This window comes from Malus domestica, chromosome 16 (assembly GCF_042453785.1).
Source record: "Malus domestica chromosome 16, GDT2T_hap1".
Classification (NCBI taxonomy): Eukaryota; Viridiplantae; Streptophyta; class Magnoliopsida; order Rosales; family Rosaceae; genus Malus; species Malus domestica.
Window position 1 is genome coordinate 28,930,654 of NC_091676.1, and position 144,179 is coordinate 29,074,832.

General features: G+C 38.4%; 5 protein-coding genes and 1 long non-coding RNA gene across 8 annotated transcripts; 2 read left to right on the top strand and 4 right to left on the bottom strand.

Annotated features, from left to right (window-relative positions):
• Window positions 1-51,619: 51,619 nt before the first annotated feature.
• On the top strand, window positions 51,620-52,399 carry LOC103445854 (uncharacterized). The gene has a single exon (XM_008384908.1). The coding sequence runs from the start codon at window positions 51,620-51,622 to the stop codon at window positions 52,397-52,399; it is 780 nt and encodes a 259-aa protein (XP_008383130.1).
• A 332-nt stretch (window positions 52,400-52,731) lies between these two features.
• Window positions 52,732-74,777, top strand: LOC103415642 (uncharacterized). The gene is made up of 4 exons (XM_070816067.1): window positions 52,732-52,776; window positions 70,614-71,990; window positions 74,130-74,580; window positions 74,644-74,777. Exons 1-4 carry the CDS (start codon window positions 52,732-52,734, stop codon window positions 74,775-74,777), a joined length of 2,007 nt encoding a protein of 668 aa, XP_070672168.1.
• Window positions 74,778-82,403: 7,626 nt separating this feature from the next.
• Window positions 82,404-89,073, bottom strand: LOC103445852 (uncharacterized). Its single transcript, XM_070816068.1, is given in 8 exon segments — window positions 82,404-82,499; window positions 82,501-82,868; window positions 82,871-83,529; window positions 83,531-83,645; window positions 83,648-83,962; window positions 87,831-88,126; window positions 88,899-88,904; window positions 89,039-89,073. Coding segments are annotated over 8 exon segments (1,890 nt in total).
• A 3,254-nt stretch (window positions 89,074-92,327) lies between these two features.
• On the bottom strand, window positions 92,328-97,644 carry LOC103445823 (uncharacterized). Of its 2 annotated transcripts, XR_011577096.1 has the most exons (7): window positions 97,211-97,613; window positions 95,912-96,026; window positions 94,902-95,546; window positions 94,556-94,688; window positions 93,847-93,919; window positions 92,840-93,005; window positions 92,328-92,747 (listed from the first exon to the last, which is right to left on the bottom strand). XR_011577096.1 is itself a non-coding variant. In XM_008384882.4 (6 exons), the coding sequence occupies exons 1-5, from the start codon at window positions 97,291-97,293 to the stop codon at window positions 93,894-93,896; spliced, it is 1,002 nt and encodes a 333-aa protein (XP_008383104.3). In that variant the 5' UTR covers window positions 97,294-97,644; the 3' UTR covers window positions 92,328-92,747; window positions 93,847-93,893. The 2 variants fall into 2 exon arrangements, 1 of the variants encoding a protein (XP_008383104.3); XM_008384882.4 differs by lacking the exon at window positions 92,840-93,005 and having other exon boundaries at window positions 97,211-97,644.
• Window positions 97,645-104,221: 6,577 nt separating this feature from the next.
• LOC103445821 (ribulose-1,5 bisphosphate carboxylase/oxygenase large subunit N-methyltransferase, chloroplastic) lies at window positions 104,222-112,172 on the bottom strand. 2 transcript variants are annotated; one of them, XM_008384881.4, is made up of 12 exons: window positions 111,950-112,172; window positions 111,196-111,288; window positions 110,590-110,718; window positions 109,985-110,276; window positions 109,728-109,843; window positions 109,149-109,281; window positions 107,889-107,965; window positions 105,995-106,192; window positions 105,389-105,578; window positions 105,075-105,253; window positions 104,743-104,843; window positions 104,222-104,634 (listed from the first exon to the last, which is right to left on the bottom strand). In XM_008384881.4, exons 2-12 carry the CDS (start codon window positions 111,265-111,267, stop codon window positions 104,499-104,501), a joined length of 1,623 nt encoding a protein of 540 aa, XP_008383103.1. In that variant the 5' UTR covers window positions 111,268-111,288; window positions 111,950-112,172; the 3' UTR covers window positions 104,222-104,498. The 2 variants fall into 2 exon arrangements, with proteins under 2 accessions (XP_008383103.1, XP_028951733.1); XM_029095900.2 differs by lacking the exon at window positions 111,950-112,172 and adding an exon at window positions 111,394-111,881.
• An 11,196-nt stretch (window positions 112,173-123,368) lies between these two features.
• Window positions 123,369-124,115, bottom strand: LOC139192649 (uncharacterized). Its single transcript, XR_011576882.1, has 3 exons — window positions 123,948-124,115; window positions 123,767-123,864; window positions 123,369-123,591 (listed from the first exon to the last, which is right to left on the bottom strand). It is a non-coding gene; the product is annotated as an uncharacterized lncRNA (long non-coding RNA).
• Window positions 124,116-144,179: the final 20,064 nt, after the last annotated feature.

The window sequence follows — 144,179 nt, forward strand, 5'->3', positions numbered from 1 at the left end:
GTCTTGCTGTGACTTTATATATATAAACACACACATGAGGTTCACGGTGCTTTTGATATTGGTTAGTCATGTTTCTATATATATAAACACACACACACATAGTTATATTGGTGGATTTTGGCTTCCACGTGGCTTTGTTTTTTTTTTTTTTTTTTTTTTTTTTTTGTATTTACTCATTATATTGGTCGATCTTGAGGTTTATTTTTTATGTACTCAGTATATTGGTCGACTTCCTTGTTGTTTTGACAGAGGTTCCTTTGCTCTTGCTTGGACCCTGTTGCAGTGCATCACTTTTACCGTGTGGGGTTGTGCAAAAGACTGCAGTGAGTCTATGCTGTGTAGTGCCTTTTGGTCATGACTTTCCTTGGTGGTGACTTCGTCCTGCCTCTTGCTGCTACTTGGAGCTTGTTGCAGTGCGTCACTTTTACCATGTGGGGTTGTGCAAAAGACTGCAATGAGTTTATGCTGTGTAGTGCCTCTTGGTCACGACTTTCCTCGGTGGTGACTTCGTGCCTCTTGCTGCTGCTTGGAGGGATCGTCTTGTAGCTATCTTCTTTGTTGTGCCGCTCAAATTTTGTGGCTGATCTTTTCATTGCAGCCATGGTATTTTTCAAGTGCTTTAAGAGAAACACCATCACCATTCTTGCGAAGGGAGGTGATTCGCAAGATAAGGGAACGACATTGAAGTTTTGTGAGCCATTGACGGGCTCTAAGGCGCTGACCCTTCCTGCAAAAGAGAACTCGATGCATATTAAGTCATGGTCTTCTAAAGTATCTTGGAGGTGATAGTTTCTTGTCGACCAAATACAAAGAAGAATGTATGTACATCGAGAATTCTCATCTTGAGCCCTTTGTACCATGCGTGTGACAATTCTCCGGCTTTGTTTGAGTTTCTTGGCGATCGTATTCGCAACAGAGCTATGACTTGGAGTAGTACCTTGTCGACTACTGGAGGAGCCGCCTTTTCTAAGTTTTACTAAGAGTGGCTTGAAGATGTCTTGAGCCGCTTCAAAGATGTACTTACCAACGTGGGCCTTTATCATGCTGTCTATGCATCTTTGTTTAGTTATAATTGCCATCCTTCCGTCCTTCGTGCATTCTTTAAGTATTGATGTTCAGCGACCAATTCACATCACACTAAAACCTTGAAGCTTTGAAACTCTAAAGCTCTCAAGAAAATCCCGAAGGATTAAGAAAGCCCTATTCATTCTTCGTCATATCCTCTTTCAAGATCAAGCCTCAGCCCCAACGGCCATTTGGATCAAACAACATCAACAAATCCACACATCAATTCTTTAAGATCAAGCCCAAAAGCCCATGAAGATGTTCATCACTATTCTTCAAGATCAAGCCTAAAAGCCCTTGAAAATCTGTTCATCCATCAACCTTCAAGATCAAGCCCAAAAGCCCTTGAAGAAATCCGCACAACCATTCCTCAAGATCAAGCCATAAACATTGAAACTTTGGTGAAATAAATGTTGACCAATAATTAAAATTTCAACGCTCACGCATCATATAAATTTTACACGTAGCGTGTGACTCAACGAAAAAGTAGAAAAAAATAAAAAAAATCATCAAATAGGACACGTGTCAATACCTGGCAGAAATGATTTATTTCATTTGATTATTTAAATCTAAAAATCAAGTTTTGGAATTCTATAAATAGGAAGCCAAGGCATTCATTTTCATTAACCAATTCACATCACACCACAACCTTGAAGCTTTGAAACTCTAAAGCTCCCAAGCAAATCCTGAAGGATCAAGAAAGCTCTCTTCGTTCTTCGGCAAATCCTCCTTCAAGATGAAGCCCCAACGGCCCTTGAAGAACTTCCACCAATTTAAGATTAAGCCCCGACGGCCCTTGAAGAAAGTGTTCATCGTTCATCATTCGTACATCCTAAGATCAAGCCCCAACGACCCTTTGGATCAACAACATCAACAAATCCACACATCCATTCTTCAAGATTAAGCCCAAAAGCCCCTGAAGATCTGTTCATCATTGTTCTTCAAGATCAAGCCCAAAAGCCCTTGAAGAAATCCGCACAATTGTTCTTTAAGATCAAGCCCAAAAGCCCTTGAAGATACTCTCGTTCAACCTTCAAGATCAAGCCCCGAAGGTCCTTAAAGAAACTTCCCTTAACCTTCAAGATTAAGCCCCGAAGGCCCCTTGAAGAAACTTCCTACTGTTCATCCAAGATTAAGCCTCGAAGACCCTTGGATCAACAAAACATCCACAAATCTATATCTTATGGAGATTTCCTGTGAGCTGCTGCTATTTGTTTTGGGCGTACCATAAGCTTTTCCAGGAATCTCAGAGTAAGTCAGGCGTGAAGATTTCTTCATGGATCTGATTTTGGTATTGGGATGTTGAAGTATAAGAGGCCTTCGAAGAAAAGTGGCCACAACAAGACAACCATGCCTAAGGGAAACTCTGATCCGTCTGGTGTTATTAGTTCAGCTGAGCACCATACCCCTGGCGAGTTAAGGGCATTTGAGAATCTTGGAGTAGCGTCAGAGTACGCGAAAGAATCTTACCTAGCTGCTTTCTTAGCTTGTTGGCTTTGTAAGTTTGTTTTCCCCAAAGACGATGTCCACTTTATCTGTATCGGAGTCTTCAAAGTTGCTAGCAAGATGGCTGCAGGCAAATCTTTTAGCCCTGCTATTCCTGTCTTAGCCAACATTTACAACGGCTTGAGTGTTGTTTTGAACTTGGCAAGCAGTGAAGATCGTGATGCAATACTTCCTTACCATTATATGTATGGTTAGTTGGATGAGTACTTTGGCACTCATTTTTCTTTGTCGACTTTAGACAAGTTAGGGCCTTCTTCACTTACTTTAGTCAAGCTGGGGCCTTTGATGATGAAGCATTCTGGTATGTTTTCCACGAAGAACCTTTATGATTCACAGGCGTAAGTGTTGTACAAAAGTTATGAAGGCTTGAGGATGGACCACCTAGCGAGAGTTGGCCCAACGCGGTGAGGCATCACAGATGATTTGCATCTTTGCTTCTCAAACTTGTCTTATCTTATAAGTCTCGCTCAGGGTATGTTTCTTTACGGCAAGGAGACTGATACATCATTCAACCGTACAGTCCCCATCGGTTTAACAGGCAATTTGGTTTTGTCCAACATGTGCTAGGCAAGCTGAGGGAAAACACCCAGTCAAAATCTTTGCAAGTTGTGTATATGCATTAGGAGTCTTGTTCCCGTGCATATACAAATGCTTTTTTCATCCTACCGGTTAATGATGAGTTCAACAAAAATCTGGTGACCCGTGCTTACGTAAATTGGTGGTCAAAGGTACATTATGGAAACTTAGGGATGGCAAGTGGTACCAATTCTTCTCACTCAAGTAATGATGCACTGAGAGAGGGTTGTTCTGTGATTCCTACATAGCTGGTATCGCTTGATTGTGCGAGTGCAGCTCATTTGCAAGATAGACTTGTGGTTTTAGTTCCTCAGCGCCCATGCTTATCTCATCAACATCTGGATGCTTATGAAGAGGCGAGTGATGAAGTTAATTCATGCGAAAATGGACTTGTTTTGCAATAGTGTTAACAAATTATAAACAAGCGACCACTTGAAGGTGCTCAGGCTGATAGCGATGTCAATTTTTGTCATAAGAAGAAAAAGTGTATAGGCCTGATGTGATATAAACTAGCACACAAATTAAACCCTCTTTTGATAGTTGTAGTATGTGTAAGTAGGGATCGTTCTAGGCCGAGGATTAGAAGGGATGCTAATTTACACCAATTTAACTCAAAAACATTATAGGAGCATATTTATGCGACTTAGTTAGCTTGTTCTTGTGCACTTATGTTGTTATTTCTTAGTTGATTTAGTATTTCAAGCCATTTTCATGTGGTTGTAGGTACAAAGGGTTAAAGAGGCAAAGAAGTGCATTTTGGTGCCTTTTGGAATAGTTTTGGGCATGGAATGGATATCAAATGCATGGAGCAAAGTGGTTGGACGAAATTAAAGATCTAAAGAAGCTAGGAATGTGCCAAGGAAAAGAAGAAAATAAATTGAGGACCAAGAAATACAAGGAAACCATTAAGAATGAGGAAAGACTAGTTGAACTTGCCTTATCTTGTCGTTACCTTTCCTAATCCTAAATTACCAAAGATTTAGTCACACGAAGGGTTCCTAAATACTTTGGGACATTTCATTACATATTCTACAAGTCCTAAACCTGCCCTAAAAGTCTAAGCCATACCATTCTTCACCATTCTTTTCCTTGCCGTGCCAGGGAGCCATTCCTTTCCTATTTTTTGCCATAAATCACTCCATTTTACCACCCATGCCGTGCACATTCATCCATGTTCCCTTCTTGCACTCATTTGCTGCACCATTCCACTTCCTTTCCTTTGTCTACCATGTGCACAATATCTTTTCACCTCCTTGCACTCATTGATTCACCATTTACTCACCTTTCCACCCATGCCATGCATAATCACCCTTGTCCCCTTCATGCACCAGATTTCTTGCACTCATTTCATGCACCATTACACTCATTATCCATCTATGCCATGCACCACCATTCTCTCCTTCATTATTTCTGATTTCATGCACCAAAACATTGAATCATTGCACTCAATTGCTGCACATTCCTTGTCCTCTTCACCCATCAGATTTCATACAACTTTTACCTCCACTACATGCACTCATTGATGCACCATCCACCACCTTTGGAATCCCATGCCGTGCATCGTGACTCAACCTGCACCTTTGACTCATTTCTGTACCATTCCACCTCCCTTTCCTTTCTCTACCATGTGCACAATCATTTATGTTCCCCACTTGCATTCATATCTGCAACACCACTCCATTTTATCCCCCATGCTTTGCATCATCACTTCACTTTCACCTTTGAATCATTTCAACACCACTCATTGTACTCATTGCTGCAACACCACTCTATTTTACCCCTCATGCTTTGCATCATTACTTCATTTTCACCCTTGAATCATTACACACACAACCAATTTCCCCTTCATTGCTGCGCACTTCCTCTATAAAAGGAAGTGTGTGTGGCAGCCATATAGTTTAGTTTTTGCTTGATCATTCATCCCCATTTCAATACAACCTTCATCCAAACACATCCATTCATCTTCACATCCATTCCTCCATACAAACAAACCTTTAAACACTTACCAACACCTTGTGCCGTAGCAAAGGAAGGGAAGGAAAGTGCTTGGACGTGCTTGCTGTCCAACTTGGATCGTTGGAGCATTTAGGTGTTTTCTTTCTTTTGTTTCTAATGTTTAAATTCATTTTCTTTCGTTTTGTTGTGAATATGAGTGGCTAAACCCCTCTTAGCTAGGGGTGATTTCAAAGCCATGATTATGTGTGTAATATGATTTGATAAATTCCAGTTATGAACTCTTGATTTGTGAATGCAATTGGCTTAACTATTTGATTGATAACTTATTTGTATTTGTTGATTAAGGGTCGACACTTAATTGGCATGCATAAATCCGATGCTAGAATATAAGAAAGTTTCACATAATCGTTACAAACTTATATTCATAAGTAGTGGAGATCGCTTATAAACGATTGCGTTAAGTTTAATTCTAGCATGAGTGACATGATGTCATAGTTGCAAGTGCTTTGTCAATGCTTATGATTTTCATTAAACATAATGATCTTTGATTGTATTTCTATTATGATGTCATGTAGGGAACTTTTGAAGAATGTTTTGGGTTGTCGAATGATATCATCCAATCCAATAAAACAAGGAAAATCTGAGGGTTAACTAGTGATGTCACAGTTAATTTGGGGCATTGTTGTTCATAATTCAATGAAGTGGTAACTGGAAATCGAATTATTTGCATACATGTCATGTGTGGAGAAAAAGCCAATAGCTATCCCATCCATCATCTTATTTCTCAAATTTATTTTACAATCTGTCTAGTTTTTCATACTTGTTTGTTTGTTTCAACTGCATCCAAATCAAAACCCCCCTTTTAGTTTCTTGTTTCAAAGTGTTTCAAATCAGTTTTAGTTTGTGTTTTTAAGTGTTTTGATTCAAGTAAAAGTCAATTTTCGTTGAAAGTCATTCCTAGTGTCTAGTTTAAGTTTATTTGGTTGTTTTAAGCTGTTTTGAGTATTTTAAGTTTGCTTTGAGTCTTGTGAGTCTTGTTAAGTGTTTTTAAGTTTGGTTTTATGTTTTTGAGTCAGTTTAGAGGTTATTAGCAAGCCCTCCTAATCCCCGGTTCAGAACGATCCCTACTTATACTTATACTGCAATTGTCAAAAGAGGGTTAAATTTGTGTGTTAAGTTAATTTTCGCATAAAAACACAAAACTAGACTCTAGTGACTCAAAACTGCCCAGAATGACTCCAAACAACACAAAACGAACAAATTGACTCAAAACAGAAACTAAAGGGAAGTTTGGATGAAAATTAAACTAAAAAGACTCAAAACAATGTGTATGGACGAATTCTAACTTATGTTGACTCAAAACACTAAAAAGAAACTAGTTTGGATAGATTCTAACTAAAAGACACGAAATATAAAGGGGGGAGTGGTTTTTGACGAATTTAAAGTAAAAGTAAACAGATTTAAAGACTCTAAACAACTTTGGACGAAATTGGGTGTCTCAATGGGTGAATGGCTAGCTAGAGGGTTCATCTCCACACATGACACATATGCATACAAATCAATTTCCAGTTATTCTTCCTATAAACCATGAATAACAATGCCCCAAGTTAACCGTGAACTGCACAAATTAACCATCAGATGTTCCTAAATTCATTGAATTGGACTCAATGATGCAACCAAATTATTCTTATCAAGTTCCTTACATGAACTGCATAATAGAGATACATATCAAAGATCATTAAGTTTTATGAAAATCATAAGCACTGACAAGGCATTCAAAACTATGAACTGCATGATACTTCTGCCAGGAATCTACTTAACGTGATTGTGACTAGCAACCTCCACTACTTGTAAATATAAGTTCATAACTATTAGGTGAAATTCCCTTATATCTTAGCATCAAATCCCTGCATGCAAACTAAGTATGCATCCTCAATAAACACACTAGAATAAGTTATCAATCAAACAGTTAAGCAAATTGCATTCACGATTTATGAAACCATAACTGCATGTAATCAATTCATATCACATATATGTTCATGGCTCTGAATTATCCTCTAGCTAAAACGAAATTAGTTCCACATGTTCGCAATTAAACAAAACCAATCTAATTTAAACATTGAACTAAAATTAAGGATAGAAAGAACCCATAAACGCTCAACACTCCAATGGCCTTGGATGGCAGGCACGGCACAAAGCTCTTCTTCTCTTTCCTTCCTTGCAAAGCTACGACACAATTGTGTATTTTTCTGATTTTAGGCTCTTCTGTGTGTGTTGGATGTGTGGTGCAAATTGTGGTGAGAGATGGATGATCTATGATTGCTGTGGCATAATGTATTTATAGGGAGAAGGGAAGGCATGACAAAGGGATGAGAAGGTGGGGAATTAGGACTCCAAATCAACAAGGAAAAAGGACACTTCTCATTAAGATTCCTGTGAGGAAAATGAATGGTCCTTGCGATAGGAAACATAGCTTTTAGAAGTGGTGGATGCAGCATGATTTTAGGAAAAGGGCTTGGCTTTTAGAAACCTGATTTGTAGGTATCCTAATGTCATTTAGATATCCTCCTTGTAGTTCGAAATTAGGTAGATTAGGATAAGGTTAGGATAAGATAAGGTTTTTGGATAATGCTTCCTTGTTTCTTGCTAATTCCGTATCTTCTTTGTCTTGACTTTATTTTCTTCATCTCTTCAGCATATTCCTAGCCTCTTAAACTTCAAAAGCGTCCATCCACCTTGCTCCATGCATGTGCTATCCATTCTTGCCCAAAACTGCTCCAAAATGCTCCAAATTGCACTTTCTTGCCAACTTTGTCATTTGAACCTGAAAACATACGAAAATAGTTTAAAACACTCTAATAAGTAGAAATTAGCTATGTAAATGCAAGAAAACAAGCTAACTAAGTCGTATAAATATGCTCCTATCAAGGCCTCCTCAATTTGGTGGTCGTCTGTCACTTCAGAAAGATGTACATATTCCCTTCTTTCTTGCGACTTACTTTACTTTCATTGTCTTAGCTTTGATTTCTAACATCTTTCTTTGCCTTGTTTAGGGTAGGCCTTCTTATTCTTTTGATCTGGCGAGTGCATGCATTCATTCCTATATGGAGAAGCTATTTGAAGGTAATTTACCTACAGATGGAGAGATTGGGGATCTGCCTGGTCTAGAGCTTGTTCCAAATCCGCCAAGTTGCCTCGGTTTTGGGTGAGGGAGGTTCGTTCTTTTCTTGGCCATGCAGGATTTTATAAGAGATTCATCAAGGATTTATCAAAAATCACTCAACCCCTTTGCCGTTTACTCCAAAAGGAAGTAGCCTTCGAGTTCAACAAGGAGTGCGAGACCGCTTTCAAAACCCTCAAGGACATGTTGACTTCAGCCTCCATCATCATGCCACCAGATTGGAGCCTTCCATTTGAGCTGATGTGTGATGCATCCGATTACGCCATTGGTACTGTTTTAGGCCAAAGGAGGAACAAACAGCCCCACGTCATCCACTACGCTTCCCAGATCCTAAATGATGCTCAATTGAATTATTCTACCACCGAGAAAGAACTTCTTGCAGTTGTATTTTCTTTAGATAAATTTTGTTCATACTTACTTGGCACTAAAGTGATTGTATATTCTGACCATGCAGTGTTGAAGTATCTTCTCACCAAGAAGGAGGCCAAACTAAGGTTGATTCGTTGGATGCTCCTACTTCAAGAGTTCAACATTGAAATAAGAGACAAAAAGGGGAGTGAAAACGTGGTGGTTGACTACCTCAGCCGTTTGGTGCATGAGGAGGACTCCTTACCCATTCTAGAGACCTTCCCTGATAAGCAATTGCTGTCCCTAAAGGTAAGTAAGCCCTGGTATGCTGATTTGGTCAATTATTTGGTCACAAAACAAGTTCCTAGCACTCTAGATAAATACAAGCATGATAAACTCAGAAATGATGCATGATTTTATGTGTGGGATGATCCATATTTGTCGAAGTATTGTCCTGACCAGATTATTCGTAGATGTGTGCACAATTCCGAGTTTAATTCAATTCTTGCATTTTGCCATAGTTATGCATGTGGGGGCTATTTTGGTACCCAAAGGACAACCCTTAAGGTTTTAGAAAGTGGTTTCTATTGGCCTACATTGTTTAAGGATGCTAGAACATTTTGTATAACTTGTGATAGATACCAAAGAAGAGGTATAATAGGTGCCAAGGACCAAATGCCGCAAACCCCCATCTTTAATGTGGAGATCTTTGATGTATGGGGTATGGATTTCATGGAACCCTTTCCGCCGTCATATGGTTTTACTTATATTTTGCTAGCCGTTGATTATGTGTCAAAATGGGTGGAAGCCAAACCCACCCATACTAACGATTCTAGAGTGGTGGCAGATTTTATCAAGGCTAACATCTTTTCCAGATTTGGCATGCTGAGGGTGTTAATAAGCGATGGAGGCTCCCACTTTTGCAATCGCACCATTGAGGCGCTATTTAAAAAGTACAATGTAAAACATCGGGTTTCCATGCCATACCACCCTCAAACAAGTGGCCAAGCCGAAGTCTTAAATATAGCAATCAAGCAAATCTTGGAGAAGACTGTTAGGCCAAACCGGAAGGATTGGAGCTTGCGTTTAGATGATGCACTGTGGGCATATCGCACTGCCTACAAAACACCTCTAGGGATGTCTCCATTTCAACTAATCTAAGGCAAGCCGTGTCACCTACCTGTGGAACTGGAGCACAAAGCGCACTGGGCTGTGAAAACATTCAATTGGGACTTAGATGCTACTGGAATGAATAGGAAGCTCCAACTGAATGAACTTGAGGAGATACGGAACGAAGCCTGATAAGCTCATATTTATATATATTTTACATAAAATTCACTTGTCTTTTCTTAGTTAGTTCCTTATATTTTTGAGCTATTTACTATGTTTTTGTGTTTTGTGTGATTTATCAAGCAAAGAAAAGAAAAGTAGCACAAGTGAGATATTAAGTAACAAATTCGTCAAAACTGTCTGTGCAGATTAGCTGATTTTGGAAGCATGTTACGAACAGCTCAGAATGAATGAGAAAATGAGCCTTACATGCTTGGAAAGCTACGGATTGTTAATATCATTTTTCTAGAAGAAGTTATGGGCATTGTAACATTGAAAGGTTCAGAAAAGGGCTAAGCAAATTTGGCTAATAAAATGAGAAAGTAAAGGCACTTGTTTTGTGTTTTGCTTTGTCATCAACACTCAGCAGCAAATGGGGTTATGATTGCACTCATTTGGCTTTGGAGCAAGTGGAAATGCACAGCTAGAAAGAGAAGGCATGGCACATGCAAAAGAGAAACATGGACAGCTACACACATGCAAATTGCACAGCATGGGGGGCTTGGCATGGGCAGAAAATGGGTGGATTGTTGGCTGAAATAATGAAGAACATGTGTGTGCAAATGCAAAGGAAAAACACACACACATGGGCAAAGGAAAGGCACACACATGGGCAGAAAATGGGTTGATTTGTGGCTGAAATGATGAAGAATATGTGTGTAAATGTAAAGGAGAAACATGGCAGAAAATGTGTTTGTTTTATGGCTGAAATGATGAAGGTCATATGTGTGCAAATGTAAAGGGAAACATAGAGATCACACACCCATATAAACTGCACATGCAAGGAATTGAAGTGGTCTTCTCCTTAGCTTATAAATACATCCACCATTCCCCTTCCTAAGGACAATCTTGATCCATCAAAAGAGCTTCATTCACAAACACAAGTCCTTTGCCTTGAGCTCCATTCCATTTCATCCATACATTCAAACACATCTCCATACATTTCCATTTTCCATGTCGTGCAAATCCACTCCATCCATATATCCATACACATCCTAGACACTTGTGCAACAACAAGGTGGTGAAAAGAAAGGTCCTTGGCGTTTCGAGCTTGAAAACAAAGGGCTTCTACCAATTGAACCCCAAATGCTAAACGCCTCAGCGGGAGGAGCTTTGATGGACAAAACACCCATGGCTGCCAAGACATTAATTACTAACCAAGCATGGAATGCTCAACAATATGAAGGCATTGGTCAAAGGGACACTCCACAACAGCAAGTGAATGAGGTAAGTGTCACATCCGACATTCAATCGCAATTAGCTAATCTTACTTCCATTGTGTCTTAGATGGCTGAAGGAATGAGGATGAAAGAACCAAGTGTATGTGGTGTGTGTTCTATCCAAGGACATGCCTCTGAAAAGTGCCCGCAATTGATTGAAAATGGTGGATGGGAAAGTGCCAATGCAATTGGATTTCAAGGCCAAAACTAGCCAAGGAATGATCCATATTCTAATACGTACAATCCAGGTTGGAGAGACCATCCAAATTTCAGGTGGAGGGAACCCTAACAACCCCAACAACAAGGAGGCTTTAGGCAGCAACCTCCGGGTTTCTATACCAAGCAATACGCACCAACACAAGCCCCACAACAACCTGCCTAAAATACCTCAGGTACATCTTTAGATAATGAGACACTTCTTAAGTTACTCACCAATTTGTCTCAGGGGCAAGAAAATCAAGCAAAAGCAATGCAAAACCAAGAAAGAAGGGTGGACCAAATGGAGAAGCAAATTGGGCAGATTGCGAAGTTTGTAAGACAGTTCAGGGAGCAAGGTAAGTTGCCTAATTCAACCATTGTCAACCCGAAGGGAGGATTCGAATCTGCAAAAGCCATAAGTTTGTGAAGTGGAAAACAAGTTGGATCTGATACCCAACAGTCCAATTCACATTCCAATGAGGTTGAAGAGTTGATAATTGAAGAGGAGGAGCAAAGCACCCCTACGGAAAGGGTGGAAACACCTTTGCCGCAGGCCCCAAAAGCTCCTAAACCATCCAATTCGGCCAACAAAGGTAAGGAAGTTCCAATTTTAATTAATTCTAACGTTGTTCCTCCAAATGTACCCTTTCCTTGTAGGTTTATGCAATCAAAAAAGGAAGAGGCTGAAAAGGATATTTTGGAAACGTTTAGAAAAGTTCAAGTTAATATACCACTTTTGGATGCAATTAAGCAAGTTCCAAGGTATGCCAAGTTTTTAAAAGAACTTTGCACAACTAGGAAGAGAATTTCGAGCAAGGAGGTTGTCAAGGTAAGTGAAAATGTCTCAGCTGTTTTACAATGTAAACTGCCCACTAAATGCAAGGATCCGGGAAGTTTTACCATTCCTTGTGTAATTGGTAATACTCGTTTTGAATCGGCCATGTTAGCCTTAGGTGCATCTATAAATATCATGCCTTATTCAATCTATGCATCTATGCACTTAGGCGAATTGAAAAATGATGGTGTGATTATACAATTGGCCGATCGTTCTAATGCCTATCCAAAGGGAGTTTTGGAAGATGTTTTAGTACAGGTCAATCACTTAATCTTTTCGGCGGATTTCTACGTGCTTGAAATGGATGAGTTGGATCACTCCCCTACATTGCCCATCCTCCTTGGACGGCCATTCATGAAAACGGCTCAAACCAAGATTGATGTAGCCAAAGGATCAGTAACTATGGCATTTGGTGGTGATATGATTAGCTTTAATATTCCTGAATCTGTTGAGAATACTAATGATGTTCGTTTTTGTTATGCCATTGATGTGATTGAAAATATAGGGCAGAAACGTTCAACACTAATAAAAAAGAAAGTACCTCGAACAACCATCGAGGAGGATATTGGAGTGAACAACAAGGAGTGCACGACCACAACTCTCAAAACCCCAATTCTGACCGAGAGCAATCCTTGTGCATTTGTTGATAGTGCTGCCACTTCATTGCAGCACATTGGTACGTCACCTAACCCAATTTAAATTCCTATTTCAACTAATAGGTTGTTACCTTCTATGTTGCAGGTACCTAATCGAATGCAAGGTAGTAGGGAAGGTTACATCGATTGTTGGAAGCAACACACCAAAATCAGGAAGGACTACTATCCCGTTCCGTTCAAGGATTTAATGTGTGAGCACTTTGAGGAGCATGTTGTGAAGAATGTACCCTTCCATGCTGTGGGCCCTGTACAAGCTTAAATGGAGGTATCGTCCGGCTGGAAGACGTTAAAGCAAGCGCTTCTTGGGAGGAAACCCATGTATTCAAATAAGGAAGATTTTTTAATTGCTCCACAATCAGTTTTGCGTTTCTAAAAACCTTCTCTTATCTGTAGTTTTATTTTGTCATGATTGTCATTTTTATTTGTTGCTTGTTTAATTATTTTTAGTGTGGGTTTATTTTTGAAACACTGACAGTTATGCAAGGTATTTTTACATTCATAGAAAAGAAAGGAACATTAAGTAGATAAATACAAGAGGGAGCTTTCACAAAGGCTGCTTAGGAGAAGTCTCAATAGTCGGCGGAGCCTCAGCAGTCGGCAAAGCCCCAGAAGGAGGAGGCATCAGAGGTTGATCATTTGGAGCTTCATTACGCGGTACAGCCCCAGAAGACGAAGGCAAATGCTGTTGGAACAAACTTACAAACCTCTGATGATCAAGTAAAATCTGACCATCAGATTCCTGCATCTGGTCAATCTTCCTCTTCATGTTTGTAGCATAGTTATGTGTGAGCCTGTGCAACTGTTTATTCTCATGCTTAAGCCCTCTAATCTCCTGCTTGAGACTCATCACTTCAGCCGCCAATGATTCAACTTGATGGGTTCAGGCAAATAGGCATTGGGCCATATTAGACACAGAACTTGCGCACTGCACACTGAGAGCTAGAGAATCCTTAACAGCTAACTCATCAGACCGTTTGGCAAGTAGTCTGTTATCTTTGGGAGTGACAAGGTTCCTGGCCACCACCGCAGCTGTCATATCATTCTTCATCACCGAATCCCCAACGGTAAGGGGGCCGGTAGGGGATATGAAGGATGGGCGCCATATGTTGCTGGAGAAGGCGAGACTGCCTCTTCACCAAGGTTCAAGTCAAAACGATGGTCGGAGGAGCCAGACATTTTCAGAATGTTAAAGAAAGAAGAGGTCGGACAAGTCAAGATCGTAGAAGTGCAAGAAGGGAGTTTTTACAGGCAGAAATTCAAGTGTGCTTTGAACATCTTGCGTACTTCTATAAAAATCAGCACGCGATGGGATTTCAGAGATCGAAGAGGCGAGCTCAGAAATCGAAAAAGCCAACTCAAAAATCAAAGAGACGCTAGCTTTCTCAAAAGCTGGGCTTGCTCAGAAACCACGGCCAATCTTTTTTTCCAGATTTGTCCGTACTTGTCACATGTCACCTCTGCATTCGACGGGATTTCAGAAATCGGAAAGGCATCTTCTTTTCCAGACGTGTCAGCATCTGTCACATACAGAGTTAGCTTTGCAAAAATCATGGGCAGTTTGTCGAAGCGCCGATTTTAGATATCAAAGAGGCACTTGCTTTTCCAGACGTGTTAGCGCCTGTCACATGCACACTCAGCCTTGCAGAAATTACGGGCAATCTGTCGAAGATCTCCTGTGAAGTAGAAAGCACGTGAAGTTCACTATTAAATCATCCAACGGTTGCTGACAAGAGTGAAAGAATAGTACCAGTTATTAATTCGTATAAATGTCACCCTCCATTGCAAGGCAAACATACATAACCCTTCTTCTTCTCTGAGAATTCCTTTCTAACAAACCCTCTCGAGTCACTCAGTGTTCCTTATTCCTTGGGGTACCTCTGCAAACAACTCATCCAAAGCAAAAGTATTTCATATCATGAAGGTTGAAAGCAAGAGTATCTCATATCATGCTTTCTCCCTGTCCTTCTCCTTGTCGTTGTTTTGGGACAAGGAGAAAGAGAGTAATCAGCCAGCACTTAGTATCAATCTTCCGATCTGGAACCGACTGCCTGGAATCCCTTCCTGATTGCTTACCTAGCCTTGCTCTCGAGTACTCATCTTCATCATTTTATGCTTCCTTTTCGTTTACCACATCTACCTAAGGAACAAAATAGGGAAGTGAAAATGATACCTCGAAGCATGTGGAGACAATTTGCCAATTCATCCTCAACTAGGGACAAGGAGAAAGAAAGGAAGAGGTGGGCACTTGGAAAGATTGAAGAAAGAAACAGACCAACACTTCTACCTCGTGCTTGCCCGCCGTGTAGAAGAAACAAGCAGAGAAGAATGCAGACTGCACAATCAAATCAACCCAGCAGAAGGAGTCTGATTTGAAACCAAGGAACTCTCATATTCCTCGCTCAGAATTCCAAACCAGTTCGAGATCAAAGCTGTGGAAAGATAACAAGATCATTTATCTCCAAAACCAGATTTGTGTTCTTAAACTCTACTCTGTCTAATTTTTACTTTGCCATACTTGTCATGTTTATTCATTGTTTGTTTGTGTGAGTTTATGCTTGAAATATTGAGGACAATGTTTGATTTAAGTGTGGGGGGGTAACCATTGTTTTGCATGAAATTCGTAAGAATTTATCACCCATTACTTCTAGTGTTGTTCCTTGTTGTTTGTAAGTATTTTTAAGCTGTTTTGGAGTGTTTTAGTGTGTTTTGACATAAAAATCCGAAAATCTCTTAAAAATTTGAAAAATTGTTTTGAAAAACCCAAAAAGAGTTGTTTTTGTATGTTTATTTGTGTCTTAGGGTACCTTCCAACACAATGATGAGGATTTGGTTTTTAATTACATGACTGTTAAAGAGAATTACAAACATGGATGAAAATTTGATTTACTTTTTGATGTATGCTTGGTTGTAGTTATAATTTATGAATTCACATGCAATCATAAAGGAAAAATCATGTTTTGTAACATGCTTGAAAGAAGGAACTCAAATGTACGCTACAACCTTGTGAGTCTTGAGCCTAAACATTTATTTGGAGAGTTAATAATCTGTGCATCATTGTTTTCTAAAGTCGTTGCATGATCTCGTTATTCTTTGCTTGGTTGCTACTTAGAAGGCGTTTCATCAGTTAGTTCCAAATGCTAGAACTCATGCCTATTTCATTCAAAGCATGTTATTGATTTGCATAATACATATTCAAGATGAAGTTGTGTAGTGACCACCACAGCTAAATTGTCATGCCCTATTTCAATATGTGTTTAAGTTTAACCCCGTTGAGCCTGGTGTAGCCTATGTTCTTTGTTATCCCACAATATCCTCACCTAGCCTAGATTAGGACCATCCATACCCTTGTTCTTAAAGCATAGTAAAACATAATTTAGAAGGAAATCCTTTTGTTGAACTTTTGTAGAAAAACAAGTGTGGGGGAAGTGATTCTTGTGTGTGTGTGTGTGCCAAAGTCCTTAATAAGGCACAGGTAGAAAAGAAAAAGAAAAAAAAAACATTCGTGGAAAATAGAATGAAAAGAAGAAAAGTTGTGAAAAAGAGCCCTAACTGTTGCATGAATCATTCCTTTGTATTTAAAAGTTGATTCTGCATTCTAAAGTGAATTCCAAAGTGTCTATTCCATTGCTTTGCTTGTTATCACTTTAAGAACATTTGTTATTCCTATCCTTTCCTTATTAGCCAATACCCCAAGCCCCGTTACAACCCTTGACTTCTATCTTGAGTGTTATGTGTTTCAATTTGTGGAGTTTGAAATTGGTATGAGCATATGGTGTCACTGATTCTCGCATCTAAGTAGTAGCGTTCCATTCATGAGATCATATCTAAACATGCTGAATAACTCCAGAAAATTGCCCTCTTTGTTATACATATATGTGAGTGTTCGTTTTCATGTTTACATCAATCTTCTCACATATAACTAGTGTAGGGTGTGTAGTCAGAAAATGTGTGTGAAAATAGAGAATATCTTGTAAGGATTGAGTAAATTCTCTAAGGCATGTTACTACATTCAAAACATCGTTTTAATTGGTTAAATGTGAACTAGTAAGTGGTGACTATGATTAAGTATGTGCTCAAGTGTTAAGTTGACTAAAATCTGTGGGAATGATGATTTTTAACTTGTCATGTGGGTTGGAAATCCCTGAGGCAAACGTTGGAAGGTTTAGGTTGTGTTTTGTTTTCTTTATTTTGCTAGAATACTAGCAAAAGCTAAGTGTGGGGGTATTTGATAAGCTCATATTTATATATATTTTACATAAAATTCACTTGTCTTTTCTTAGTTAGTTCCTTATATTTTTGAGCTATTTACTATGTTTTTGTGTATTGTGTGATTTATCAAGCAAAGAAAAGAAAAGTAGCGCAAGTGAGATATTAAGTAACAAATTCGTCAAAACAGCCTGTGCAGATTAGCTGACTTTGGAAGCATGTTACGAACAACACAGAATGAATGAGAAAATGAGCCTTATATGCTTGGAAAGCTACGGATGTCTATTTTCTGGACCAATTCACGGATTGTTAATATCATTTTTCTAGAAGAAGTTATGGGCATTGTAACACTGAAAGGTTCAGAAAAGGGCTAAGCAGATTTGGCTAATAAAATGAGAAAGTAAAGGCACTTGTTTTGTGTTTTGCTTTGTCATCAACACTCAGCAGCAAATGGGGTTATGATTGCACTCATTTGGCTTTGGAGCAAGTGGAAATGCACAGCTAGAAAGAGAAGGCATGGCACATGCAAAAGAGAAACATGGACAACTACACACATGGAAACTGCACAGCATGGAGGGCTTGGCATGGGCAGAAAATGGGTGGATTGTTGGCGGATTGTTGGCTGAAATAATGAAGAACATGTGTGTGCAAATGCAAAGGAAAAGCACACACACATGGGCAAACGAAAGGCAAACACATGGGCAGAAAATGGGTTGATTTGTGGCTGAAATGATGAAGAATATTTGTGTAAATGTAAAGGAGAAACATGGCAGAAAATGTGTTTGTTTTGTGGCTGAAATGATGGAGGTCATGTGTGTGCAAATGTAAAGGGAAACATAGAGATCACACACCCATACAAACTGCACGTGCAAGGAATTGAAGTGGTCCTCTCCTTAGCCTATAAATACATCCACCATTCCCCTTCCTAAGGACAATCTTGATCCATCAAAAGAGCTTCATTCACAAACACAAGTCCCTTGCCTTGAGCTCCATTCCATTTACACATCTCCATACATTTCCATTTTCCATGTCGTGCAATTCCTTTCCATCCATATATCCATACACATCCTAGACACTTGTGCTACAACAAGGTGGTGAAAACAAAGGTCCTTGGCGTCTCAAGCTTGGAACTTCGGAGCGTTTTAGGTGTACTTCGTTCTTGCTTTCAATGTCTACTTTGTTATTTTCTAATTTTGTTGCAATTATGAGTGGCTAAACCCCAATTTAGTTAGGGGGAAGTTTGAAGCCATGAACATGCTTGAGATTTGAATTGATTTCTTCCAATTGTGATTTGATAAGTTGTGATTGCAATTCAATTATCTATTTTATTCATAACTGATTCTTGTATGTTTATTAAGGATGCATACTTAGTTTTCATGCATGAATTAGATGCTAGAATATAAATGAGTTTCACCTAATCGTTACAAGTTTATATTCATGAGTAGTGAAGGTTGTTTATCATAATCGCGTTAATTGAATTCTTGACAATTGTATCATGCATTCATAGTTATAATTGCCTTGTCAACACTTATGATTTTCATTAAACGTAATAATCTCTGATTGTATCTCTATTATGCATTCATATAGGGGACTTTTACAGAATGATTTGGGTTGTCGCATGCATTCATCCAATTCAATGAGTAAAGGAAAATCTGAGGGTTAATTTGTGCATCACGGTTAATCTGGGGTGTTGAGCATCATAGTTTATTGAAAAGCAATTGGAAATCAATTCATGTACAAGTGTGTCATGTGCGAAGAACGGACCTCTAACTAATCTATCCATGATCTCATTTCTTAAATTCGCTTTACAATCTGTCTAATTTTATAAGTTGTTTGTTTGTTTCGAATTCGTCAAAACCAAAATCCCCCTTTTACTCTGTTGTTTCAAAGTGTTAAATTTCTATTTCGTTAGTGTTTTTTAGTGTTTTAATTCAAGTCAAAACCCAAATTTCGTCCAAAGTTGTGTTAGAGTCAAATCAGCCCAGTAAGTGTTTTTAGGCAATTTTGAATGTTTTAAAGTTGTTTTGTGTCTGTAGAATGTGTTTTGAGTCCTTTGAGTCTATTCAAACGTTTTTAACTTTGTTTTTATGTTTTTAGTAAGTTTAGAAGTTTTAGCAAGCCCTCCTAATCCCCGGTTTAGAACAATCCTTACTTGCATTTATACTACAATTTGACAACAAGAGGGTTTAATTTGAATGCTTAACTTTCATCGCATCAAAGCCTATGAGAATGCACGAATTTACAAGGAAAAAACAAAGGCGTTTCATGACAAAATGATTCGGGGAAAAACATTCTCAATTGGACAGAAAGTATTACTATTCAATTCCTGTCTATGATTGTTATCTGGTAAGTAACGATCTGAGTGGATTGGGCCATTTTTTGTCACTAATGTTTTTCCCCATGGTGCAGTCCAAGTTAAAAGCTTAAGGAACGACGACGAATTCAAAGTGAACGGGCATCGCCTGAAGCTATACTGTGAGAGTGATGTGGGGCATATTGTGGAAGAAATCCCACTCAATGCCGTGGGCCCTATCCAAGCTTAGAAGGAAGTTTCGTCCGGCTGCAAAACGTTAAAGCAAGCGCTTTTTGGGAGGCAACCCATGTTTTGCGTTCCTAAAAACCTGGTTGTTATTTTTATTTTGCGTTCCTAAAAATAAAATAACAATTTTATTTTGCCATGATTGTTATTTTTATTTGTTGCTTGTTTAATTATTTTTTGTGTGGGTTTATTTTTGAAACATTGACAATATATGCAAGGTATTTTACATTAAAATTAGTTGAAATTGAACAGGAAGCAGAAAAATACAAGAGGGAGCCTTCACAAAGGCTGCTTAGGAGAAGTCTTAGTAGTCGGCGGAACAACAGCAGTCGGCGAAGCCACAGAAGGAGGAGGTATCGGAGGTTGATCATTTGGAGCTTCACTACGCAGTACAGCCCCAGAAGACGAAGGCAAATGCTGTTGGAACAAATCCACAACCTCTGATGAATAAGTAAAATCTGACCATCAAATTCCTGCATCTGGTCAATCTTCCTCTTCATGTTTGTAGCATGGTTATGTGTAAACTTGTGCAACTATTTATTCTCATGCTTAGGCCCTCTAATCTCCTGTTTGAGACTCATCACTTCAGCCGCCAATGATTCCACTTGACGGGTTCGAGCAAATAGACGTTGGGCCATATTAGACACAAAACCCGCACACTGCACACTAAGAGCCAGAGAATCCTTAACAGCCAACTCATCAGACCATTTGGAAAGAAGTCTGTTATCTTTGGGAGTGACAAGGTTCCGGGCCACCACCGCAGTGGTCATATCATTCTTCATCACCGAATCCCCAACGGTAAGAGAACCAGTAGGAGATATGAAGGATGGGCGTCATATGTTGTCTGGAAAAGGCATGGATGCCTCTTCACCAAGGTTCAAGTCAAAACGACGGTCGAAGGGGCCAGACATTTTCAAAGGTGTTAAAGAAAGAAGGGGTCGGACAAATCGAGATCTTAGAAGTGCAATGAAGGGAGTTTCTACGGGCAAAAATTCAAGTGTGCTTAGAAACGAACTGCTTATCCTTTATAAAAATCAGCACTCGATGGGATTTCAGAGATCGAAGAGGCAAGCTCAGAAATCGAAGAGGCCAATTCAAAAATCGAAGAGGCGCTAGCTTTCGCAAAAGCTGGGCTTGCTCAGAAACCACGGGCCATCCTCTATTCCAAATTTTTCCGCACTTGTCACATGCAACCTCTGCACTCGACGGAGCTCAGAAATCGAAGGGGCAAGCTCAAAAATCGAAGAGGCATTTGCTTTTCCAGATGTGTCAGCATCTGTCACATGCACACTCAGCTTGTGGAAATCACGGGCAATTTTTCGAAGCGCCGATTTCAGATATCAAAGAGGCATTTGCTTTTCCAGACGTGTCAGCATCTGTCACATGCACACTCAGCCTTGCAGAAATTATGGGCAATCTATTGAAGATTTCTAGTGGCGTAGAAAGCACGTGAAGATTACTATTTAATCGTCCAACGGTTGCTGACAAGAGTGAAAGAATAGTACCAGTTATTAATCATATAAATGTCGACCTTCACGCTCCATTGCAAGGCAGACATACATAACCCTTCTTTATCTCTGAGAATGCCTTCCCAACAAAGCCTCTCGAGTCACTCAGTGTTCCTTATTCCCTGGGATACCTCTGCAAACAACCCATCAAAAGCAAAAGTATTTCATATCATGAAGGTTGAAAGTAAAAGTATCTCATATCATGTTTTCTCCCTGTCTTTCTCCTTGTCGTTGTTTTTCACCTGCGGGACAAGGAGAAAGAGAGCAATTAGCCAGCACTTGGTATCAATCTTCCAATTTCGAACCAACTGCCTGGAACAACTTCCTGATTGCTTACCTGGTCTTGCTCTCGAGTACTCATTTTTAACATCGTATGCTACCTCAAGCTACCACATCTGCCTGGGGAACAGATAAGGGAAGTGAAAATGACACCTCGAAGCCTGTGAAGACAATGTGCTAATTCATCCTCAGCTAGGGGCAAGAAGAAAGAAAGCAAATGGTCGGCACTTGGAACGATTGAAGAAAGAAACAGACCATCACCTCTACCTCGTGCCTGCCTGCCGTGCAGAAGAAACAAGCAGAGAATAATGCAGACTGCACAACCAAGGAACTCTAATATTCTTCACTCAGAATTCCAAACCAGTTTGAAAGTCAATAAGATCATCTATCTCCAAAACCAGATTTGCGTTCTTAAACTTTACTCTGTTTGGTTTTTACTTTGCTATACTTGTCATGTTTATTAGTTGTTTGTTTGTTTGCTTGTTTTTTGTGAGTTTATGCTTGAAACATTGAGGACAATGTTTGATTTCAGTGTGGGGGGGAGGGTAACCAAGTTGTTTTGCATAAAATTCGTAGGAGTTTATCACCATTACTTCTAGTGTTGTTCCTTGTTGTTTGTAAGTATTTTTAAGCTGTTTTGGAGTGTTTTAGTGTGTTTTGACATAAAAATCCGAAAATCTCATAAAAATTTGAAAAATTGTTTTGAAAAACCCAAAAAGAGTTGTTTTTGTGTGTTTATTTGTGTCTTAGGGTACCTTCCAACACAATGATGAGGATTTGGTTTTTAATTACATGACTGTTAAAGATAGTTATAAACATTGATGAAAATTTGATTTACTCTTTGGTGTATGCTTGGTTGTGGTTATAATTTATGAATTCACATGCAATCATAAAGGAAAAATCAGTTTTTGTAACATGCTTGAAGGAAGGAACTCAAATGAATGCTACAACCTTGTGAGACTTGAGCCTAAACATTAATTTGGAGAGTTAATAATCTGTGCATCATTGTTTTCTAAAGTCGTTGCATGATCTCATTATTCTTTGCTTGGTTGCTACTTAGAAGGCGTTTCATCATTTAGTTCCAAATGCAAGAACTCATGCCCATTTCATTCAAAGCATGCTATTGATTTGCATAACACATATTCAAGATGAAGTTATGTAGTGACCACCAAAGCCAAATTGCCGTGCCCCTATTTCATTATGTGTTTAAGTTTAACCCTGTTGAGCCTTGTTAAGCCTATGTTCTTTGTTAATCCACACTATCCTTACCTAGCCTAGTTTTAGGACCATCCATACCCTTGTACTTGAAGCATAGTAAAGCATGACTTAAAACGAACTCCTTTTGGATCAATATATTGTAGAACGCAAGTGTGGGGGAAGTGATTCTTGTGTGTGTGTGTGTGTGTGTGCCAAAGTCCTTAATAAGGCATGGGTAGAAAAGAACAAAAAAAAAAAAAAAAAAGTGAAAAGAAAAAAGTTTGTTAAAAAAGGGTCCAAAACATTAACTTCGGCCCTAAGTGTTGCATGAATCTTCCCTTTATATTAAAAGTTGATTCTGCATTCTAAAGTGAATTCCAATTGTCTATTTCATTGCTTTGCTTGCTATCGCTTTAAGAACATTTGCTATTCCTATCCTTTCTTTATTAGCCATTACCCCTAAGCCCTGTTACAACCCTTGACTTCAATCTTGAGCGTTGTGTGTTTCAATTTGTGGAGTTCGAAATTGGTATGAGCATATGGTGTCACTGGTTCTCGCATCTAAGTAGTAGCATTCCATTCATGAGATCATATCTAAACATGCTTAATAACTCCACAAAATTGCTTTCTTTGTTATAACATATGTGAGTCGTAGTCATTCGTGTTTACATTAATCTTCTCACATATACTAGTGTAGAGTGTGTAGTCAGAAAATGTATGTGAAAATAGAGAGTATCTTGTAAGAAATTGAGCAAATTCTCTAAGGCATGTTACTACATTCAAAACATCGTTTTAATTGGTTAATTGTGAACTAGTAAGTGGTGACTGTGATTAAGTATGTGCTCAAGTGTAAAGATAACCAAAATCTGTGGGAATGATGATTTTTAACATGTCATGTTTCATTAAAAATCCCTGAGGCAAATGTTGGAAGGTCTAGGTTGTGTTTTGTTTGTTTCGTTTGTTTTGTTTTGCTCGAGGACTAGCAAAAGCTAAGTGTGGGGGAATTTGATAGGAGCATATTTATGCTACTGAGTTAGCTTGTTCTCATGCATTTATGTTGTTATTTCTTAGTTAATTATGTATTTTAAGCTATTTTTGTGTGTTTGTAGGTCCATAGGACTTATGAAGCAATAAGATGCATTTTGGTGCATTTTGGAGTAGTTTTGGGCTTGGAATGAATAGCACATGCATGGAGCAAGGTGGATGGACGAAATTGAAGACTAAAGAGGCTAGGAATGTGTTAAAGAGAAAGAAGAATTAATGTAAAAAGGACAAAGAGCTCAGCCACAAAGGGGTGTCACTCCACCATTCACCTTTCCATCATTGCCGTGCACCACCATTGCACTCCCTTTGGATTCCTGTGCCGTGCATCATCATCCATGTTCCCTTCATTGACTCATTTGTTGCATCATTCCACCTCCCTTTCCTTTCTCTACCATGTGCACAATCATTCATGTTCCCTAGTTGCAACACCACTCCATTTTACCCCCATGCTTTGCATCATCACTTCACTTTCACCTTTGAATCATTTCAAACACCACTCATTGCACTCAATTGCTACACCATTCCTTGTTCCCTCCATCATTTCAGATTTCATGCATCATTGCACTCAATGGCAGTAGACAATCGAACAATCAAGGAGCTCTCCGTTTCTGGATTGGACAATGCTCTGCCTTTATGCATTCAATATCCAAAGGCGGCCCAAAACAAGACCGACGAGTTCGAATTAAAGTCCAGTTTATTGCATCATATTCCTAAGTTCCATGGGTTATCCATGGAAGATCCTAATAAACATTTGAAGGAGTTCAAGATTGTTTGTTCGAGCATGACCCTTGTGAATGTTGATGGGAGCATTCTGAAAATGAAGGCTTTTCCTTTTTCTCTCTTGGAAAAGGTTAAAGATTGTTTGTATGAGCTAGCCCCCAGAACTATCACATCATGGGAGAGTATGAAACGGGCATTTTTGGAGAAGTTTTTCCCAACTTCTCGAGTCATTCTACTATGCAAAAGGATTAGTGGCATTCAGCAAAACCAAGGTGAATCCTTTCCCACTTACTATGAGCGTTTTAAAACCCTTGTTGCTTCATGTCCACAGCACCAGATGAAGGAAGAGCTTCTTCTTCAATATTTCTACAAAGGGCTTCTACCAATTGAACGCCAAATGTTAGACGCCTCAGCGGGAAGAGCTTTGCTGGACAAAACACCCATGGCTACCAAAACCTTAATTGCTAACCGAGCATTCAATGCCCAACAATATGAAGGCGTTGGTCAAAGAGACAACCTACGACAGCAACAAGTTAATGAGGTAAGTGCCATTTCCGAACTTCAAAATCAAATGGCTAATCTTACTACTTTTCTTTCACAGGTGGTTGAAAAACCAAAAGAACAAAGTGTAGCTGCTTTTGGCGTGTGCTCAATGAATGGACATCTCACGGATAAGTGCCCTCAATTGATCGAGAACGGAGGGTGGGAATCTACCAACGCCGTGGGTTTTAGGAGTCAAAACCAACCAAGGAATGATCCATTCTCAAATACATACAATCCAGGTTGGAGAGATCATCCAAATTTCAAATTGAGGGAGCCCCAACAAACCCAACAACAAAGTGCATTCAGACAGCAACCTCCGGGATTCTATCAAAGGCCGTATACACCCGCACAACCCCAAACACAACCGGCCCAAAATAACTCAGGTTTGTCTTTTGATAATGCTCAAGTTATTCAGTTACTAACTACGTTGGCAAAGGGTCAGGAAAATCAAGCCAAAGATATGCACAATTACGCCAAGGAAGTGCAAAATCAAGATTGAGAGGTGACTGAATTGAAAAGACAAATGGGACAAATGGGACAAATGGCTGAGTTCATGGGGCAATTTAGTTGAGAACCAGGTAAGTTACCTAGTTCGACGGATGTGAATCCAAATGGAGGCTTCGAATCTACCAAAGCCATCACCTTGCGAAGTGGAAAAGAAGCTGGATCTGATCCCAGCCCATCTAAATCCAATTAAAAGGAGGACGAAAAGATGCAATCTGAGGAGAAGGAACAAGGACTGCCCTCGGCAAGGATTGAGCAATCTTTGCCGCAGCCACCTACACACCCTAATTCGACCACCAAAGGTAAGTTGGGTTCAAATTCCATGACTTCTAATTCCATTCCAACCAATGCACCCTTTCCTCGCAGGTTTATGCAATCAAAGAAGGATGAGAGTGACAAAGACATCCCTGACACATTCAGAAAGGTGCAAGTCAACATTCCACTTCTAGATGCAATTAAACAAGTCCCCAAGTATGCTAAGTTCCTGAAGTAGCTGTGCACTACAAGGAAGAGGGCTTCGAACAAAGAGGTGGTAAGGGTAAGTGAGAATGTCTCAGCTATGTTGCAACGAAAATTACCTCCTAAGTGCAAAGATCCAGGCAGTTTTACAATTCCTTGTGTTATAGGAAATACTCGCTTTGAATCTGCCATGTTAGATCTAGGTGCATCAATAAATGTCATGCCTTATTCAATATATGCATCTATGAACTTGGGAGAATTAAAAAATGATGGAGTGATCATTCAACTGGCAGATAGATCTAATGCGTATCCAAAAGGTGTTTTGGATGATGTTTTAGTGCAGGTGAATCACCTAGTCTTTCCAGCGGACTTCTACATGCTTGAAATGGAAGACTCGAACCATTCCCCTCAATTACCAATATTACTTGGCCGACCATTCATGAAGACTGCCTGTACAAAGATAGATGTATTCAAGGGAACATTGACCATGGAATTTGATGGGGAAGTTATTGATTTCAATATTTCTGATGCTATGAGATATCCTCATGATGGTCACTCTTGTTTCTCTATTGATGTGATTGACTCTTGGGCGCAGGAGTTCCTTGATGATTTGAGTGAGGATGCACTTGAAAAGACTCTCACGCAAAGCATTGGACTCAAAAACGAAAGGTTAGCACTTAGGCATGCACACGGTAACAACAAGGAACATCTTGCTGTGCCTATTCAAGAAGAATTGGTGGAGATGGTTGCTGCCCTAGAGTTAAATCCAAGGCATATTGGTAAGTCTCTTAACCTAATTTCAATTCCCAATTCGACTAACAAGTTGCTTCCTTCTGTAATCCAGCCCCCTTCCTTAGAGCTTAAACCATTGCCGAGCCATTTGAAATATGTGTTTTTGGGAGAACAAGAAACGCTGCCCGTCATCATCTCTTCTTCACTCACTGCACAAGAGGAGGACAAGTTGGTGAGGGTGCTTCGGGAATACAAAACTGCCATTGGGTGGACATTGGCCGATATCAAAGGAATTAGCCCTACCACTTGCATGCATCAAATACTCTTGGAAGAAGGAGCCAAACCATCTAGAGAAGCACAAAGTCGGCTCAATCCACCCATGATGGACGTTGTGAAGAAGGAAATCATCAAGCTACTAGATTGTGGAATGATTTACCCAATTTATGATAGCCATTGGGTCTCGTCGGTCCAAGTTGTTCCTAAGAAGTCCGGAGTCACTGTGGTAAAAATGAAGATAATGAGCTTGTGCCCACCCGAATCCAAACCGGATGGAGAGTTTGTATTGACTATCGGAAGCTCAACATTACGACAAGAAAAAGATCACTTCCCGCTGCCGTTTATTGATCAAATGCTGGAAAGGTTAGCCGGTCATTCATTTTATTGTTTTCTTGATGGCTATTCGGGTTATAATCAGATTGTGATAGCTCCCGATGACCAAAAAAAGACTACCTTCACATGTCCCTTTGGTACCTTTGCTTATCAACGCATGCCATTTGGGTTATGCAACGCACCAGCCACATTTCAAAAGTGTATGGTAAGTATTTTCTCATAATTTGTGGAAAAGATCATTGAAGTGTTTATGGATAACTTTAGTGTTTTTGGTGACTCATTTGATGCATGCTTGAATAATCTTACTTTGATCTTATAATGATGCATCGAGACTAATCTTGTCTTGACTTGGGAAAAATGCCATTTTATGGTAAAACAAGGTATAGTTTTGGGGCATATCATATCAGAAAAAGGGATTGAGGTTGATAAATCTAAAATAGATCTTGTACGTCACTTACCCTCTCCCACTTCGGTGCGGGAGGTTCGTTCTTTTCTTGGCCATGCAGGATTTTATAGGAGATTCATCAAGGATTTCTGAAAAATCACTCAACCCCTTTACCGTTTACTCCAAAAGGAAGTAGCCTTCGAGTTCAACAAGGAGTGGGAAACCACTTTCAAAACCCTCAAGGACATGTTGACTTCAGCCCCCATCATCATGCCACCAGATTGGAGCTATCCATTTGAGCTGATGTGTGATGCATCCGATTACGCCATTGGTACTGTTTTAGGCCAAAGGAGGAACAAACAGCCCCACGTCATCCACTACGCTTCCCGGATCCTAAATGATGCTCAATTGAATTATTCTACCAATAAGAAATAACTTCTTGCAGTTGTATTTGCTTTAGATAAATTTCGTTCATACTTACTTGGCACTAAAGTGATTGTATATTCTGACCATGCAGCGTTGAAGTATCTTCTCACCAAGAAGGTGGCCAAACTAAGGCTGATTCATTGGATGCTCCTACTTCAAGAGTTCAACACTGAAATAATAGACAAAAAGGGGAGTGAAAACGTGGTGGCTGACCACCTCAGCCGGTTAGTGCACGAGGAGGACTCCTTACCCATTCTAGAGACCTTCCCTGACGAGCAATTGCTGTCCCTAAAGGTAAGTAAGCCCTGGTATGCTGATTTGGTCAATTATTTGGTCACAGAACAAGTTCCTAACATTTTAGATAAATACAAGCATAATAAACTTAGAAATGATGCATGATTTTATGTGTGGGATGATCCATATTTGTGGAAGTATTGTCCTGACCAGATTATTCGTAGATGTGTGCACAATTCCGAGTTTCATTCAATTCTTGCATTTTGCCATAATTATGCATGTGGGGGCCATTTTGGCACCCAAAAAACAGCCCTTAAGGTTTTAGATAGTGGTTTCTATTGGCCTACATTGTTTAAGGATGCTAGAACATTTTGCATAACTTGTGATAGATGCCAAAGAACAGGTATAATAGTTGCCAAGGACCAAATGCCGCAAACCCCTATCTTTAATGTGGAGATCTTTGATGTATGGGGTATGGATTTCGTGGGACCCTTTCCGCCATATGGTTTTACTTATATTTTGCTAGTCGTTGATTATGTGTAAAAATGGGTGGAAGCCAAAGCCACCCATACTAACGATTCTAGAGTGGTGGCAGATTTTATCAATGCTAACATCTTTTCCAGATTTGGCATGCCGAGGGTGTTCATAAAAGATGGAGGCTTCCATTTTTGCAATTGCACCATTGAGGCGTTGTTTAAAAAGTACAATGTAAAGCATCAGGTTTCCACGCCATACCACCCTCAAACAAGTGGCCAAGCCGAAGTCTCGAATAGAGCAATCAAGCAAATCTTGGAGAAGACTGTTAAGCCAAACCGGAAGGATTGGAGCTTGCATTTAGATGATGCACTATGGGCATATCGCACTGCCTACAAAACACCTCTAGGGATGTCTCCATTTCGACTAATCTACGGCAAGCCGTGTCACCTACCTGTGGAACTGGAGCACAAAGCACACTGGGCTGTGAAACAGTAGGGGATACGAAGGATGGGCGCCATATGTTGTCTGGAAAAGGCATGGATACCTCTTCACCAAGGTTCAAGTCAAAACGACGGTCGGAGGGGCCAGAAATTTTCAAAGGTTTTGAAGAAAGAAGAGGTCGGACAAATCGAGATCTTAGAAGTGCAATGAAGGGAGTTTCTACGGGCAAAAATTCAAGTGTGCTTAGAAACGAACTGCTTATCCTTTATAAAAATCAGCACTCGACGGGATTTCAGAGATCGAAGAGGCGAGCTCAGAAATCGAAGAGGCCAATTCAAAAATCGAAAAGGCGCTAGCTTTCTAAAAAACTGGGCTTGCTCAGAAACCACGGGCCATCCTCTATTCCAGATTTGTCCGCACTTGTCACATGCAACCTCTGCACTCTACGGAGCTCAGAAATCGAAGGGGCAAGCTCAAAAATCGAAGAGGCATTTGCTTTTCCATACGTGTCAGCATCTGTCACATGCACACTCAGCTTGTGGAAATCACAGGCAATTTGTCGAACCGCCGATTTCAGATATCGAAGTGGCATTTGCTTTTCCAGACGTGTCAGCATCTGTCACATGCACACTCAGCCTTGCGGAAATTACGGGCAATCTATCGAAGATTTCTGGTGACGTAGAAAGCATGTGAAGATTACTATTCAATCGTCAAACGGTTGCCGAAAAGAGTGAAAGAATAGTACCGGTTATTAATTCATATAAATGTCGACCTTCACCCTCCATTGCAAGGCAGACATACATAACCCTTCTTCATCTCCGAGAATGCCTTCCCAACAAAGCCTCTCGAGTCACTCAGTGTTCCTTATTCCCTGGGATACCTCTGCAAACAACCCATCAAAAGCAAAAGTATTTCATATCATGAAGGTTGAAAGCAAGAGTATCTCATATCATGTTTTCTCCCTGTCCTTCTCCTTATCGTTGTTTTTCACCTGCGGGACAAGGAGAAAGAGAGCAATCAGCAGGACTTGGTATCAATCTTCCAATCTGGAACCGACTGTCTGGAACCCCTTCTTGATTGCTTACCTAGCCTTGCTCTCGAGTACTCATTTTCAACATCTTATGCTTCCTCAAGCTACCACATCTGCCTGGGGAACAGATAAGGGAAGTGAGATTGATACCTCGAAGCTTGTGGAGACAATGTGCTAATTCATCCTCAGCCAGGGACAAGGTGAAAGAAAGCAAATGGTCGGCACTTGGAAAGATTGAAGAAAGAAACAGACCATCACGTCTACCTCGTGCCTGCCTGCCGTGCAGAAGAAACAAGCAGAAAAGAATGCAGACTGCATAACCAAGGAACTCTAATATTCCTCACTCAGAATTCCAAACCAGTTCAAAAGTGAACAAGATCATCTATCTCCAAAACCAGATTTGCGTTCTTAAACTCTACTCTGTCTGGTTTTTACTTTGCTATACTTGTCATGTTTATTCGTTGTTTGTTTGTTTGCTTGTTTTTGTGTGAGTTTATGATTGAAAGATTGAGGACAATGATTGATTTAAGTGTGGGGGGGGTAACCAAGTTGTTTTGCATAAAAATCGTAGGAGTTTATCACCATTACTTCTAGAGTTGTTCCTTGTTGTTTGTAAGTATTTTTAAGCTGTTTTGGAGTGTTTTAGTGTGTTTTGACATAAAAATCCGAAAATCTCATAAAAATTTGAAAAATTGTTTTGAAAAACCCAAAAAAATTATTTTTGTGTGTTTATTTGTGTCTTAGGGTACCTTCCAACACAATGATGAGGATTTGGTTTTTAATTACATGACTGTTAAAGATAGTTATAAACATTGATGAAAATTTGATTTACTCTTTGGTGTATGCTTAGTTGTGGTTATAATTTATGAATTCACATGCAATCATAAAGGAAAAATCAGTTTTTGTAACATGCTTGAAGGAAGGAACTCAAATGAACGCTACAACCTTGTGAGACTTGAGCCTAAACATTTATTTGGAGAGTTAATAATCTGTGCATCATTGTTTTCTAAAGTCGTTTCATGATCTCATTATTCTTTGCTTGGTTGCTACTTAGAAGGCGTTTCATCATTTAGTTCCAAATGCTAGAACTCATGCCTATTTCATTCAAAGCATGCTATTGATTTGCATAACACATATTCAAGATGAAGTTATGTAGTGACCACCAAAGCCAAATTGCCGCGTCCCTATTTCATTATCTGTTTAAGTTTAACCCCGTTGAGCCTTGTTAAGCCTATGTTCTTTGTTAATCCACACTATCCTTACCTAGCCTAGTTTTAGGACCATCCATACCCTTGTTCTTGAAGCATAGTAAAGCATGATTTAAAATGAACTCCTTTTTTATCAATATATTGCAGAAAGCAAGTGTAGGGGAAGTGATTCTTGTGTGTGTGTGTGTGTGTGCCAAAGTCCTTAATAAGGCACGGGTAGAAAAGAAAAAAAAAGAAAAAAAGAAGAGTGAAAAGAAAAAAGTTTGTTAAAAAATGGTCTAAAACATTGAATTCGGCCCTAAGTGTTGCATGAATCTTCCCTTTGTATTGAAAAGTTGATTCTGCATTCTAAAGTGAATTCCAAGTGTCTATTTCATTACTTTGCTTGCTATCGCTTTAAAAACGTTTGTTATTCCTATCCTTTCTTTATTAGCCATTACCCCCAAGCCCTGTCACAACCCTTGACTTCAATCTTGAGTGTTGTGTGTTTCAATTTGTGGAGTTCAAAATTGGTATAAGCATATGGTGTCACTGGTTCTCGCATCTAAGTAGTAGCATTCCATTCATGAGATCATATCTAAACATGCTTAATAACTCCAGAAAATTGCTTTCTTTGTTATAACATATGTGAGTCCTAGTCTTTCGTGTTTACATTAATCTTCTCACATATACTAGCATAGGGTGTGTAGTCAGAAAATGTGTGTGAAAATAGAGAGTATCTTGTAAGAAATTGAGCAAATTCTCCAAGGCATGTTACTACATTCAAAACATCGTTTTAATTGGTTAATCGTGAACTAGTAAGTGGTGACTGTGATTAAGTATGTGCTCAAGTGTAAAGATGACCAAAATCTGTGGGAATGATGATTTTTAACATGTCATGTTTCATTAAAAACCCTTGAGGCAAATGTTGTAAGGTCTAGGTTGTGTTTTGTTTGTTTTGTTTGTTTTGTTTTGCTCGAGGACTAGCAAAAGCTAAGTGTGGGGGAATTTGATAGGAGCATATTTATGCGACTAAGTTAGCTTGTTCTCATGCATTTATGTTGTTATTTCTTAGTTAATTATGTATTTTAAGCTATTTTTGTATGTTTGTAGGTCCATAGGCCTTATGAAGCAATAAAATGCATTTTGGTGCATTTTCGAGCAGTTTTGGGCTTGGAATGAATAGCACATGCATGGAGCAAGGTGGATGGTCGAAATTGAAGACTAAAGAGGCTAGGAATGTGTTAAAGAGAAAGAAGAATTAATGTAAAAAGGACAAAGAGCTCAGCCACAAAGGGGTGTCACTCCACCATTCACCTTTCCATCATTGCCGTGCACCACCATTGCTCTCCCTTTGGATTCCTATGTCGTGCATCGTCATCCATGTTCCTTCCATTGACTCATTTGTTGCATCATTCCACCTCCCTTTCCTTTCTCTACCATGTGCACAATCATTCATGTTCCCTAGCTGCAACACCACTCCATTTTACCCCTATGCTTTGCATCATCACTTCATTTTCACCTTTGAATCATTTCAAACACCACTCATTGCACTCAATTGCGACACCATTCCTTGTTCCCTCCATCATTTCAGATTTCATGCATCATTACATTGAATCATTGCACTCAATTGCTACACCATTCCTTGTTCCCTCCATCATTTGAGATTCCATGCATCATTGCACTCAATTGCTACACCACTCTATGTTCCCCTCCATTGCCATGCACTTCCTCTATAAAAGGAAGTGTGTGTAACATAAATTTAGTTCATACTTTGTTAGATCATTCACTCCTATTTCAACACAACCTTCACCCAAACACATCCATTCATCTTCACATGCATTCCTCCATACAAACAAACCTTCAAACACTCACCAACACCTTGTGCCGTAGCAAAGGATGGGAAGGAAAGTGCTTGGACGTGCTTGTTGTCCAACTTGGATCATTGGAGTGTTTAGGTGTTTTCTTTCTTTTGTTTCTAATGTTTAAATTCATTTCCTTTCGTTTTGTTGTAAATATGAGTGGCTAAACCCCTCTTGGCTAGGGATGATTTCAAAGCCATGATTATGTGTGCAATATAATTTGATAAATTCCAGTTACGAACTCTTGAATCGTGAATGCAATTGGCTTAACTATTTGATTGATAACTTATTTGTATTTGTTAATTAAGGATCGACACTTAATTGGCATGCATAAATCCGTTGCTAGAATATAAGGAAGTTTCACATAATCATTACAAACTTATATTCATAAGTAGTGAAGGTCGCTTATAAACGATCACGTTAAGTTCAATTCCTAGCATGAGTGACATGATGTCATAGTTGCAAGTGCTTTGTCAATGCTTATGATTTTCATTAAACGTAATGATGTTTGATTGTATCTCTATTATGATGTCATGTAGGGAACTTTAGAAGAATGTTTTGGGTTGTCGAATGATGTCATCCAATCCAATAAAACAAGGAAAATCTGAGAGTTAACTAGTGATGTCACGGTTAATTTGGAGCATTGTTGTTCATAATTCAATGAAGTAGTAGCTAGAAATTGAGTTATTTGCACATGTCATGTGTGGAGAAAAAGCCTCTAGCTATCCCATCCATCATCTTATTTCTTAATTTTGTTTTACAATTTGTCTAGTTTTTCATGCTCATTTGTTTGTTTCAACTTCATCCAAATCAAAACCCCCATTTTTGTTTCTTGTTTCAAAGTGTTTCAAATCTGTTTTAGATTGTGTTTTTAAGTGTTTTGAGCCAAGGAAAACCTAAAATTCGTCCAAAATTATGTTTAAAGTCCAAAACTGCCCAGTTTGTGTTTTTAGGCAGTTTTGCGTGTTTTTAGCTTGTTTTGAGTCTTGTGAACTTGTTTTGAGTCTTTTGAGTCTAGTTAAGTGTTTTAGAGCTTAGTTTTATCTATTTGAGTCAGTTTAGAGTGTTTAGCAATCCCTCTTAATCCCCGGTTTAAGAACGATCCCCACTTACATATATACTAGAATTGTCAAAAGAGGGTTAAATTTGTGTGTTAAGTTAATTTTCGCATCATCTTGAGGGCTAGAAGCATTCGGTGCCGTTTGCAGTTTCAACTCAGCCGGCAAGGAGGTTGTCTTTTTCTCATGCATAGTATCGCTTCAGGAACTTGCCGTTTATAGGGCCAATCCTTAAGCCATCTTCTTCCACGATCTTGTAAGCACTGTTTGTGTGGACTTCTTGTACTACGTAAGGTCCATCCCAATTCGAGGTGAATTTGCTTTCCATCTTGTGTGTCGTGATGATAGGCCTGCGTAACGCAATGACGAGATCTCCTACTTGAAAAGAACGAAGGCAAACTTTCTTGTTGAAGGCCTTGGAGAGTCGTTCTTGATAAAACTCCAAGTGCTGCTGAGCTTCGAGCCTTCTCTCATCCAGCGCTTCCAGCTCTTGAAGACGCAACTTTGCGTTTTCCTCTTCAGTCAAGCCTTCTTGTATAACCATCCTTAGTGAGGGGATTTGACTTTCGAGCGGCAGAATAGCTTCCAAACCATATATGAGAGAATAAGGCATGGATTGGGTAGGAGTCCTATATGTCGTCCTATAAGCCTAAAGTGCTTCGATTACCCTCTCATGCCAGTCTTTCTTGGTCCTACCAACAACCTTCTTCAAGAGGTTGCATAGAGTTTTGTTGAATGCTTCAACGAGGCCATTGGCTGGGGCATGATACATGGAAGACTTGTGCTGTTTGAAATTGTATTTCTCGCAAAGCTCGTCCATGAGTTGATTGGAGAATTGTTTTCCATTGTCAGTGATGATGTAGCGAGGCACACCATATTGATAGAAGCATATTTATGCGACTTTGTTAGCTTGTTTTCTTGCATTTTCATAGCTAGTTTCTGTTTATTATAGAGGTTTAAGCTATTTTCATGTGTTTGTAGGTCCAAATGACAAAGTTGGCAAGAAAGTGCAATTTGGAGCATTTTGGAGCAATTTTGGACCAAGAATGGATAACATATGAATGGAGCAAGGTGGATGGACGTTTTTGAAGTTCAAAGAGGCTAGGAATGTGCTAAAGATCTGGAAGAAATGAATTCAAGACAAAGAAGATAAGGAATCAGCCAAAAAGAAGGAACATTATCCAAAACATTATCCAAACTAACCTTATCTTATCTTATCCTACCTTAATTCCAGCTGAAAGGGGGGGGATCGATTTCACATTAAAGCACCTACAAATCAGGTTTTTAGAAGCCAATACCCTATCCCTAAATTGGTGTCGCACCTAGCCCTTCTAGAAGATGTATTTCCTGATGCAAAGACTACTCCTTTACCTCCTTGGAATCTGATGAGAAGTATCCTCTTTCCTTGCTAATTTGGAGTCCTAATTCCCTTCCTTCTTAGCCTATGCCGTGCCTTCCCTTCTCCCTATAAATATATTGTGCCACAGCCCTCATAATTCGCCCATCTCTCACCACAATTTTGCACTAAACACCACACATCCATCATACACAGAAAATCCCTTTCGTGCCACAGCTTTGCAAGGATAAAGGAGATGAGACCCTTTGCCATGCCCTGCCATTCAAGCTTGGATTGCTGGAGTGTTCTTAGGTGTATTCTATCTTTTGTTTTCAATGTTTAATTTAAGTTATCGTTTTTTACGTGCGAGCATGAGGAACTAAACTCGTTTTGGCTAGAGGCGAATTCAAAGCCATGAACATATATTGCATATGAATTGATTACTTTCAGTTATTAGTCCATGAATCGTGAATGTGATAGTAAACTCGTTTTTACGTGTATTCTTGTATGTTGATTAAGGATGCATACTTAGTTTGCATGCATGAATTTGATAGTAAAATATAAGGGAGTTTCACCTAATAGTTATGAACTTATATTTTCAAGTAGTGGAGGTCACTGGTCATGATTGTGTTAAGTGAATTCCTGGCAGGAGTATCATGTTGTTCATAGTTACGAATGCCTTGTCAATGCTTATGATTTTCAAAGAACTTAATGATCGTTGATATGTATCTCTATCATGTTGTTCGTGTAGGGAACTTGACAAGAATAATTTGGTTGCGACGCTGAGTCCAATTCAATGAACTTAGGAAAATCTGAGGGTTAATTAGTGCTGTTCACGGTTAATCTGGGGCATTGTCTTTCATGGTTTATAGGAAGAATAACTGGAAATTGATTCGTATGCATATGTGTCATGTGTGGAGAAGAACCCTCTAGCTAGCCATTCACCTCTTACAAACATCCAATTTCGTATTTCCTTTAGTTTGTTTCTGCAAAGTACTTAGTTTTAGTCTTAAAATTCGTCAAAAACCAACTCCCCTTTTCTATTTCGTGTTTTTAGGTTAGAATCTGTCCAATTGGTGTCTTCATAATGTTTTGAGTCTTTTTAGTTCAAAATTCGTCCAAAGTCATCATTAGTGTTAGTTTTGAGTCAGTTTGCTTGTTTTGTGCTGTTTTGAGTAGTTTGAGTCAGTTTTCAGTCATAAGAGTCTAGTTTAGTGTTTTTAAGCCTAGTTAAGTGTAATAGAGTCTAATTTGAGTAGATTAGCAGTCCCTCATAATCCCTGGCCTAGAACGATCCCTATTTATCCATACTACAATTGTCAAAAAGAGGGTTTAATTTGTGCGCTAGTTTAATTTCACATCAAATTTTGGCGCCATTGTCGGGGATTAGCAACATTGCTAATCTCCCTTTTGTTTATCTTCGTGTGTTTTGCTTTGTGTTCTGATTTTTGTTTTGTTTTCTTTGTTTTAGGTACTAGTTTATGACTCGGAGTTCTCAACCTGTTCGTGCACATATCTTGAAGTTTGATGATGATTTTGAACACACTTTGAAAAGAAAGAGGAAGCAACCAGAACCTAATCCACCTAGTTCTAGCTCTAAATCCGAGTTTGAAGAAGAGGAAGTGGAAGAACAAACCATGGCTGTGGATAATCGAACAATCAAGGAACTCTCCGCCTAGGGATTGGATAATGTCGTGCCTCTTTGCATTCAATACCCTACAGCAGATCCAGGCAAGACCAATGCGTTCGAATTGAAGTCTAGCTTGCTGCACCATATTCCCAAATACCATGGTCTGTCCATGGAAGATCCGAACAAGCATTTGAAAGAATTTGAAGTTTTTTGCTCAAGCATGACACCAATTAATGTAGATGGGAACATTTTGAAGATCAAAGCCTTTCCATTCTCTCTATTTGAAAAGGCTAAAGATTGGTAATTCGAATTAGCACCTGGAACGGTCACTTCTTAGGAAAGTATGAAAAGAGCATTTTTAGAGAAATTATTCCCAACTTCAATAGTCATTCTTTTGAGGAAGAAAATTAGTGGAATTCAACAAAGCCAAGGAGAATCTTTTCCAACATATTATGAACTTTTCAAGGCTTTAGTTGCATCGTGCCCTCAACACCAAATGAAGGAAGAACTTCTAATTCAATATTTCTACAAATGACTCATTCCAATTGGGCGACAAATGCTAGATGCCTCAGCAGGTGGTGTTTTGGTCGATAAAACACCAATTGATGCAAAGATCTTAATTGCAAATCGAGCCTTGAATGCTCAACAATACGAAGGAATTGGACAAAGAGAACCCCCACGGCAGACTCAAGTGAATAAGGTAAGTGCAATTTCTGAACTTCAATCCCAAATGGCTAATCTCACTGTTATTTTGTCACAGTTTGCGGAAGGATCAAAAGTGCAAGGAACAAGCACTTGTGGCGTGTGCACTATGCAAGGACACCCCTCGGATCAATGCCCTAATTTAATAGAGAATGGGGGATGGGAAAGTGCTAACATAATCAGATACCAAAATCAGCCAAAATATGATCCATACGCCAACACTTACAATCCGAGCTGGAGAGATCACCTAAACATGAAGTGGAGGAAGCCTCAACAATCTCAACAACATGGAGGATTTCGACAGCCACCCCCTGGGATGTTTCAAAGGCCATTCACACCAATGCAACCTCAACCATATTTGGCCCAACCCAATTCAGGTATGTCTTTGGATAATGATAAAGTTATTCAATTACTCGCCTCTTTGATGCAGGGAGTACAAAATCAAACCAAAGAGATGTAAAATCAAGCTAAAGAGGTAGACGAATTGAATAAGAAAATGGGGCAAGTAGCGGAGTTCATGGGACAGTTTAGAGAACAAGGCAAACTACCTAGTTCAACCATTGTGAATCCAATAGGAGGATTTGAATCCGCCAAACCCATCATGTTAAGAAGCGGCAAGGAAGTTGGAACCAACCCACAAACGTCCAAATCAAGCCAAAAAAAGGACGAAAAGCTACAACTTAAGGAAGAGGAAAAAGACAAGGCCACGGCAAGGGTAGAGCAACCTTTGCCGCAGCCTCCTAAAGCTTCTCAAACGTCCAACACAGGTAAGTTAGGTCCAAGTACGGTTAATTCTAACACTATTCCTCCAAATGCGCCTTTCCCTTGCAGATTTATGCAATCAAAGAAAGAAGAAAGTGAAAAGGACATTTTGGAGACGTTTAGAAAGGTGCAAGTCAATATCTCGCTCCTTAATGCAATCAAACAAGTTCCAAAATATGCCAAATTTTTTAAGGAACTTTGCACAACAAAGAAAAGGATCTCGAACATGGAAGTGGTATAGGTAAGTGAGAATGTTTCAGCAGTTTTGCAAATAAAACTGCCCCCTAAATGCAAGGATCCAGATAGTTTCACAATCCCTTGTGTTATTGGCAATACTAAATTCGAGCATGCTATGTTAAACTTAGGTGCATCCATCAATGTCATGCCATATTCTATTTGTGCATCTATGAACCTAAGAGAGCTGAAAAATGATGGAGTTATTATTCAATTAGCCGATCGTCCTAATGCATATCCGAAACGAGTTTTGGAAGATGTTCTGGTGCAGGTTAATCATTTAATCTTTCCAGCCGATTTCTATGTGCTAGAGATGGAAGATACGGTCCATTCTACTCCATTGCCGATCTTATTTGGAAAACCATTCATGAAAACAGCTCGTACCAAGATCGATGTGTTCAAGGGGACATTGACAATGGAATTTGATGGCGACGTTATTAATTTTAATATTTTTGAAGCCATAAGGTATCCTATTGATCATTCTTGTTTTTCTATTGATATACTCGATGTTTTGGTGCAGGAACACCTTGAAGACTTACATGGGGATGCCCTTGAAACAACCATTACAAAAGGAATCGGACTCAAAAACCAAGGAGCAAAGGTAGTACACACCCACGTCACCAATGAGAAAGACTTAGCCATGCCCTCTTGTGAAGAAGTAGCCGAGATGGTAGCAGCCCTAGAGTCGTTGCCACAACAATATGATAAGCTTCCAATCCCAATTTCAGATTCTATTTTTACTAATAAGTTGTTACCCTCAGTGATTCAGGCACCCTCCCTTGAGCTTAAAAGATTACCATATCACTTGAAGTACGTTTTCTTGAGACCAGAAGACTTTGCCGGTCATAGTATCATCCACACTCACGACAATAGAGGAAGAAAACTTGGTAAGGGTATTGAAGAAGTACAAAACGGCCATTGGATGGACCTTGGCCGACATCAAAGGTATAAGCCCTACAACATGCATGCATCGCATACTTTTACAGGAAGGGGCTAAACCATCTCGAGAAGCTCAACGCCGACTCAACCCTCCAATGATGAAAGTTATAAAGAAAGAGATTATCAAGCTACTTGATTGTGGAGTGATCTACCTAATTTCGGATAGTCGTTGGGTTTCGCCAGTTCAAGTTGTTCCAAAGAAATCAGGAGTCACTGTGGTGAAGAATGAAGAGAATGAGCTTGTGCCCACCTTTATCCAAACAGGTTGGCGAGTTTGCATCGATTATAAGAAGCTTAACGCCACCACAAGGAAAGATCACTTCCCCCTGCCATTCATTGATCAAGTGCTTGAAAGGTTAGCCGGTCATTCGTTTTATTGCTTTCTTGATGGTTATTCAGGATATCATCAGATTGTCATAGCTTCAGACGATCAAGAAAAGACCACCTTCACGTGTCCATTTGGTACATTTGCTATAGTCGAAAGCCATTCGGTTTATGCAATACACCAGCCATGTTTCAAAGATGCATGGTAAGTATATTTTCAGATTTTGTTGAGAAGATCATTGAAGTTTTCATGGACTACTTTAATGTGTTTAGTGATTCGTTTGATGATTGTTTAGCTAAACTCACCTTAATCTTAAAATGATGCATGGAAACTAACCTTGTTTTAAACTGGGAAAAATGTCACTTTATGGTAAAACAAGGCATAGTTTTAGGCCACATAATTTCAGAAAAGGGAATTGAGGATGATAAATCGAAAATAGATCTTGTACGCTACTTACCCTCTCCCACTTCGGTGAGAGAAGTTTGTTCTTTTCTTGGACATGCAGGATTCTATAGGCAATTCATCAAAGATTTTTCAAAGATTTCCCAACCTCTCTACCGTCTCCTTAAAAAAGATGTGCCCTTTGAATTCAACGAGGAATGTGAGAAGGCATTCAAACATCTAAAGCAAATACTAACTTCGGCCCCCATCATAGTGCCACCAAATTGGAGCCTTCCTTTCGAGCTTATGTGCGATGTCTCAGATTATGTAATAGGGGCTGTTTTGGGATAAAGGAAGGACAATAAGCCATACGTCATCTATTATGCATCTCGGACCTTGAATGATGCTCAATTGAACTACTCCACCACTGAAAAAAAAACTTCTTACCATTGTGTTTGCTTTAGATAAGTTTCGTTCTTATTTACTTGGAACTAAAGTCATAATCTATTATGACCATGCAGCCTTGAAATATTTGCTCACGAAGAAAGAGGCCAAACCAAGGCTTATCCCTGGATGCTTCTACTCCAAGAGTTCGACATCGAAATTCGAGACAAGAAATGGAGTGAGAACGTGGTGGCTGACCATTTGAGTCGTTAGGTGCACAATGAAGAGCTATTGCAGATCCTAGAAACATTCCCAAACGAACAGCTGTTATCCATTGAGGTAAGTGAGCCATGGTATGCTGATTTAGTGAATTATTTGGTGACTAAACAAGTTCAAGCACCCTAAACAAGCACTAACGTGATAAACTAAAAAATGAGGCACGATTTTATGTGTGGGATGACCCATACCTATGGAAATATTTCCCTAATCAGATTCTACGAAGGTGTGTGCACAATTTTGAGTTTAATTCAATTTTAACATTTTGTCACACATATGCATGTGGGGGTCATTTTGGCACTCAAAGGACATCCCTTAAAGATTTAGAATGTGGATTTTATTGTCCTACTATATTTAATGATGCTAGAACTTTTTGCATAACCTGTGATCGTTGTCAAAGAATGGGGAATATAGGTCCAAGAGACCAAATGTTATAGACCCCAATTCCCTCTGTCGAGATTTTTGATGTTTAAGGCATCGATTTCATGGGCCATTTTCCTTCATCTCATGGTTTCAATTATATTTCACTTGTGGTTGATTATGTATCGAAATTGGTGGAAACAAAAGCCACTCGTACTAATGATTCCAAAATGGTTGCAAATTTTGTCAAAACTAACATATTTGCTAGATTTGGAATGCCAAGAGTACTTATAAGTGATGGAGGTTCCTATTTTTGCAATCGAACCATCGAGGCGCTGCTCAAAAAGTAAAATGTCACACATATGGTTTCAACACTTTATCATCCTCAAACAAGTGGCCAAGCCGATGTTTCTAATCATGAAATCAAGCAGATTTGGAGAACACAGTTGGACCAACTCGAAAGGATTGGAGCTTGTGCTTGGATGATGCATTGTGGGTGTATAGGACAGCTTAAAAAATACCAATTGGGATGTCCCCATTTCGGCTTATCTATGGAAATCGTGCCATCTCCCTGTGGAATTGGAGCATAGAGCGCATTGGGCAGTCAAAACATTTAATATGGACATAAGAGCGCATTGGGCAGTCAAAACATTTAATATGGACATAAATGTGGCTGGACTTCATAGAAAGCTTCAATTGAATGAACTTGAAGAAATTAGGAATGAGGCTTACGAAAACACTCATATTTACAAGGAGAAAGGTATATCACATCCACCTAGATTGTTCTGAATCCATAAAGTGAAAGCCTCATATAAATTGAGAGGGTGTTCTGTGGTCTAGAACTATTTGAATCAGTATATGTAAGTCTTTCGGAAACTTCCATGTAGATTTCGTATCATGATCCCAGAGATACGTTACAACCACATTTATAATGCAGCAATCAATCACATGGCGTATAAGAGAAGCCTTGCACCATAAGGTGGCATTATACCGCACTATTTCATTTATCTCTTTCGACATGGATTGTTTCTTTCATATTGACCAATCAGTTCTACATTGTCACTAATCAACAAAAATAGGGTTCGATATCATCGCTTTTCATTTATGTCGGTAGCTACCATATAAGTGAAAACAACATTGATGATAATCTCATTCCAATTCCATGTCTTATCCAAACTAATATATTGGACCAAGAACTTTAAGTCTTAAGAGTAATCCGGATTAATCTCATGATATGGAAATGATTAAGGCAGAGATTGACGAAGGGATTCGTTTGTGCCATGTTCCTCCACTTACGGGGAGGTGAATCCTTTGAACCAAGTGATCTGTCACACTTACAATGGATGACAGATTGATAGGCTAGCCTTCTATGGGCCACTAGGTGCATCTACCTACCAAGCAGTGTCCCGTCCTTCTTGGGGTAACAACATCCGTTAGATTCGTCTATCCTTGTAACGATGTTTGCAGCTAGCATAGGTGAATCATGTCACGTTTACTAGATTAGCGAAAACGTCTGGTAACACTTTGATGATCTAGAATAGAGATCAAAATGAGACATAGTGGGGATGTCCAAGGGTGGGCTCAAAATTGAAAACCAAAAAAAGGACCGAATACTGAACCCAAACCGAAAAATCGAAAACTCAAAAAAATTGAACTGAAAAAGGAAAAACCAACCAAACCAAACTGAAATTTATTGGTTCGGTTTTAGTTTTGGAGGTTCAAAAACCAAACTAAACTGAACCAAACCGAATCTATTTACACGTTATGAATGTATGCCCATGATGTTTCTTTTGTGAAACTTTGTTACCAAGTTTGAAACTAAGCCTAGGGCTTTTTCAAGGAGCATACTTAGTTCAATTTGGAAGGATATTCCATTGGTTACTGAACAAAGTTTTGGAAGGCTTTCGAACTTGGAAGAGTTTCTCTATTTGTTTGCTTTTGGAATGGATACAACGATCTTTGCAATTGAGGTTGTTGATAGAATATGATTGGTTTATATGATTATATATATGTACAACTACCTTCTCAGTTTTCCCATTTCTTATTATTAGTCTACCAGTGTAAGCCTCTTTTCTAAATTCATTTTAAAAAGATCAAGTTTTATAAAATAAAAGAAAAAACCAAAACTGAACCGAAAAAACCAAAAGAAAATCAAACCGAACCGAAGTTTTGGTTCGGTTTCAGTTTTGGCAAAACACCAAACCGAATGAAACCACACCCACCCTTAGGGACGTCTATGATAATTCGTGCTGTTCTTTAGGAACGTTGACATTCTTATCTCTCCCTAGCAGCAGGAAGACTGTCTCATTGAAGTGATAATATGCTAAATTAAGCTATGAAGAGATGGCTTGCAATGGCGTAGGAGAATCATAATCGACATTGATTCACAATCTTTTTGTGAGGACCCATAGTTTTAACCTTTTTAGGGATTCTTTGATATAACATGAGAGAACACTAAGCTCTCTCTTTCTCTCTAGAGAGGTTAGCTATATGGGAGAAGAAGTTAGCATTTCCTTCCTTCCATATCACTCGTCTTCTTCCTTCCATTATCATTGGTGTTGAAAATTAGAGGCCTCCAACTTTGGTGGCTTTTAGGGATTCTATTCTTCCATTCAAATCCAAGAAGACAAGGAGTTAAGAAGCGAATTTCTTCCATGTATATCCATGGAGCCAAGGATCAAGGATGCAAAGCCTTGAAGGCTCTCTCATGGGTGATTAACCTTTGCTAAGCAAAGATGTTCTTCAAAGGTATAACAAACTTAACCTCTTATTTTGATTTGAGTTGAGTCTTGGTTCACAACTACTAGGCTTTGAATTAATGGGTAAAGTTTTTGTTTTTGAGTGCATATGCTTTAGCTTCCGTCATTTAATTATTAAATGCTATATGTATATTGCTGAAAATAAACTTAGTTTATACAAATTTTTTCTTCAAGAAGAAGGAAAGGCATAAAGCAAGTACTGGGAACCACGAGATTAGACAGTTCTGATTATGCTTTCACCCGTAATGCTTTGGGCTAGGATGCTAAAGAGATGGCTAGGTTGTTTAATCATAGCTAGATAGCCAAGACAGACGTCAATTTCCTCTGTCAAACTTAACATTAACCTTGGTTGGAAAAGGAATTGGATGAGGCTTACATTACTGCCACTTCACTAGAAGATCAAGGTTATGTCAAAATTGAAATACCAGAGGCACTTCCTCTTTGCCATATAGTTCAAATCATTTAACTCTAAAGAGACCAAGGAAGAGCTTGGACTGGAATTAATCCATCTATCAATAGCATTCTTAATCCTAAACAAATTATCATCTAGATTGCTAACTCCAGATGATTCGTCACTCAAAGAGCTTACCTTTTGAACTTGCCCCATACTGTTCTTAATTCTCCTCCAATCATGGACCGTATCAGCTTTAGGTACCCACTTGTTCTTTGAACCTTTGACAAACTTTTTATACGGTCTTTCATCCTTCATTGTTTCTCCACTTATGCGCTTGTCCGCCTTCATTCTCCATCAAGGAATCACAGCCATCCAACCTTCATCATCTTGTGCTTTCTCCTCCACTCTTTGTCCAACCTCCAAATTTTCTAAATTCTCCTTCTCCATGTTGACAACGTAGGGAAAGTACATCATTACATCCTTGCGCAGACTAGACTTAATATCCTCTGGGTAAATCAATAGTTCATCATCAAACACCTTATCTATTATAAAACATCCATCTTCAACTTCAACTTTAGGGGACAAATGATGCTCTATCATTCTTCTACCACAGTAGAAACAAATTTCGAACAACTTCTCATAGCTAATAAAAATAGGATTATCCTCATCCTTATTAACAATCATGACTCTCTTTAATGGATATCTTAGATCCACCTAAATTAAAACTTTCATGAAAAGATCATTGAGACCAAGAGTGATCTCATACACTCTAATAACCTTGGCAATTGGTTGTGTGGTATCTTTGATATTATATTCCATTGTACTGCATTGGTACCCTTGGTAGCCTGGCCACAACACCAACATGGAAATAACATCCACATCTCGGAACTGTGTAGTCCAACGCTCTAAGTGGAAGATTTGACCTTGTACGTATCATGGTCTATTCTCAAGTACATACAACAATATAGGCTTAGCTTCCAATTGGTAAAACGAGCATCTAGGTGTTGCCCAAACATTTTACCTATGAGGACTGTTGAATATTTTAATAATATAATATAATTTAATATATATATATATATATATATATATATGGGGCTGTTTGTCAGAAGATGAGTTGGGTCATTCACCCAACAATCACATTCTTTGACAGTAAACATTGCACCTTTTATTGTTTGACGGAAAAACATGATGCATCCCGAATAGATGCATTCCCTTTCCAACAGAAGTGATTATTGGCAATTTACCTCTTGTATCAAACATATCCATTAGAAACATTGCTGCAATGTTTAGTTGTATCTCATGATGAAAGGGCACATCCAAAACCAAAGGATATGTCTAAAAGGTACAATTCTCTCTATATATATTGGTAACATTAGTAGAAAAGAATTCATTCAGAAATTTGTTGTCTACATAATATCTTTGCTCTCTTTTCTCTCTTCATCACATTCATACAATTTCTTTCTAGTTATTTCTAAGGGAATATAATTCGGTTTTGCTAATCGAATATTTTATACTTTGTTGTATCCTGGAAGTTATTTGCCAAGAACCCTTTAGCAAACTCATTCGAGTGAGGGCAAATAACACTTTAAGAAAACGATTCAAGTCGTACCTCAAAGTCATTATTCGGATTATTCTCCATAATTCTACATTTACTCTAACAGACTCAGCTCTGCATAAACTTAACATTGATTAAAGAGCACAAATTAGTATTGACTCTTGTAACTTCTTTCTCCATCGTGAATGTATTCTTGCCTTTCTCAAGAACTACAGGTCATTGTCTAGGTTGAGGGACTAGAAAAGGGTTTGCCCAACTTGGGACATATTGGTTAGCACAGGTTCTAGGTCTTCTTGTGGTAAGAGAGGTGGAAGCAGTGACTTGGGGGTTTGACCTGGTTGAAATAAGTGGTAAAAGAAGCTTAGAAAAGAAAGGTTGTGAGGAGATGGTAAGAAATGAGAACCAGTCTCTCAATAAATAGACTATGCTCGGAGGAATCCAACCGTCGAAGAAAAGTAAACAAATTGCTAAAGGGTAGACAATAATTAGGAAAGAAGCGCAATGAATGGTGCCAATAAGTGGCTGCATAGCCCTAATGATGGATTTTCCACTTTGAAATTCAGAAGAAAGCAATTTTTGGCTCCCAAAACTATTTGAAAACCAAACAGTTGCCCTATAAGGCAAAATAAATCTCGAGTTAACCAAAACTTGATAGTAACACGCATAATCAACCGAAACTTGATAGTAACACGCATAATCAAACCCAGGAAACTAAACCAACATATATAAAAAAGCAAATCCCACAAAAAAACTATCTCGATTAACCAACCACATCACTCCTGAAAACCAACAAGCAAAGGACATGAACCAAGAAAACCCTAATGATGGAACCCTGTCAACTTGCTTGAGCATTAAACCAGTACCTCTATACTTAACTGACATACGGATATTCAAATCCTTTTCGGAGACCCAGAATCTAAACGTAATGACAGGATACTGCAAAAGCCTAATTATTAAAGATTAACATTAGCTTAAAGATTAACCTAATCCAATAAATAAAAAATAATATTGCTTAGTGCAAAAGCATCTATTAACATTATAATTCATATCAGCAAGTATCTCCCTAATTCCATATTTCGATTTTTAAGGAAAAGAACAAAAACGTGTTTTTGATATATATTTTTTTCTTTTTAAACGAAAATTTGGGTTACTGAGAGACAAATCAACAATATTCTTAAATTAGACCGTATGGGGGGAAGTGATAGTTACACTTCACCAAACAAGTCATGCTGTTGTCTTGTCGTATTGGCCTTCAAACCATGTTATTTTGTATTCATGTTTTTGTTTTTGTTTTTTTGTTTTTTTTTTTTTGAACAAACGATATTCTACACTAATGGCATGTTTACGTAAGGGTAATCGGAATAAAGAAAGGGAATTGAATTCCGATTACGGAGTATTCCGGTGTTTACTAAATATTAAGGAATCAAAAAAGTGGTGGAGCCCACACGAAACAAGGAATCCAATTCCTGAAATTGGAGGAACCGGATTCCCTAGTTTTGTGAGGTATTTGAATTCCCTAAGGGCAAGGGAATCAGGAATGCATATTTTATTCCAATTATGCCCTCACTTGTTTCTTATTATCCCAATATTGCCCTTCATTTGACACTCATTATGTCATTTTTAATAAATAAATAAAACCTATTTATATTTTTTTATATAGATAATTTTATTATATAAATTTAATTAAGAATTTAATTTAATTAATTAGTATGAAAATAATTTATTTATGTAAGGGCAATTTAGTCATCAACTTAGTTTTCATTCCGATTGAAGTGAATTAGTAAACAACTTATATAGACTCAATATCATTTTTGCCATCTTTTAATAAATAAATAGAACCTATTTATACATGCTTATATAGATGAATTTTATTATATAAATTTAATTAAGAATTTAATTAAATTATTAGTATGAAAATAATTTATTTATGTAAGGGCAATATAGTAATCAACCTAGTTTTCATTCCGATTGAAATGAATTAGTAAACAACTTATATGGACTCAACATCATTCCTACTCCGATTCCTGACAGTTTTAGTAAACAACTTCAACAGGAATCTGATTCTGATTCCACCTCATTTCAATTCCTCCTCAATCCAATTCCCCCTCAATCCAATTCCTCTCAATTTGATTACGGATTAGTAAACGCGCCATAAGAGAAATGATGGCCTTAGTCTCACAATGGGCTAGTAATAATGTAATTCAAATTCGTCTTTTGGCAAGAATCGAACTTAAGATCTCCACTTACAAGTGGAGACAAATACCACTAGACTATAATACTAAGTTATGTATTGATGTTAAATACTAGTAAACTCTAATAACTTTGTTAGGGTTTTTTATTTTTTATTTTTTTAAGGAAACTACTTTGTTAGGGTATTTTGTAAACAGCACCAGAACAAAAAATATGTCATGTGGAAACGTGACTTCAACCAATAACCACCACCAATGGTCTAACGACGGCTTCAACGACTTGCAAGGTACCCAAAAACTTGTGCTATTACTTTTTAAATGGATTGCAAATTCAAAGTATTTAGACTAATATTTCATACATTAACTTATTAGGTCTAAGAGGTTTCTAATTCGGGGGTTTTTTTTTTATGAGCTAGTTTGGTATTATTATGCTTTAAAAAAAAAGAAAAAAAAACTGCTTCTACTACTATTTTTTGGGTAAATTACATAGTAGTTCCTTAGGTTTGAGATCTATTACAACCCCATACAACATCTTTAAAACATTTCACTTTCATACCTCACGTACTATTTTATTTCAAAATAATACCTCCATTACATTTCCATCCATTGATCCGTTAAGTGCTGACATGGCTACCACATTTGTGCCACGTGACTACCAAATGTGTGCCATGTGGCAAAAAAAAAACCTGAATTTAAAAAAAAAAAAAACTAAAACAAAAACTGAAACCCCCGCACCCAACGAACACACAAACCTTCCACCCCCCCCCCCCCAACAACAAAACCAAACAGGGATGGAGCCATAAATTTCTTCTAGTGGAGGCAACCGAAAACAACTAAGAAAACCTTATTATAGTATGGTTATACACAATATGATATTAAGAATGGGTTCAAATGATGACGTATCACAATTCCAATGTTACAAAAATTTCAATATAGTAGTGGAAAGTGGAAAGTGTAAAAGTGATGAGAAAAATATAAGGAAAACTAATGAAAAAGGCTTGAAAACTTTGAGTTTTAATGATAAGGACAAAATAAAGGGTAAAGTGAATAGTACCAGGATTGACTTTTTAGTGTAAAAATGTGGTTTTTCGTTAAAGTGAACAGTACCGGGTGCTTTTCGTTAAAGTTCCCAAAAATATAACTACATGACAGGCAGGAGGGGGTTTTTTCGGTTTGAATGACAGAACAAGAGCACTATTGCTCATATAATATTTGATATGGAGTATAAGTAGAATGAATGTATGTTGAATATTAGATACATATATTTTCTTCAAAGATAACCCGTGTATATTATACAATTGTAGTCTGCAACTAAACTAACAAATTACTTGAGTGGGGGCATCTGCCCCCAGTGAGCCTTCATCTGCCCCCAGTGGGCCTCGGCCGGCTCCAACAACGAGGTATGTATTCAAATTTTGAATTTTTTCGATGCTTGGTTGGTGTAAGATCCCACATCGCCCAGGGGAATGATCCTTATATGTATATTCTCATCCCTACCTAGCAAGAGGCCTTTTGGGAGCTCACTGGCTTCGGGTTCTATTGGAACTCCGAAGTTAAGCGAGTTCGTGCGAGAGCATGCCCAGGATGGGTGACCCACTGGGAAGTTCTCGTGTGAGTTCCCAGAAACAAAATCGTGAGGGCCTGGTCGAGGCCCAAAACAGGCAATATCATGCTACGGTGGAGTCGAGCTCGGGATGTGGTGGGGGCCCGAGCGGGGATGTGACAATTGGTATCAAAGCCTAACCTTGGTCGTGGTGTGCCGACGAGGTCGTCGGCCCTTTAAGGGGGGTGGATTGTAAGATCCCACATCACTCAGGGGAGTGATCCTTATATGTATATTCTCATCCTTACCTAGCATGAGGCCTTCTAGGTGTTCACTGGTTTCAGGTTCTATCGGAACTCCAAAGTTAAAAGAGTAGCACACGAGAGCAATCCTATGATGGGTGACCCACTGGGAAGTTCTCATGTGAGTTCCCAGAAACAAAACCTTGAGGGCATAGTCGGGGCCCAAAGTGGACAATATCGTGCTACAATGGTGGAGCGGGCCCGGGATGTGGTGGACCCCAGGCCGGGATGTGACAGTTGGTGGTGGTCTAGATGGAGTTAGGTTTGCTAAGGATGGACGAGAGGGAGAAGAAATGGGTGGGTTGCAGTGAAGAGGGGGTCGGGGAAGATGAAGATGGTTTTTTTCTTTTTTTTTCTGGGTTGGAGGTTGGGCTCGAGTGGGGGGGGGGGAGATAGGAAGATGGGTGCGCGGAGGTGGTGAAGGATGGGTGCGAAGAAGGATGTGGAGGATGGGTGGGAGTGGTTTTGGGTTTGGGTTGCAGGGAGGGACAATGGATGGGGAAGATGATGAAGGGATGGGGTTTCGGCGGGCGGGGGGAAGGGGTGGGGTGATGGGATCTGGGTTTTCTAAGTTTTTTTTTTTTGGTTGAAGATTTATGTTTTTTTTTTAATTTAAAAATTATTTTTTTAGCCACGTGGCGCACATTTGGCAATCACGTGGCACAAATGTGGCAGCCACGTTAGTGCTTAATGGATTAATAGATGGAAAATGTAACAAAGATATTATTTTGAAATAAAATAGTAAGTGTGGTATGAAAGTGAAATGTTTTAAAAATGTTGTATGGGGTTTTAATAAATCTCAAACCTGATAGGTTACTATGTAATTTACCCTACTCTTTTTTAACGGATTGCAAAGTCAAAGTATACTGGAGTCATTTGTTATTTTAGTCATTCTCAGTGGCCTTGTTTTGGTTTTTCTAGAAAAAATCCCCTTGTTTATCATCTTCCTTCATCTTTCTCTTACTGTAATAAACGCTCCCAAATTATGTCAGCTTTGTAAAAACTCCAAAACAAAAATAAAATAAAATCTAGGACTAAATAAAATTCCAAAGAAATCATCGACTACAAATTTCTCTCTCTTGGTGGTACCCATTTATTTATGTATATATTCACCTTTGCTCTCTTCTCAATTCTCTAAAAATATATGCAAGCCATTTTTCAACACAAAACCATTCTTAATTCTTCTCTAAAATACCCAATAAACCTAAAACCTTCATTTTCCTCGTCATTTCTTCACAATGGAGGACAAAAATTACATTGAGAATATTCTTTGCTGTGGAGATCAATCAGAAGAAGAAGAAGAAGATGCAGAAGAAGCACTCTCTCTCTGCGACCTTCCGCTGGACAATATCCATGATCAAGTCAATGAATTCCACGACATGTCCTCCAAGCACCTACACGCTCGTCGTTCTTCCGCTGATCAGTTTTTCGAGTTCTTCAGCGAGTTCAGCACCGACAGCTTCATGTGTTCGGCCGAAGACATCATCGTCTGTGGGAAACTCATACCCTTCAAAGATCACGCAAATGAAGCCCCTCAGAAGACCTGTACTAACAATGGTTATCACAAAAAAAATTCATCTTTCCGAAGGAGGTCGGAGTCACTGCCCGGGTTACAAAGCTCGGTAGCAAGATCAAGCAGCACAAAGAATCAGATCATGATGAGAAACAGCAGATCATTGGATTATCAAAAGCTTCACGGGAAATCCTCGATGGTCTCCCCGACCCCCGCAGAGATGGAGAGGATTTCTTCCGTGAAGAGTGTTGGAAAATACGATAAGAAGTGTGGTAACAAGCCAAAGTGGTTTTTACTCATGTTTGGGATTGTGAGGTTTCAGGCTGAGTTGGACCTCAGCGATATCAAGAACCGGCAGATTCGACGAAACCCTTCCACGCTCTTCCGCAGTGAAGCCCCTGACAATCGGAGCTCCGGTAAGGGCTCTTGGAAACTGCTCAAGGTATTGAGCTGCAAGGACCATGCAAGTGTTGCTGCAAAGATGCCGCACTGTACACAAGCGTGAGAGGCAATTTCTGATCACGTGTCATGCGTGCATTGTAATATCATGTCCCTAGTCCCCTAACCCATGAATATGATTATATGATTTTAGGTAAATATTCTTTTGTCACATGGTTTGATATAATATGTTAGCTAATTGTCAATTCGAATCACAATTTAAACAAAAAAGTATTGTATCAACGATTCACACTGACAGTTTATTAACTAATGTGCTAGACAATGTCACAAGAGAACTTTTTTTTATGCTGATTTGATTTGCATGAGAGGGGCAAAATGGTCACTAAAATTCTGGGTTTGCTTGGAAGTCAGGTTAACGTAGAATAGCCTTGTCTGACGATGGTGCCCCTCTCACTCTTAGTAATTGAGGATGAAGAGGAGCAGGTTTTGGTTGTCAGGTGGCCACAGAAATACGAAAAGAATGAATATCACGAGAATCCGATTACGACATTAAATTCTCGCGTTTTTGTTTTTACTTTATTTATTTGTTCATTGTAGTGTTAATCGAATGTTTTTTTTTGGGTACATCTATTAGGCCGACAATATGGTATGACCCAACTTAGTTAGCAAGAACATCATGAATCATGGTATATACATCGAAACATTAGTTTTACCACATGTTTAAAGGCAAGTTGGCCAGGTACTTACATTTAAGACGTGAAAAAAGTTCTCTCTTCGAGAAAATATGTTCTAATATGCTTTACCAAATATTGTTTGAAATAAGTGTAAGGATCAATAATTTCCGACCCGTACGAAAGACGTAACGATATGGACACAGTCTCGAAAAGAAGCTCAGTGAAATAGACATGTCTGTGAAGATACATAGAAAATATGTTCTAATATGATTTACCCAATTTCAGTACGAATAGAAAATGTTTTTCATTCGAATTTGAGTGCATAGATGAAAGGGTACTATCCTAGACAATCATGTCTACAATATATAAAAATAATGCTTTGAGTTTTTGTATGAGTTTCGCAAAGCGTCTTAAATAAAGGAAAATCCAAGTTATAATTGTTTTAAGCCATATCATAAGTTTCCATTGATCCTACTTATTCTCAATGAATGCTAAATAATTATATTTTAGCATGCGAAGCAAAGGAGGGATTAGTGATCGCACCGCCCATGCTATAAATCATTACCCTTGTATTATAGTGTCACCATTACTAATGCCGACCATATAATAGCTTCTTTTTTTCGTTCTTTTTTTTTTAATAAAATTGATATTTTCATGGCTGCATAAACACAGAGTTCGAATAGCTTGTGGGAGCAGGAGACGCCTTATTAAAAATTAAAAAATAAAAAAATAAAAAAATAAAATAAAAATAAAAAAATTCTTCAGCAGCTTGCTCACCAATTACAATTACTTAATATTCTCTATATCAGTATCAATGAATGGAGATAACCAAAGTGGTTCCACCTCTATCCATGTATTAAATCCTCCATTACTAAGTTCATGTTTTACGATTCATGAGCCACCATATTGCCTTCGCGTCATTGCCACCGGCAAAAAAAAAATTGAATCAATTCTTCAAATCATCAATCTCCTCTAAAATACTGCTACATAATAGCTATGCTAAGAGAAATAAGTGACATTTTAACCAGTTAAAAACTTGGAATAAAAAAATGTGGGACACTTCAAAATGAGAATATTGTATGAAATGCATTAATGGATGCATGATTATTTTTAGGGAGTTTTAACGAAAAGCCCGCGGTACTGTTCACTTTAACGAAAAGCCACATTTTTACACTAAAAAGTCAATTATGGTACTATTCACTTTACCCTTTATTTTGTCCTTATCGTTAAAACTCAAAGTTTTCAAGCCTTTTTCATTAGTTTTCCTTTATTTTTACTTTAGAAACGAAGGGTTGAAAGGACAGATTCATAGACAGCTTCTAGAGTGAAGAAACGACTATAAGTAAAAATGCATGAATACTGCTTGTTGAATTAATGAAAATGCTGACTAAAACCCTGATGTCTCAGGTCAACGATACACTTGTACACAATTTTCTTTGTAATTAAAACAAAGGGCCAACAGTACACTTGTACACAATTTTCTATGCAATTAAAACAAGGGCTTCGTACTTTTGATTGTTAAGGCCTTGATATTTGACTTATTGCTTGCGTTGACTTTCACACTCTTTTAAGCGTTTTACAAACATTTTTTTATTATTCGGTATCAATTCGTTTGGGCCTAAAATACAGGTTTGGCCCGAGAGTGGATAACTTAGGTTGAAAAGTCATAGTTCTCATCCCAATAAAAATCTCTTAGGCAAGTGGGCTTTCAGCCCAACAAGGACTTATTCGCCCAAGTCCTTACGAAGGTAGAATTGCGAAAGGATTAAGTTCAAACATGGCTCGGTCGAGTCCTTCATGAACTAAAATTGCCATGCATCAAAATGGGCTATGTTTAGATGTGAACCATTCTACGGAACATAATTCATGCTTAATCAGATAATGATGATGAATCAATGGCATAAAAGGACTAGGTTCAGAGTCCTAGTTCAAATAAAAGAAGTCGAGGCTGGATAAGGTTTAGGTTTCAGCTAAGGAAGGGATAATTGTGGAATATCCAGGTAAATGTCGAGTAGGCACAGTCTTATCGAGTAGGCACGAAGAGGTTCTGCAACATGAAAAGGACATCGAACTCAACACACAACTGAAAACGCTCTAGTTGAAAACTTTTGCTCTACACGAAACCTATCTCACACTATCCTAAACCCCGGTCAAAACATCCTTAGTTTGGATAAGTAAACAGCACAATGTTGACAACTGGCGACACGTTCAATTTGGATAAGTAAACAACATTGGCATCATAAAACTAAGCAGCATAGGAGCACCTTCAGTTTGGACAAGTAAAGATAACTGCTCCTCACGAATATAGTCGAGGGAGCGGAACCCTGGGGCAGGAAAGCATGAACTCTGCAATGAATTAGGCAACCATGTCTTCAAGTTCTACACCCCAAGGCTGAGACGCGTTCCTTCCTCAGAAATAGTCACTCAAGTGTAGAAGTTAACAACACATTCAACACCACCACACCACCACACCTATCCTACTTGTCTGACTGAGCTCAGTTGCAAGTTATGCCCGCATTCACAAGAAGGACGTAGTTAGCTCATATTTTTTAATTTTTAGGGTCAACTTTAAATTCAAATCCTAGTACTTATGAACCAAGGCTCAACTCAAATCAAAGAGAAGGAGTTGAGATTTCATATACCTTTGTAGATTCATCTTTGCATAAATAAAGGCTAATCATCCAAGTGAGAGGAAGGAGATGAGTGACCAAGGAAGAACAAAATGCTAGCAATGTCTTCCTTGGTGGCCTCCTTGAAGAAAAGAGAGAATAATGTTTTCTCTCTTTTGCATTGGCTTATAATGCCACTTATATAGTCCCACCAATTTGTGACTTAGTGAGAAAGCCCAAGGCTTTCCCACTATGGCCGGCCATACTACAATAGTGGGCCTTTTTGGGCTTTTAGTTCTAATTTGTTACACCATTTAACTTGTGAGGCTTGAAGGTTCAAGCTCATTTGGGCTTTGAAGCCCGAAACTAACTTAGAGCCCAATTCGAAATTATTCGTCTTTAATTAATTAAATTTTAGTTAATCTTAACCAAACAATTAAATTATTTAATTATCCTTACTCAACTCCATTATATTCTTCAATCATTACCTTACACAATGTACGACTCATTAGGTTCCTTTTTATCGAGGCAATGGGCAATTAGAACTTACTAATTGATTATCAATTGAAACTTACTTTCAATTCTCCCTTGCATAATTATTCATCTTCAGAGCTTCCACAAATCATGAGTGACATCTAACAGTATGTCATGGCTATCTGAGCTAATCAAAAGAGGTTAGATGACCTATTCAGTTTGGGATCACATGTAATTCTCTTGTCTAAATCATATGATTACCTTCAATATGATTTGGTTGACTTCCTAAATCTCATTCATACTCTACCTTGAGATTCTTAATTATATCATAAAGTATTCTCCCTCAACAGTTTGAAGCTTAGAGATCCCTTGTTATACATTCACATGACCACATGATTAAGTAACTGACCTCAACTATGTTGTGGACACCCTCAAGGGCCTAACCATAAGACAACTATGATGTTTTAGGTCAAATGACTACTTTTCATTATCCAACTATGAGTTCTAATGTGAGATGTGAAATGAGACTTATTGCTTAAGTGTATAACATTTAATGAAACAGCTCTAAACAATAATCTATACCGTTAGATTAAACTAGTTTAGTATAACATGTGACATGTTCGTAAAAGTATCATCTTATGATTGGTTTTAGGGCACATTTTTCAACTAGGAACATTATGAGGTTTGTTTATGTTACATTGTCAAATGTTCAAAGATGTACCCATATAAGGTAACTTGGTATCTTAGGTCAAACGACTACTTATCATTATCCTAACTACTTAGTTCTCATATGATTTGAATATGAGAAATCCTGGTTGACCGTGTTCAGTGGTCTCTCTCTATTAAGCACCTACATATTTGCCTTGGTGCCTTTCACACCAATTACTCGAGATTAGTCACTCTCCAGGGAGAAGACATAGCACGCCGTGTGTTACAACCCATACCCTAAAATAGATCATATTTTAAATTGTATTCTCAAATGACATGAAATGACCAAAATGCCCTTAGCAGGTGTCTTAAGTAAATATGGACCTCTTAACTAAATCTTTATTCTAATATCTTCCTATTTTATTAACATCGTTTCCGTATTCATGAGTGCATAGGCGAAAGCGAATTCAAATTCAGAGTTACGAGAATTCAATTGAAATTTTTAAATATTGGAGGGAAAATTGTAAATTCCCCACGGGAAATTATTAAGTGGGTCCAAATTTCCGTTTTGGTTCCCTTCTCTCTCGATTTCACAGAGACATTCTCGGTCATCTTCTCTCTCAACTGTACAAAGATTCTCTCTCTCTCTCTCTGACTCTCTCTCCCTCTAAAACTCTCATTATCACTTCCTCCTCTCTCCCACGAGAGAAAATCGTCACAACCTTCGAATCTAGCCACAACCCACCCCCAAAACTATAAATCCTGAGTCAAATCCACGTGAAGATCACACTAGTGGTCCTGCATGTTCGATTGAGTTCTCCGACGAAATCTTGTTGCAATCCGACAAAACTAACAATTGATCGAACTCGAGGTTGTTCTCATCTGGTTTCTAGTAAGGAACTTGTACTCTGCATGTTAAAATTGAAGGTGAAACTGTGGGGTTCTAACCTCTGCAAGTTCTCTGTTCCGTTCCAGAATCTGCCGAGTCAAGCAGGCTGAACTTTGATGAGTTTAAGGTTGAGTTCATCCCTGATGTGCAACATCGTACACCTAAGTGAAACCCTTATGTGTCGAATTTGGGTTGGATTAAAAGTGAAATGTGAGGTTTAATCCCTGACTTTTACTGTGCTCTATCCCAGTTTTTCCTGAGAACGTCTTTGGCTAAATTTTAGTGAAACCAAGGTGAAGTCAGCCCCCAAATGTCAATAGTCAGCCTTTAGGTAAAATTCAAACTTTTCTAGGTTGAATTCGAGCGGAATTCAAATGAAATTTGAGGTTCTAACCTCTGTTCAAACTCGTATTCTTGCCTCGGTTTTACTAGTAAGTAAATCCGGCGAGAACTCTTCGAAGGCCAAGGGGGGGGGGATTCGACCTCAACCTACCAATCTAGTATTTAGATAAGTTTCTGAATTCTTTGGGAAACTTTGAACTCAAAATATGAAGGATTGGATCCATGAACTCTCTGTCCTTTGCTCAGAAACACTAAATAAGTCTCAACGAATCCGGGACTAGTTGTTCAAAAATCGTACCAAGTTAAAGCTTAGGTAAATTCTAGTCCTCTCTACGTGCTTCTAGTTGTGATTAGGTGAGGATTCAAAGAAGTTTAGGATTCTAATCTCTGTTTATACTATGTGTTCTTGTCCAGTTCTTCCCACAAGAGTCTCTTGTGAGACCTCGGTGAATCCAAGATGAAATCCACCCTATGTCTGGGTTCCTAAACATTTACATGAATTTTTTTTTGTAATCTGGTTGAAAGTCGACCTAAACCAAGGTTCTCTAAAATGTTAGAAATTGGTTACTAAAGTAATTAATATTTTATAGGTGCAATTATATGATGTACAAACATGGTTAAGGGCGCCTATGGTGGATTATGCTACCATTATCGGTGAGTAGATCCCTTCTAAACTCTACACTTTGCTTTCGATTAAACGTTTTTGATAAATGATTTATGTACCTAGTTTTAGCATAAGCTTAAATGGATTTTATAAGATGAATTTAAATGTTTGTGCTAGTCTCATATGAGACTTAATTATTTATGGTTGAATGACCATATAGTTAATTAGTCTACGTTGGTGATTTATTTTCACCACATGGTCACTTATATATTTTGTATAGCTATCTTCGACCGTAGATTATTTGCAGGTGTTATATTTCTAGCACATGCTAGGAATAATGTCATTACCGGTAAAGAATTTAGCTAGTAGAGGCTAGCATATCTTGCTTGCTATACTTGTGCTAGTGGATGCTAGTATGATTGATTGAGTAACGGTATGATTTCTGAACTATTGATTGAATGTTTCGATTATTGAAATTGATGTGATTTCATTTACTATTATGGTAGTAAATACTATTTTGTAGTTTTCCAACTCTATATATATGTTTTACAAAATTGGGGTTAGTATGTTGAACATGATTTTGACTTGATAACTGTTGGATATATGTCAACAATCTGTGATTTAATTATATATATGCTAATAAACAATAAATGCGAATATAAAAATTATTGAACAGAGTATGAACAACGAAATAAAATTAAACAGAAAAATTGATGATCGAGGCTTGCGTACCGCAATGTCCTTGAAACAGAAATTTCGTCCCTACTAAGTGCTTGTAGTTCTACGGACGTCTGCTTCACCAGAATTCAACGATCAAGTTAGAATTCCAGCACCAGAAAACTTAACTTCTGGCGAATTTCTGTGTGGTACTATCAGTAAGAATGCTATGGATTATAGAAGGAGATTTATGTTTTTCTGTCCTCTAAATGCTATGCAGACGGATGTATATATAGAGGGATTAAGCCTGTTCGCAACAGGTATGGAGAAGAGATGCATCTGTTGGAAAGCGTCTTCTCATAGGGGGTGCTTTGCTCTGCGTTGTTTCTGAACTCTCAGACTTCATCTGAAAGGATGAGTCTTTTCATAAAAATTAAGTTAATTAAATTCAAAATTAATTAAAAATAATTAATTAAAGAATTTAATTTTCAGAGCCCAGGAGTCCCAAGGCCCAAGGCCCATCTTTTGATAATTAAATATATATTAATTATATATATATATATATTAAATATAATTAATTATATATTAATTACCAATTAATTAGTGCACCACAAAGCCCAACCCTAAGGGTGAGCCCAATTTTATTCTCCAAGGCCTATTACTCCAATTACTTTCTATAAAGGGCAAAGCCTTATAAAGTGATGAAAGCTTTTGGGAATGGTCAATGTGGGACAAAGAAATTTCTACTCAAACGACTCAAATTTCCAACAATTCATATATATAATTAAATCACAGATTGTTGACATATATCCAACAATAACTAAATATGATCCACTCACACTTTGTTTTGCACCCCCTCAGATCCTAGCAAGTGCAAGGCGTACGTTGAGAAGGGCAAGTAAGCGTGGCAGTAGTGCGGACATCCTACTTAGTAGGGTAGTTTAAACTCTATTATATCCTTATCGAGTTATAATCAATTGTATGACTTTAATGAATGAGCCTTCCAATTCAAAATATTTCACATCACAATTTTCTTACTCATGGCTTCGTCATTAAGTTGATGGTATTTCGTCACCTCTACGGTGGGGTTTTATTGTCAATTTAGTGATAGCCAACACATTTCCACCCTTAGCTGAAGCCTAATCAGGTCGGGTGTATCATGTTGATCTATCTAGATTATAATGCCAAATTGGAAATCCTATGATCAGTCATGTTTAGGTTATGTGTATGAAAGAGAAAGGTCTCATGAATCTAATATCTTTAGATCACATTCTCTTTATTACATATTACTTGGACTTATTGTTTAATATGAGACGACTTGCATACAACACTTAATGAAATGGTTGTAAAACAATAATATTTATCCTTAGCTTAAACTAGATTAGTTTAATATGTGAAATGTCTATAAAGTATTATCTCATGATTTCCTTTGGCGCACATGTCCAACACTCTCATACAAAAAACAAAAAAAATGGTTAGACTCTTTCTTTGAGACTATATGCGTCACTCTCTACCATAGTCTCATCATTACCAGATCATTTCAAGTATCACCTTCCATTCAAAGATCAACTCCATGCCACTGGTCCTAGTGAGGATTAATTGAAGGTGTCATCCGGCTGGAAGACGTTAAATCAAGCGCTTCTTGGGAGGCAACCTATTTGTTCAAATAAAGAAGACCGTGGAATTTCCGGCTCCTACAACCAGATTTGCTTTCTTTTACCCTTCTCTTTATTGTTTTTGCTTTGCTATGATTGTCTTGTTTGCTAGTTAACTTTTGTTGCTTTCTTGTTTAAGTTTATTTTTGAAACCTTGAGGACAATGTTCGGTTTAAGTGTGGGGATGGGGGTAAACAGATTGTTTTTCATCACTTATCTTCAAATTTCACCACCTATCACTACTAATATTGTTATTCACTGTTTTAAAGTGTTTTATTGTGTGTCATATAACAAAATTTTGAAGAAAAAAAATCAAAAAAGCTTGAGAAAAAAACCAAAAAGAGTCGTTTTTGTTGCTTGTTTGTATCTTAGGGTATCTTCCAACACAATGATGAGGATTTGGTTTTTAATTGCATGACTGTTGATGCGAAAATTAACTTAACACACAAATTTAACCCTCTTTTGACAATTGTAGTATAAGTATAAGTAGGGATCGTTCTGGACCGGGGATTAGGAGGGCTTGCTAATAACCTCTAAACTAACTTAAAAATATATAAATAAAGTTAAAAACACTAAACTAGACTCAAAGAATTCAAAACAAACTCAAAGAACTCAAAACAAGCTAAAAACACTCAAATCTGCCTAAAAACACAAACTGGGCAGATTTGGACTCTAAACACACTTTTGGACGAATTTTGGTTTCAACTTGGTTCGAAATACTTAAAAGTACAAACTAAATCAGTTTCTAACTAATATGACTCAACAAGGTAAAGGGAGGGGGTTTTGGTTTTGATGAATTTGAAAACAAAACAAGTAAATTAAAGAACTAATGAAATTTGCACGAATTTGAGTAAATTGAATGGATGGAATGCTAGCTAGGAGGTTCTTCTCCACACATGACACACTTTTGGACGAATTTTGGTTTCAACTTGGTTCAAAATACTTAAAAGTACAAACTAAATCAGTTTCTAACTAATATGACTCAACAAGGTAAAGGGGGTTTTGGTTTTGATGAATTTGAAAACAAAACAAGTAAATTAAAGAACTAATGAAATCTGCACGAATTTGAGTAAATTGAATGGATGGAAGGCTAGCTAGGAGGTTCTTCTCCACACATAACACACTTTTGGACGAATTTTGGTTTCAACTTGGTTCAAAATACTTAAAAGTACAAACTAAATCAGTTCTAACTAATATGACTCAACAAGGTAAAGGGGGTTTTGGTTTTGATGAATTTGAAAACAAAACAAGTAAATTAAAGAACTAATGAAATCTGCACGAATTTGATTAAATTGAATGGATAGAAGGCTAGCTAGGAGGTTCTTCTCCACACATGACACACTTTTGGACGAATTTTGGTTTCAACTTGGTTCGAAATACTTAAAAGTACAAACTAAATTAGTTTCTAACTAATATGACTCAACAAGGTAAAGGGGGTTTTGGTTTTGATGAATTTGAAAACAAAACAAGTAAATTAAAGAACTAATGAAATCTGCACAAATTTGAGTAAATTGAATGGATGGAAGGCTAGCTAGGAGGTTCTTCTCCACACATGACACACTTGCAAACAAAACGATTTCCAGTTGCTTTTCAAAAAAACTACGAATTCTCAACGCCCCAGATTAACTGTGAATTGCACTAATTAACCCTTAGATTTTCCTAATTTCATTGAATTGGATGATTGCATACAACAACCCAAAGCATTCTCCACAAGTTCCCTACATGAATTGCATACTAGAGATACAAGCAAGAATCATTAAGTTCTATGAAAATCATAAGCATTGACGAAACACTTGTAACTATGAATTGCATGAAACTTATGCCAAGAATTTACTTAACACAGTTGTGACGAGCAACCTTCACTACTTGTGAATATAAGTTCATAACGATTAGGTGAAACTCCCTTATATCCTAGCATCAGATTTATGCATGAAAATAAAGCGTGCACTCTCAACCAATATACACAAATCAGTTTTAATTCAACTGGATAAGTAAATTGAATTCACAACTTATGAATCACAACTGAAAGTAATCAAATCATATTGCAAGCATGAACATGGTTTCGAATTCCCCCTTAGGTAAGGGGGGTTTAGTTCCTCATACTCACAAAGCAAAGATAAACAAATTTAGACATTGAATATAAAAGAATGAAAACACCTAAAAACGCTCCAACAATCCAACTTGATTGGCAAGCACGTCCAAGGGTCCTCCTTCTTCTCTTTGTTGTGGCACAAGTGTCTAGGATGTGTATGGATATATGGAAAGGTTAGGAATGTATTTAGGATTGGTGAATGTCTCGGCCAAGGGAAGGAAAATGTATTTGTGTTTGTGAAATGTGGGATTTATGGATGTATGGATGGAATGGATCTCATGGCATGGAAAATGGAAGTGTATGGAGATGTGTTTGAATGTATGGATGAAATGGAATGGAGCTCACGGCAAGGGACTTGTGTTTGTGAATGAAGCTCTTTTTTTATGGATCAAGATTCTCCTTAGGAAGGGGAATGGTGGATGTATTTATAGGCTAAGGAGAGGACCACTTCAATTCCTTGCATGTGCAGTTTGTATGGGTGTGTGATGTCCATGTTTCCCTTTACATTTGCACACACATGACCTCCATCATTTCAGCCACAAAACAAACACATTTTCTGCCATGTTTCTCCTTTACATTTACACACATGTTCTTCATCATTTCAGCCACAAATCAACCCATTTTCTGCCCATGTGTGTGTCTTTCCTTTGCCCATGTGTGTGTGTTTCCTTTGCCCATGTGTGTGTGTTTCTCCTTTACATTTACACACATGTTCTTCATTATTTTAGCCAACAATCCACCCATTTTCTGCCCATGCCAAGCCCTCCATGCCGTGCCTTTCTTGTTGTGTGTGTGCTGTCCATGTAGAGTGTGTGTATGCCCTCCAACCTGTGCAGTTTGCATGTGTGTAGCTGTCCATGTTTCTCTTTTGCATGTGCCGTGCCTTCTCTTTCTAGTTGTGCATTTCCACTTGCTCCAAAGCCAAATGAGTGCAATCATAACCCCATTTGCTACTGAGTGTTGATGACAAAGCAAAACACAAAACAAGTGCCTTTACTTTCTCATTTTATTAGCCAAATCAGCTTAGCCCTTTTCTGAACCTTTCAATGTTACAATGCCCATAACTTCTTCTAGAAAAATGATATTAACAATCCGTAAATTGCTCCAGAAAATAGACATCCGTAGTTGTCCAAGCATATAAGGCTCATTCTCTCATTCATTCTGAGCTGTTCGTAACATGCTTCCAAAGGCAGCTAATCTGCACAGGCAGTTTTGACGAATTTGTTACTTAATATCTCACTTTTGCTACTTTTCTTTTCTTTGCTTGATAAATCACACAAAACACAAAAACATAGTAAATAGCTCAAAAATATAAGGAACTAACTAAGAAAAGACAAGTGAATTTTATGTAAAATATATATAAATATGAGCTTATCAACTGTTAAAGAACGTTACAAACATGGGTGGAAGTTTGATATGCTCTTTGGTTAATACTTTGTTGTAGTTGTCATTTACGAATTCGTATGTAATCACAAAGAGAAAAAATCAATCTTTGTAACATGCTTAAAGGAAGAAACTCAAACTAATGCTACAACCCTGTGAGACTTGAGCCTATTCTTTGTTTGGAGAGTTAATAATCTGTGATATTCTTATTTTCTAAAGTTGTCGCATGATCTCATTATTTCTTTGCTTGGTTGCTACTTAGAATGCTTTTTCATCATTTTAGTTCCAATTACTAGAACTCATGCATGTTTCATTCAAAGCATAAAATTGATTGCATAACAAATAACAAGATGAAGTTGTTTAGTTACCACCAGAGCCAAAAAGCCTTATCCCTTGCATATGTTTTGTAGGTTTAACCCCCTTGAGCCTTATTTAGCTTATTTTCTTTGTTAGCCTGCAGTACCCATTCCTAGCCTAGCATAGGAATATCCATACCCTTGTTCTTAAAGAATAGTGAAGCATGACTTGTTGGGAATTCCTTTTGATTTACGATTTGCAGAAAAACAAGTGTGTGGGAAGAATTTGTTCTTTTGAATCCTGTGAAGTAGTGCTTATGTTTTATGTTTCAAAAAAAAAAAAAAAAACGTTGAAAAAAAAGGAGAAAAGAAAAAGAGGTTGAAAAGAAGTGAGAATGAGTTCATAAGTGTTGGTTGTTGAAGAAGAGTCCAAAAATGTGAATCTGACCCTAAAGTCGTATCAATCTCCCCTTTGTGTTTAAAGTTGAGTGCTGCAGTCAAAAGTTGAATTCTAAGTGTTAATTTCATTACTTTGCTTACTATCACTTTAAGAACCTTTGTTTATCCTTAACCTTTCTTTGTTAGCCAATACCTTAGCCCCATTACAACCCTTTTATCTGGATTGTTATGTGTTTCAATATGTGGAGTTTGAAATTGGTACAAGCATATGGAATCCTTGGTTTTCGATTCTAAGTAGTGGCATTCTGTTCATGAGATCATATACATGTTTGTATTAATAATTCCAGAAAGTGCCATGTTTGTTATAACATATGTGAGTGCTAGTCTACATGTTTACATCAATCTTCTCACATATACTTAGTATAGGGAGTGTAGTAAAAAAATCTGTGTGAAAATAGAGAGTATATCCGGTGAGGAATTGAGGGAATTCTCTAAGGCATGTTTACTACTTCCAAATGTTGTTTTAATTGATTAAATGCGAGCTAGTAAGTGGTTACTGCGGTTAAGTATAAGCTCAAGAGTAAGGATGGCTAGAATCTATGTAAGTAATGATTTTTAGCATGTCATGTTTCGTTGGAAATCCCTGAGGTAATTTTTGGAAGGTTTAGGTTTTGTTTTGTTTTCTTTGTTTTGCTTGGGGACTAGCAAAAGCTAAGTGTGGGGGAATTTGATAGGAGCAAATTTATGCGACTTTGTGATCTTATTTATTTGCATTCACTTAGTTAATTTCCATTTATTTTGGTAATTTATCCAGTTGGTAAAGATGACAATAAATGGCTAAATGGAGCAATTTGGAGGAGTTTTGGACTTGGATTGGATAGCATGCGTGGATAGCATATGGGCTTAACGTTTTTGGTGTTTAAATGGTGCTAGACATGTGCTAAAATCTGGAGAAATTAAAGTTGAGGCTTGGAAGGCAAGGAATTACACAAGAAAGAGGAATCCTAATTGGAGAGGAACATTATCTTATCATATCCTATCTTACCTTATCCTATCCTATCTTATCTTATCATACCCTATCCTATCTTATTTTATCTTATCTTATCCTATCTTATCCAACATCATCTTATCCAACACCTAATCCATTTTCTCCTTGGATTCAGCCATTTTCCCCTATATATATGTAATTCCTGCAGAGATTTAGAGTGTACCATGCCTACCATTCATCCATTGAAGTTGCTGGAATTTTCAGAGTTCTTTATATCTTTGTTTTAAGTTTCAATCTTTATTTTAGATTGTTTTTTCAGTTATGATGAACATGTGTAACTAAGTTTCTTTTAAACTAGAGGTGAATTCGAAGCCATGATCATATGTTATATATAAATTGATTACATCCTGTTATTGTTTCATAAAACATGAATGCGATTTACTTATCTGCTTTATAGAGAACTTATTCTTGTATGTTTATTAAGGGTGCACACTTATTTTGCATGCAGGGATTTGATGCTAGAATATAAGGGAATTTCACCTAATCATTATGAACTTATATTTGCAAGTAGTAAAAGTCACTAGTCATGATTAAGTTGAGTAAATTCCTGGTAGAAGTATCATGTTTTTCATAGTTACGAATGCTTTGTCAATGCTTATGATTTTCACATAACTTAATGATCTTTGAGATGTATCTCTATCACGCTTTTCAAAGTTAGGGAACTTGAGAAGAATAATTTGGTTACGTCGTTGAGTCCAATTCAATAAACTTAGGAAAATCTGAGAGTTAATTAGTGTTGTTCACAGTTAATTTGGGGCATTGTCATTCATGGTTTATAGGAAGAATAATTGGAAATCGATTTGTATGCATATGTTTCATGTGTGGAGAAAAATCCTTTGTATGCATATGTTTCATGTGTGGAGAAAAATCCTTTAGCTATCCTTTTATCCATACTTCATTCACAACTTAATTTACTTTCTGCCATTTACTTTTGTTTTTAATAAATTCGTCCAAAATCCCCCAAGTCATTGTTTTATTGTTAGTTTAACTTAGTTTTCAGTTTTACAAGTTTAATTTGTGTTGATTAACATCCCTTCTAATCCCCGAAATAGAACGATCCCTACTTACTCGTACTACGATTGCATAATTTGTAGGGTTTAATTTATGTGTTAATTTCTACCACATCAACTGCCCCTATTTTACCACCTGCCCAAACCGTCAGGTGTGGGATTTTATCACAAAAGACCTCAGTGTTAGTTAAAATGGGATAATTCTATTTAAACTCTTCTTCTCCTTTCCCTCTAGCTGATAAGAGCATTTTTATGCGACTTAATTGGCTTGTTCTCATGCATTTATGTTGTTTTTCCTTAGTTAGTTTAGTGTTTAAAGTCATTTTCGTGCAATTTCAGGTTTTATTGTCAAAGTATGCAAAAAGGAGCATTTTGGAGCTTTTAGGAGCAAAATTGGGCTTGGAATGAAGTGCATATGCATGGAGCAAGGAGTTTGGACGAATTTGAAGTCAAAAGAGGCTAGGAACATGCTAAAAATCTGGTGAAACAAATACAAGTTGCAAGAAGGGATAGGTTTCTAGAAGGATTGACCAAAATTTCACTCAAAACCATGCCTACCCCAGAAATTCATCAATGCCGTGGGTATTGACTCACTTCCACCAGAAATTTGAGTGATTGTTCAATACCTAACCCACTAGGAAATTGAGTAGATGATTCATCCCTAAAATCACAGAAATTCACATCCTTGCCGTGCATCCTTGTTGCTTTCCACCAGAAATTTGAGTGATGATGCAATGCCTAACTCACCATGACATTTGAGTGGATGATTCATCCCCAACTCAACAGAAAATGAGTAGATTGTGCACAGAAATTGAGTGGATGATTCAAGACCTAACCCACCATTATTCTCCACTTCAATGCCGTGTGTCACCTACTTGTTTTCCACCAGAAAATTGAATTAAACAAGTCCATCCTCTCCCTATAAATACCCATGGCAGCAGCCTCATTGAAGGCATCCAGAAATTAACCATTCTCCAAGCCTTGCCTTGCCTCTCCCTACATATCTAAACTCCTTCCCATCCATTCCTCCACATAACCAACCCTTCAAAACATCACTCCAACCTTGTGTTGCAGCAAAGAAGAAGAGGAAAGTTCTTGTACGTGCTTGCTATCCAACATGGATCGTTGGAACGTTTAGGTGTTTTCTTTCTTTTTATAATTCTGTTTATCTTTGTTTTGTGAACATGAGGAACTAAACCCCTATTTAGTTAGGGGGAAGTTTGAAGCCATGAACATGCTTGTGATATGAATTGATTTCTTCCAATTGTGATTTGATAAGTTGTGATTGCAATTCAATTATCTATTTTCTTCATAACTGATTCTTGTATGTTTATTAAGGATGCATACTTAGTTTTCATACATAAATTAGATGCTAGAATATAAATGAGTTTCACCTAATTGTTACAAGTTTATATTCATGAGTAGTGAAGGTTGCTTGTCACAATCGCGTTAATTGAATTCTTGGCAAACGTATCATGCATTCATAGTTACAATTGCCTCGTCAACACTTATGATTTTCATTGAACGTAATGATCTCTGATTGTATCTCTATTATGCATTCATATAGGGGACTTTTAGAGAATAATTTGGATTGTCGCATGCATTCATCCAATTCAATAAGTAAAGGAAAATCTGAGGGTTAATTTGTGCATCACGGTCAATCTGGGGTGTTGAGCATCATAGTTTATTGAAAAGCAATTGGAAATCGATTCATGTACAAGTGTGTCATGTGTGAAGAACAGACCTCTAACTAATCCATCCATCATCTTATTTCTCAAATTTGTTTTACAATCTGCCTAGCTAAAAATCTATTTAAGTTTTAGTTTATTTGTTTTACTTTCAACTTCACCAAACCCAAATCCCCCTTTTACTTTCTTGTTTTAAAGTCTTTTGTTTACATTTTTAACTTTGTTTTTTTTTGTTTTTGAGTCAGTTTAGAGGTTTTAGCAAGCCCTCCTAATCCCCGGTTTAGAACGATCCCTACTTACATGCTTTGCTACAATTATCAAAAGAGGGTTTAATTTGTGTGCTTATATTATTCGCATTAAAATTTTGGCGCCGTTGCCGGGGATTAGCAACTTTGCTAAATCCCCATTGTTTCTTTTTATTTCTTTTTTTTTTTGTGTTCTAATTTTAGTTTTAATTTTATTTGATTTTGTTTATTTCAGGTACTAGTTTATGACTCGTAGTTCTCAACCAGTTCGTGCACATATATTGGAGTTTGACGACAATTTTGAACGAACTTTGAGAAGGAAAAGGAAAGTACCAGAACCTAGTCCACCTAGTTCTAGTTCTGAATCCGAATTTGAAGAAAAGAAGGAGGCAGAAAAAGACATGGAGGTGGACAATCGAACAATCAAAGAACTTTCAGCCTCGGGATTGGACAATGCCGTGCCTCTATACATCCAATACCCCGCAGCAGCCCGAGGAAAGATAGAAGAATTTGAATTGAAGTCAAGCTTGTTACACCACATTCCGAAGTACCATGGGTTGTCCATGGAAGATCCTAACAAACACTTGAAAGAATTCGAGGTGGTGTGTTCGAGCATGACCCCCGTCAATGTCGATTGGAGTATTTTGAAGATGAAAGCCTTCCCTTTTTCTCTCTTGGAAAAGGCGAAGGATTGGTTGTACGAATTGGCGCCCGGAACCGTCACATCATGGGAAAGCATGAAACGGGCCTTCTTGGAGAAGTTTTTTCCAACTTCTCGAGTCATTCTCCTACGGAAAAGGATAAGTGGAATTCAACAAGAGGAAGGTGAATCTTTTCCTACTTATTATTATGAACGTTTTAAATCTCTTGTTGCTTCTTGTCCACAGCATCAGATGAAGGAGGAACTTCTTTTGCAATACTTCTACGAGGGGCTACTACCTATCGAACGTCAAATGCTAGATGCCTCGGCAGGAGGAGCCTTGGTGGACAAGACCCCCATGGCAGCAAAGACTTTAATTTCCAACCGTGCTTTGAATGCTCAACAATACGAAGGCGTTGGACAAAGGAGTAACCCACGACCACATCAAGTCAATGAGGTAAGTGCCATAACCGAACTTCAAAATCAAATGGCTAACCTTACTACTTTGCTTTCTCAGGTGGTGGAAGGTCCAAAGTTGCAAAACGTGGCAGCTTGTGGCATGTGTTCCATGCAAGGCCACCTTACGGACAAGTGCCCACAGTTGATAGAAAATGGAGGGTGGGAGACCCTCAATGCCGTGGGATTTGGCAACCAATACCAACCAAGGAATGACCCTTTTTCCAATACTTACAATCCCGGTTGGCGTGATCATCCAAATTTCAAATGGCGAGAACCCCAACAAGGCCAACAACAAAACGGATTTAGGCAACAACCCCCGGGTTTCTATCAAAAGCCGTTTGCACCAACTCAACCCCAAGCACAACCTGCCCAAAAGTCAGGTACTTCTATTGATAATGATCAGATTTTGAATTTACTAACTTCTATGGCGCAGAGCATGCAAACTAGGGACAAGAAGGTGGATGAGTTGGAGAAGCAAGTGGGACAAATTGCTGAGTTTATGGGGCAGTTTCGTGAGCAAGGCAAGTTGCCTAGCTCAACCGTAGTGAATCCAAAGGGTGGTTTCGAATCTGCAAAAACTATAACTTTGCGGAGTAGGAAGCAAGTAGGATCTGACCCTCAACCTTCCAAATCACGTTCTAACGAGGTGGAGGAGTTGATAATTGAAGAGGAGGAACAAGGGAAGGCCACGGCAAGGGTGGACACACCAATGCCGCAAGCTTTAAGTGGGCCTAAACTATCCAATTCGTCCAAGGAAGGTAAGAACGTGTCAAATTCAGTTCCTACTAACGTTTTTCCTTCGAATGCTCCTTTTCCAAATAGGTTTAAGCAAACAAAGAAAGAAGAAGCTGAAAAGGACATTCTAGAGACATTCCGGAAAGTTCAAGTCAACATTCCCCTTTTGGACGCAATCAAGCAAGTCCCGAGGTACGCCAAGTTCTTAAAGGAAATTTGCACCACAAGAAAGAGGATTTCGACCAAGGAAGTTGTGAAAGTAGGTGAGAATGTGTCGGCCATTTTGCAACGCAAACTGCCCCCCAAATGCAAAGATCTGGGTAGTTTTACGATTTCTTGTGTCATTGGTAATACTAGGTTTGAATCTGCCATGCTAGACTTAGGTGCATCAATAAATGTTATGCCATATTCAATTTATGCATCTATGAACCTAGGAGAGTTGAAAAACGATGGGGTAATCATACAATTGGCCGATAGATCTAATGCCTATCCAAAGGGAGTTTTGGAAAATGTTTTGGTGCAGGTTAATCATTTGATCTTCCCGGCGGATTTCTATGTACTTGAGATGGACGAATCGAACCATGCCCCGTCATTGCCCATCCTCCTTGGAAGGCCATTTATGAAAACTGCTCGTACGAAGATTGACGTATTTAATGGCACTTTGACGATGGAATTTGATGGGGAAGTTATCAATTTCAATCTCTCTGATTCTATGAAGTTTCCTAATGAAAATCATTCATGTTTTTCTATTCACGTAATTGATTCTTTGGCGCAGGACCATTTTGACAATTTGAAGGACGATGCACTTGAATTGGTCATTGCACAAGGAATGGACATGAAAAACATTGAAACAGCCACCAAGGAACCCCACGGCAAGAATGAGGAGTCCATTGCCGTGCCCCCTAGTGAGGAAGTCATTGAGATGGTAGCTGCCCTTGAGTCATTGCCATCACAATCCGGTAAGTTTTTTAAACCCATTTTAAGTTCAGTTTCGACTAATAAACTGCTTCCCTCAGTTGTGCAGCCACCTACACTTGAACTTAAGCCGTTGCCTAGTCACTTGAAATACGTTTTCTTGGGAGAAGATAAGACATTGCCCGTCATTATCTCATCCTCACTCACGGCACTAGAAGAGAGCAAGTTAGTGAGGGTGCTAAAGGAGTACAAAACGGCCATTGGATGGACATTGGCCGACATCAAGGGAATTAGCCCAACAACGTGCATGCATCGCATACTTTTGGAGGAGGGGTCTAAAACATCTCGAGAGGCTCAACGCCGTCTTAACCCTGCCATGATGGAAGTTGTGAAAAAGGAGATCATAAAGCTTCTAGATTGTGGAGTTATCTATCCAATCTCGGATAGTAGGTGGGTTTCACCCGTGCAATGCGTACCAAAGAAATCCGGAGTGACAGTGGTAACTAATGCCGAGAATGAGCTTGTTCCTCAACGCATTCAAACCGGTTGGAGGGTGTGCATCGACTATAGGAAGCTAAACGCCACCACGAGGAAGGACCACTTCCCATTGCCATTCATTGACCAAATGCTTGAGAGGTTAGCGGGTTATGCTTTCTATTGTTTTCTTGATGGTTATTCTGGTTATAATTAAATTGTCATTGCACCCGAGGACCAAGAAAAAACCACTTTTACATGTCCATTTGGTACGTTTGCATATCGTCGCATGCCTTTTGGTTTATGTAATGCACCTGCTACATTTCAAAGATGCATGATGAGCATATTTTCCGATTATGTAGAGAAAATAATTGAAGTTTTTATGGATGATTTTAGCGTCTTTGGTGATTCTTTTGATGGTTGCTTGCATAATCTAAGTTTGATCTTAAAACGTTGCGTTGAAACTAACCTTGTTCTTAATTGGGAAAAGTGTCATTTCATGGTTAAACAAGGCATAGTTTTAGGACATATTATCTCTGAAAACGGCATTGAGGTGGATAAGTCCAAAATAGATCTAGTACGTCACTTACCCTCTCCGACTTCGGTTAGAGAGGTTCGTTCGTTTCTTGGTCATGCAGGATTTTATCGTAGGTTTATCAAAGATTTTTCGAAGATAGCACAACCTCTTTGCCGTCTCCTACAAAAAGAAGTTGCGTTTGAATTCACCAAGGAGTGCACGGCATCATTCAATCAACTCAAGGAGTTGTTGACCACGGCACCCATCATTGTTCCACCAGATTGGAGCCTACCTTTCGAGCTTATGTGCGATGCGTCCGACTACGCTTTAGGGGCTGTTTTGGGACAAAGGAAGGACAAAAAGCCACACGTCATCTACTATGCCTCACGGACGTTGAATGATGCACAATTAAACTATTCCACTACAGAAAAAGAACTTATTGCCGTTGTTTTTGCTTTAGATAAGTTTAGATCATATCTAATTGGAACTAAAGTAATTGTTTTCACTGACCATGCAGCATTGAAGTACTTGCTCACCAAAAAGGAGGCCAAGCCACGGCTAATTCGGTGGATGTTGCTACTTCAAGAGTTCGACATAGAGATTCGTGACAAGAAGGGAAGTGAGAACGTAGTGGCTGACCACCTGAGCCGAATGGTGCATAATGAGGAGGCTTTGCCGATTTTGGAGACATTCCCCGATGAACAATTGTTGTCCATAAAGGTTAGTGAGCCTTGGTATGCTGATTTGGTGAACTTTTTGGTGACAAAATGAATTCCAAGCACTTACACTAGGCACCAACGTGATAAACTTAGGCATGATGCACGGTTTTATGTGTGGGATGATCCATATTTGTGGAAATTTTGCCCGGATCAAATTGTTCGTCGTTGTGTGCATGATTCTGAATTTCGTTCAATTTTAAGTTTTTGTCACACATATGCATGTGGTGGGCACTTTGGCACACAAAGAACTGCCCTTAAGGTATTACAATGTGGATTTTATTGGCCTAGTATTTTTAAGGATGCTAGAACTTTTTGCTTAACATGTGATAAATGCCAACGAATGGGTAACATTGGTGCTAGGGACCAAATGCCGCAGGTTTCTATCCTAAATGTTGAAATTTTCGATGTTTGGGGTATTGATTTTATGGGTCCCTTTCCTTCTTCGTATGGTTTTATATATATTTTGCTTGCGGTTGATTATGTGTCAAAGTGGGTGGAAGCAAAGGCCACCCGAACTAATGATTCTAAAGTGGTTGCAGATTTTATTAGAACTAACATTTTTGCAAGGTTTGGCATGCCACGAGTGATCATTAGTGATGGAGGGTCACACTTTTGCAACCGGACCATTGAGGCGTTATTGAGGAAATACAATGTCAATCATAAGGTTTCTACGCCTTATCATCCTCAAACTAATGGCCACGCCAAGGTTTCCAACCGTGAGATCAAGCAAATCCTAGAGAAGACCGTTGGGCCAACGAGGAAGGATTGGAGTTTACGGTTAGATGATGCACTTTGGGCGTATCGTACGGCGTACAAGACACCCATTGGAATGTCCCCCTTTCGGCTTGTCTATGGCAAACCGTGCCATCTCCCCGTTGAGTTGGAGCACAAAGCTCATTGGGCCGTCAAGAAGTTTAACATGAACCTCGATGAAGCGGGAAGTCACCGGAAGTTCCAATTGAATGAGCTTGATGAGATACGGCACGAGGCATACGAGAACACAAGCATTTACAAGGAAAAGACCAAGGCGTTCCATGATAAGATGATTAGAGGCAAAACGTTCGCAATTGGGCAGAAAGTGCTATTGTTCAATTCCTGTTTACGTTTGTTTCCCGGTAAGTTACGTTCCAAGTGGATTGGACCTTTTGTTATTACTAATGTTTTTGTTCATGGTGCAGTCCAAATCCAAAGCTTGAAAATGGGACACGAATTCAAGGTGAATGGGCATCGTTTGAAGCCGTACTACGAGAACTTTGAGGAGCATACCGTGGATGACATTCCCTTGCATGCCGTGGACTCCATTGAGGAGTGAATGGGTTCTTCGTCCGGCTGTACGACGTTAAAGCAAGCGCTTCTTGGGAGGCAACCCATGTATTCAAATAAAGAAGATCTATGAATCGCTTCACAATCGGTTTTGCGTTTCTAAAAACCTTCCATTTACTTTTGTCATTTTGAGTTGCTTGTTTAATTATTTTTGGTTATGATTTTCTATTTTGAAACATTAACAAATATGCAAGGGATTTTTCACATTAAACTTCATGAAAATAAACAGCAAACTGGGAAATAAAGAAACATAGCATAATACAAGAGGGAGCCTTCACAAAGGCTGCTTGGGAGAGGTCGCAGTAGTCGGCGGAGTTGCAGTAGTCGGCGGAGTCTCAGCAGTCGGTGGGGCCACGGAAGGAGGAGGTATCAGAGGTTGATCAGTTGAAGCTTCACTACGCGGTGCCACCCTAGAAGACGAAGGCAGATGCTGTTGGAACAAACCCACAAACCTTCGGTGATCAAGTAAAATCTGACCATCAGTTTCCTGCAGCTGGTCAATTTTCCTCTTCATGTTTGTGGTATAATTGTGTGCAAGCTTGTGCAATTTTTTATTTTCATGCTTGAGTCCTCTAATCTCCTATTTGAGACTCTGTATTTCAGCCACCAACGATTCAACGTGACGGGTTCGAGCAAATAGGCGTTGAGCCATTTTGGACACAGAACCCGCACACTGCATGCTAAGAGCCAGAGACTCCTTAACCGCCAATTCATCAGACCGTCTAGCGAGCAGTCTGTTATCTATGGGGGTGACAAGGTTCCGGGCCACCACCGCAGCGGTCTTGTCATTTTTCATCACCGAATCCCCAACGGTGAGAGGACCAGTAGGGGATATGAAGGACGGGCGCCATATGTTGTCTGGAGAAGGAGAGGCTGCTCCTTCACCAAGGTTCAAGTCAAAACGACGGTCGGAAAGGCCAGACATTTTTCAGAGGTGTTAAAGAAAGAGGAGATCGGACAAGTCAAGATCGTAGAAGTGCAAAACGGGAGTTTTTACAGGCAGAAATTCAAGAGTGCTTTGAACGTCCTGCATACCTCTATAAAAATCAGCACGCGATGGGATTTCAGAGATCGAAGAGGTGAGCTCAGAAATCGAAGAAGCCATTCGGGGATCGAAGAGGCGCCAGCTTTCTCAAAAGTTGGGCTTGCTCACAAACCACCAATTCCAGATACCGAAGAGCGTCAACTGTCTCAGCCTCGTCAGCACCCATCACACGCAACTCAGCTTTGCAAGAATCACGGGCAGTCTGTCGAAGCACCGATTCCAACCATCTGTCTCTCTCAACCTCGTCAGCACTGGTCACATGCAATCTCTGCCCTCAATGAAGCTCAAAACTCGAAGCGCAAATTCTGGATATTAAAGAGGCTTCTGCTTTATCGAGACGTGTCAGTATCTGTCAAACTGCACATCTGCGTTGCGTAAATCACGCGCAATCTGTTGAATATTTCTGGAGAAGCAGAATGCACGTGAAAACTACTGTTAAATTATCCCAGACTTGCCGACACGAGTAATGGAACAATGCCTTCCCAGCCATTAAGAAAATTCTATAAATGTTGAACTTCAAAGTGAGGCAGCCTCACCCAACTTTCAGCCGCACTTAACCTTTCATCCTCTCTGAAATGGCTTTCCAACAAACCCTCTCGAGTCACTCAGTGTTCCTCATCCCCTGGGATACCTCTGCAAACAAATCTTCAAGAGCAAAAGTATTTCATATCATGAAGGTAGAGAGCAAGAGTATCTCATATCATGCATTCTCCATGTCCTTTTCCTTGTCTTTGTTCTAACCTGCAGGACATGGAGAAATTGCTCTCGAGTACTCGTCTTCCACTGCTGATGTACTTCCAAAGAAGCTGCCACATCTACCTGAAGAACAGATAAGGCAAGCGAAAATGATACCAGCAGCATGTGGAGACAACGTGCAGAAGAAACAAGCAGAGAAGAATGCAGCTTGCTCATTCAACACAGCACAAGGAGTCTGAGTTGAAGAACTAAATAAGCTACCACATCTGCTTGGAGAACAAATAAGGAATTGAGCCTGCACAATCAACTCGAGAGCAGAAGGAGTCTGAGTTGAAGAACTCAAGAAGCTTCAACAACATCGCCAAAGAGCAAAGCTTCGCCGTACAATTCCAATCCAGTTCAAGATCAAAGCTGTGGAAAGGCAACAAGATCATCTACCTCCATAACCAGATTTGCGTTCCTAAACTCTACTCTGTTTAATTTTTACTTTGCCATACTTGTCATGTTTATTCGTTGTTTGTTTGTGTGAATTTATGCTTGAAACATTGAGGACAATGTTTGATTTAAGTGTGGGGGGGTAACCATTGTTTTGCATGAAGAAATTCTTTGCATGAAATTCGTAGGAATTTATCACCCATTACTTCTAGTGTTGTTCCTTGCTGTTTTAAGTGTTTTTAAGCTATTTTGGAATGTTTTAGTGTGTTTTGACACAAAAATCCGAAAATATCATAAAAATTTGAAAAATTGTTGTGAAAAGCCTAAAAAGAGTGTTTTGAGTCGTTTTTGTTTATTTTGTGTCTTAGGGTACCTTCCAACACAATGATGAGGATTTGGTTTTTAATTACATGACTGTTAAAGAGAGTTATAAACATGGATGAACATTTGATTTACTCTTTGGTGTATGCTTGGTTGTGGTTATAATTTATGAATTCACATGCAATCATAAAGGAAAAATTAGTTTTTGTAACATGCTTGAAGGAAGGAACTCAAACAAACGCTACAACCTTGTGAGACTTGAGCCTAAACGTTATTTGGAGAGTTGAAAATCTGTGCATTATTGTTTTCTAAGTCGTTGCATGATCTCATTATTCTTTGCTTGGTTACTACTTAGAAGGCGTTTCATCATTTAGTTCCAAATGCTAGAACTCATGCCCATTTCATTCAAAGCATGTTATTGATTAACATAACACATATTCAAGATAAAGTTGTGTAGTGACCACCACCTTAGCCAAAAAGCCGTGAATCCCTATGTCATTATGTTTTGTAGGTGTTAACCCCATTGAGCCTTGTTTAGCCTTTTCTTTGTTAACCCACATTACCCTCACCTAGCCTAGATTAGGACTATCCATACCCTCGTTCTTAAAGTATAGTAAGCATCATTCAAATTGAATTCCTTTGTGGCAGAAACCAAGTGTGGGGGAAGTTTTTATTTTGTCAATTGTGTGCCATAGGCACGGGTAGAAAGAAAAGAAAAGAAAAAAAAAATATATATATATATATATATTCGTGGAAAAAGAAAAATAAAATAAAATAAAATAAAGAAAAAAATATGAAAAGTATGAAAAAAAAAAGAGTTGAAAAGATGTGAAAAAGTGTTCCAAAGTATTGTTTGTTGAAGTAAGGGTCCAAAACAATGAATTCGACCCTAAGGAGTTGTCTAAGTCTTCCCTTTGTGTTTTAAAGTTAATTTCTACAATCTAAGTGAATTCTAAGTTTTAATTTCATTACTTTGCGTATTAATGCTTGAAGAACGTTTGTTTTCCCTATCCTTTCTTTGTTAACCAATACCCCAAGCCCCGTTGCAACCCTTAACTTCTATCTTGAGTGTTATGTGTTTCAATTTGTGGAGTTTGAATTTGGTATAAGCATATGGTGTCACTGGTTCTCGCATCTAAGTAGTAGCATTCCATTCATGAGATCATATCTAAACATGCTTGTTAACTCCGGAAATTGCGTTCTTTGTGATACATATATGTGAGCATTCGTTTTTATATGTACATCAATTCTCTCACATATAACTAGTATAGGGTGTGTAGTTAGAAAATCTGAGTGAAAATAGAGTGCATATCTTGTAAGGATTGAGGGAATTCTCTAAGGCATGTTACTACATTCAAAACATTGTTTTAATTGGTTAATTGTGAACTAGTAAGTAGTGACTATGATTAAGTATGTGCTTAAGTGTTAAATTCACTCAAATCTGTGGGAATGATAATCTTTAACATGTCATGTGCATTGGAAATCCCTGAGGCAAACGTTGGAAGGTTTAGGTTATGTTTGTTGGTTTTATTTTGTTTTATTTCTTTGTTTTGCTCGAGGACTAGCAAAAGCTAAGTGTGGGGGAATTTGATAGGAGCATTTTTATGCGACTTAATTGGCTTGTTCTCATGCATTTATGTTGTTTTTCCTTAGTTAGTTTAGTGTTTAAAGTCATTTTCGTGCAATTTCAGGTTTTATTGTCAAAGTATGCAAAAATGAGCATTTTGGAGCTTTTAGGAGCAAAATTGGGCTTGGAATGAAGTGCATATGCATGGAGCAAGGAGTTTGGACGAATTTGAAGTCAAAAGAGGCTAGGACCATGCTAAAAATCTGGTGAAACAAATACAAGTTGCAAGAAGGGATAGGTTTCTAGAAGGATTGACCAAAATTTCACTCAAAACCATGCCTACCCCAGAATTCATCAATGCCGTGGGTATTGACTCACTTCCACCAGAAATTTGAGTGATTGTTCAATACCTAACCCACTAGGAAATTGAGTAGATGATTCATCCCTAAAATCACAGAAATTCACATCCTTGTTGCTTTCCACCAGAAATTTGAGTGATGATGCAATGCCTAACTCACCATGACATTTGAGATGATGCAATGCCTAACTCACCATGACATTTGAGTGGATGATTCATCCCCAACTCAACAGAAAATGAGTAGATTGTGCACAGAAATTGAGTGGATGATTCAAGACCTAACCCACCATTATTCTCCACTTCAATGCCATGTGTCACCTACTTGTTTTCCACCAGAAAATTGAATTAAACAAGTCCATCCTCTCCCTATAAATACCCATGGCAGCAGCCTCATTGAAGGCATCCAGAAATTAACCATTCTCCAAGCCTTGCCTTGCCTCTCCCTACATATCTAAACTCCTTCCCATCCATTCCTCCACATAACCAACCCTTCAAAACATCACTCCAACCTTGTGTTGCAGCAAAGAAGAAGAGGAAAGTTCTTGTACGTGCTTGCTATCCAACATGGATCGTTGGAACGTTTAGGTGTTTTCTTTCTTTTTATAATTCTGTTTATCTTTGTTTTGTGAACATGAGGAACTAAACCCCTATTTAGTTAGGGGGAAGTTTGAAGCCATGAACATGCTTGTGATATGAATTGATTTCTTCCAATTGTGATTTGATAAGTTGTGATTGCAATTCAATTATCTATTTTCTTCATAACTGATTCTTGTATGTTTATTAAGGATGCATACTTAGTTTTCATACATAAATTAGATGCTAGAATATAAATGAGTTTTACCTAATTGTTACAAGTTTATATTCATGAGTAGTGAAGGTTGCTTGTCACAATCGCGTTAATTGAATTCTTGGCAAACGTATCATGCATTCATAGTTACAATTGCCTCGTCAACACTTATGATTTTCATTGAACGTAATGATCTCTGATTGTATCTCTATTATGCATTCATATAGGGGACTTTTAGAGAATAATTTGGATTGTCGCATGCATTCATCCAATTCAATAAGTAAAGGAAAATCTGAGGGTTAATTTGTGCATCACGGTCAATCTGGGGTGTTGAGCATCATAGTTTATTGAAAAGCAATTGGAAATCGATTCATGTACAAGTGTGTCATGTGTGAAGAACGGACCTCTAACTAATCCATCCATCATCTTATTTCTCAAATTTGTTTTACAATCTGCCTAGCTAAAAATCTATTTAAGTTTTAGTTTATTTGTTTTACTTTCAACTTCACCAAACCCAAATCCCCCTTTTACTTTCTTGTTTTAAAGTCTTTTGTTTACATTTTTAACTTTGTTTTTTTTTGTTTTTGAGTCAGTTTAGAGGTTTTAGCAAGCCCTCCTAATCCCCGGTTTAGAACGATCCCTACTTACATACTTTGCTACAATTATCAAAAGAGGGTTTAATTTGTGTGCTTATATTATACGCATTACTAGCCGATGTGGGACAAATGGGATTCAAACATGTCCCTGCACGTGGGACCCCATTTTGTGGGTCACACGTGGAGATCCACATATCGGCAACCACGTGGAGCCAAGTCGGGGCTCACCAACACATGGCGTCAAACGAGGACCCACCCAATCACTTGGCATCCTTGGCCTATGTGGAGCCATATCGGGACTCACCCATCGCGCATGGCCAAAGGGGACCCACCAAATCACGTGGCGTACAAGCTTGTCCCTTGGCTCTGATACCATGTAGAACTTTTCAGATCGACGGGCCGAGGGCTCACTCCAATAACACTGATACTATCCCCACTTTACCACATGCTCAATTAGTCAAGTGTGGGATTTTATCACAAAAGGCCTCGGTGTTAGTTAGAGTGGGATAATTCTATTTAAACTTTTCTTCTCATTTCCATGTAGCCGATGTGGGACAAATGAGATTCCAACAGGCCCCCACACGTGAGACCCTATGTGGTGGGTCACACGTGGAGATCCACACATTGGCAACCACGTGGAGCCAAGTCGAGGCTTACCTAACACGAGGGGCCAAACAGGGACCCACCCAATCTTGTGGTATCTTTGGCCTACGTGGAGCCATGTTGGGACTCACCCATCGTGCGGAGCCAAAGGACCAAATCATGTGGCAATACGAGCATGTCCCTTGGGTTTGATACCATGTAGAATTTTTTAGATTGACGAGCCGAAGGCCACTCCAACAACACGGATACTATCCCCACTTTAGCATCTACCCAATCCATCAGGTGTGGGGTTTTATCACAAAAGGTCTCATGGTTAGTTAGAGTGGGGTAATTCTATTTAAACTCTTCTTCTCCTTTCCCTCTAGCCAATATAGGACAAATTGGATTCCAACACGAAGTCTATCTCTTTCATCTTTTTATTTCTAAACACAACGAATAATCAAACCATTGGGGAACTATATGAAAACACGGTACACAAAGATGCATAAGAGCCGTCTATATTTTCAACTTTGAAGCTCAAATTATCAAGATTGAAGTAAATCAATTTGACCTAGAAAGAGGTGTATATGATTTTGTCATTATGTTCACAAATTCACATAAATTGGAATACAAAAGGAATCCAATTGTTCCATGAAAGCCTCAGGCATTGATGTCTTGCCAAAAAAAAGAAACAAATAAATAACATTGCACAATTTAAAGTTGAAAAAGTCATGTATCAAATAACAAGTAAACAGAACCTCTACAAACATAACTTTTGATGGTTCTCAACTTACTCACCATTTACAGCACCGAGTTTGTGAATATCACTGGTAAAGTCTAAGATTCTATCAGTCGAGTCTTAATGATTCCTTGATCAGAATATCTCAGTTAAAGTATAAGGTTCATTCCAATTTGATTTTTTTGATTAATTATTGGCCAATAAAGCTTGTTTCTATCATTGTATTTCAACCTACAATTTCACAAGGTAGTAAAATTAATAAACCAAAACAAGGAAAGAGAGCATGGAAGAGAAACTTGTTATCCCTTCACACAAATGAATAGCCAATGCACAAAGATAGAGCTTTCAAATGGCCAATAAACTATGGTACAAGCTCATTATCAAAGAATGGTACAACAACATACAATCAACAACAATCTCTCGAAATAAACAACAAAAAAGGAGACACAACCCTTAAGCTTAACAATGCAACAATGATTTCATCATGGGTCAATTGCACATGTATACACCGCTCTCATACCTGCGATTAACCTCATAAAAGTCTATATTACCCTCAAAAGCTGGCCGCAAACAAACACCGCTCTTCACTGCCATTTCCTTCATTAGAATCCATAGGTATCCTTGCCCTCAACCGACCAGGAGATCCATTCAACGGAATCTCGAGGATATGCCATTTCAATTCTTTGTCAAACCTACTTAATACAGCTTTGGGTGATACCTTCAACAATGTAAGATCAAGTGGGAGTTTCAAAACAAATGTCACATCAGTTAAAGGTGCTGGCAACTCAGGGTTTGACACATATTGTATCATCACATATAGTAAGCTCCTTGTATGCCGTTGCATAAGACAAACCCTCAAGGGCAATGGCGTCAACTTAAGCACCAAACTATACTTCAAAATGGGTAAAGGCTCATCAGAGGTTGCGATCCTCATATGAAACAACCCATTCCCTGGAAAGAAAACTCATTTTCTTTATCACCACCAGTAATGGTTGGCAAAGTCTTTAAATAAACAACACCCAATAATCCTACTATAGCAACCAATGTCTCTCTAAACTCAGCACTGATCTCTTCAACAATGTGCATCTCAAGACCCTTCATTTCACTTTTCACAAGGGTGTCAAGAGGAGTACCTGCTGCTGCACCACCGGTAGCTGCATCTGCAGTTTTCGGAGCATTTGGCTTGGTCTGCAACAATTCAAGCCCGCCAAGCCCTTCTTTCTTCGCAACCTTCTTTGATCCAACAAACTCAGAAGCATCCAAGCCACCGCCCTAGGCATCACTAAACCTATCAAAAGTCTCACCCGATGAAGCTTGGTCATTCCCAAACTCAATACCACCATACTGCCCTTCAAACCCTTCCACCGCAATATGGGTACTCTGGGTCGCCTCTGCCGGAGGCAATGTCATCACTTCAAGCGTCGCCAACGCCATTGTTAAGTCTATGGCAGAATGATCCTTGTTCTTATTAAACCCACTTACCAGCTCTTCAGGCTGATTAATCTTCTTGTTCGCCGCAAATAGATCATTCTCAGCTTGGCTTTCTTCCTCATTCTCCAACTTTTGATCCTCCTCCTCAATCTGTACCACCAGTGCCAAGCTTGTCGCCACCTCACCCAGCCGTGATCGTCTCTAGCAGCAATTCAAACCCTAAATTGTTGAAAGCCACAATGCCCGCCTCATGTTCGACTGAAAGCGCCTTCACCGCCCTCAAATTCTCCGCCCACAGTTCTTGTTATCGGTGTCCAACGCCGAGTGCACCATCTTGGCAATGCCATTACCGTGCATCGACGAAAGCATCACCGCCAATCAAATATTACTAATACCTCTCAGAACAATGTTGAGAGCCATGTAGATCTCGGCGTACTTTCGACTCAGCTTTTTTTGAGTAACATCGTTGCTGCGACAAGTAGTGACGATGACACTGACGGCCTGGTTGACGATGTGGATGCACTCAAAAATGTTGATCAAGTTGTCGTGATCGACGATGGTGACGTCGAGGACGTAGATAGACTTGACTAGACGGTAGACGACCCAATATATACCGAGATTCAACCCCCACGACGAGTGATGCGAAAATTAACTTAACACACAAATTTAACCCTCTTTTGACAATTGTAGTACAAGTATAAGTAGGGATCGTTCTAGACCGGGGATTATGAGGGCTTGCTAATAACCTCTAAACTGACTCAAAAACATAAAACTAAACTTAAAAACACTTAACAATACTTACAAAACTCAAAGCAAACTTACAATACTCAAAACAGCTTAAAACAATCAAATAAACTTAAACTAGACACTAGGAATGACTTTGGACGAAAATTGACTATTACTTGAATCAAAACACTTAAAAACACAAACTAAAACAGATTTGAAACACTTTGAAACAAGAAACTAAAAGGAGGGGTTTTGATTTGGATGAAGTTGAAACAAACAAACATGTATGAAAAACTAGACAGATTGTAAAACAAATTTGAGAAATAAGATGATGGATGGGATAGTAGAGGCTTTTTCTCCACACATGATATGTATGCAAACAACTCAATTTCCAGTTACTACTTCATTGAATTATGAACGACAATGCTCCAAATTAACCGTGACATCACTAGTTAACTCTCAGATTTTCCTTGTTTTATTGGATTGGATGACATCATTCGACAACCCAAAACATTCTTCTAAAGTTCCCTACATGACATCATAATAGAGATACAATCAAAGATCATTACGTTTAATGAAAATCATAAGCATTGACAAAGCACTTGCAACTAGACATCATGTCACTCATGCTAGGAATTGAACTTAACGCGATCGTTTATAAGCGACCTTCACTATATGTGAATATAAGTTTGTAACGATTATGTGAAACTTCCTTATATTCTAGCAACGGATTTATGCATGTCAATTAAGTGTCGACCCTTAATTAACAAATACAAATAAGTTATCAATCAAATAGTTAAGCCAATTGCATTCACGATTCAAGAGTTCATAACTGGAATTTATCAAATTATATTGCACACATAATCATGACTTTGAAATCACCCCTAGCCAAGAGGGGTTTATGAAGGATGATTTTGTGAAAACATGTTCATTTGAATAACATCTATAGCATGCATTTAACAATTAAAAGGCGGAATCATGCTTGCATGCATTCAAAAACAAAACATTACCCATGAAATTCAAAGCCTAGTAGATTGGTGAACCAAGACTCAACTCAAATCAAAGTGAGTTGAGAAATTTATACCTTTGTAGATTCCTTTTTGCATAAGCAAAGGCTAATCACCCAAAGAGAGGGCCTTCATTCCTTGCTTCTTAGATCCATGGATTTGGATGGAAGAATATGGTTCTCCAAGTTCCCAAAATTGAGAACCTCTAAGTGTCTACACCAAGGTTAGATTGGAGAAGAAATGAGTGACCTTGGAGGAGTGGGATTGCTAGCTAATCCCTCCAAGGGGGGCGGCCTCTTTAGAGAGAAAGGAGAGCTTTGTGTTCTCTCCAATTTCCTAAAAGAAACCCTTTATGAATTTTAGGCTATAAAGTTCTTTATATAGTCACTTCTTAAATGACCTAAAGAACCAAAAAAAAAAAACCCTAATTCAACACACATGGCCGGCCACATAAGGGATTTGGGCTTTTGGGCCTTTGTGAATCTTTATTCATTAAATTGTCATACAACTTAAGTCAATGGGCTTGACGTTCGAAGCCCATTGGGCCTTAAGGTCCAAAACTATCCCGAGGTCTTTAACGAACTTATTCGTTTGATTAATTAACATATTAATTAATCCTTGCCATAAATAATTAAACCATTTAATTATTCTTACTTATCTCCATTGTTTCTTCAATCTCTACCTTACACGGTGTACTATCCAGTAGGTTCCTTTTAGCGAGGCAGTGGGCGATTAAAACTCTTTCAAATCGATTGTGAATTGAAACTTACTTTCAATTCTCCCTTTAGTGTTTATACACGTTTAGGGCTTCCACAAACCAAGAGTGACACCTAGCAGCATATCATGGTTACCCAAGCTAATCAGAAGAGGTAGAGAACCTATTCAGTTTAGGATTACAAATGCAATACGGTCTTTCTCTAATACAATACTCTTGACCACATTGTTTGGTTTGATAGTTTATTCATGTCTACTATCCAATGTAATTCGTGTGCTTATATGATTACCTTGAATGTGATTTGGAACGACTTTCCTAAATCGCATTCATATTCTGGCCAGAGATTCTTAATCATATCATAGAGTATTCTCCCTCAAACGGTTTGAAGGTTAGAGATCCCTTGTTGCGCATTCACTTGCCTTCATAGCTAAGTGGCTTAACCCCAACTATGTCGTGGACACCCTCCTGATGGAGTGACTTTGACATAATCAAAGATCAAGGACTTAACCACAAGACAACTATGATGCCTCAGGTCAAAGGACTACTTTGCATTATCCCAACCATGAGTTCTCATGTGACATGAATATGAGAACTCTTCGTTGATCGTGTTCAGTGAACTCATTCTCTATTGAGCACCTACGTACTTGTCTTGATGTCACACACACCAATGACTCGAGACTAGTCACTCTCCCTGAGAGAAGACACAGCACGTACTGATCTTAACGGACTGTCAATGCCCAATTGGCAATCCTATGATCAGGAACGTTTAGGATGTGTCTACGAAAGAATGGTCTCATGAATCTAACTTCTTTAGATTGCATTCTCCCAATCACATATTCCTTGGACTTATCGTTTAAGCATATAACATTTATATGAGACGGCTCAAACAATAATCTTTGCCCTTGATATTAAACTAGATTAGTTTAACATGTGAAATGTCCGTAAAGTATCATCATATGATTGGTTTTAGGGCACATTTCCAACAGTTTAGCCACTCATATTTACAACAAAACGAAAGGAAATGAATTTAAACATTAGAAACAAAAGAAAGAAAACACCTAAACGCTCCAACGATCCAAGTTGGACAGCAAGCACGTCCAAGCACTTTCCTTCCCTTCCTTTGCTACGGCACAAGGTGTTGGTGAGTGTTTAAAGGTTTGCTTGTATGGAGGAATGGATGTGAAGATGAATTGATGTGTTTGGATGAAGGTTGTGTTGAAATGGGAGTGAATGATCTAACAAAGTATGAATCCATTTATGTTACACACACTTCCTTTTATAAAGGAAGTGCATGGCAATGGAGGGGAAGATGGAGTGGTGTAGCAATTGAGTGCAATGATTCAATGTAATGATGCATGAAATCTGAAATGGTGGAAGGAACAACGAATGGTGTAGCAATTGAGTGCAATGATTCAATGTAATGATTCATGAATCTGAAATGATGGAGGGAACAAGGAATGGTGTACCAATTGAGTGCAATGATTCAATGTAATGATGCATGAAATCTGAAATAATGAAGGGGACAAGGGAGATTATGCATGGCATGGGTGAAAAGGTGAGTAAGTGGTGAATCAATGAGTGCAAGGAGGTGAAAGGATATTGTGCACATGGTAGACAAAGGAAAGGAAGTGGAATGATGCAACAAATGAGTCAATGAAGGGAACATGGATGATGATGCACGGCATAGGAATCCAAATGGAGTGCAATGGTGGTGCACGGCAATAATGGAAAGGTGAATGGTGGAGTGACACCCCTTTGTGGCTGAACTCTTTGTCCTTTTTACATTAATTCTTCTTTCTCTTTAACACATTCCTAGCCTCTTTAGTCTTCAATTTCGTCCATCCACCTTGCTCCATGCATGTGCTATTCATTCCAAGCCCAAAACTGCTCCAAAATGCACCAAAATGCATCTTATTGCTTCATAAGGCCTATGGACCTACAAACACACGAAAATAGCTTAAAATACATAATTAACTAAGAAATAACAACATAAATGCATGAGAACAAGTTAACTCAGTCGCATAAATATGCATCTATCAATGAGCTGGCCACTTGAGGCAACAAGTGGGCTGTCACTAAGGGAGGTGATAGGGTCAGCGGTGGCATCGGAGGAAGAGTCGGCGTGGATGTAAGAATTATCTTTGGTGGTGTGGGGATGTTGTTGCTTGGCGGCGGCGAAAACTAGGAGGGTCTGGCGGAAGGATGAGAAGGTGACGAGGGCCTGGGCAGGCAAAAATCATTCTTAGGTTTGAAGGAGGATGTCAAATCCATTGGCAGGTTGGAGAGAAAGAGAGAGATAAACAAGACATGGTGGGATCGGATCAAGGTTAGATCTGATTCAGGGTTTCGGTTTACAATGGTTTATGCTGATGTGAAGTTGTGAGAGATGTTGACACGGCGAGACTCTGATTTGGAAAGCTCAGTTGATGCGTAAGAACGCGGTTATAGGCCGGAAATGAATTTAACAGGCCACCCTTATGTAGATACAAATGGCAAGGCTTTCTCAATTGCACTCTACTGGCCATTTAACTCAAGCATTGATTCAATTTCATGCATTATTTCAATTAATTTTTGTAATATCTCTAAATTAAGAATGTTGTATAAATTTAAAGAGAGAATGAGAGAGGGAAAAAATTACGTTAAGGTCAAGTGAGTATACTTCACGATACCCCCTTAAGTTCGACAAACCCCCCCCCTGAGAATAGCAAGCATTGCAAATGAGATAGTTACGCATATCAATTCCTAGAACAAGCTTTTGAAAGGTTGATTTCAACGACGACTTCGTGAAGAGGTCGGCAAGGTTTATTGGGATCGAATTTGCTTGATTTCAACCTTTTGATGCTAGGTAGACACAATAGCTTGGTGTTGAGTTTGTTGATGTATCATTTCTTGATTTGTCGGATACATGTGGCGTAGTCCTCATGAATGGTAATTGGGACTCAACGATGGAAGAAGAACCACAAGTGTTACGAATATGCTAAACAATAGTTTTGACGTGCAAGTTTGGCTTCATGCATGGTGGTGATTTCACATGGTTTGAATATGTTGCAACTAAGATATTACGATGTTTCTAACGATAAAGACATAATCCGTCTGGGAACATACCTTTCCCTAGTTAGATAAGTAACCAGCGTTAGCAAACAACAAGGAAAGCATCATTTTGAAGACCAAAGGTGTAATCTATTCTGATATGCATCAGAATAGAATAAGCCAAAACCCATGCTAAGGAAAATGTCTTTTATTACCAATTCAGTGGTGGAATGTAGACGTAGTGCTGCATCTTACCAAAAAATTATGAGTGAAATAGATGTCCGATCTAGTTCACTGAGCTAAGTACAATAAACACCAATCGCATTTAGATATGGAACTTCAAGCTCCATAACCTCTTTAGGAATCTCATTTTGCATCTAGCATATGGACGACCATGGGTATACTCAAGGATAACACCTTCTGGGTGTAGTTAGACTAGTAGACTAAAATATTGTCTGAACTATGCTCAAACTTTAGGCTGAGAATGAAACGAGTTTTTCCAAGATCTTTCATCTTAAATTCTGACTTCAGATGCGTAGCAGTTTCTCAATCTCTTCAGGAGTCTAATTGAGATTCATGTCATTGATATAGACCACAACTCTAGCAAATTAGGAGTATGACTTCAACATACAAGGACATACTTTATTCACATATTCTACGCTGATCAAATAGTCACTTAGATAGGTGTACCAAATCCACTTGGATTGTTTCAATTTGTAAAGTGAACACCTCAATCGAATCGAAAGGTTGTTCTATGGTCTAGAACTATTTAAATAGACCATGTAGGTTCTTCCAGAACTTTCATGTAGATGTACATTTCATGATCCCCATAGAGACATGTTGTAACCACTTTCAAAAGCTGCATTGTCAGTTCTTCAAAAACTACCAAACTCATAAGGTAGCTAAACGTTATGACCTTCGTTATGGAGGAATACATCACGTCATAATCAATCATAGGGTGTTTGAGAGAAGCCTTGCACCAAAAAGGCATGCTTTGCACTATTTCATTCATCTCATTATTCTTTTCTACTTACACGACAAGGTTTCATTGAGTGGTGTAGGAGGTTCAAACACTCTTTGGTAAGGAATCTAATTCGACCAGGATTGTTTCTTTCAAGTTGTTCAATCAGTTCTACATTAACTACATCAACGGATCATGTTTTCATATTGTTGCTTTTCACTATTTCAAATAGCTACCATATTCTTGAATATCATTGATGACAATTATCATTTCAATTTTATAACTAATCTATGCACGCATAATGGAAAACTTCAAGTCTCGGGATAATCCAAATTAATTTCATGAGGTGGAATGGTTGAGACAACAATCGAGAAGGGATTCGTTTTATGCCATGTTTCTCTACTTCCAAAGAGTTGAATCATTCTAACTGAGTAATTTTTCGAGCTTTAGGTGGAGGATAGATGATGGGTAGCCACCAGTGCGCTAGGTTGGCCTAAGTATGCAGTGTATTGACCTTTGTACCGACCTTTGATGAAGAGTTTTTACCTTATGCCATACTTTAGTTAAATACAAGTGTTTTTATTTTTTTATTTTTTTATTTTTTATTTTTTTATGATGTTGAGATTTATGAAATTACGATGCATGATCATACATACTTTATATGCTCATCATGCATGCTTATACTGGCATCTATAATACTCGTTCAGGCTAGGACGAGCTTCATGTGTAAGCTCACGTCGCATCGTTACGCTCACATTGGATCCCATTGTAGGGTTTAGATGGAGGGAGTGGTGGTAGCGACGGTTGTGATGGAGGCAAATGATTGTTGTGTTAACAATGGTTGTGCTGGATGGTTGTTAAAATGGTGGTTGAGATGTGGTGGTGTCCATGATGAATGTAATGGGGTGGAGAATGTGATGATGACGGTGATGGTGGGAGGTAGTGGTGGTGGCGGTGATGTTGGGAGGTTGTAGAGTCAAAGATGGTGTTGGTAGTAGTAATGATGGTGAGACAGTGACGAATATTGTGGTGGTGATGGTGGTGATAGTGATAGTAGCGGTAGCATACATAATTACACTTTTTATTAAAATTCCAACTTAGTTTCATAATGTATATTTTATTTTCTCTAATTTTGAAAAACAGAGAAAACTTCAATTTGATGCTGACGTTGAATATTATTTTGTGTTTTTTTTTTGTTTTTTGAGTTTATTTTCTTAACAGTCTACCAAACGCATTTTCACCTTTTTTTTTATCAGTAGAAAATTATAACAAACATGTCATTCTTAATTAGGGATTAGTTTTGAAAACAAAATAAATTGAATTCAAGAAGGATACCAAACATGCTCTAAAAAATTTATCAAGTGCGATGTAACTGTTACATAATGTGAGTAAACAAAAAACCTAGCTTCAACAAAATATGAACAAAAGTTGCATGAAATTCCCATGGAAAAATATTCAAAACCCCAACCCATTCCTGCCCTTACTTTGGTTATTACTTATTAGCCAATCATCGTCCAGTGTTTTTCCTCAAAAGGAAAATTTATCCACTACAGATCATTGTTATAAAAATCTCCGCCTAGCATTGCCTAGGTCCCGCCTAAGCGACAGGTGACTGGTCACTCCCCCGATTAATGTCTAGGCATTTGAAAATTAAGAAATGGCGCTTAGACCAACTGAGGCGCCCGTCTAGACTGCCTAGGCACCTGCCTACACCCGCCTAGGCAACTGCTTAAGTTGCAACTCACTTAGACAGAAAATAGATAACTTTCAATTTGCATTTAATTTTTTCAATAAATTGTAAGAGATTTGTTGAATAATTAAATGAACACACACTATATGCTTGCTCTCCATATTTTCATTAGGTTCTAATACTTTATAATACATAAGTAATTCTATTTTGTAATTTATGATGAAATTATATATATTTTAAGTATAAACAAACACTTATTCACACGAAATATAATGGATTTACTTAAATCCACCTAGTCCACCTAGGCGTCCGCCTAGACCCCGCCTAGCCGCCTAGTCACCTAGGCACTAGGCCCCAACCTGTTGCTCGACTAGCGCCTAGCATCTTGTAGAACCTTGCTAAAGATACGAGCTAGGAAAGCTTTTTTTTCGTCAATGAAGTGCATAATTGGATCTAGAGACCTCATCGAACATTGGTAAGAGAAGTCACTAGGATAACTAGTTGGCTAGGAAAATTGCTATAGAAACATCTTTTTCAGTCCATATAGCTCTTCCACAAAATAAAATTTATACGAGTCCCATATCAATCCCAGAATACCGTGATTCTCATCCCATGTGGGAGCTGAATTGTAAGGTAATTCCCACAACATCTCACCATCATCCCACTCTCTCACCAAAATGTTGGTATAGAAATGAATGAATCCTTTCATCATTCGTTTCGTGTGAATCAATCACCCCTAAAAAGCACTTTACAGTAAAAGCAAATGGGGATGTACAACTTCAGGTGAGTATCCTATTTGGATCCTCTTTGTGAGTATCCTATGAATCAATTCATCATATCCGTTCATCAGTCATCCTGCAGCTAGAAATTATATTGAATTTTTATTTAAAATTGAACACAAACAGTACCTAATGAAAGCTGACCGCATGATGTACGACAAATGGCTAAAAAGAATTGATCCTCAGATCCTCACAAAAAGAATCTGGAGAGGATCCTCATCCTACAACTTCGACTTGGATTTTGAGTCTTCACACCTAACCGTATCACGATTGCCATCATAATTCAAGTTTCAAACTTAATGGGGGCCGTAGAATGTTTACATTTCCAAATATTTTTCTTATGTTTTAAAAGCTATCTGAATGCACATACACGTTTAATGCTCCAAAAAAAGGGTAGCTTGGCATATTCGTCTAAAGCCCTAAAAGCCATCGACGCGATGCTAGTCACAAGCATTCCCTTTTCCGGCTCATCACCTTAGAAACAGCTTCAATACCTACAGACAAAAAACCATGGAAATGTTTAGTAGTTGACCCAAGTGAAGTCATTCCAACAAAATAAAAGGCTCGAGCTACGATTTTTATTTACCAATAACATGTGTGGAAAGTGTTGGAATCTAAAGGTCTTCGCCTAAATATGTTAAAGACAGAGTATATGGTGGCCAAGTTTAGTGCGAATGGAGGTCCAAATGAGAAAGGAGTGAGGACTGGATAGAATGAAATACCAAAGAGTGAACGTTTTCGCTATGTTGGATCTACCTTGCAAAAGAACAGAGAATTAGATGGAGATATCAACCATAGAATACAAGCTGGATGGATGACGTGGAAGCGTGCATAGGGCGTGTTGTGCAATAGTCATTCCTACTAAAGCTCTGGGAAAATTTTATGGAACGGCAATAAGGCCAAAAATGCTTTATGGCATGAAATGTTGGGTGGTAAAAATCAACACGTGCAAAAAATAAGTGTAACGAAGATGAGAATGCTTGAAAAGATATGAGGGCACACGAGAAGACAGGATTAAGAACGAGGAAATCCGAGGTAAATTAGAAGTGGCTGCAATTGAAGATAAGATGAGAGAAAATCGGTTAAAGTAGTTTGGACATGTGAACAGCAGACTACAAATGCTCTGGTTACGAGATGGACGCTGAGTGTAAAAGGCGTAGAGGAAGACCTAGGAATGCTTAGAAAGAGACTTTAAGAAAAGATATGGAGTATTTGGAGCTAATGGGAATTATGGAAGACATCGCGCAAAACCGCGCAGTGGCGTTCTAGAATTCATACAGCCGACCCCACTCAAAACCGTGCAGTGGCATTCTAGAATTCATACAGCCGACCCCACTTGTTCTTGTTCATGTTTGGGATGAGGGATGTGAATGTTTTACATAGAAGAGGCCAACGGAGGGTGGCTGAAATCTCCTTCATCCTCTTTGGGCCAACGATGATCAAATCCAAAGACCAACTTGACCATCACTGAATAGACAACAATCAGAATGATTTCAAAGTTCTAACTAACTATCAAACTAATAATCGTGAAGCAAATCCAACGAATCTCCAAAATTTATAAGATAAATATTAGTGTCAAAGCAATAAAACTACCTTTCGGTCTTCATCCTGATCAGGTGCAATGTATTTACCACTTTTTCTTAACTTGAATAAAATACAAACGGTACTGCAAAAAGAGAACTCTTCATAAGCACAGTTTTATACATCTACAAGTATTAGCACTTCCAGAAATTAATATTTAAATAATTGCAAGCCCATATCCTCTATGATTAACTGCAATAACAGATGCAAGAATGCAAGTGAAGCAGGCATGATCTTAGCATGCGTTGTTAATTGCAAAAGTATGTAGGCGCTAGATGTCATAAAATCTTATTATATGTCGATATAAGCTAGGCCAGAAACAATATTCTAGCTGCTGTTAAAAGACTTTCCGACTAAAAATTGCCAGCAGATACAAATTACAATAATCCCCAAACAGTTCTCCCGCAATCAAGTCTTCATTACAAAACTCTGATCTGTTTGACACTTAGGAGGACTGCACACTTTATGGAATGAAATCTCACAAGTTTGAAACATGAATATTATCTCCTAAGTCTGATATGGCTTCCTCAAATGTTTACAGCAGTTGACTCAGTTTATAGCTAATATCTTAAACTATTTCATTTAAATACAGACTGAGAGACTACATTGTGAAGCAATTGATTAAAATGGTTTGGAAAGTACTGAAGACCATTTTAAGTTTAGCATACAGCATATTGACTTCTTGATGTTTGAAATACGTTCAAGCAAATCAAAAGCTTACCAAGTAGAAAAACAGTGAGCATTAAACCAAGGGTAACTTGAACTGAACAACGATTGTTCAGGCGTGGAGGTGCTTGCCATTGCTTCCGTGGGCTTTGCAATTGCTTCTGAGATGCACCAACTCGACTGTACATCTGCAGAAGACAATCTTTAAGTTCATTTTTCAAAAAATCAAAATAATAATAAACAAATGCAAAAATCTATCAGCTGAAAGAAAGCAGAGGAGAGAGGATGAATAGAACTAAAACCAAGCTTGTTCTTTTCCTTCTCCTTGCATGTGAAATATTTATTGCCTTATAATCAATTGTTATAATCAACTCTGCCTTTCAAGTACGTAATAATCTGACCTGGTTGAACAAATTAATTGCTTTAGTTGCCTGATGCAACCTTTGCTTCCCGAAGACAAGTTTGAATCCTTTTTCTTTGGGTGTATCCTCATACCCTGGAATTAGATTTTTTCTCTGTTCAACTTCATCTGCTATTACGATCCTCAGCTCCCTGTAATTTGGTGAACTGCATGTCTTCCTTGTATAAATTTTATCATCCTTCATTTCTGCGATTTCTTTTCCTTTCAATTCCATGACAAAATTTGGATCCTTGGAAATAGTAATAACATCTTTAACACCCTTTATTTCATCAGAAATGTCTCCATTGCAGGCAGCACCATATTTAAGGTTCCTGTCTTTTCTTGTAATGTCACTTTCCTCGGAGCTTTTCACCCAATGCCTGAGTTCTACACGTTCATTTTTGGCAGTTTGCTTACTTTGGGATGTCCCAAAGAGAAATGCAGCAAAATCATCTTGTTCTTCTTCATCCATGTGTACCCATTGAAGGGGTTTCTTTCCTTCCATACTAAATGATTCCCTTAGTGTTGTTTCAACACGAGAAATTTGGTTTTCAATAGCAGCAAGAAATTGTCCATGTCTAGCTGCTGTATGATCATCACCACATTGTCCATAGCTCAACCTGACAGCCTTCTCAAACTCTTCCAACTAAAACACATTGACCATTCAACATGACAGATACAGTTAGAAAAAGTGCAATAGGGCTAACCATTTACATAAAAATAAAAAAAATCAAAAATTAAAATTTCTCTGATTTCAATTGGTATTAATATCTAACAATCCAAATCAAGATTGAAATGCTAACAGAGATTGACGTTAAAGCTGAGATGAGTTTTTTTACTTTCTTTTGGAATCGATGGAAATTTTTTCTAAATTGGATTCTTCCTTGCTCAACTTTATTAACAAACACCAGGATAGTATTGATACACTCATAAATTCTGATAAGATTTGTGTACAGTGAATAAATAAGAGAGGAAGAAAGGGAGATAGCTAAAGTGGGACAAGAGACGTACCTGCCATTTGGCAGTACCCAAAGCGGTTTGCAGCTCCCTACAGAGTTCATCCAAATGTTCTGGTGCTAGCCTTTCACTCCTCTGTCGAACCCATGCCCTGTATGTAGATTCCATTCTGGAAAAGAAAATAAACAGAAAATAAAAGGGAGAGGTAGAGAATAAATTATTCTGAGTACCAATTTTATTGAGCTTTCTAAAAAGAAACAAATATGCCACTCTGTATAACGGTCTGGTGGTATTCCTCTTCACTTTGAAGTGAGAGGTCTTAGGTTCGAATCTCGTGGATGACAAATTTGATACCAAAGTAGGCTGCCCATTGTATGGCTTAGCCGAACTCCCCCTTCCCTTAGTGTAAAAATATCGATGTACTCAAAAAAAAAAAAAACAAACAAATATCTAGATGGTGATAGTTTCCAAGTATTCGAAAACGAGAATCAGCTCCCTTCAATCTTTGCAAAAACTTAGAGGGAATAGCAGCATAATACCACTAAATCCCTGTAATCACTGATTACTCAACATAAGGAGTTGACAATTGGTAGAATAACAATTCAAATTCTAAACTGGAAGAAAATGGCATTTTTCTTTAGGCCGGGAAGAAAGTGACCTTTTGATTATAGTTCACCTATCCCTGGGATATAGGGCGGTCTACCGTCTACCATTATCTCCACAGTGCAATTACCAAACATGACTGACTCACAAAGTCATCCAACATCATGAGAGCATTTACTTAATGATTAGAATACAAAACAATTTCTCTTTCCCCATTCCCAGTACAGTTGAGCATACTTTTTCTTATCATCCAAATGAAGGGTAAAATCATGCTAACGGACACGATTACAGCACACAGAAGCTATATCCGTAAAAAAAATTATCATTTCCAAACCACCATGAGAGATTACTTATCATAAACCTATATAGATGTTCAAATTCAACCCAAAATATACATCAGGCACATCATCAAAACTTAAAAAAAGTGGGAAAAAGGGAGAGAAACACACAACCTAGAATCCCAATGACAATACTCAAAAACCAGCATAACAACCCAATTGAAAATTCTCCAACAAACTACAAAATCTAAGCACTATCAAACATACAACAGAAAACAACTGATGCATATTTCACATCAAAAAAATTCCACAAAAACATAATTCAATAAACCCATATCCAAATTCCAATAACATAGTCTAAATAAACACAGAAACCAATCAAAGCAGCTCAACCGGCATGATAACAAATTATCAATAAAGTAAAAAAAAAATTAGAAGAAAAAAAGAAAAGAAAAGGAAAACATGAACATACATGTCAGCTGATTCTTGGACCTCCTCAGCTGCTGGAAAGAAGACGTCTTTTTTCCAAAGATCAAAACTGCTTGCCACAATCATCTTGGTTCTTCACCAACATCAAATTCTTCACCAACAAAATTGATAAACAAGGACACCTAATTGCCTTCCAAGCCTTAAAAGTTAAACCAAGCGAAAAAAAAAAAAAAGCTTCAAAATTTTTCACATAAGCGGGTATTTATGTTGCTCAGGCGGCGGCAGGTGGGTTTTTGTTGTTTGGTCGTCTCCTGTCCTCTCTTCTCTTCTTTGCTGAGGAGAAAGCAAAGAAGGAAGAGAAAATAAGAACGAAGAGACAAAGCCAAACAGATTGAGAGAGAGAGAGGACAGTGATGGGAGAAGTATAAGGGATCTATTTATTTCTTTTTTTTCTCACTACATTCTTTCTTCTGTATCTCAGTGGGTATTGTTTCTTTACTTTTTTATTTTTTTATTTATTTTGTTCTTTTTTAGGAGATGACAAATATAAATAAGGTAATGCTTGTGTTTTTTTCAAGGAAACCTACTTTATCATTCAATTATAGATAACAAATCTTTACCATCCAAATACCATAAGTGAAATCGTGTATTTTCTTTATCATCATCTAAAAGTCATATATGCAAAATATAATTCAACTTGAAAATCTTTTAGTCATTCATATGTATAAAACAAATAAACTGTTCATCATGAGGATATCATTTGTTATCAAAATCGTTGAAAGGCTCCATTATGATATTTGGAAGGAAAATATTCGTTATGATAACAAAAGCATTATCCATATTAATATTCGACCAAAGGAAACATTAAACTAAGGGTAGTGATTTCCGAACTAGGATCACCTTTAGATCTTAGCCTGCGGAACCAACTGATCAAAAAATCTAATCCGTCCATTTTTTATCATGTTGCCAGGAATAAATTTAAATGTTAAACAAGGAAAAGATGAAATTGGAAGGCTGGGATCCTCTGATCAGTTGGATCCGGAGGTGATCCCAGTCCGTGATTTCCTACATCCATTTTACCATACACAATGTTGAAAACTATTAACAATTAAAAAGGTGTGCCAAAGGTATAAGATAGTGTATGAAAATGACCACCTTAACCGATAATATAAAGTAGCACTTTGATGCAACAGACCATAAAAAAGATGTAGACCACTAAACCTTTGCCATGTACGCTTAGGAGCCGCCTAAGAGTGTTTATTTTTGGGAAATTTACTGTTTTTATGATTCTACAGAAGGGTTCGATACTAACTTATTCGCACACCAAGAGGTGCAAATCTATCGTTGTAGTATAAAAACGTCTAATTTGTTTGACAATCAAAATATTGAGTTTTAAATCATTTTAGCCAATTGTTCTATATTTTTTTTTCTTTTGACCAAATTGCCCTATATTTTTCATGCGTGTGGATTTTGTATTGGTTGGTGGTATTAGTGGATTCAAAGGAGGTGTCGGCGGTTGGAGACAGATGAGGAAGAAGAATTTGAAATGAAAAATAAACCAATCGAACCAAGGAAACCAAACCTGAACCGATATATAAAAATCATATATATAAATACTCAAAACCGCATGTGGATTCGAACCCCTTCCTTCCAATTGCAAATAGTTGCTTCAAGCCAACTTGATTGCAGGTTTTGTGTTGCTATAATTGTACGAGTAAGTTATTTATATGTATTCTAATCTTTAATGCTTTATAAAATTTCTAAAGTTTATAAACCCAAGTTGTCACTCCCATTTCACCTCTTGGTATTCTCAAACTCTCTCTCTCCCCTCCTCTACTTTCTTCCTCTTTGCTTTCTCAGTCTCTCTCTCATTTCTTCCTCTCTTCCTCCAAATCACTCTCTCTCCAGTTTTCTCTTGTCCTCCTCACGGATTACTTCTTCCAAACCATGATTTTTCCTCGCCCTTTCGAATCGGAACCCCCTCCAAATTGGAAGATTCTAATCCAGATTTTCTAATCTCTCACGGGTAATTTTCAAATCAAAATGAATGTGATTTATTGTGACAGCTGGTCCCAAATGTATATATTAGTTTGTCCTCGATAGCGTGGAAATGATGATTTTGCCCTTGAGCGTTGAGTTGTGTATGTGTAAATGGGCTATGGATTTGGACTAATCCATTTTTTTCCTAAGTAATTGGACCAATTAGATTTTAGTTTTATTTGTTTTTGTTGGTAGCCCAAAGCTGGACCCCACACACACCTTCACACTCCCGTTGACTCTCTCTCTTCTCTCTCGACTTTCATCCATATTCCGTACAACTGTAGGGACAACTCTCAAACTTACCCTTTGTGCACGGATCGACGTCAAGAAGGTTGTCTTTGTGTTCCTTGTGAGCCTAGGAGCTCATCCATATAGTTAGTTGGACGTGAAGACTTCAATTACTCGAGAACCCGAAAACCCCGATGAGGTGCACTGTTCATCCATCGTGATCGAGGAGGTTTTGTCGAGTTTGGAGGTGTTAGGGAGCCTTAGAACTTCTTCACGAAGCTTAGGGAAAGATTTTGAAAGGTTTTGGAAGTCGGGAAGTCCAAGTTCGTGGAGTTGCAGAGGTGGCCGGAGTAGCGAAGTTTTCCCGACGAGATTCCGTTGGTTTTAGGTCCCCAAAGTGGTAAGGAAGTGTTCCTCTAGTCCTAAGCTTCATTTTGATATAAATTTCATGGATTTTGGTGTTAAAATGAGTGAGAAATGATGGTTTGAAGTTTTTCCCAGTTTCCGGTGACTCACCAGAGAAGAAGATGAATATTCCGTCAACTTTGACGGAATATTCCTAACTACGACTAACGACGTCAGGTAAAAATAACGGCATATGCTTTTATTTAATAGAATATTCCCTAATGCCATTAGGGAATCTATCAGTGTGCCAGGCACGTGCCTGTATGTGGGTGGCGCGTCTGGCCGTGCCTTGGCCAACGTGTGAGGGCGCGTGGGATGTCGGAAAATTTTTCTAAAAATATGGGGATGTTCGTAGGGTTGAGTAGGCCACAATGGTATATTCAAATACCCCAATTGAGCAATGTATGAGAAGCTATTAGCTAGTTTTGTTTATGGGCTTAAAAATAATGTTTAAATAGTTGTTTCGCATATAGATGAGACCTATCCTGAGGACGTGCGCAGTCCAGCAAGGCTCGGGGGTTACGACCCTTCCACATATCAGTGAGTGGCCTTTTGGTATGTGTGTGTGTGTATATATATATATATATGGTATTTTTCCCAGAAAAATTAATTAAATGGTTTGATACTTTGAAATACCATGTCAAATGCTTTCTATGTTTAATTGTGCATTATTATGGTTACATATGTATTGTTACTAGACGCTATGGACGCTCAAGTAAGCTTCAGGTGAGTATATTGATGGTAGTGATGGTAGTGAGTACATTAGTGCTGAGATATATTTCTAGCTTATTATCCTGCACCCCGATGTTAGTGCTCCGCCTGAGGACAGGGCCTAGCCTTCACGTGATCGTTCACCTCCCGCACCACACACTCACCTTGGATCCAAGGCAGGTGCCAGCCTGTCATACATAGCACTTTAGGTGGTTCCGACTCGTAGGTAACTTGCGATACTTCGCAAAGCCTTCACATGACCATAGCACTTGAGCGTATTTATTTACACCCAGCTTGTCATATAGACCACTTTAGGTGGTTCTGACTTGTGTGCAGAGAACTAGTTTATGAGTTATAAATCCAACCGTACAGGTCATGTTAGGTGACTCCGGCTGGCTTACCATTTCATATTAGTTTATTTCACCTGGCTTACTTATTTCTTGTTGAGATTTGACACGGTATATTTGTGGAATTGTTATTTCGAATTTGGTTTTGAGATATAAATATATATGCTATTTTATGGAATTATACAGGTTTTACGGCGAAGGGTTACTACTTTTGATAAGTGAAATGGTTTTGAAAAACTTTGTTTTTGCCCACTCACACTTTCTGTTTTGTGCCCCTCCAGGTTTTAGGTAGGAGTACTCGTTGGTGGCTCACGAGGAATTGATTGTGGTTCTGACAAATCATCACAAATGTAGGACCATCTTTGGTATTGTATAATTAGTATTCGTCCTGCTAGACTGCACTTAGGCTACCTACGCTCTAGTTATGTGTAGTCACACTTATCTTATCTTAGCTAGTGCTCTAGTTGGTTTGGTTTTTATTTATTCGTATTTCCTTATATCTTATTCTTCTGCACTACTCACATGGCTACGTCACCCTCACGTGATGGCCAGCATGCCTCGATTTAGGTTAGGGTATGTCATTTATAATGTGGTTTTCCTGAATTAAAATCGATTTTTCTTATAATTATTTTGTTGGGGTTTTGCATATTGTTCATATTTTGGGGTTTTCCATATTTCTCATATTTGTTTGTTGCGTTTTTGCTATTTTGTTTGTCATTAACTTGATTCAGGTTGAAATTTCTTCCAACTTGTTTTGATTATATTTACTTTGTGTTGCATGCCATTGGAGGTTTGACTTTAATTTGGTTTTATACAGGTTTTGACTTGCAGTTTGTTTTGTGTATGATTTCTACATGAACGGACAAAAGATAAAAAAATAAAAAAACCGAAACTGTACCAAAAAAAAACAGAAAAAAAAGTTGAACCAAACCAAAAATTCAGTTTGGTTTCGGTTTTGGCAAAAAAGCAAACCGATTCAAACCAAACCCACCCCTATCGGAAATAGTATTTGAGGATTTTTGTGTCTTTTTACTCTTAGGTTTAAACTATACATTTGTGATGCTACTTGAACTGAATCTTGGTTGTATGGAAGGACCTATCCGAATATTTAACTTACGTAATTTCTATGCAAGCGATATAAAAAAAGCACTTGCACTCTATCCAATATTTCATTGTGATGGATGGATACAACCCTTAAATGTGTTTGTCCTTGTATACTGATCATAGTAAGATTAATCACACAGTTTGGGCCTAAAATATTAGGTTCGGGCCGAAGAGAGATGACTTAGGTTGAAAGATCGTAATTCTCGGCCTAATAGTTATTTCTTAGGCCAAATGATGTTCAGCCCATGGAAAAACTTGACTAAGTCCTAATAGAAGTAGGATTCTTTAGGATCGGATTGTGGAAGGATTCGGCTGAGTCCTAATTGACTTGAAATTGAGAAGGATCATAATAGGTTTTGATAAGATTCAAATTATTCCAACAATCAAGAATTGTGACTGATTAGATAAGAAGTGAATCAAACACATAAGAGGACTAGATTTAGAATTCTAGTTCAAGTCAAAGTGGCTGAGACGATGTGTAGATTGGTGAAAGGATAATACCATAAAGATCTAGATAAGCGCCGAAGAAGTGTATAGTTTTGTTAAGATTCTACTTCGTCATGATTGGTCATCACTAAATTCACCTTTATTAATAGAAGTGGTTCTGCAACAAGAAGATCAACTCAACACACAAATGTTATGGACAAAAATCTCACTCTACGCAAATCTTTCTCACACTCTGAGAAATTACTAATTACTCTAACCCCACCGTCAACACATCTTTAGTTTGAAGTAATAGTATTGTGTTGTCAATCAATAATATTTTCAGTTTGGATTAACAACACTGAAGCTGTAAAATCAGGCGGTCGAGAAGTATCTTCAGTTTGGATTAACAACACTACTTCAAGTTCAGCTAATTACCTGTCAAGTCTATGTCAACGAGGAGTCCTTGATTCTCTCGTTGAAAGAGGTTGTTTCATCAGCCTCTCGGTGAAGTAAGGTGTCACCAGGTTACTTAGCGTTCGGTACATTGAAAGCTGAACCTCATATGAATTTTGGAGTGAACTAGCAACCTTGTCTTCATGTTCTAGAACTCAAGGCTGAGACATGTTCCTTCCTCAATTGTGATTGCTCAAGCACATAAGTCAACAACACATTCAACACCATCACCATATTTATCTTACTCGCCAACCAAGCTCGGTCGCGAGTTGGCACGCCAGCATTCACCAAAAGGACGCAGTTAACTCTTAATTACTTGGTCTGCGCACCATATAGGCTTGATAATTTTTAGCATTGATACACATAATTCAAACAATCCTTAATTGCTTTCTAAGACATGATCTTGTGGTTAAGGGGTGATGATGGAGGATAATTTTTGTTTTGATCAAATTGATATACGGTGCAATCGGCCAATGAATTTTGCATTGGGAAGGAAAACATAAAAGTTAAAACATCTCAACGTCAGAATTAAGTCACAACCACCTTAACCACCACTTTAACTACCGTTTCCATTCACTCACTCACTCACATAGTCACATGTGTAGACATTACAATTACATTATTAATATGACTTCCAAATACTTTATTAATATGACTACATTTCCTTCTTTTGTCTTCTTTCTCCTTCATGTATATGTCTATAATTTGAGAAATGCTAAAAAGACTTTTTTAAAAGTAGAACTTTCCATAGACTCTTTGTCGTCTCATGTTTTTTACATAATATTTTATAATGTTAGCACATAAATTAACATTAAACTGTGAGGTGGTACAAAGTCCATAGAGTCTCACTTTAAGAGAGTTTCCTTAATATTTCTTTAGTTATATCATTATAAAATATGGCTTGATAATAATATAGCAAATCAATTATGGTTACTAACCTTGTTTCATTTCATTAGTTAATGATGTTTTCCAACAAAAAAACTTGTAGCTTGAATAGTTAAAAACATTTATATTTGCACCTAAAGTCTCGAATTTCCATCTTAGTATAGAACGTTGAGCGAAAGTGGTGTTATCAACTTAGCCACATGCAATTTGCTTGCATTATTAGAGCACCTAGAGTCTCGAATTTCCCTTTCTCCCTTAATATAGTCACATGAATTTTTCTTGAGCAATTTTCCTTCTTCGTTTTTTTTTTTTTTAATTATATTATTTCAGTAGATTATTAGCATGACCTGCATCACCAATTATTTATAAATATAGCACCATGGTCAAATGTTATTAGATTGCATGTGGCACTTTACCACAGCGGTGAAAAAGAGTTGTGCCCTTGTATCTCGGTGTGGGTTCGAACCTCATTGACTCTTAATTTAACATCTAATCTAATAAAATCTGTCGTTTTAACAAAACAAAAAAAAAATGTTATTAGATTACAGAATCGAAAGATATGTAAAACAATTAGATCAATGAAGATTATCCCAATCACTCTTCTAAGGTGACTGGTAGAGGGAGGGGAGACGGGCTTTCGTTTCAACTCAACTTACTAAAATGCTTTTCTTCTTTTGAAGCTTACATTTGGTTCGACCCTCTCTCGTCTTTCACCAATTTCAGACAATTCCGTCAGCCGTCCATTTCAGACAATTCGTGTTTCACCCGTTTGAGGCCACAGTGACACGAAGTTAAAACTGAAGAGACGATACCTCTCTGTATATCCTTGAACTCCACTGCCAGCTTTACATCCCAATTAGTGCTTTTTCTGCCACAAAAAAGGAAAATACAAGATGCATCCTCGTCTCAGCAAACGAAATTTCAGTTGCTTCAGTCACACAAGATTATGTTAATAAATGGTAGGAGACTTGTTCACCTGTCATCAAGGTCGGGATCACCAAGTTCATCCATCATATCATTACAGATAGAGAGCAGATTTTCAAGAATTTCAATTTCAATCTTCAAATTTTCCGGCAGCTGTAAAATAACAAAATAAATGTCAGAAGTTTCATATATGAGAACACTGAATCAACATAAATGCATGAAAGTAATTTTAAACTAAACCTGCTCAGATAAAAAAGAAAATGCAATCCCAAATGAAAAGATGAAGGACGAAGATCATACACAACAATAACAAAGCCAATTCCTACTGAAAAAAATGAAGATCATGCCAATCATTGCAAGATGAATAATAGCATAGAAAATTACAAGGGCCTTAGTATGCAGCACGGGACTATGAGCACTCCTTAGGAAGTCCAACAATGGGGAGGGCAGGCCGTAGTAGAAAATATTGCGATTCTCTGAGAACCAAGTACCCCGCACCATGTGAGTGGACCAGTTGGATATGGAGCTGCCATCAGTAAATTCATCTTGGGCAGAACCAAAATCTGCATGAGAACAAGTACTAAATAAATCTAAGAGCGCCAGTACTAAGACATTATTCAACAATAATGCAATGGCCTTTCGAAGATAAATTATATAAAGTACTAACGACTGGAACATTATAGAATAATAAAACTTACCTAGTTGAATGACATCGTATGGGTTCTCTCCTTGTGGTATAAAGCCGTAGAAGGTAACTAGATGAGAACTGGAGAAATCTCCATAACTAAGACAGCATTCTTGTCCTGCACTGCATGATCTTGATAGACAGAATTTCAAGGTATTTGCTGCAGCATCTATTCTGCCATAGTTCACTATATGTGGGTATAGCTGCGATAAGGAATAAAACAAAAGCATGACCTTGGAATACCATGATGATAAAACCAACTCAAAATATTTGTTAAATGGCATTCATTACGAACACCTTTCAATTAAAACCAAATATGATAATCACTAAAGTAGATAACACAAGGTCATTAATTCCTGGAGACGTTTAAGTTTTTAATAAATAAACAATCTGTCTAGGAATGTGGCAACCAATTCACAAAAGTATATCAGCCAGATGGTTGTGATCAGTGGCCGGTAGCAATTCTTGCCAAGGATATCAACCAACATGTATTCAGTTTCCGACTTCATATACCTAAAGATTTAGGTTTCCCAGCGGTGAATGAACTACATTTTAACCTTTTAGTTTATATAAAAAATCAAGACGTAAAAGGTGGGCATAAAAGGAAAGGGTAACATACTGAATGGTTCAGAAAGCCAGCAATTGGAATCAAGCATGTTCTTAGCTTTCCATCAGGAAACTTGATTTTCATGCTATTTGAGTACCACAGTTCACATGCCCACAAGAATTGCTCCCATTTGTAAAGCTCCGGTGCAAAGATATCAGGATGCTCATTGCACAGTGCAGGGAAGAGCTTATCATATTCAGCATGCAAATGCTGTGTCAAAAAAAAAAAAAAAAAAAAGATTCAGATGCATATGTTTTAAATAGTCGCAGGCTTTTCCTTTAAATAAAGTCAATATGGTAAGAGAAAGTTATCTATCACGAAACCCTATCAGAAACATAGAGAAGGAAAAATAAAAGAACAAAAGGGATACAGATAGCATTACATTCTTCAGTATACAAAAATGAGAGATCAAATATTTCAATAGCAGCTGGAAAGGTATTGACTGGGTGCTCAATAAAGCAACGCTTCCTGTCTTTAAAGAACCCTCCCAAGGTTTCTCCCTACACATGATTTGGCCATCTCCATGTTCTGCACCTCTAACTAGAACAAATACTTCAGCCCTGACCATCAGAGGCCCCATTTACTTGTGGTAAAGTCAGGGTAAGAGCAATCAGGTCGTGTCAGATCTTTTCCTCACTGCAGATTTGTTATCGGGAAGCATTGTATCTTGCAGAGAACTGGAAAAGGCAACATGCGGAATAACTCAAGAAAATACAAACAAAACTAGTCCTACTTTATGTCGGTAAGACAACAAATAAGGAGATTTCCAGCCAGACAAGAATGTGAACTTCAAAATTCCCCAAGTAAACAGACAATAATCTGAAAGAAGAGTAGATTAGGAGTGATCACTGCACAGTGTAGGAACACAAGTAGATTTCAAATAGTGACTATTGAAATTGTATATTAAATTAGGTGATTTTTCTTGGACAGGGCTGAATGGAGCTCCCATAAGAGCCAGTCTACCCATTTTAGGAGGGCAAGGCACATGAATTGCCCTTAGTATTCACTTTGAACAGTAGTTGCCTTTGTGCAACTCCACCAGTTTGGGAAGGGCAAGGGCAAGGGCGAGGGTGATTACTATTCAGAAAAATAATTTTTTTAAAAAGTTTTTTTATATTTATTTTAAGTGTTTTCTTCTCCTTCTTCTCCAACCCCTAGAAACTCACGAAGCCCAATCTTCTTCTTCTTCACCGAACCCACCCAATTTCCTCACCAAACCCACAAAGCCCTCTTCTTCTTTTTCTCACCAAACCCACCCAATTTCCTCACCTCCTCTTAACCCACCCAATTTCCTCACCTCCCAGGCTCCCACCACCAATTTCCTCCCACCATCCACTCTCTCTCTCCTCCCACCACCCAAACTCTCTCTCTTCTTCTTCTACACGGCAACCCAACTATATGCATGATCGGAGCCAGAGGGTTCATTGGGTTCAACCTCTGCGAGAAGCTGATGTCAGAGATGCTGCACAAGGTCCTAGCGGTGGACGTCTACAATGGCAAGATCAAGCACCTGCTTGAGCCAGAGAACGCGCACCCGTGGTCTGATCGCATCCATTTCCACCAACTCAATGTCATGCTAAGGTCAGCTTGCCCCCTTGGCTGCTGGCACAAGGCCGTGCTTCAGTTGCAAGGGCAGATGGGCGGGCTTTGCGTGGGCCACCAATTTCCCTCTGAATTTTGGCCCGCTGGAGGTGGTTTTGTGTTTAAAGGACAAAATACTTGCCCTTGCCCTTGCCTTTCAACCACTGGTGGAGTTGCTCTAATACCATTGTCAACCTGGACACCCATTCTTGTACGCATGAATCATGTAACAATATTGACAATTTTTTTTATCTATACTGAACGAAAGAGATCATAAATGTCAAACACGATATTCTAATAACAATATACTAAAAAGTCTAATAACCTCTTTTGCTTCTGTTATCTCATCCAACAGCATGGTTCCACCCAAAGCCATCATCGCCTTGACTCCAAAACTCAACCCTGCAGCATGATTTAGAAATAAATGAAAAGATAAATTAAAACAAACAAATCATTGTAATCATATCAGACTTAACAAATTAATGGTCCCCCTCCAATACACCAAATATGCATACTTAATTTATGATCTAATACCAAATAACTTCATCTAATTCTTTATCTTTACAAATTAATGGTCCCCCTCCAATAGACAAGGATATGTTTTTGCGGAACACCCCCTTGATTCTTCAAACTTCCATGAAACTGAAACCAAGAGTCTTCCCTCCGCAGTCTGCACCTTATAGCATGTCCATCTTAGTTGATAGTTTTCAAGATGCAACTATGTGATGACCAGAAATTCGGAGTTTTATTAAACATCATTTTTATGGCTTCTTTTTTCCTCATGTACAAATCTATGTAGCAATAAGTCCATTGCAAAGGGCATGATTGTCCCCTGAGGCTTATTCTGACTAAATTGTAGACGGTAAAGATTTTACTATCCTTTACAACTAGCAGAAACCACAGGACAAAACCTGTGTCTTCGCATTACAATTAGCAGAAACAAAAAAAGAAAAAAAAAACAGACATATCAGATAGCACCACAAACTTTCCCAATGGTTTGGTCTCATGCTTGATAAACAAACACATTTGCCTAATTCTTCCAGCATTTCTAGATAGTATCATTCCCAAATGAACAATAAAACATGAAAAAGTGACCATACAGAAAATCATAGTTTTGTATGAAATTTTAACCAAAATAATTAGTTTTATATTGAAATAAGGTAAAAAAACATTAATTATTCAACTTCCATTCATTATAAAAATAAAAAATTTCACAATTATTTCTAGCTAGAATTAAGTTAAAAGGTATTAATAATAATTTTTTCAATCCCGTAGAATGGCAAGTAATGGAACACAGCTTCTTGGCTAGTAGGTAGTTATCTTTTTTAAGTTACATGTATGTTATCTGAATTTATCATTTACCAGAAATACTAACACTGAGGATCTTACACATAAACAACTTGCTTGAAAGCATAGTGGATAAGTTCCACGTTTGACCTCACTATCCACCAAAAATAATGTTAAATTTAAAAAAAAAAATTAGTGATAAAAGCCAAAATAGAATTTCATATAAGCGGAACTTTGTAGTTGAGAAAGTTACAAAATAGATATAATAGGAAAACAATGTCACAAGTAGTCAAAGTACCAGTATGAAATTCTTCAGGAAGTGTGTCAAAGTACATCTTGTATTTTGAATTACAATTGTGCCTCTCCTTCATGCTCCACAACAACAACATCGTCTCAGGGGTAATGCCTTCAAACTTCTCTAATGCATGATACTGCAGTTAAAAGAAAAAGGTAATATATTGGACCCCTTTTCTTGTTCATAAAGTATGCAATTAATAATCATCCTCTAGCTCTGAGCATCAGTATACCGCCTCAGAAAGAACAAGGGAAATAGTACAGTTGCATCAGTAAAAGATGCTTATATATCAAGATTACAAGCGAGAGAGAGAGAGCATCACCAGACTAGTCTAGATAGAAATCTAAAAACAAACATGTTGTATAAAGGGGATAGGATTCATATAAGCCACTATAGAGAGTAGCTTATTTATGCTTACATAACGTGTAAAGCTGGATCACGACTGAGATAAGGTAGGTTCACTTTAGTTTTTCTATTACCCCCAACTCTAATACACTTCTAAAAGCCTCTTAACTAAACACAAAAGTAATAATTATAGACAAGTCAAATTATTAAAAAGGTTTCTCAAGCGTTAAAACATACCATATCAGCTTGCACAAGCTCCTCGGAGATTATTAAAGATGTTGGGATCTCTAGAGCAGTATCACCGACTTTCAGATCCTCCTTAGCTATGGCTCCTCTGCCAGCCCCTTCAACATCTATTATGACGAGGGAGGCACAAAAGACATCATATTTTCAAGACTAGTTCTCTTCTCTTGTGCAGGAAAATCCCCTCAAAAGAGTGAAAGAATAAAAAGTTACAACAGCAGCAATCATAGCAGTGAAAAGTTGAGACTTACAAGCTATCTGCAACCTTGTTTTGACACCATTGTTTTCACCCCATTGTAACAATTGCTTTTCTTTAGCAGAGTTGTAGCCTTCTACAATTGTAGTCTTTGGACGGTGCTTGTCAGAAGACTGACAAATCATATCAACAATAACATTGTGTAGTTCTTGTAGGACATTCTTTTGCATTTGACAAACACCAGAGAATGAGGCTTCAACAAGTTGAAGGATTGAATTGAGAGCCTCAAGTTCATTCCTGGGACCATATGATTCCATTGGTTGATCTTGCCCAAAATAAAGCTCTGCCTGCACCTCATTAAAGCCCATTATTTCATCATTAGTCTACTAATCATAAAATATTATCTGGCAGTTCTAATTTCAAAAGCCACCTGTCTCCCCTTATGTGCATAAACAGTCCAAGGAGGTATCGGAATTATGAGTTGAAGGATCTTGAGATGGATTCCTCAGGCATGAAAATGGACCAAATTTCTATGCCTCATATTTCCCAAAGTAAAAAGAATTTTGCTTTGTTCTAGTTCTACAATACATTCCCATAATCGTCTTTGGGCATCCTTTAATTTGACGACCATTTAATTTAAAGAGCTTAGTGACAGATTACCTCAGTTGATTTTATGATTGTTGCTATCTGAAGCATTACTTCCACGGAGGTACTGAGCCAATTAGGATCTGAAGACCTTTTAACATTGATTTGTTGCCTTGTATTAAATCCCTTATCTTGTAGCAATTTCTGCCAGAAAATGAGAAAAAACAAATGTATAAGAATGATGGTAGAAACAACTCGGCTAATTCGAAAGCATATACAAATCATCAGATGCTAACTAATATGTAAGAACAATACCATCTACAAGAAAGAGAATAGCAACATATACGAAAAGTTTACAAATAGTAAAACAGCTGTGCTGATGGTTGTTGATTCCATAGTTTTATTCTTATTTTAGATAAACTGCCTAATTGAACCAGAATCTGAAATAGAAGAATATACAGTGATTAGTTTGGCATTTCTTACTTTATTTAACAGTGTGCCTCCAACGGTTCACAAATACGTCCTACATTTAAGACTAAGAGTACCAAATTCTCATTGACGAAAAGGGTCATTTGACAGTTTCTCCACTGTACATATCATTCATTCTAACATTTCTATTACTAAGGATCATTACGACTTGGTATGAGTCCTATAAATCGAAAATATTTGTTGCTAGCTCACCTTCTTTGTATCAAAAAGAGGGTCACTTTCAGATAGCTCAAGGACAATTGAGCAGTCTTTATCCAACGCCATGGAATCAAAAGATGACGACGGCTGCAATTAATAAATAAAGCATCAAAAACCATTTATCGCTCTCGATCATAAAGAATCTCACGATCAAACACTCATATGCATAAAAAGGAACAAGAGAAGGCATACACAATTAAGTTTCACTTGTTTACACATGCGTCAAAAAACCCATGATCAAATGCACGCACCTTGTTCCTTTAAATTTAATATCTTAATAAAAGACAGATTAGTTTTAATCAAAACTGGAAGCAAAGCACATTTTTCACTTAAGTTACATAAATTGTGGTAAATAAAAGCTACAAAAGAGAAACCCGCCAATAAAAAACAGTAAATAACACAAACCCAACAGAGCTACAAGTTTAATATATCAAATTGTGTGTATCTAAAATCAAAACGTAAACCCTACACAGCGTTTTGTCTGTTTGGTTGCTGGGAAATTGTCAGAAAATAAAACAAATTCAAGAATTTCACAGAAAGGGGGTTGAAATTGAATAAAATTTTATGAGGACTGAAAGTTTTCAGGTGTTGTTAGAGATTCCGAGCAACCAAAAAGAAATTGACAGAAGCAACAGAAATGAAGTTCAGAATGCAAACAACGAAAGTGAAATTTCAAGAAACAAAAAAGAAGCAGTAAAGTTGGAGGAATTTAAAGAAACGAAATAGTAGTTAAAAAGTAAACGCTTACTTGACGTGCAAATTCAAGCAGAAGTCGACCGTACGTCCGTGACGGTAGCAAGAGAGAAGAGAGAAGAGAGAAGAGAGGAGAGAGGGAAGAGTTTGGGCGGCATGAGCCAGATAGAAAATTATTCTTCCGTTTCTTCTGTTTTATTTAATCATCTCCAAGGCTAAAACCTAAAATTTTTCCCTTACAAAATTTAGACTCCGTTTGGTATTCTGCTCAAAAACTTAAATTGTTCTTAAAACTAACTTTTAAGAACATCTCTTAGAAACAGCTTTTTTTAGATTTCAAAAACGTGTTTGCATTGAACTTAAAAACTATTTTTGAATCTAAAAATTTGAAAACTTGTTTGGTTTAACTCTTAAAACATTTTTTTTTTCTTCTTTTGTTTTCTAATTATGTATTTGTTTTAAGATATACAAAATATATGAAATTAAACCTTAAACATACTATTTTGATATCCATGTGCTAATACAACACTACTATTTTGACATCCATGTGCTAATACAACACAAATATGCTTGATAATCAAATCAAACTTCAAGTCTTAGATAATAAATATTACATTAAAACATTCTAGAAAATCAATAAACTTTGAGACTAATTGTTATTGACGTAATCAAGCCACATTGATCCGGTTATGTGGTCTCTAACATCATTCATAACATTATCGTCATTCAAATGCATGTTTTTCCCTTCTTGATTCGCCCCCGAGCTTTCATCATCTACCACATCAACATCATTGTCTTCAAATTGTTGAAACAAAGTATCATTCCTTGATTGCATTCTAATGAAATTGTGCACAACACAACATGCAACGAGAATGCATCTTTGCTTCCTAATTTGATAATTTGGCATCAACTTTAGAATAGGCTTAAAATGTTAATTGGATTGTATGTATGGAATCAAGTTAATTGGATTGTATGTATGGAATCAAACCTGAAATGTTGTTGCAAGTTACTATACTTTAAGTAGAAAAGTTGTTTCTGGGCTAAAATCTAAGGTCCTGTTTGGTATTGGATTTGAGTCCAAAGTTTTTAACTCAAAAACAATTTTTAAGTTTTAAGGTAAAAAAAAACTTGTTTGGTAAGCCCATTTTCCAAAACTGGATTAAAAAAAATTTAAAAACAGCCCATTATAATTTGAAAACAACAAAAGTCAGGCTTTAGGATTTTTTTTTCACAAATTCATATCCCTGCGCCGTGCACTGTGATAGAGGTCTGAGTGACCTGTGCCAAACCATTAGCAGGCATTGCGCCTCACCAATGACGAACAACCAAGAGATTCCGGCCAACAGGGTGAAGGTTCCGCTGAATAGCTTTAAGCCTTAAATCTCTGAGTGCTTGATTGGGGATGAAACTGGGCCATTCTCTTCACTGCCAGGAACGATCAAGGTAATGGGTCTTTCTCTTACTGTTTTGTTTGGTTCCTTAGAGTAGCATATTAGCAAGTTAATATGAAATTTCTGGGTTTTAGCCCAGAAACAGTTTTTCTACTCCAACCCTTTTGGTCTAAATTTTTTAGCGTGAGATTATTAAAGAATAAATATAGGCTAATTTTTTCTTTTAAATTTTTTTTTTGTACACTAACATAATTTAATTTTATGAACATTTTAACCTAAAAATATTTAAATTCCGATAAATATTGAAAATCACTAAATTTGGATGAATTTTGAGTGAAATAATTTTTTTAATTATTTTAGCCATTGGATTTAAATTTGGGCTGTTAGATCTTTTTTTACCATTAGATTTGATTATATTCGATCTCAACCATTGAATTCAATAAATCCTACGAGACATGCCCATGTGGGTGGTGCCCACACCATTTTCTGTGCTAAATCCTGGGGGGAATTTGGCTTTTATTTCATTCTATTTTTGTGCCAGGTAATTATTTTGGAAGCTTTACTTACAGAGATACAAACATATATCATATTTCACACAATTTCACAATTTTTTTAAACATTACAATGAGAGACAAAAAACTTAAACAGCACAAACTCAGCCCAAAACAATAAGGAATGGACTTGAGTAAATTACGGCCCATGCCTCTTGATTATAACCGTTAATAACCGACCCACGTTAACCACTACATGACAAAAATCACAGAACGAACCATTTGCCCTATTCAAAACACGAAATGACGTTATTGATGTGAAAATTATGTTGACACACAAATTAAACCCTATTTGTGACAATTGTAGTAATGATGTAAGTAGAGATCGTTCTAACCGGGGATTAACTAGGGGTGCTAATCTAATATAAATTGATTTAAAAACACAAAAAAACTAAACTTAAAGACTCTAACAAGACTACTATGACTCAAAACAGATTTGAAACACTCAAACTGCCTAAAACAATCAAATTGACTAAAAAAGAAACTAGAACTTGATTTGGACGAATTTGAAAGTGTTTATGACTCCAAATGCTTAAAAACACAAAATGAAACAGATTTGAATGACTAAGACTCGACAAAATATGGGGGAATTGTGTTTGGACGAAATTAAATTAAATGGGCAGATTGTAAAGAAAACAGATTGTAAGACAAAATTGTGATGAATCAATGGATGATGGAATAGCTAAAGGGTTCTTCTCCACACATGAAATATATGCAACGTAAATCAATTTCCAGTTATCAATTTATTAAGTTATGAACCTCGACACTCCAAGTTAATTAGGTCCGCTTAAATTAACCTTCAGATTTCCCTAGAATCATTGAATTGGATGAATATGCATCGCAAACAAATTATTCCTAACAAGTTCTCTATATGAACAGCATGATAAAGACACAAGTTAGAATCATTACGTTCTTTGGAAATCATAAGCATCGACAAGGCATTTGTAACTATGAAAAGCATGATACTCTTGCCAGGAATCTACTTAACACGATCGTGACTAGCGACCTTCACTACTTGCGAATATAAATTCATAACGATTAGGTGAAACAAACTTATATCCTAGCACCAAATTCAAGCATGCAAATTAAGCGTGCACTCTCAATCAACATACAAGAATAAGTTCTAAATCAAACGGTTAAGCAAATTGTATTCACGACTTATGCAACGATACCTGGAAGTAATCAACTTATTTCACATATATAATCATGGTTTTGAATACACCCTTAGCCAAAACGAATTTAGCCAATCATACTTAAAGCAAAACAAAGATTACATGAATTAGACATTGAAATATAAGACAGAATACACCTAAAATTGTTCAACAACTCAGAATGAAGAGCCAAACAATTGAGTGAATCTGTCCCTTTTCCTTGCTTGCGGCAGATTGGATGTTGATGGTTTCTGGGCTGTTTTGATGATGTAGACTGGATTTTGGGGGGTGTAGAGGCACGGCAAGGGGTGTAGGGTGAGTGTGGGAGAGTGTTTGATGGTTGGAAGGTGGTGGAGAACTCGGCAAAGAGGGTGGAAGAAGATGGAGCGGCTGCTATGATTTTCTGGGCGTTAGAATGGTGTTTTTGGGGTGTTTTGCTGCCTAGGGTGTGTATGGACGAATTTCTGTGATGAATGGTTAGTGTATGGATGTTTTGTGGCTGCACAAGGATGTTTATTTTAAGGGATTTCAGGAATTAAAACCCTAGGTTAATTAGGTAATCAGAAATTAAGTCTAAGGCTTCTAGAAATAGGAAACAAAATCAGAAACTTAAGGGAAATTGACTAAGGGGTGCGGCTAGGGTATGAAACACAAAAGGAATGTGTTTTAATTCAGAAAATAGGAAAAAATCACCCTCCCTTGCACGACAAGGAAGAGGAAAGGTCAAGGGATGCGGCTGTGATGTAGGAGAGGTTTAGGGAAAGGTTTAAATGTCCTAAAACTGAAGGGAAAGGGTTCCCTTGCACGACAAGGAAGATGGAATTGTGGAAAAGGCATGTGAGGTGCGGCATTGATGTAAACCATGCAAGAAATGTGTGCTTGATGTCCTAGAATACTTAGAAGACCTTCAAAGTTGATAACACTTAGGGACACCTAGGAAAGGTCAAACCAAAGTAGGAACCCTGGCTTAACTTTCCTACTTCAAGTAGGAATCCTTGTTGGAGTTGGAATCCTTGTTCTTCTAGGAATCCTCATGTGATTAGGAATCCATCTTCAATTAGGAATCCTTCGTCGATTAGGAATTCTTCGTTGATTAGGAATCCTTCATTGATTAGGAAACCTAATTTCTTTAAGTCTTCAATTCATCCACTCATTTTTGCTTCAAAAGGCTCCAAATTACATCATTTTGCACACTTTGGCCTTAGAATCTGAAAACACACAAAAGTGACTTTAAACACTAAAATAACTAAAGAAACACAACGTAAAAGCATGAGAACAAGCCAATTAAGTCGCATAAATATGCTCTTATCAAATTCCCCCACACTTAACTTTTGCTAGTCCTCGAGCAAAACAAAGAAATAAAAACGAAACAAAACAAATAAAACACAACCTAAACCTTCCAACATTTGCCTCAGGGATTTCCAATGCACATGACATGTTAAAAATCATCATCCCCACAGATTTGAGTTATCTTTACACATGAGCACATACTTAATCATAGTCACCACTTACTAGTTCACAATTAACCAACTTAAACAACGTTTTGAATGTAGTAACATGCCTTAGAGAATTTCCTCAATTCCTTACAAGATATGCACTCAATTTTCACTCAGATTTTCTAAATACACACCCTATACTAGTTATATGTGAGAAGATTGATGTAGATATGGAAACGAACGCTCATATATATGTATAACAAAGAAAGCAATTTCTGGAGTTTAGATATGATCTCATGAATGGAATGCTACTACTTAGATGCGAGAACCAGTGACACCATATGCTCATACCAAATTCAAACTCCACAAATTGAAACACATAACACTCAAGATTGAAGTCAAGGGTCGTAATGGGGCTTGGGGTAGTGGTTAACAAATGAAGGATAGGGATAACAAATGTTCTTAAAGCCATAGCAAGCAAAGTAATGAAATTGAAACTTAGAATTCACTTAGATTGCAGAAATCAACTTTTAAATACGAAGGGAAGATTCAAGCAATATTTAGGGCCGAATTCAAAGTTTTGGACCCTTTCTTCAACAAACACATTTTAGAACTCTTTTTCACATCTTTTCAACTCTTTTTCACAACTTTTCTTTTTTATTATTATTTTTTCTTCTTTCAATGCCGTGCCTATGGCACAATAACTCACACTTCCCCCACACTTGTTTTCTGCCATATATTAATCAAAAGGAATTCAATTTGAATCATGCTTTGCTATGCTTCAAGAACAAGGGTATGGATGGTCCTAATCTAGGCTAGGTGAGGATAACGTGGGTTAACAAAGAATGTAGGCTAACAAGGCTCGAAGGGGTTAACTTAAACATAAAAATGAGGTAGGGCACACGGCAATTTGGCTTTGGTGGTGGTAACTACACAACTTCATCTTGAATATGTGTTATGCAAATCAATAACATGCTTTGAATGAAATGGGCATGAGTTCTAGCATTTGGAACTAAATGATGAAACGCCTTCTAAGTAGTAACCAATCAAAGAATAATGAGATCATGCAACGACGTTAGAAAACAATAATGCACAGATTTTAACTCTCCAAATAAACGTTTAAGCTCAAGTCTCACAAGGTTGTAGCGTTAATTTGAGTTCCTTCCTTCAAGCATGTTACAAAAACTAATTTTTATCCTTTGTGATTGCATGTGAATTCATAAGCTATAACCACAACCAAGCATAAGCAAAGAGTAATTCAAACTTTCATCTATGTTAATCACTCTTTTTAACAGCCATGCAATTACAAACCGAATCCTCATCATTGTGTTGGAAGGTACCCTAGATACAAACACACAAAAATGACTCAAAACACTCTTTTTAGGCTTTTCAAAACACTTTTTTTTTTCAAATTTTTATGTGATTTTCGGAGTTTTATGTCAACACACACTAAAACACACCAAAACTGCTTAAAAACACTTAAAAACAGCAAGGAACAAGTCTATAAGTAATGGGTGATAAAATCCCACGAATTTGCATAAAAAACACTTAGTTACCCCCCCACACTTAAATCAAACATTGTCCTCAATGTTTCAAGTATAAAATCACACCAAATAAAATTAAACACACAAACAACAACTTAATCAACTAAAATGGCAGATTAGAAAGAATCAACAAAGAGAAGGGTTTTAGGAACGTAAATCTGGAATTGGAGTGATTCCTAAGTCTTCCTTTGTTGAATGCATGGGTTGCCTCCCACGTAGCGCTTTCTTTAACGTCTTGCAGCCGGACGATGCCACATTGATCAACCTTCATGGGAAACCACGGCATAGTGGGTTGTCTCCTCCACATCATGTTCTACAAAGCTCTCGTAGTAAGGCTTCAAGCGATGCCCATTCACCTTGAACTCTTGACCTGTTTTGAAGCTACGAACTTGGACTGCACCATGAGGAAAAACATTAGTAATAACAAAGGGTCCAATCCAACGCGAACGTAACTTACCCGGAAATAAACGAAGACGAGAATTAAACAACAACACTTTTTGTCCAACAGAGAAGGACTTGGTGTGAATCATCTGGTCATGAAAGGCCTTCGTTTTTTCCTTGTAAAGTCGAGCATTCTCGTAAGCTTCATTCCGTATTTCCTCAAGTTCATTCAATTGAAGCTTACGATGAATTCCCGCCTCATCTACATCCATGTTGAACTTCCTCACGGCCCAATGAGCCTTGTGCTCCAACTCCATAGGTAAGTGACATGGGTTGCCATACACAAGCCGAAAGGGGGACATTCCTATGGGTGTTTTGTAGGCGGTCCTATAAGCCCACAATGCATCTTCTAACCTCAAGCTCCAATCTTTTCTTGTTGGCCCAACTGTCTTCTCAAGAATCTGTTTTATCTCCCAATTCGACACCTCGGCTTGCCCGTTTGTTTGAGGATGATAGGGTGTCGAAACCCTATGTGTAACGTTGTACTTCTTGAGCAGTGCCTCGATTGTACGATTACAAAAATGTGAACCTCCATCACTTATAAGGACTCGAGGCATTCCAAACCTAGCAAAAATGTTAGACTTCACAAAATCTGCAACCACTTTGGAATCGTTAGTTCCGGTGGCTTTTGCTTCCACCCATTTGGAAACATAATCCACCGCCAACAAGATATAGAGAAAACCATGTGATGAAGGAAAATGACCCATAAAATCAATGCCCCACACATCAAATATTTCAACAGAAAGTATAGGGTTTTGTGGCATTTGATCCTTAACACTTATATTACCCATTCGTTGACAACGATCACATGTAAGGCAAAATGTCCTAGCATCCCTAAAAATGGTTGGCCAATAAAACCCATATTCTAAGACTTTAAGGGCAATGCGTTGGGTACCAAAACATGCGTATGAATGACAGAATGTTAAAATAGATTGAAACTCAGATTCATTCACACAACGGCGTACAATCTGATCGGGACAAAATTTCCAAAGGTATGGATCATCCCAAACATAAAACCTAGCATCCTTTTTAAGCTTATCACGTTGATTCCTATTAAGTGTGCTAGGGGTATGTTTAGACACCAAAAAGTTCACTAAATCTGCATACCAAGGCTCACTTACCTGGATAGACATTAATTACTCATCGGGGAAGGTTTCAGAAATTGGTGATGCTTCCTCATGCACCATTCGACTTGGGTGGTCAGCCACCACATTCTCCACGCCCTTCTTATCCCGAATCTCAATGTCAAACTCTTGTAGAAGCAACATCCATCGAATTAGTCTAGGCTTGGCCTCCTTTTTCGTGAGCAAATACTTGAGAGCTGCATGATCAGTAAAAATAATAACTTTAGTACCAAGTAAGTATGATCGGAACTTATCTAATGCAAATACCACAACAAGCAATTCTTTTTCAGTGGTTGAGTAATTTAATTGAGCATCATTTAGTGTCCTAGATGCATAATAAATAACATGAGGTTGTTTGTTCTTTCGCTGCCCCAAAACAGCACCAATCGCATAGTCCGAAGCATCGCACATCAACTCGAATGGAAGGCTCCAATCTGGAGGTGTGATAATGGGAGCCGAAGTAAGAGCTTCCTTTAAGTGCTTGAATGCCGTGGAGCATGCATCATTAAACTCGAAAGCCACCTCTTTTTGAAGCAATCGGCATAGTGGTTGTGCAATCTTGGAGAAATCCTTTATGAAACGCCTATAAAAACCTGCGTGACCAAGAAACGAACGAACCTCTCTAACCGAAGTTGGAGAGGGTAAGTGACGAACAAGGTCTACCTTAGATTTATCCACTTCAATGCCTTTTTCAGAAATAATATGTCCTAGAACAATACCTTGCTTAACCATGAAGTGACATTTTTCCCAATTAAGCACAAGATTCGTTTCAACACAACGTTTCAAAATTAAGGTCAGATTATTCAAGCAATGATCGAATGAATTACCAAACACGCTAAAATCATCCATGAATATCTCAATAATCTTCTCCACATAATCAGAAAATATACTCACCATGCATCGTTGAAATGTCGCAGGGGCATTGCACAAACCAAATGGCATGCGCCTATATGCAAAGGTGCCAAAGGGGCACATGAAGGTTGTCTTTTCTTGGTCCTCCGGAGCTATCACAATTTGGTTATATCCGGAATATCCATGAAGAAAGCAATAAAATTTATAACCGGCTAACCTTTCTAACACTTGGTCCAGGAATGGCAATGGGAAGTGATCCTTCCTTGTCATGGCATTTAACTTCCTGTAATCAATACAAACACGCCAACCGGTCACAACACGAGTGGGTACAAGCTCTTGTTCTTCATTCTTCACCACCGTGACTCCGGACTTTTTTGGAACAACCTGCACGGGTGACACCCAACGACTATCAGAAATAGGATATATAACACCACAATCAAGCAATTTTATAACCTCATTTTTTACTACTTCCAACATGGGTGGATTAAGGCGACGTTGAGCCTCCCGAGATGGCTTGGCTCCCTCCTCCATAAGGATGCGATGCATGCACGTGGTGGGACTAATGCCTTTGATATCCGCCAAGGTCCATCCAATGGCAGATTTGTGCTCCTTTAACACCCTTATCAACTTGTCTTCTTCTTGGGCCGTGAGTGAGCTAGATATGATGACGGGTAGTGTCTGATCTTCTCCCAAGAAAACATACTTCAAGTGACTAGGTAATGGCTTTAACTCAAGTGTAGATGGCTGCACAATTGATGGAAGTAACTTGTTAGCCAAAACCGAATCTAAAATTGAGAGTGGAGACTTACCAGAATGTGAGGGCAATGACTCGAGGGCCGTGACCATTTCAAACACTTCACCATAAGGGGGCACGGCACTATGGTCAGATTCCATGCCGTGGGTTGCAAGGATTCCCCCACCCTCATTTCTTGCTCCTATGCCGTGCACTAAGGCTATTTCAAGTGCATCGTCGTTCATTCGATCCAAATGTACTTGTGCCAAAGAATCAACAATGTCAATAGCAAAACAAGAATGGTCTTCAATTGGATATTTAATGGTTTCAGAAAGATTAAAACGAATAATGTCCCCATCAAACTCCATGGTTAATGTTCCCGTAAACACGTCTATCTTTGTTCTCGCTGTTTTCATGAATGGTCGCTGTTGATGCACAAAATCAGCGAAGACTTTGGTACAACAGAAAGTGTCAGGTTTTATGACCTTCGCTTGGTTGCTTCGGTCACTAGTGAGGATAAGTACGTAAATGAATAGAGACAGAGAAGCAAACACAGGATGTACGTGGTTCACCCAGATTGGCTACGTCCACGGAGTAGAGGAGTTCTTATTAGTAGTGAAGGGCTTACACAAGTACAAAGGATCAAGCTCTCAATTTAGTGAGTTCTTGTGAATGATTTAACACAAATGGCATTAGGCAATATTGTGGGGGAATGACCCCTATTTATAGAAAAACTTGTAGCTTTGTCACATTGACATGTGTCATGTTATGATTGGTTCTTGATGTCGACACGTGCTGCGCTCTGATTGGCTTCTAATCTTGACACGTGTCGAGTAGTGATTGGCCTCCTGGTCGGAGGGGAACTCTTCTGGGTCCTTGACAGTATAGCGTTGGCCGGTGCTCGGTAGTTTCGGGATTGGTCAAGTATGGTACAAACAGTGCTCCCCTAAGTTCCCGAGTGAGGGAAACTCCTCGGTTGGGGACTTGCAAGATCCAATCCCTTGAGTAATCACGAAACTTCTAAGTACCGAAGTGTGGTCTGATCTTCATCTGCCCTTCTCTGGAAGTACCTTTCCTCCATCCGGGAATGGTGTATTTAGCTGATGTTGACGCACAAGGTAATGTATCAATTTCACTTGAAGCTTAGTTGTAGTTTCGGGCTTAGTCAAGTGTGATACAAACCCTATAGTTTCGGGCTTCATCTGCCCTTCACCCAAAAAGCTTCACCTCCAAAACTTCACCCAAAAAGCTTCATCCAAAAAGTTTCACCCAAAAAGCTTCACCTAAAAAAGCTTCACCCAAAAAAAAAAAAAAAAAAAAAAAAAAAAAAAAAAAAACTTCACCTCCAAAAAGCTTCACCCAAACAGCTTCACCTAAAAAAGCTTCACCCACAAAGCTTCACCTAAAAAGCTTCACCCACAAAGCTTCACCCAAAAAACTTCACCCGAAAAGCTTCACTTAAAAAAGCTTCACCTACACAGCTTCACCTAAAAAAGCTTCACCTAGAAAGCTCCCTCTACATACTTTCACCTACAAAGCTTCACCATCAAAGCTTCACCTCGAAAGCTTCATCTACAAAGCTTCATCTACAAAGCTTCACCATCAAAGCTTCACCCAAAAAGCTTCACCTAAAAAAGCTTCACCCAAAAAAAACTTCACCTCCAAAAAGCTTCACCCAAACAGCTTCACCCAAAAAAAACTTCACCTCCAAAAAGCTTCACCCAAACAGCTTCACCTAAAAAAGCTTCACCCACAAAGCTTCACCTAAAAAGCTTCACCCACAAAGCTTCACCCAAAAAACTTCACCCGAAAAGCTTCACTTAAAAAAGCTTCACCTACAAAGCTTCACCTAAAAAAGCTTCACCTAGAAAGCTTCACCTACATAGCTTCACCCAGAAAGTTTCACCATCAAAGCTTCACCTAGAAAGCTTCAACACCAAAGCTTCACCTACAAAGCTTCAACACAAAACCTTGCTCCAAATAAACAAATTTTGTTCACAAAACCCAAGATGCCCTTGAACTTGTACAAAAACACAGGTCAACACAAACATTTGTTTTGTTCTACACCCACAACATCCCTGTCATAACCAAACAAGCAATTATGTATATGTTTCCAAACATATTATAATAGATCCAACAACAAGCCAAAGTCCCAAGTTTCATAATGGACAAAAGTACAAGCAATTCATCAATAATGAAGGTGCTACAAAACTTGGAATCTGCCCCAAAATAGAAATCCAACCCAAGAGACTTTTTCTCTCTCTCTCTTCCGCCTCCTTTCATCTATCAAATTTCTGCAACCTCTGCTCTTCTCCAATGGAGCTGAATTTTGGACACCCTATAGTTTTTGAGCATATGAACAACTTTCAAGAAGGAACCATTTCTGTTTGAGCGACGGAAATTAAAGTGTTGAAGCTCCAAACATGACAGTCGAATTCTTGCAGATTTCGAAGCTGCTATGATGTTTCGAAGATCTGGAAATATTTAACCATTAGTTCATTCTGAATTTTTGATATGTTATGAAAGAGACGATGAGGCACAACTTCAATGAAGAAAGCATGCTGATCTGAACAATAGAAAATGGAGTTTCGAAGCTCACAACAAATCTGACGGGTTGACAGAAAAATAATAACCAGTCATTCATCATACCTGAATTTCTTGAGTTATATAGCTCCGAGGGATCTCAAATTTGGATATGTTGTAGTTCACAAGCTGAGGAACAACTTCAATGAAGAAAGCATGCTGATCTGAGCAAGAGAAAATAGAGTTTCAAAACTCACAACAAATCTGACGAGTTGACAGACAAATGATAAACAGTCACTCATCATACCTGGATTTCTGGAGTTATACTGCTCCGAGGGACCTCAAATTTGGATATGTTGTAGTTCACAAGTTAAGGAACAACTTCGATGAAGAAAGTATGTTGATCTGAACAAGAGAAAATGGAGTTTCGAAGCTCACAACAAGTCTGACAGGTTGACAGAAAAATGATGAACAGTCACTCATCATACCTGAATTTCTGGATTTGTACTGCTCCGATGGATCTCAAATTTGGATATGTTGTAGCTGACAAGGTGAGGAACAACTTCTATGAAGAAAGTATGTTGAGATGAACAAGAAAAAATGGAGTTTAGAAGCTCACAACAAGTCTGACGGGTTAACAGAAAATTGATGAACAGTTACTCATCATACCTGAATGTCTGGAGTTGTACTACTCCGATGGATCTCAAATTTGGAGATGTTGTAGTTCACAAGATAAGGAACAACTTTCATGAAGACGACTTTGCAATCTGAGTTATAGAGAATGGTGTTATCTTGCATCCACTCAGGCTGATTAGTGGAAACGAAAAGCAATTCCACCAAAGAAAAGATGAAAAAGAGAGAAAAGCTACTAATTGCACTTGATCTTGTCTAGTCAATAGCATGCAGCATCAAACACACAAAAGTTGGAAATATTTTTAGATCAGGCATATGCGAATGTGTGACATCGAAACAAGGATTCGTTACTTTGACAAATTAGTAACAAGCGAGACACCTCATTCGGCAACTCTCTTCGCCTGAAGACTTAGGGGACTCCCACCATATGCTACTGCACCTTAATACTCGGCAGTCTCACAACCACTCAGTGACTTGGATTTTTCAAGTCTCCAACCGAGAAGTTTTCCTCACTCGGGAAATTAAGGGAACACTACCTCAAACTACATGCTTCACTCACAAAGCTTCAACAATACAGGTTTCAACAAAAGCAAAAATTCAAAGAACTTTATGAAGAAGGCTTTGGTGTATTTAACACAATATATTGAAATGAAGCAAAGCTTATTTATTAATATTTTCGATAAGCCACAAATATGTACATATACATGAGTCAAAATAAACAAACAAAAGGGAGCCTTCACAAAGGTTGCTTAGGGGAAGTCTCAGCAGTCGGTAGAGCCCCAGAAAGAGAAAGCACCGGAGGGTGGTTATCCGGAGCCTCAGTACTTGACAAAACCCCAGAAGGAGGAGGCATTGGAGGTTCATCATTTGAAGCTTCATTACCAGGTACAGCCCCAGAGGACGAAGGCAATAAATGTCTTTGGAACAAACCCACAAACCGCTGATGATCAAGTAAAACCTTACCATCAGATTCCTTCATCTGGTCAAGCTTCCTCTTCATGTTTGTAGCATAGTCATGGGCGAGCCGGTGCAACTGCTTATTCTCATGCTTGAGCCCTCTAATCTCCTGTTTGAGACTCATCACTTCAGCAGCCAATGATTCAACTTGGCGGGTTCTAGCAAATAGGCGTTGGGCCATATTAGACACAGAACCTGCACACTGAACACTAAGAGCCAGAGAGTCCTTAACAGCCAACTCATCAGACCGTTTGGAAAGTAGTCTGTTATCTTTGGGAGTGAGAAGGTTCCTGGCCACCACTGCAGCGGTCATATCATTCTTCATCACAGAATCCCCAACGGTAAGAGGACCAGTAGGGGATATGAAGGATGGGCGCCATATGTTGTCTGGAGAAGGCGTGGCTGTCTCTTCTCCAAGGTTCAGGTCAAAACGACGGTCGGAGGGTCCAGACATTTTCAAATGTGTTGAAGAAGGAAGAGGTCAGACAAATCAAGATCTTAGAAGTGCAAGAAATGAGCTTCTACTGGTAGAGATTCAGGTGTGCTGTGGAACTTAATGCCAGCCTCTATAAAAATCTGCACTCGACGGAGCTTCAGAAATCGAAGAGGCGTTTGCTTTCTCAAAAGCTGGGCTGCTCAGAGACCACGAGGGCCGATCTCAGAAATCGAAGAGGCGTTTGCTTTCTCAAAAGCTGGGCTGCTCAGAGACCACGAGGGCCGATCTCAGAAATCGAAGAAGCACCTGCTTTTTCAGCCTCGTCAGCACCTGTCACATGCACAATCAGCTTTGCGAAAATTACGGGCAATCTGTCGATGATTTCTGGTGAAGTAAAAAGCACGTGAATCTTACTGTTCAATCACCGCTCTCCATATGCACCATCAACTCCTCGGGTACCACATATAACTTTGTCAAAGATCTCTGACAAAGTTTAGGCACGAGAATTTCGAAGTTCCAGCTACCCTACTATTACCCATAAGGGTAAAGGAACAGCACCACTGCTTGACAACTGGAAAGTCCCTATGTGTGTCGACCTCCGTGTTTTGCGGCAAGACAGGTTGGCAAGAACGTCCAACCTTTACTCACATTCGAGAAAAGACTCCTAACATAATTACTTTCTCAAAAACCGGAGTAGCACCGCTTTCCGAATCTCGAGAGTCAGATCCTCGACGGGATTGCTTGTTCGAAAACCGAAGAGGCACAACTCTCAGAACTTCGAGAGCCAGATTTCCTTAGATAAAGCTTGTCTGTAATCTTCACACGTAACATCAGCTTTCCAGATACCACATACCACTTTTTCAAAGTGCTCTGACAAAATTAAAACACGTGAAGCTGGCAGCTCCCACTACATTGCTGTGACCAAGAAGGGTAAAGGAATATCATTACTACTTGTTATTGGGAAATCCCTATATACATTGACCTCCCTCCTCAACGGACAGGCAAACCTGCAAAAATGCTCAACCCTTTCTCGCATTCGAAAAGGCACCCTCAACATAACCTCTCGAAATACTCAGCTTTATTTCCCCCCGATAATACCTCAGCAAATAAGCCACACCAAGAACAAGAGTATCTCATATCATCAGGGTCGAAAGCAAGAGTATCCCATATCATGCTTTCTCCCTATCTTTGTCTTTGTCCTTGTCCACACCTGCAGGACAAGGAGAAAGAGAGCAGTCAGTCGGAACCTGAAATCAAACCTCCAATTTGGAACTGACTGCCTGGAGCCTTTGCCTGGTTGCTTACTTAGCATTGCTCTCGAGTACTCATCCTCAACTGCTGTCAAGGTCACGAATTCCACCGGCAAATACCTCATGACAGTTGATCAGATATTGGCTCTTTACACTGAAGCTGCCAAGCATGGATGAGTCACTATGAAGGAATGGTCTGAAGGACCATTTAAATGCAAAGGTTGCACACCACTTCTGCCATGCAAAAGATTGAAGCAGAAGGTTCAACGGTGAGCTGAAACAGATCACTACAGCACGACACCTTTCCATACCACATTCATTATTCCGTCAACAGCAAAAGTATCCCATATCATCAAGGTCGAACGTACTCTAGATTTGATGGACTTGTTTTGACCCTCAAATTTTTGAGTCGGCCTTATACTCTGAAGGGCACCAGAAAACCCTCCAGCACAGTTCAAGAATAAGCCTGTGGAAAGTTACTTCTTCAAAAGCAAAAGTATCTCATATCATCTCTTATCCATTTGCTTCTCCTTATCCTGGCAGTTGAATGAGAGACAAGGAGAAGGAGAACAATCAACCGGAAGCCGAAGTCAAACCTCTGATCCTGGGTTGCTTACTTGGAAGTTTGACTGCTTACCTTGTCTGTCACCTCTTTCGGCAGATCTCCTAGCTCGGCGACTTGGGGGACTCCTACTATAGGGTTTGTATCACACTTGACTAAGCCCGAAACTACAACTAAGCTTCAAGTGAAATTGATACATTACCTTGTGCGTCAACATCAGCTAAATACACCATTCCCGGATGGAGGAAAGGTACTTCCAGAGAAGGGCAGATGAAGATCAGACCACACTTCGGTACTTAGAAGTTTCGTGATTACTCAAGGGATTGGATCTTGCAAGTCCCCAACCGAGGAGTTTCCCTCACTCGGGAACTTAGGGGAGCACTGTTTGTACCATACTTGACCAATCCCGAAACTACCGAGCACCGGCCAACGCTATACTGTCAAGGACCCAGAAGAGTTCCCCTCCGACCAGGAGGCCAATCACTACTCGACACGTGTCAAGATTAGAAGCCAATCAGAGCGCAGCACGTGTCGACATCAAGAACCAATCATAACATGACACATGTCAATGTGACAAAGCTACAAGTTTTTCTATAAATAGGGGTCATTCCCCCACAATATTGCCTAATGCCATTTGTGTTAAATCATTCACAAGAACTCACTAAATTGAGAGCTTGATCCTTTGTACTTGTGTAAGCCCTTCACTACTAATAAGAACTCCTCTACTCCGTGGACGTAGCCAATCTGGGTGAACCACGTACATCCTGTGTTTGCTTCTCTGTCTCTATTCATTTACGTACTTATCCTCACTAGTGACCGAAGCAACCAAGCGAAGGTCATAAAACCTGACACTTTCTGTTGTACCAAAGTCTTCGCTGATTTTGTGCATCAACAGTCGCCCTAGCAAGATTGGCAATGATGAAGCATGGCTCGAATCTTCCATTTCTAAGACATAAAAATCTGCATGAAAGATAAGATGATTGACCTGCACTAAAACATCCTCAAGGACTCCCTTGGGATAAGCGTTAGAACGATCGGCCAATGAAATTATAACGCTATCTTGTTTTAACTCACCAAGGTTCATTGATGCATAAATGGAATATGGCATAACATTAATAGAAGCACCTAAATCTAACATGCATTGTTCAAATCTAGTGTTTCCAATTATGCATGGGATAGTAAAGCTCCCTGGATCCTTACACTTTGGAGGTAACTTTCGTTGCAAAACCGCGGATACATTTTCACTTACTTTCACAACTTCTTTGTTTGAAATTCTTTTCCTAGTTGTGCATAACTCTTTTAAAAACTTTGCATACCTGGGCACTTACTTAATAGCATCAAGTAAAGGAATGTTTACTTGGACTTTTCGAAAGGTATCCAAAATGTCCTTTTCGCTTTCTTCCTTCTTCGATTGTGCAAATCTGCGAGGGAAAGGAACATTGGGCAGATTTGTAGTTCCTTGCGTTTTGGGGCCTTCAACAAACTGCGATAACATAGATGTAAGGTTAGCCATTTGGGATTGTAACTCAGAAATAGAACTTACCTCATTTACATGATGTGGCCGTGGGCTGTCTCTTTGCCCAACACCTTCATATTGTTGTGCATTGAGTGCTCGATTAGCAATGAGAGTTTTGGCATCCCTAGGTGTCTTGTCCACTAGAGCTCCTCCCGCGGATGCATCCAACATTTGCCGTTCAAGTGGTAAAAGCCCTTCGTAAAAATATTGAAGAAGTAGCTCCTCCTTCATTTGGTGCTGTGGACATGAAGCAACAAGAGTTTTAAAACGTTCATAATAAGTTGGAAAAGATTCACCTTGGCTTTGCTGAATTCCACTAATCTTCTTGCGAAGAAGAATGACTCGTGATGTCGGAAAGAACTTCTCTAAGAAGGCTCACTTCATACTCTCCCATGATGTGACAGTTCCGGGAGCCAACTCATACAACCAATCCTTGGCCTTATCCAACAAAGAAAAGGGAAAAGCCTTCATCTTCAATATGTTGCTATCCACGTTCATCGGTGTCATACTTGAGCGTACTACTTCGAACTCCTTTAAATGCTTATTGGGGTCCTCCATTGATAACCCATGGAACTTGGGTATATGATGTAGCAAACTTGACTTCAACTCAAATTCATCGGTCTTCTCAGGGTCTGCCCTAGGGTATTGGATGCAAAGAGGGGCTGCATTGGCCAAACCCGAGGCAGAAAGCTCCTTGATGGTTCGATTGTCTGCTGCCATGGTTGGTACTTCCTCTTCAAACCTTGCCGTGGCCTCCTCTTCAACCTCAACTTCTTGCTCTTCTAATTCAGGTTCGGGACTAGGAGGATTAGACTCGTGAAATTTCTTTTTCCTTCTCAAAGTCCTCTCAAAATCACTGTCAAAGTCGAAGATATGCTCACGAACAGGTTGTGAGCTACGGGTCATAAACTAGTACCTGTACACACGAGCAAACAAGGTTAGTAACCAACTTAATAGACTCGGCAGAAGTAAGGAAATAAAGTGCCTATACACGGCAGAGAAACAAAGCACACACACACGGTGCAAAAATTAAAACAAACAGAAAACTAAACAATTTAAACAAGACTCAAGACAAGGGATTAGCAACTTTGCTAATCCCCGGCAACGGCGCCAAAATTTGATGTGAAAATTTAATGTCAAAACACGAAATGATGTTATTGATGTGAAAATTATGTTGACACACAAATTAAACCCTATTTGTGACAATTGTAGTAATGATGTAAGTAGGGATCGTTCTAACCAGGGATTAACTAGGGGTGCTAATCTAATATAAATTGATTTAAAAACACAAAAAAACTAAACTTAAAGACTCTAACAAGACTACTATGACTCAAAACAGATTTGAAACACTCAAACTGCCTAAAACAATCAAATTGACTCAAAAAGAAACTAGAACTTGATTTGGACGAATTTGAAAGTGTTTATGACTCCAAATGCTTAAAAACACAAAATGAAACAGATTTGAATGACTAAGACTCAACAAAATATGGGGGAATTGTGTTTGGACGAAATTAAATTAAATGGGCAGATTGTAAAGAAAACAGATTGTAAGACAAAATTGTGATGAATCAATGGATGATGGAATAGCTAAGGGGTTCTTCTCCACACATGAAATATATGCAACGTAAATCAATTTCCAGTTATCAATTTAATAAGTTATGAACCTCGACACTCTAAGTTAATTAGGTCCGCTTAAATTAACCTTCAGATTTCCCTAGAATCATTGAATTAGATGAATATGCATCGCAAACAAATTATTCCTAACAAGTTCTCTATATGAACAGCATGATAAAGACACAAGTTAGAATCATTACGTTCTTTGGAAATCATAAGCATCGACAAGGCATTTGTAACTATGAAAAGCATGATACTCTTGCCAGGAATCTACTTAACACGATCGTGACTAGTGACCTTCACTACTTGCGAATATAAATTCATAACGATTAGGTGAAACAAACTTATATCCTAGCACCAAATTCAAGCATGCAAATTAAGCGTGCACTTTCAATCAACATACAAGAATAAGTTCTAAATCAAACGGTTAAGCAAATTGTATTCACGACTTATGCAACGATAACTGGAAGTAATCAACTTATTTCACATATATAATCATGGTTTTGAATACACCCTTAGCCAAAACGAATTTAGCCAATCATACTTAAAGCAAAACAAAGATTACATGAATTAGACATTGAAATATAAGACAGAATACACCTAAAATTGTTCAACAACTCAGAATGAAGAGCTAAACAATTGAGTGAATCTGTCCCTTTTCCTTGCTTGCGGCAAATTGGATGTTGATGGTTTCTGGGCTGTTTTGATGATGTAGACTAGATTTTGGGGGGTGTAGAGGCACGGCAAGGGGTGTAGGGTGAGTGTGGGAGAGTGTTTGATGGTTGGAAGGTGGTGGAGAACTCGGCAAAGAGGGTGGAAGAAGGTGGAGCGGCTGCTATGATTTTCTGGGCGCTAGAATGGTGTTTTTGGGGTGTTTTGCTGCCTAGGGTGTGTATGGACGAATTTCTGTGATGAATGGTTAGTGTACGGATGTTTTGTGGCTGCACAAGGATGTTTATTTAAAGGGATTTCAGGAATTAAAACACTAGGTTAATTAGGTAATCAGAAATTAAGTCTAAGGCTTCTAGAAATAGGAAACAAAATCAGAAACTTAAGGGAAATTGACTAAGGGGTGCGGCTAGGGTATGAAACACAAAAGGAATGTGTTTTAATTCAGAAAATAGGAAAGAATCACTCTCCCTTGCACGGTAAGGAAGAGGAAAGGTCAAGGGATGCAGCTGTGATGTAGGAGAGGTTTAGGGAAAGGTTTAAATGTCCTAAAACTGCAGGGAAAGGGTTCCCTTGCACGACAAGGAAGATGGAATTGTGGAAAAGGCATGTGAGGTGCGGCATTGATGTAAACCATGCAAGAAATGTGTGCTTGATGTCCTAGAATACTTAGAAGACCTTCAAAGTTGATAACACTTAGGGACACCTAGGAAAGGTCAAACCAAAGTAGGAACCCTGGTTTAACTTTCCTACTTCAAGTAGGAATCCTTGTTGGAGTTGGAATCCTTGTTCTTCTAGGAATCCTCATGTGATTAGGAATCCTCATGTGATTAGTTTAAATCACTATAATAAACACAAACTAACTATGAAAACGCAAGAAAACAAGCTAACTAAGTTGCATAAATATGCTCCTCTCAATAAAATGATTAGGCATCTACATTTATGCATCTACGTTTTTATGTGTAAAATATTATTCATCTATCTGTTGTCTGTAAAGTGATTTTGAATATATTTTTCAGCGTTTCTAAGATCATTTTATGTCAAAGTGATTCTGCACCTACCTATGTGTGTACAATGATTCTCTACCTACTTGTTGTGTGCATATTGATTCTCCACCTACCTTTTATGTGTAAACTGAATGATTCTCTATAACTGATACTGCATATTGATTTTGCTATAACTAATGTTGCATACCGATTATGCTATAACTGATGATGCATACTGTTTGTACCATACTTGACCAATCCCGAAACTACTGAGTACCGGTCAACGTTATACCATCAAGGACCTAGAAGAGTTTCCCTCCAACCAGGAGACCAATCACAGCGCGACACGTGTCGACATCAGAAGCCAATCATAGCGCGACACATGTCAACATTAGAAGCTAATCACAACACGACATGTGTTAATGTCAAAACAAAGCTAGAAACTCTCTTCTATAAAAGGAGATCATTCTCCCACAATATTTCATAATGTCATTTGTACTAAATCATTCACTTGTACTCACTAAATGAGAGCTTGAACATATGTACTTGTGTAAACCCTTCACAATTAATGGGAACTCCTCTACTCCGTTGACGAAGCCAATCTGGGTGAACCATGTACATCTTGTGTTTGCTTTCCCGTCTCTATCCATTTACATACCTATCCACACTAGTGATCGGAGCAATCTAGCGAAGGTCACAAACTTAACATTTTATGTTGTACCAAAGTCCTCACTGATTTTGTACATCAACATTTGGCGCCGTCTGTGGGAACGACACTTATTCCTACTCTCTTCAGCTTTGTTAAGCTGGTTTCCACCATTCGTACACTCTCTTTTGACCTATCTGATGCGATGAAAGTTAAGCACTCAAATTAAATCCTCTTGTTGTCAAATTGTAGTATAAATGCAAGTAGGGATTGTTCTAAACCGGGGATTATGAGGGCTTGCTAAAACCTCTAAACTAACTCAAAGACATAAAAACAAAGTAAAAACGTTTGAATAGACTCAAAAGACTCAAAACAGATTCTAAAGATGCAAAACAACTTAAAAAACACTCAAAATTGCCTAAAAACACTTACTGGGCAGATTTGACTCTAACATAACTTTGGACGAAATTTGGGTTTTGACTTGAATCAAAACACTAAAAAACACTAACGAAATAGAAATTTAACACTTTGAAACAACAAAGTAAAAGGGGGATTTTGGTTTTGACGAATTCGAAACGAACAAACAACTTATAAAATTAGACAGATTGTAAAGCGAATTTAAGAAATGAGATGATGGATGGATTAGTTAGAGGTCCGTTCTTCGCACATGACACACTTGTATATGAATTGATTTCCAATTGCTTTTCAATAAACTATGATGCTCAACACCCTAGATTAACCGTGATGCACAAATTAACCCTCATATTTTCCTTTACTCATTGAATTGGATGAATGCATGCGACAACCCAAATCATTCTCTAAAAGTCCCCTATATGAATGCATAATAGAGATACAATCAGAGATCATTACGTTCAATGAAAATCATAAGTGTTGACGAGGCAATTATAACTATGAATGCATGATACAATTGCCAAGAATTCAATTAACGCGATTGTGATAAACAACCTTCACTACTCATGGATATAAACTTGTAACGATTAGGTGAAACTCATTTATATTCTAGCATCTAATTCATGCATGAAAACTAAGTATGCATCCTTAATAAACATACAAGAATCAGGTATGAATAAAATAGATAATTGAATTGCAATCACAACTTATCAAATCACAATTGGAAGAAATCAATTCAAATCTCAAGCATGTTCATGGCTTCAAACTTCCCCCTAACTAAATAGGGGTTTAGCCACTCATAATTGCAACAAAATTAGAAAATAACAAAGTAGACATTGAAAGCAAGAACGAAGTACACCTAAAACGCTCCAAAGTTCCAAGCTTGAAACGCCAAGGACCTTTGTTTCACCACCTTGTTGTAGCACAAGTGTCTAGGATGTGTATGGATATATGGATGGAATGGATTTGCATGGCATGGAAAATGGAAATGTATGGAGATGTGTTTGAATGTATGGATGAAATGGAATGGAGCTCAAGGCAAGGGACTTGTGTTTGTGAATGAAGATCTTTTGATGGATAAAAAATTGTCCTTAGGAAGGGGAATGGTGGATGTATTTATAGGCTAAGGAGGGGACCACTTCAATTCCTTGCATGTGCAGTTTGTATGGGTGTGCGATGTCCATGTTTCCCTTTACATTTGCACCACACATGACCTCCATCATTTTAGCCACAAAACAAACACATTTTCTGCCATGTTTCTCCTTTACATTTACACATATGTTCTTCATCATTTCAGCCACAAATCAACCCATTTTCTGCCCATGTGTGTGTGTTTCCTTTGCCCATGTGTGTGTGTTTCCTTTGTCCATTTGTGTGTGTTTTTCCTTTGCATTTGCACACACATGTTCTTCATTATTTCAACCAACAATCCACCCATTTTCTGCCCATGCCAAGCCCTCCATGCCGTGCCTTTCTTGTTGTGTGTGTGTTGTCCATGTAGAGTGTGTGTATGCCCTCCGACCTGTGCAGTTTGCATGTGTGTAGCTGTCCATGTTTCTCTTTTGCATGTGCATTTCCACTTGCTCCAAAGCCAAATGAGTGCAATCATAACCCCATTTGCTGCTGAGTGTTGATGACAAAGCAAAACACAAACCTTTCAGTGTTACAATGCCCATAACTTCTTCTTGAAAAATGATATTAACAATCCGTAAATTGCTCCAGAAAATAGACATCCGTAGCTTTCCAAGCATATAAGGCTAATTCTCTCATTCATTCTAAGCTGTTTGTAACATGCTTCCAAGGTCAGCTAATCTGCACAGGCAGTTTTGACGAATTTGTTACTTAATATCTCACTTGTGCTACTTTTCTTTTCTTTGCTTGATAAATCACACAAAACACAAAAACATAGTAAATAGCTCAAAAATATAAGGAACTAACTAAGAAAAGACAAGTGAATTTTATGTAAAATATATATAAATATGAGCTTATCAGCATCCCTTTCCAACATGGGGAGCGAAGGAAGCCACAGCACACAGAATAACACCCCTCTTACTTGGTGTGAAGCAACGAAAGAAGGAACAAAAAAAGTTTGCTCTTCAGGCTAAAGTCGATGAGCTGGAGGCTCAGAACAACAAGATAGCGATGAAGAATGAGATCCTCCAAGAGCAGTATGAGAAGGTCTTCGAGATGCTCAACGAGGCTAGATATACTAAAACATACGAGCTTATCACCCCTGTGGAAGTCAACCATCAACTGGGTGCCCCCCAACACGGAGGGTCATTTGCCCTCTACATGGGTATTCTTGTTGAGGAGCGAGCTACTCATCGAAATGGCAACCACATGAGATTTCTCTTAACCCAGTTGCTTCGACCCGAAGTAGGAGAAGTGGAGGAGGACACCTCCTTACAGAAAGAGTGGAATGATCGAAAGCCATCTTTCGCGACTGTCGAAACTTCCTAAAGCAACATCGAGACAATCCCATCCATGTAAGCTCGAAGATCAATAACCCAAGGGTCTATGAAAGACTTGGTCCCCTCCCATGTCCCAGGCCGGCTACCAATTTGGGGAAGGGGCAACAAGTCCTAGAGAAACACAAAGGTATAGGGGACTCAGAGATGTTCCGACAGACATACCTTGGAAGTCAGTACGGTGAGTCCAGGGAAAAATCACATGCTCTTGATCATACCTTCCTACTTCCAAGAGGAGATGGAGATTTAGGAAAGAAAGCTCCAATGATACATGACTCCACTCAGGACCCTCTTGTTCTACAACTCCTTAAGGAAGTAAACAAGTTGAAGGCCGAATGACAAGCTGAGATACCTGATTGGAACCAACCTAAGCTTGGCCCTTTTACAAGGAGGATCCTCGACACCCCTCAAAGCAAAGACAAAGCAGAAGCTTAGCTTGCAACTCTATACTGGAAAGGAGGACCCGATTGAACACCTTAACCTCTTTGAGTTCACCATGGCATACCAGATGCACATCGACAAAGAGCGATGTCTTTTTTTCCTCTCTACCCTTTCTGGTGGAGCTCTAAACTGGTATTGTCATCTTCCACCTGAGACGGTAGACTCATTTGAGGAATTGAGGAAACTGTTTATTGATGTGAAAATTAACTTGACACACACACAAATTAAACTCTATTGATGACAATTGTAGTATTAAGCAAGTAGGGATCGTTCTAGACCGGGGATTAACTAGGAATGCTAATCAACACAAATAAGACTCAAAAATACTAAACTAGACTCTATAGACTCAAAACTGACTTAAAACACTAAAAACAGCAAGAAACAACCAAAAAGACTCAATTCTAGACCTAACAAGTGATTTGGACGAAAATAAGACTCAACTTGACTTAAAAGATTAAAAGAAAATAGGTTTTGACTCTAAAAATAAGACTTAAGAAAAAGGGATTTTGTTTTGACGAAATTAAAACTTAAAAACAGAAACTTGTAAAACAAACTTAAGAAGACATGAAATTGATGAAATAGAATGGTGAAAGGCTACTTAGAGGGTTCCTTCTCCACACATGACATATGCATACGAATCGATTTCCAATTATTCTTTCGACAAACCATGAATGACAATACCTTAAATTAATTGTATTAAACTATTTAATTCTCAGATTTCCCTAAATTCATTGAATTGAATGGAAAACGCATCACAACCAAATTATTCTTTATCAAGTTCCCTAACTATGGAATACGCATGATAGAAACACTTAACAAAGATCATTAAGTTCAATGGAAACCATAAGCATTGACGAGGCATTCCTAACTATGAAAAGCATGTTACTCTTGCCTAGGATTTACTTAACACAATCGTGACTAGCGACTTTTACTACGCATGAATATAAATTCATAATGATTAGGTGAAATTTCCTTATACTCTAGCATCAAATTCATGCATGCAAACTAAGTTGGCCACCTTAATCAACATACAAGAACAAGTTCTTAATAAAACAGATAAGCAAACCACATTCACGATTCATGAAACAATAATTGGAGGAAATCAATTCATATAAAACATATGATCATGGCTTCGAATTCACCTCTAACTATAAAGAAATTAGTTCCTCATGTTTGCAATTAAACAAAGATAACTTAAATTAAACATTGAAAGTAAAAGATGGAAAACACCTAAGAAAGCTCCAGCACTCCCAAAGACTTGGGCATAGGCACGGCACAAAGGCTCCTCTTCTTTCTCCTTGCAATACTCACGGCACAATGAGGGGTGAATGTGTTTGAGGGATGTATGAGTGTAGAAAAATATGGTAGAGGGTGGTGAATGATTTGTGCAGCAAGGATGTGTATTTATAGGCTGAAATACATGTCACAATCCCTAAGGATTTGGATAGGTTTCTGAAATTAAAGTGGGACAAGGATTATGTAACCAAAACCCAAGTGGAATGGGTTAAATCAATCAGAAACCAAAGGAAAGAAGGATATCAAAGGTGCGGCAGGTTTAAGAGAAAGGATAAGGCTTCTAAAAAGGATGTTCCAGCACCTATTTCTGATTCTAAATGAACAAGGATACACGACATGGTTTTAGAGAAGGATTACAAGTCCTAATTCACCTAGGTAAGGGCATATATGCGGCACTTAAGGGATAAGGGTTCTAGAATCTGAAATATATGTTTTAAATGCATAATTATCCCTTAGAAATAGCTGGAATTAAGGCACAAACTGATTTGGATAAGATAGGATAAGATAAGATAAGGTTGGATAAGGTTTTGGATAATGTTCCTTCTTTTGAGCTAATTCCTTATCTTCTTTGTCTTGGATTTATTTCTTCACTTTTTTTAGCTCATTCCTAGCCTCTTGAACTTCAAATTCGTCCATCCATCTTGCTCTATTCATAAGCTATCCATTTGATGCCCAAAACTGCCTTAAAAAGCTCCAAATTGGACTTTCTTGCCAACTTTGTCATATGGACCTACAAACACATGAAAATAGCTTAAAACACTATAATAAACATAAACTAACTATGAAAATGCTCCTATCATTTGTTTCTCAACACATTTTCCAGACCGATCGCTTGCACTCTGCGGATGACTTGTACACTATTCGCTAGAAGCCAAACGAGTCATTACATATGTATGTTGGCTGCTTCAGCCATGAGTATTCCTATTGTGCCGAGGCAGATGACAAGACTACCCTCAAAGCCTTCACAGCAGGCTTATGTGATTGTTTCTTTAAGTACATAATCAATGCCAACACTTGGAAGAGTTACTCTAAGGTGATGGCACAAGCTTACAACCATGCCTCCGCTGAGGCAAGGACATATCAAGGGAAAACCCCCATAACCACCCCTTATCAACAAGTAGGGAGTGGAAGCCAGATCCAACAAAATGAGAAGACCTCAACCTTCCAAACGGCAGCGATGCCTTCTCCTGCCTTACTTAATACTTCACCAAGTCAACAGACATATCAATCTCAGGGCAAAAGGAAAGATTTCCATCCTCAGCAGTCCCATTTTAGTAAAAGGAGTAAGGGACACTATCGCGACAACCAAGGGTATCGCCACGATAATGCCCGCCCCCAAGCAGTCAACATAGTGGGCTAAGCACGTGTCAGGACAGGCCCTACCCCGAGTTATGAGACATACACGCCTTTGAACGCCACATGCGTGGCCATTTACCCCAGCATAGCACACCTGATACCGAAGCCAATGCCAAGGCAGTTGGGTTACAAGCCCACGAAGAACACGGGCACGTCTTGCTATTACCACGAACATAACGGCCATGACGGCGAAAAGTGTATCACCCTTCGTGATCATATTGAAGCTTTGACACGTGAAGGAAAAATTGATCGATTCCTCCTTCACCCTTCAAGGGATAACCATAACCAACGCCAAGTTAATGTGATATATTCCATAAGCGGCGGCACAACCATATTTGAATCTTCTAATAGGGCCATGAAAAACAGCGAACGAGCTTTAAGGCCTGGCCACCAAGTGTTTCACGTGGAAGACATCAAGGGAGGCAAGTATCAAAAGCCTAACTGGGATCTAATATGTTTCTACCCTGAGGAAGAAAGAGGTATCATCTACCCTCACAACGACCCACTGATCGTGGAGGCTCACATAGCCAACTTTGAAGTAAGACGAATCCTGGTTGACACGGGGGCTTCAGTCAATATCATGTTTGCTGAAGCTTTCAGGGCACTTAATGTAGCTGAACAATTGCTCGATCACTCGATTTCTCCTCTGATAAACTTCTCCGGTGATATCGTGCAACCTATAGGGAGCATACACTTACCTTTCACCATTGGTACAGGCCCTTACACAACTACCATTACCACTAACTTCCTGGTAGTTGATTGTCCAATGGTATACAATGTCATCTTTGGACGCACATGCATCAATGATCTCAAGGCCATGGTATCCACACATATGTTGTTGATGAAATTTCCAACCCCCTATGGCAATGGTTACATCAGAGGAGATCAACTTAGTGCATGGTCATGTTACAACACTTCGGTCAAGCAACAACACCTGCCTGTGCCCAAGGAAACCTTTTCTATACATGACCAAGTCATAAAGACCAGCCCGGACGAAACCAACTTGGATCTTCACGGTGGCAATAGTCAACTGATAAGAGCATATTTATGTGACTTAGTTAGCTTGTTTTTTTGCATTTTCATAGTTTGTTTGTGTTTATTATAGTGTTTTAAGCTATTTTCGTGTGTTTGTAGGTCCATATGACAAAGTTAGCAAGAAAGTGCAATTTGGAGCATTTTGAGGCAGTTTTGGGCACTAAATGGATAGCTTATGAATGGAGCAAGATGGATGGACGAATTTGAAGTTCAAGAGGCTAGGAATGAGCTGAAAAGAGTGAAGAAATAAATCCAAGTCAAGGAAGATAAGAAATCAGCTCAAAAGAAGGAACATTATCCAAAATCTTATCTAATCTTATCTTATCTTATCCTTGCCTAACCTAACCTTATCTTATCCTATCTTATCCAAATCAATTTGTGCCTTGATTCCAGCTATTTCTAAGGGATAATTATGTATTTAAACTATATATTTCAGATTCTAGAACCCCTAAATTGGTGCTAAAACATCTTTTCTAGAAGCACTTAAAAATCTGGCGCCTCCCCCTCTTCTAGAAGCTCTAGAACCTGAAATCTCAATCCTTTTCCCTCTTGATTTAGGCCAAATGTATCCCTCTTCTTGCAGGAATTAGTGCCACACCTTTCTAACCTAATCCCCTTTGGTTTTTTAATTGATTTAACCCATTCCACTTGGGTTTTGGTTACATAATCCTTGTTCTACTTTAATTTCAGAAACCTATCCAAATCCTTAGGGATTTTGACATGTATTCCAGCCCATAAATACCAACCCTTACCGCATAAATCATTCACCACCCTCTACCATATAATTCTACATTCATACATCCCTCAAACACATTCACCCTTCATTGTGCCGTGAGTATTGCAAGGAAGGAGAATGAGCTACCTAGTGCCGAGCCTATGCCCAAGCCTTTGGGAGTGTTGGAGTGTTTCTAGGTGTTTTCCATCTTTTACTTTCAATGTTTAATTTAAGTTATCTTTGTTTATTTGCGAACATGAGGAACTAATTTCTTTATAATTAGAGGTGAATTCGAAGCCATGATTATATGTTTTATATGAATTGATTTCATCCAGTTATTGTTTCATGAATCGTGGATGTGGTTTACTTATATGTTTTATTAAGAACTTTTTCTTGTGTGTTAATTAAGGATGCATACTTAGTTTGCATGCATGAATTTGATGCTAGAGTATAAGGAAATTTCACCTAATCGTAATGAACTTAAATTCATGAGTAGTAAAAGTCGTTAGTCATGATTGTGTTAAGTAAATTCTAGGCAAGAGTAACATGGTTTTCATAGTTATGAATGCCTCGTCAATGCTTATGGTTTCCATTGAACTTAATGATCTTTGTTAAGTGTTTCTATCATGCGTATTCCATAGTTAGGGAACTTGATAAAGAATGATTTGGTTGTGATGCGTTTTCCATTCAATTCAATGAATCTAAGGAAATCTGAGAATTAATTAGTTCCATACAATTAATTTGGGGCATTGTCATTCATGGTTTATCGAAATAATAACTGGAGGTCAATTCATATGCATATGTCATGTGTGGAGAAGGAACCCTCTAACTATCCTTTCACCATTCTTTTTCATTCAAATTCGTTTTTCTTAAGTTTGTTTTCAAAGCTTCTTTTTTAAATTTCAATTTCGTCAAAATAAAACCCCTTTGTTTTAAGTCTTGTTTTTAGAGTCAAAACCTGTTTTCTTTTAGTTGTTTGAGTCCTTTAAGTTCTATTTTCGTCCAAATTACTTGTTAGGTCTGGAATTGAGTCTTTTTTTATTGTTTCTTGTTGTTTTGAGTTAGTTTTGAGTCTATAGAGTCTAGTTTAGTGTTTTTGAGTCTTATTTGTGTTGATTAGCATCCCTAGTTAATCCCCGGTCTAGAACGATCCATACTTGCTTAATACTACAATTGTCATCAATAGGGTTTAATTTGTGTGTCAACTTAATTTTCACATCAAATTTTGGCGCCATTGCCGGGGATTAGCAAACTTGCTAATCCCTTGTGTTTGCCGTGTGTTTTACTAGTTTTCTGATTTTGTTTTGTTTTCTTTGTTTAGGTACTAGTTTATGACTCAAAGTTCTTAACTGGTTCGTGAACATATCTTGGACTTTAACGATGATTTTGAACGAGATTTGAGAAGAAGAAAGAGGAGGCATCCAGAACCTAGTGAACCTAGTTCAAGGTCAGAGGCCGAATCTGAATTTGAAGAAGAAGAAGAAGAAGAAGAAGTCATGGCAGCGGACAACCGTACAATAAAGGAGCTCTCGGCCTCGGGTTTAGCCAATGCCACACCTCTTTGCATTCAATATCCCGTGGCTGCCCAAGGCAAGACCGATGAGTTTGAATTGAAGTCAAGCTTGTTGCATCACATTCCTAAATACCATGGGCTGTCCATGGAAGATCCAAATAAGCATCTTAAGGAGTTCGAGGTGGTTTGTTCGAGCATGACACCCCATTAATGTCGATGGGAACATTTTTAAAGATGAAAGGCTTTCCATTCTCTCTTTTGGAAAAGGCTAAGGATTGGCTATATGAATTGGCACCCGGAACGGTCACGTCTTGGGAAAGCATGAAGATGGCGTTTTTAGAGAAGTTCTTCCCCACTTTGAGAGTTATTCTCTTGAGGAAGAAGATTTTTGGAATTCAACAAAGCCAAGGAGAGTCATTTCCCTCATACTATGAGCGTTTTAAGGCTCTTGTCGCCTCGTGTCTTCAACATCAAATGAAAGAAGAACTTCTACTTCAATATTTCTACGAGGGACTCTTCCTAATTGAGCGACAAATGCTTGATGCTTCAGCGGGAGGTGCATTGGTTGACAAAACACCAATTACCGCAAATACCCTAATTGCCAATCGAGCATTGAATGCATTACAATACGAATGCCTTGGATAAAGAGACCTTCCACGGCAGCAAGTTAATGAGGTAAGTTCTATGTCCGACATTCAATCACAATTAACTAACCTCACTTCCATTGTGTCTTAGATGGCCGAAGGGATGAAGCTACGAGGACCAAGTGTTTGTGGTGTGTGTTCTATGCAATGACATCTCAATGACCAATGCCCTCAATTGATTGAGAATGGAGGGTGAGAATCTGCCAATGCCGTGGGTTTTGGGAGCCAAAATCAGCCACGCAACGATCCATACTCCAACACTTACAATCCGGGTTGGAGAGATCTTCCAAATTTCAAATGGAGAGAGCCACAACAACATCCCTAACAAGGGGGATTTCGGCAAACACCACCTGGGGTGTTTCAAAAGCCATTCGTACCAAATCAATTCCAAACACAACCTGCCCAAACAAGTTCAGGTACATCTTTGGATAATGATACACTTCTTAAGTTACTCACCAATTTGTCTTAGGGGCAAGAGAATCAAACCAAAGCAATGCAAAACCAAGACAAAAGGGTGGATCACTTGGAGAAGCAAATTGGGCAGATTGCGGAGTTTGTAGGACAGTTTCAAGACCAAGGTAAACTTCCTAGTTTAACCATTGCAAATCTGAAGGGAGGATTCAAAACTGCCAAAGCAATCATATTAAGGAGTGGTAAGCAAGTTGGAACCGACCCCCTAGCATCTAAATCAAGTAAAAAAGAGGATGAAAAGTTGCTGTTTGAGGAGGAAACACAAGCCACACCCACGGCAAGGGTGGAGCAACCTTTGCCGCATCCATCATCCAACCCTAAACCATCCAATTCGGCCAAGGTAAGTCCTAATTCAAGCTTTTCTAGTTCTATTCCACTAAATGCACCATTTCCTAGTAGGTTTAGGCAATCAAAGAAGGAAGAGAATGAGAAAGACATTCTAGAGACGTTTCGGAAAATGCAAGTCAATATACCTCTTCTTGATGCAATTAAGCAAGTTCCAAGGTATGCTAAGTTTTTGAAAGAACTTTGTACCACAAGGAGAAGAATTTCGAACAAAGAGGTTGTCCAAGTAAGTGAGAATGTCTCCGCTGTTTTGCAAAGGAAATTACCCCCTAAATGCAAAGATCTGGGTAGTTTTACAATTCCTTGTGTTATTGGCAATACTAAGTTTGAACATGCTATGTTAGACTTAGGAGCTTCAATTAATGTCATGCCTTATTCAATTTATGCATTTATGAACTTAGGCGAGCTTAAAAATGATGGTGTTATAATTCAATTAGCCGATCATTCTAATGCATATTCGAAAGGTGTTTTGGAAGATCTCTTGGTGCAGGTGGATAACTTGATATTCCCAGCAGATTTCTATGTGTTAGAGATGGAGGATTCATGATGCGATGAAAGTTAAGCACTCAAATTAA

Excerpts from the sequence above, each read along its gene's own strand:
- LOC103445854 (XM_008384908.1), top strand. The coding sequence starts at position 51,620 with ATGGAGGACAAAAATTACATTGAGAATATTCTTTGCTGTGGAGATCAA.
- LOC103415642 (XM_070816067.1), top strand. The coding sequence starts at position 52,732 with ATGGTGCCCCTCTCACTCTTAGTAATTGAGGATGAAGAGGAGCAG. Across the intron at positions 71,991-74,129 it reads AAGAGAGCAAGTTAGTGAGG|GTTTCTACGCCTTATCATCC; the intron begins GTGCTAAAGGAG and ends GTCAATCATAAG. Across the intron at positions 74,581-74,643 it reads CTGTTTACGTTTGTTTCCCG|TCCAAATCCAAAGCTTGAAA; the intron begins GTAAGTTACGTT and ends TTCATGGTGCAG.
- LOC103445823 (XM_008384882.4), bottom strand. The coding sequence starts at position 97,293 with ATGATTGTGGCAAGCAGTTTTGATCTTTGGAAAAAAGACGTCTTCTTT. Across the intron at positions 96,027-97,210 it reads GTCCAAGAATCAGCTGACAT|AATGGAATCTACATACAGGG; the intron begins GTATGTTCATGT and ends TTTCTTTTCCAG. Across the intron at positions 93,920-94,555 it reads GCTCACTGTTTTTCTACTTG|TACCGTTTGTATTTTATTCA; the intron begins GTAAGCTTTTGA and ends CTCTTTTTGCAG.
- LOC103445821 (XM_029095900.2), bottom strand. The coding sequence starts at position 111,420 with ATGTGTAAACAAGTGAAACTTAATTGT. Across the intron at positions 109,282-109,727 it reads AGCTTGTGCAAGCTGATATG|TATCATGCATTAGAGAAGTT; the intron begins GTATGTTTTAAC and ends TTTTAACTGCAG. Across the intron at positions 104,844-105,074 it reads TGCTGCATACTAAGGCCCTT|CTGCCGGAAAATTTGAAGAT; the intron begins GTAATTTTCTAT and ends GTTATTTTACAG.